This window comes from Echeneis naucrates, chromosome 14 (assembly GCF_900963305.1).
Source record: "Echeneis naucrates chromosome 14, fEcheNa1.1, whole genome shotgun sequence".
In the NCBI taxonomy this organism is placed as follows: domain Eukaryota; kingdom Metazoa; phylum Chordata; class Actinopteri; order Carangiformes; family Echeneidae; genus Echeneis; species Echeneis naucrates.
In genome coordinates this window covers 15,690,939-15,812,073 of record NC_042524.1, presented here as the reverse complement: position 1 = coordinate 15,812,073, position 121,135 = coordinate 15,690,939, and the positions used below count along the sequence as shown (strand labels likewise).

General features: G+C 40.8%; 8 protein-coding genes across 20 annotated transcripts; 3 read left to right on the top strand and 5 right to left on the bottom strand.

The window, feature by feature from the left end:
- The first annotated feature begins 12,565 nt into the window (after positions 1 to 12,565).
- On the top strand, positions 12,566 to 27,367 carry slc8a4a (solute carrier family 8 member 4a). Of its 10 annotated transcripts, none has more exons than XM_029518952.1 (8): positions 12,566 to 13,759; positions 13,901 to 14,418; positions 21,169 to 21,270; positions 22,188 to 22,207; positions 22,396 to 22,511; positions 23,515 to 23,614; positions 24,524 to 24,796; positions 25,806 to 27,367. In XM_029518952.1, the coding sequence occupies exons 1-8, from the start codon at positions 12,605 to 12,607 to the stop codon at positions 26,183 to 26,185; spliced, it is 2,664 nt and encodes an 887-aa protein (XP_029374812.1). In that variant the 5' UTR covers positions 12,566 to 12,604; the 3' UTR covers positions 26,186 to 27,367. The 10 variants fall into 10 exon arrangements, with proteins under 10 accessions (XP_029374812.1, XP_029374811.1, XP_029374813.1 ...); XM_029518951.1 differs by having other exon boundaries at positions 22,393 to 22,511; XM_029518953.1 differs by lacking the exon at positions 22,188 to 22,207 and adding an exon at positions 22,301 to 22,312 and having other exon boundaries at positions 21,169 to 21,275.
- A 5,200-nt stretch (positions 27,368 to 32,567) lies between these two features.
- On the top strand, positions 32,568 to 49,914 carry LOC115054408 (uncharacterized). The gene is made up of 5 exons (XM_029519640.1): positions 32,568 to 32,617; positions 32,691 to 32,838; positions 45,491 to 47,598; positions 48,042 to 48,344; positions 48,828 to 49,914. The coding sequence occupies exons 3-5, from the start codon at positions 45,507 to 45,509 to the stop codon at positions 49,091 to 49,093; spliced, it is 2,661 nt and encodes an 886-aa protein (XP_029375500.1). The 5' UTR covers positions 32,568 to 32,617; positions 32,691 to 32,838; positions 45,491 to 45,506; the 3' UTR covers positions 49,094 to 49,914.
- A 10,388-nt stretch (positions 49,915 to 60,302) lies between these two features.
- gng3 (guanine nucleotide binding protein (G protein), gamma 3) lies at positions 60,303 to 62,981 on the top strand. The gene is made up of 3 exons (XM_029519496.1): positions 60,303 to 60,420; positions 61,272 to 61,371; positions 62,853 to 62,981. Exons 2-3 carry the CDS (start codon positions 61,273 to 61,275, stop codon positions 62,979 to 62,981), a joined length of 228 nt encoding a protein of 75 aa, XP_029375356.1. The 5' UTR covers positions 60,303 to 60,420; position 61,272.
- A 1,719-nt stretch (positions 62,982 to 64,700) lies between these two features.
- Positions 64,701 to 69,053, bottom strand: banf1 (barrier to autointegration nuclear assembly factor 1). The gene is made up of 3 exons (XM_029519256.1): positions 68,965 to 69,053; positions 67,906 to 68,069; positions 64,701 to 66,796 (listed from the first exon to the last, which is right to left on the bottom strand). Exons 2-3 carry the CDS (start codon positions 68,029 to 68,031, stop codon positions 66,650 to 66,652), a joined length of 273 nt encoding a protein of 90 aa, XP_029375116.1. The 5' UTR covers positions 68,032 to 68,069; positions 68,965 to 69,053; the 3' UTR covers positions 64,701 to 66,649.
- A 665-nt stretch (positions 69,054 to 69,718) lies between these two features.
- On the bottom strand, positions 69,719 to 72,900 carry prdx5 (peroxiredoxin 5). The gene is made up of 6 exons (XM_029519334.1): positions 72,615 to 72,900; positions 71,337 to 71,471; positions 71,117 to 71,248; positions 70,527 to 70,565; positions 70,382 to 70,446; positions 69,719 to 70,063 (listed from the first exon to the last, which is right to left on the bottom strand). The coding sequence occupies exons 1-6, from the start codon at positions 72,708 to 72,710 to the stop codon at positions 69,958 to 69,960; spliced, it is 573 nt and encodes a 190-aa protein (XP_029375194.1). The 5' UTR covers positions 72,711 to 72,900; the 3' UTR covers positions 69,719 to 69,957.
- A 3,254-nt stretch (positions 72,901 to 76,154) lies between these two features.
- esrra (estrogen-related receptor alpha) lies at positions 76,155 to 88,095 on the bottom strand. 2 transcript variants are annotated; one of them, XM_029519449.1, is made up of 8 exons: positions 87,859 to 88,095; positions 86,070 to 86,171; positions 80,500 to 80,883; positions 79,581 to 79,697; positions 79,370 to 79,483; positions 78,440 to 78,607; positions 77,762 to 78,031; positions 76,155 to 76,860 (listed from the first exon to the last, which is right to left on the bottom strand). In XM_029519449.1, the coding sequence occupies exons 3-8, from the start codon at positions 80,876 to 80,878 to the stop codon at positions 76,607 to 76,609; spliced, it is 1,302 nt and encodes a 433-aa protein (XP_029375309.1). In that variant the 5' UTR covers positions 80,879 to 80,883; positions 86,070 to 86,171; positions 87,859 to 88,095; the 3' UTR covers positions 76,155 to 76,606. The 2 variants fall into 2 exon arrangements, with proteins under 2 accessions (XP_029375309.1, XP_029375310.1); XM_029519450.1 differs by lacking the exons at positions 86,070 to 86,171; positions 87,859 to 88,095 and adding an exon at positions 85,030 to 85,167.
- Positions 88,096 to 92,854: 4,759 nt separating this feature from the next.
- kcnk4b (potassium channel, subfamily K, member 4b) lies at positions 92,855 to 99,029 on the bottom strand. Its single transcript, XM_029519675.1, has 7 exons — positions 98,988 to 99,029; positions 98,463 to 98,739; positions 95,586 to 95,700; positions 95,344 to 95,504; positions 95,065 to 95,251; positions 94,042 to 94,184; positions 92,855 to 93,960 (listed from the first exon to the last, which is right to left on the bottom strand). The coding sequence occupies exons 2-7, from the start codon at positions 98,649 to 98,651 to the stop codon at positions 93,349 to 93,351; spliced, it is 1,407 nt and encodes a 468-aa protein (XP_029375535.1). The 5' UTR covers positions 98,652 to 98,739; positions 98,988 to 99,029; the 3' UTR covers positions 92,855 to 93,348.
- An 8,254-nt stretch (positions 99,030 to 107,283) lies between these two features.
- adssl (adenylosuccinate synthase, like) lies at positions 107,284 to 113,795 on the bottom strand. Of its 3 annotated transcripts, none has more exons than XM_029518957.1 (13): positions 113,536 to 113,795; positions 113,056 to 113,158; positions 112,205 to 112,273; positions 111,686 to 111,736; positions 111,522 to 111,588; positions 111,270 to 111,377; positions 110,718 to 110,799; positions 110,371 to 110,497; positions 110,131 to 110,285; positions 109,434 to 109,558; positions 109,233 to 109,330; positions 108,257 to 108,406; positions 107,284 to 108,151 (listed from the first exon to the last, which is right to left on the bottom strand). In XM_029518957.1, the coding sequence occupies exons 1-13, from the start codon at positions 113,749 to 113,751 to the stop codon at positions 108,099 to 108,101; spliced, it is 1,404 nt and encodes a 467-aa protein (XP_029374817.1). In that variant the 5' UTR covers positions 113,752 to 113,795; the 3' UTR covers positions 107,284 to 108,098. The 3 variants fall into 3 exon arrangements, with proteins under 3 accessions (XP_029374817.1, XP_029374818.1, XP_029374819.1); XM_029518958.1 differs by having other exon boundaries at positions 112,211 to 112,273; XM_029518959.1 differs by having other exon boundaries at positions 110,718 to 110,807; positions 111,278 to 111,377; positions 112,211 to 112,273.
- Between the last annotated feature and the right edge of the window lie 7,340 nt (positions 113,796 to 121,135).

Below are 121,135 nucleotides of genomic sequence, written 5' to 3'. Positions count from 1 at the left end.
GAAGATTACTTTATAAATGTAACTGGTTACTGTCTAGAAAATGTAATGTAGTGTAACTATTTCAATTACTCTATCAAAGTAATGTCACTAATTACATTTGATTACTTTCTGATTACTTCCCTTACTTACTTCCCACTTCTTCCTTTGAATCAATGTTATCAACTGTCATAATTTTTTATTTTATTTTTGTACATTTTTAGACCTGACCTTCAGATGCAGCAAGTGGTGACTCTTCCAGCAGTATTACACACAACACAAACACTATATAATAACAGACACCACAAGCTTTAACTCCAGTACTAGTCATCATGGGACACTCACTGAGACCCTGCGACCGCAGTCGTTCCGCAGGAATCGAGATGGCACTGCTCCTTTTTTAGCTTGTTTCACCCACTTGGCAGAAACATATGTCTCTCTGATGGAAAGTGTTGACTGCAGACGTGAGTGCTGCCGCGAAGGATTTTAAAATTTGGCCCCTCATCTCTTCTAAAGATTAATTAGATCAGCATCAAACTTCTGATAGATGGACAGCCTGTACAGTAAATTGACAGAATATTAGGTTGTGTAATCCTCACCCAATGCATAAAATACTGCCTGGCTGAATAATTCCTTAAGTAACTGTAGTTTAACTCCATGTTTTTCTCCAGTAATGTCATTGATTACAATTATGTTTACTTTGTAATTAAATTACGCAACGCTGTCACTTGTAACTCGTTACTCCCCAACACTGAATTCTACCTACATTCGACCCATGACCTTCTTGTTGTGAAGCAACAGCACTTAACACTATGCTGATTTATGACTTGTGTCAACTATTTAAAGCATTGATCTACAAACTGTTTCAATGCCTCTGTTTTCACTTTTCAGTAAAACCAAAGAAATGATCAGTCTCTCAGTCTCTTCCTGAGGAGGCTGCGGAAATTTGGGATGCCATCCCAGACTCTCCAAAACTCCAAAAGTGTCCTCACCTGCTCCATCACTGTCTGGTACGGGAGCTGTACTGTTAAGAGTGCACCCTGCCGTCACTGCAGGACATTTACCAAACCAGGATCATCAGGAGGGCTCACAGCGTCATCAGGGACTGTTCTACCATCAGGTCCAGGGCAACAAAACCTTCAAACAGCTTCTCTCCACAGGCCATCATGCTTGTGAACAAGCATATTTTGCACTAAATAGTACTGTTTACCTCTGCTGCTTTTATTTAGCTAACTCACTGCCAGTTGGACAAATATTTGCTTCTATATTTTAATAAATTGAGTTGATACACTGAGTTTTACTGTGCACATAACAATGAACATCTTACACAAGAAAAATTTACTTAGGCTCAGTGTCACAAAGTGTTTAATTCCCATTTCACTGTTCACTTGCCACCACCCCCTGGAAAGTGCTGAAGTACCACCTGACCGGGGATCACTAATGGATCCAGATGGGGGACAACTCTGATAAGTGATTTCTTCAGTGAGACAGAAATCAAACTTTCTCCACAGTCTGTCCACTCCTGCAGAGCAGATGAAAGCAGATTGTCGGTTACTTGCAGAGCAACATCAGGTTTAAGGCGGCACGATCTGGTTTATTGGCCACATGAGGGCAGTGGAAACAAGCTGAAAACAATGCTGGCCTACTATTTTCTTTTTTTGACATAATACCATAATACATGTCAGCAAGGAGTTACTTCTTTCTGCATCCAGCAGAAATGGAGCAATAACCTTCATCTGAAATTGTGTGTGTGGGTGTGTGCTCACTTTATCTGTTTGCCATTTGGTGCTGGACAGGTAGCACAGTAAGAATTTGCACGGAAAAAAGCAGCTCGACCAGAACAAACGCTGGTGAGAGCTCAGATGCTGAAAGAAGACATTAGAGGTGTTGTGGCGAAAAAACAAAACAATAGGCACCAAGCTTTGTATTGGAGCTGTAGACTTTCTGTAGACTGTGGACTTTCTGGGTCACTGTTGTCTATCTCTGCATTGCTATTCAAGTGATCTGTTAATAAATGTATTGATTATTGGCACTTCATTGATTTCTTGGCTGACTTTTTTGTCTCATTAGGATTAGGGATTGAGTTTCAGCAGTTTCCTTAAAATTTGGAAACACTAAGTGAGAGCTTCAGTCGGAAGTCCACATCAATACAGTCTCAGTGTTTCATTCACTGTCAGATGTTTGAAACTTTCCTTTGGGTTTCTGCTCCATGTTGACATCACTGTATCACATTGGATCCAAAAAAGAAATCCAGTTTAATCAAACCAGGCAACATTCTTTTAATCTTCAACTGAGCCTACTTCCATTGAAGCTTTTGATTTGTACTTACTGTAAACGTATACTTCTGTGGAATCTAACGTGGTCTGTAGATGAGAGATAACCTGCTTACATCTTGCAAATGCTTCTCTTCAACTCAGAGTATCACACATATATGACAAGATATTGTTGCACACTGGGAGCCATAGGAAAATTCAGCTGCAATAGAGGTCATGATGATGAAAAGAAGGGGGGGTGGACAATGGAGACTATATCGTGGAACCTTTCTAGGAACTTGGAGGGAATTTGGGATCCCGAAGGAAACTGGGAACTGAATGCAGGTCATATCTGGCAAATGGATGAAGAGTGGATCAAGCAGGCAGCAACTTCGGTGGTGGAGGATTTTGGGTCTGCCGGTGGAGTTCTGGAACACATGGAAAAAAGTAAGCAACAACAGAAACAATAAGAAAAGAGGCTGGCATGGTGGCACAGTGGTTAGTGCTGTTGCCTCACAGCAAGAAAGTAGTGGGTTCAGTTCCCGGCCTGGGGCTTTTCTGTGTGGAGTTTGCATGTGTGATGTGTTCCCACCATCCAAAGACATCATGTTTGGGTTAAACATCAGGTTTGGGTGACTCTAAATTGTCTGTAGGTTGGAGTGTGAGTGTGAGTAGTTGTTGCTCTCTGTGTGTTGGCCTTGTGATGGACTGGTGACCTGTACAGGGTGTACCCTGCCCTTGCCCAGTGTAAACCAGAATTGGCTCCAGCACCCCGTGTGACCTTGAAACAGCTAAGCAAGCAGAAGACGAATGAATAAACAACAAGAAAGCTAGAAAATAATTAAAACAAAATAACACAAATAGCAAAATTGTTGTTAAATTCTTGCACTGAGAAAAGGAAGCATCTGCAAATGGACTGAAATTTCATGCAGCCAATTAATCTGCATATTTCCAGTCTGGTTCCAGACCTCTGAATGCTCGCCCACATCTTAAAGTGAAATGTAAAGGCACTTCACTCTGATTATAATGCTGGCATATCCAGTAAATAGCATATGGCTGATGACTTGTCATGGAAATATGGTGTGAAAAATGCAATCTGTGTTACAGCACAGAGCAGTCAATGGGTGATTTTCACCAATCTGGGTTAGTATGTTAGCCACTAGTGGCTGAGCAAAGAGTGTGTTCTATTCTGGCTATATTGTGCTGTTGGTGGTCCCTGCATCCTGGTCAAACTATGCCATGGCGTCCAATTCATTTTTGTCTTATTCTTAAAGTAGTTTGGGTTGTTAGCCAGCACGTTCACGAAGTTAATGAGAAACACTGTTTGGTACCTGGACCACAGCAGCTCATCTGATGGGGTGTACTTAGCAGTACAGCTTTAATGAGACTCCAAGGGGTATTTTATTATGGGACCCCCCCAGGATCAATGTTGATTTTGTACCTCTACTGCTCTAATACAGTCAGCAGGAATTCATTTAACCAGCAGTGTTAGTTCACCAGGCTTAAAAATGCTCCATTTTGTGTGATTACCATTTTAAAAATATATAACAAAAACCATTGCAAGCTTGTGGGGCATTTCAAGCTCTCTGAGGGGCCCTCCAGCAGCCACAGGGAGGCCCTAACCAGGCACCTCAGGAGTTTCTTGTTTCTGTCTCTTTTAACAGCCGCAGCCTCCTCTGCCTTTTGCTGTCTGACAGCTGAGAGAGGGACCTCACTCTGGATGTCATCACACCCCTTGGCTGAGGGGGTTTGGCTCCATCTTGAGCCAGTATGCTCAAAAGCCATAAATGCTGCTGGAGAGTGCCTGGACCAAAACCATCAGAGGAGGTCCAAGGGGGTCAGTCCTCTGGCTGTTAGAGTGGTACTTTTTTGCTCATTAAAAGTAACTTGAACTCTAGCCATTTAATATTTCTATACTCATACAACATCTGTACAGCTTCACTGCCCTATATGAGGTAGAAGGCGGACTGGTCAGATTTAAACCACAGACAGCAGGGGAGCATCTATTGTACCTGCAACAGCAGCACTCTGCTGTTTGTGTTTTATTGTAAGTTATATGGTTAAAATGAGCCCTTGGCGTAAAAAATGTGGTGAAAAATTTTGATGACAGAAGTGAGTTGAGATTGTGTTACTGAAGATGACATGAGGTTTGTGTGAAAAATTGAGATTCAACCTTTTTCCCCATCAGCGTATGCGATGAAAGATATTTAAGCATTAAATAAGAAAAGTATTTGATTCCTCTGGAAAGTTGGTTGTATTCCTTATGGAGGTTTCGGCACCCACAGGGAAATTAAGAAAGGTGTTTTTTTTTATATTAATATACATCTAAAAAGGTTATGATGTCAATGGATGTCTTGAGAGTCATAGTCTTAATCCAGGGTATGCAAATTACCTTCTAAAACAATGTAAATGTAAATGTCAGCATTTACTCACATCTTTTCAGTCTTTAGGCTTGTGATACAGCTCATGATAATGTGAGATAATTCATGTTATTGGGCAAGAATCTTTCTCTGCATCATTGAAAAGCTGCTGTAACACTGAGGAACAAAAAGACAACTGCATCATAATTATTCAAATGGGCATACATGGTGTATTTTCATGGAAAATCTGTGTGGACTGCTGCAGCTGCCACAGTGATGACGAAGGTTTCTGTCTTCTGCTTAACTCGAATCTGAATGTGTGATCTCACCAAAATTTTAATTAGTGTATTATTGCAAATGAAGACGGACAGATTTCAAATTGTCCACAAGATGGCAACATATGAGAGGCAGAGGCAGCAACAGATGGTCACATTAGGTGTTCAACAGCAGCAGTGATACACAAATGACTCACCCTCAAATCAGAGATATGGATTCCACCGATGGTCTTGTTTGCTGTGCGTGTGTGTTAACTCAACTGAGAACCAGAGCTCATCACCACTGATCATCCCGCATAAGCACTGAAAACAAATAACAGTTAAATCTAAAAAGTAAAGGTGAAGTAGCTGAACCTGCTTCTATATTCAAAGATCTACATTGAGTGTGATTCTAACAGGAAACTGGAGCGATAACTCACTCGGCGCAGTCACATTGAGGGTTAAAGCACAGCTTGGTCGCAGCTGTAGCAGAGCGGTGAACAGCTGAGGGCAGTGTTTAGTGGGATATTGCAGCAATTAGCCAATATCAAGACCGTCCCATGGGTACAGAATGGTGTGGAAGTCATCAGCTATGTCACCATTGCACTAAAAAACAAGGGGAGGATCAATTACACGTCTCTTGGACCTAAATGGAATATTTTCTCCTAACTGCTTTATCGATCACACCACAATGAGGAGCAAAAAATAACTGTTACACTTGATGGATAAATTTAGGCCTACGGCACCTCAGTGACAGGTTTAAAACGCCAGACAGCTGGGTGGTGTGTTTAGGAAGCTGCTGAGGTTAATAGAGCACATATTGTGCCACTCAGGATCATCTAAGAGCTTTTCGTCTCGCAGGATACTCCTGAAGTGGTCTTCTGTGTCACTGTGATACAGCAAGATTATGATACCCAAGAGACAACTGCAAACAAGCAAATGATGCCTTTGTTGCATTAAAAGAACAACCAAGACAAAAAATAATAATAATAAAAAAAAAAAAACAACCCTCAAAGAAACAAATAGATGATTTATGGAACTTGATCATGGCAACAACAACCTACACAACTCATCAGAGGTTATTAAAGCACTGGTAAATGATTAACAGCATCCGATTTATAATTTACCAATTAAGAAGCTAAGAATCTGGAACTGTCAATATTTCCAAAATGATGGAAAAGATTTCTGCACACAGATTGTTCTCGACCTTTATAAGAGCATCAGGGTTGATGCTGATGAGGTAAGTAAGTGCTAAACAGTAAGTGCTAAATAGTAGCTAATCAGGTCTACAAAAACAACAGCAACAACAACAAAAACATCCTTTGGTACAATGTAGAACTACTGTTACCATAGCAACACAAACAAGTCTAGTAAGGATGCCTTTTGGTCTCTAACCAGAAATGCTCAGTTCCTCTTTAAATACAGTGCTGACAATCCTTCAGGATGTCTTCATGTTTTATATTGGTTAGCTTGCTTTGCAGTGACTTCTCTTACCTGTGTCAGTAATTAGTGGAGAGAACTGCTTAGTGATTTGAGAAGAGCAAATCTTGTCTCCTATCTGAAAATGCATTCAGTGATCATCACAATGCATACCGGGCCCTGCTGAAATTTATATGCCATGCATACATCCCTAATGTGTGTAATTCAATGAATAAACACACTCCTGCTCTGGTTTCACAACAGTGGGCAGCACCTGACGATGAAAAGCATCTCCTCAGAGGGCAGGTTTTAATGATGAATTCATTTTCTTCCTCAAAAGGTCAAAGGGCAGGGTCATCATGCTGAATTCAGTTTGACCAGATTACCTAAAAGCACTTAAAAGAGCTCTTTCTAAATTTTACCGTTCGACCAACGTTAGGATCGACAGCTCATATAATTTCCTCTAAGGGTGTGTCCAGAGGTAGAAATCAATGCCAAAGCTTTTCTTTCTTTCCGCACTTTCTGAAAGTGATTGACTGCGGCCTCTACCCTGCCCTGAGGATGTAACGATGCTCAGAGCATATTATGGCCTGTTCTTTAAGGGCAATGACTGCTGAAGATCACCACCATCACTATGCAAGAATCCACATTAAGAATGCAGATAAAACTTAAAAGTAGTCCCACTGAGGCTAGGAAATCTACTTGCTGTAAAAAGGGGGTTTAGGGACTTGTTTTGGGGGAATGTCTCTGCAAAAAGAAAAAAAACAGCTTTGTTTTGGGGATTTTTTTTTTCAGTAACATATTGTTTTGTATACTTTGATGCAATGAGCAGCGCAACAAGATGCATCAAAGTTTGGGAGTCCATGGCCAGGGGGTGAAGAGGGAGGGAAAAACACTGAAGACCAAGTAGCTGCTTTATAGAAAAGAAATCATTAACACGTGAGCTGGTGGCTGCAACATCATGAATTTCTCTTATATTACATCAGAAAACTGAGGCCCACACATTCCTCCCAGATCCTAGAAACACAATTCTTACCACTAATCGCGCACCATGCATTATTGTTCCTTTGTAAGTTAAGTTGACTCTTCACGTGAAAGCCATTAAGCCATTTCTGTGTGGGTTTTAAACCACCAGGCCTGATGGCGTTTCCAGCCAATGACACACATTTTGTTTGCCACTCTTTATTGTTGAAGGTCTGCGGTGCTGACCATGGTGCTGAATGGCAGCGTCTGAGATGAGGTCTGGTCTGTGACAGACATGCTCTCTCTGCTTGTTTCAAAAATATTAGGAATGCGACAGTGCATAAAGAATGGAGGTCAGAGCCATCAGTTCCAGCAATGCACTGAACACCAACTGATTGTCTCTTAAGCTGCAGGCAAACAGTAAGTGGTAATAGCAGACAGTGTTTTAATGTGGCATTGTGTGCTAACGTGCAGGCCTGGGCAGTTAAGCAACATATATAATGTGTATCAATGACCACAGTGGTGTAAGTGACCTCAGAGTCCACAGGAGAACAATACAAACAGCCATCCATTTTCTGCATGCGTTTTTAAAGCACTCTGCCATAGGAGAACCTGTAAGTGTGCTGCTCCTCTTCATGGTGTTTGTGTTTCCCCTCCTCTGGTTCTTGGTGTCCTCTAAATCTCAGTGTAATTTGTTTTATATCTCTCTGAGGTTTGCCATCATTTTGCAATCATCGCTTCCGTTTTGTAATCTGCCGCCTCCATTCCATGTTATTACAGGCAATCATCCACAAATAAAGACAGAGTGAATTTTATCTCTGTGAAAGCTACAGTTTTAAAGCTTTGCTCGCAGCGTGGCTGTTTTTTCGCGCCGAGGTCGGACACTTGGACAACACTTCATCATCATTTGTTGGACATGGACCTTCATGGCACCTGGAGGATTAACCCTAATGATGTTGGTGATCACCTTGTATGTCCAAATTTCCACTTAATTTATATTCCATGTTCACAAGTATTTTTAAGTATACTCAGTGTGACATTCAAATGTCGTTTTATTTATCTTCAGATGGGGAACTGTGTAAAATGGCCGAGATCTTTGTAACCCTTTCTAACCCTAACCCTAACCTCTGGCTGTTGAATTGTTCAAATCAAAAACCCTTTGGGGGCTTCATATCTGGTTAAATATTTGAAGTCTCAAAACTGATCCAGGAACACTGACGACATGAGAGTGACATCGCCGGGGTCATTTCCTCGAGAGCATCTTTAGGAGACATTAGAGACTGGCCTTCATACTTTATTACTTTGTAATGTCCACATAAGTCTTTACCCCCGAAAACATTGATCCTGATTCTAACTTCCAAGGCTTTTATACATATGTATCATACATTCACAAAGCAAAACAATTTCAGTGTAAAGATGCGTGTGCTTTTTCTGCTCCTCTCTGTAAAATGACCGCCCAGACTCTCACAAAAATCAACCCATCAACCCACAGCAGACCTACAGCCAACAACATCTGGGATTCTACATCAGGGCACGAGTTTGTATCTTACAGCAGCTTTCCTGTGCTGGTGGTTGACAGCGATGACACCAGAAGAGAAAAGATGTGTGTTTAAGAGTGAAATGGTCATTCATTCCGGACTCCTGATGCGCAGTCAGGAGGACCTGCCGTGTGTGTAGCGCTGCTTGTGAACGTCTCCTCCCCTGTTTCTGCAGTGTTACTGCTTTTCCATCTCGCTCATCGTTTCTTGTGGCAATGCTGCTCACCGCAAGAGTAAGACAACACTTCCATTTGCATAACAAAACACACTCCTCTCTCTTGTCTGCCACCATCCCTCAGCTGCCCATCTCGTCCTGATCCTTGCACTGTGTGCTTTGCGTCCTCTCATTCCTTCACCATTCATTCACGCCTACTCTGATGTGCAGTCCAGTTTGGCTCTTTGCGTTACCCAGCTTAGAGAGAAAAAACAAGGGGATTTTTTTGCACTCAGTTTATTTTTCGGGTGAGAAAACAACAACCAAACACCACAAGGTCTTTTATAAAATAACATTATTTGGAAATGTTCTGACTGATACAAGCGGGACCAATGAGGATAGACACAGTCATTTAATTTATTATTTTACGCATCAATAATCGCACGTCGCCGGAGAGGATAAAGCTGAGAACGCATTGTGGTTTTTGAAGAATTACTTAGCTTTGCGGGAAGGTGTCGCCGCGCTGGAACAAGGGGAATTTAGGACGAGGAACTAATCCGACAGTGTTAAGTTTGCCGAGGTAGGTAACGGGCACCTGTCGGGAAATAAATAGCGAAGAATCGCCGTGGAAGGCTACGCGTCATTTCCAAGACATCAGCGCAACAAGCCCACACCATTACACCAGCCTGCTGCGTGCATGGCACCCGGAGCGTCTTCCTCCGGTGGACTGGTGCAGGGCAGCCAGGCTGTGACCAGGGTCCAGCTGTGATCCAGCTGAGAATCAGGGCTTTCTGTGAGTATCTATGGGGTGGCTGTGCGCACTCTGTTTGTCTCCGATGCACAGTCTGCTGACGGGATTATCGGTTTTTTTCTCTCCCCCTCTGCATTGTACTGTCAAATAATCCAGTTGTCTCAGAACCCATTTGTAACTTAATATATTTGCATTTTCTCTAGTCTGCAACAGTGGTGTTTCATGAGGGTTTTTTTTTTTTTTTTTTTGTCGCTAAATCTACATGTCTGGCTTTTAACTAGCGTCTTAAAACTCTCTGATTCGGGATCCTCTCCGGTTTGTTGTCACGCTGAATTTACTGAAGTCACTTCACGATACGTTGATTTAAAAGAAGGTATCCTTCCACAGAGTGATATGAAACAGAAGTCCTGAGTGCTGAGGCCACAACTTCCTCTCTTGAGCTGACTCACTGAAAAGTGGACCCGGGTGAGTGATATACTTTCTTTTAATATTAACAGCAGAAGATAAAGCCTAAGACTTAAACCATATCCCAGCATGGGCACCTTCAGCTCTCCCCATGGGGCTGGAAGCACATCCTGCATGCAGAGTGATCTCTGCTTGGATTTCTGCTCAGCCCTCTCATTGTGCTGTGTGATAAACACAAGGACTTATCAGTGAGTTGTCTGCTAAAGGCCAGTTTCTGCTTTTGTTTTGCTTCTGTTTCATTTTTCTTCCTTTTGTTATTTTGATGACTTTTCATTCCCACGATAGCAGATGTGACATTTACAAGGAGGCTCATTACTAATTGAGACTGTCACCATTTAAAAAACATCTTATATCACAAAAACAAGTGTGGCTTATTATGAATAAGTGTTTATTCATCAATCAAAGACCCTCTGCTTGGCAAACAGGAGCACTTCTGTTGGTTAAATCAGCAGCATTTATCTAATTCTTTGGTAATCTTCAAAGGACTTGAGTACTGCGTGATATGGAAAGGTGACAACTTGCTGGGCTTGTCAGTGTTGCGAGATAAATCTTGTATATTAGAGCAGAGATATGTTGTTTTTGGACAGAAGGGGATCCAGTATCCTTTGCAACATCAGAATCTATGAAGTGTCTCTGCTAGGACTGGAGATGTGCATTATGAATTCGAAAAAGTACTAGCATGGACTGAAAATCACTGTGGTCTTCAGGAAAACAACACAGCTTACTTCTAAGAGTCAGCTCCCTTGTTAGCTAGCTGCTAATCTCATCAAGTCACATGTTCAGGGAGCACTGGATGAAACCAGTAGAGATGACACATTTTGTCTATATAGCATCGTCAAAAAAAAGCTTCATCCCTGCATTCGCACCAGTTGGACAGCTTGTTTTTACCATAGAAACGTCGCCCACTCAAAATTTGTGCAGGTTTGTTTGCCAGAGGAAAGCATTATATTATATTATACTATATTGTTTTATATATTACATTATATTGGAAATTAAAGAATCAACTGTCAAATATTTCCAACAAATTAAAGCCTCCAGCTCTGGATGAGGAATTTCTATCATTCTTTGGTGAATGTGGACACGTTTCACTGATGGCTGGTTCCGTCTGCTTGTTGCAAGAGTTGCTGTCCATTGGGTGGCTGATCTTTCCACCCAACAGAGAGGTGTTGAGTTGTTGCACAAAGCTGTGCAATGCAATGTCTGTCATTTATCCCCCCTGTTATGAGGTAACAAGGGGAAAGAGTCAACAACTTCATTTCTTCAGTGCTGCATTGCTTCACCCCGAAATGTAGCCCTGATGGAAACTGTGCTGTTAAACGGGTCAGCATGGAGCATTTCTCCGCTGTGTGTCAATGAGAGCATGTGCTGTACATAAAGCATTGTCACATTCCTTCTGCTTCAGGTAGGCAACCTATTTTTGAGACGGGGATGGCCCTAAAAATTTAATTAAGAGGCACTAGATAGTATTCCTCTGTGTTTCTTTCCTCTCTTTCTCTCTGTTCACACTGATGCAGATGTTAATCCTCTGGAGATTATTCATACTTTTCTTCCTCAGTTGCTCACTCAAAGTGTGGAGATGATCTGCTGCTGTCAAGATAACTACTGTGAAATTATTTTAGGATGTCCCCTGACACAGGTTAAACTGTACATGTAAAATTAGGAAAAATGTTTGATGCACATTCTCGAGCATTCAGTGGAGCTGAGAGAGGTGCTACACCTCCCTAGCAGGGGCTGGGCGAATTTCTCTTTAAGTGATCTTATAATATCTATATCAGCAGGTCTGGGCTGCCTCAGAATAACTGCTCTTTTCTTTTTCAGTGAAGATTATTTTTGAAATCCTGTCCAACGTGACAGCAAATGTTGGACTGATTCAGTGTTTCCCTCAATATCACAGGTGCAGAGGGTAACGTTTTTACCAATGTTCAGCACACAATGACCATGTTACATGTGTAGGAGGTTGACATGGTAGTTCAACAACACTGACTCAATGTTAGTAGGTGCAAATATTTTGGGCTCTCCACATTTGGACCAACCAAACCATTGGAGCCCACAATATTTGCATACAAAAGAGCTTGAGGACTCTTGTGATTTTAACCCTTTATACTTGCCTTTTTTTTTTTTTTTTCTAAAATAGAGCTCTAAATGATGGAGATGTGGTGTAATCAGTGTACCAATCTGATTTTCCCATGGATCTTATTTTCTTATGTCTTTCAGTGGTTTGTATCAACCTTCACATGTGACGTGGTTTGACTATCAGAAGACTCAAAGCTTCATCTCGTCACCATGTTAATTCGCAAGCGTATCCTGAACTGCTCTCTGCCTGTCACTCCATATGTGCTCATCTCCCTTCTACTGCTCCTGCTTCCGGGGGTAACTCATTTCTCCCAGGGCAGTCCCAGTTATGAAGACACTGGCGGCACAACAGGCAACTGCTCCAGTAACAACAACTGCTCTGAAGGTGTGGTGTTACCCATGTGGAACCCCCAAAACCCTGCCGTAGGCGACAAGGTGGCGCGCGCCATTGTTTACTTTGCAGCTCTAATATACATGTTCCTGGGCATGTCCATTATCGCAGACCGCTTCATGTCTTCTATCGAGGTCATCACCTCTCAGGAAAAGGAGATCACCATCAAAAAGCCCAATGGTGAGACCACAACAACTACCGTGCGCATCTGGAACGAGACGGTATCAAACCTGACCCTGATGGCGCTGGGCTCATCAGCACCGGAGATCCTGCTGTCTGTCATCGAAGTGGTCGGCCACAATTTTGAGTCTGGAGCTCTGGGTCCTAGCACCATTGTGGGCAGTGCTGCGTTCAACATGTTCATTATCATCGCTCTCTGCGTATATGTGGTGCCAGAAAATGAAACACGCAAGATAAAGCACCTGCGGGTGTTTTTTGTCACTGCTGCCTGGAGCATTTTTGCCTACATCTGGCTATACCTCATCCTGTCTGTGTTCTCCCCCGGAGAGGTGCAGGTTTGGGAAGCTGTCCTCACCTTCTTCTTCTTCCCTCTATGTGTGCTGCAAGCCTGGATTGCAGACCGCCGCCTGCTCTTCTACAAGTATGTCAAAAAGCGATATCGCGCTGACAAGACACGTGGTATCATCATTGAGTCAGAAGGAGATGCCATGTTCACTAAGATGGACCTGGAGATGGACGGCCAAGGTGTGAACTCCCACACTCATCCCAAAGAGGCTCTGGATGGGATGCTAGAAGGGGTGGAGGAAGGTGGAGGGATGAGTGCTGAGCAAGATCAGGAGGAAGAGGCCCGAAGGGAAATGGCTCGCACTCTGAAAGAGTTAAAGCAGAGACACCCAGAGAAAGACATGGAGCAGTTGATTGAGATGGCCAACTATCAAGTACTAGTCCAGCAACAGAAGAGTCGGGCCTTCTATCGCATTCAAGCCACTCGCATGATGATCGGAGCTGGGAACATCTTGAAAAAGCATGCCGCTGACCAGGCCAGGAAGGTGGTGAGCTGTCATGAGGCCAGCGGGCAGGAAGAAGATCCCAACACCATCTACCTGCAGTTTGACCCCTCTCACTACCAGTGCTTTGAGAATTGCGGCTCATTAAAGCTCTCAGTGAGCCGGCACGGTGGAGAGAGCGGCTGCACAGTGAAGGTAGGAGGTGAACTAATGATGGGAATATTGTAAATGCTCAAGGTCAATTTAAAAACAACTTAAGTATTAATAATTCAGCATTTCAGTATAACCTCAGTCACTAAATAATTGATAAAATCGCTTTCTTTTATCATTTCCCAGGTGGACTACCGTACAGAGGACGGCACTGCCAATGCAGGCTCAGACTATGAGTTTGCTGAAGGCACTTTGGTCTTCAAGCCCGGTGAGACGACAAAAGAATTCACTGTTGGTGTTATCGATGATGACATTTTTGAAGAGGACGAGCACTTCTATGTGCGCCTTAGTAACCCACGTATTGTGCACCGGGCGGAGGTCGCCATCCTGGAGCCCAACTCCATCACCTCCAGCAACAGCACGGTGGGCATCGTCTCACACGTTCCTCCAAAGGCTGCCTTGGGCAACGCTCACACCGCCACGGTAACCATCTACGACGATGACCACGCTGGCATTTTTACATTTGAGAGCAACTCCACCAGGGTCAGTGAGAGCATTGGCAACATGCAGGTGAAGGTTCACCGGACGTCCGGGGCGAGGGGGAAGGTAGCGGTACCTTACCACAGCGTCGAGGGCACTGCCAAGGCCGGCGAGGACTACGAGGAGGTGTCTGGCAAACTGGAGTTTCAGAACGACGAGACCATGTGAGTAGCAGTTCTTCCTTTTTTGATGCTTTGTTGGTGCTTCTAATAACCTGATCAAACATCACAACCCACACAATGGTTTGTTGAACAGTCCTGCTAGATTACTGTAGGTTGTCTATTCACCCCTAAAGGATGAAAAGACAGTTTTAATGAATCACGCATGTGTTCACTCTGACAAGTTTAGAGCTTTCAGAAGAAAGATGTGGGAGGATAAGACGGTATAATTGTGAGGCAGATAATGAAACATTGTGGCTGATGTAAAAGATGAAGAACAAGGAAAAGGAGAAGTGCATGAGCTGCTTTCTATGAATGGATGCAGCCCTAACAGGCAGAGCTTTGGGTTTTTCAGCAAGGGTTCATTGTATTACAGAGCAATGAGAACGCCATTGCAGGAAACAACGGGAGTGTATGTGAGTGACAAAGCGGAGGTAAGAATATCAGACCAGCGGCACACACAGAAATAAGTATGAGTGATGAGCAACCACTGAAACAGGTGTATGTGATGAAACCTGTGTGATAATTTTAACAAAAGGGCTCGTGGAAGCAGCAGCAGAGCAGCTGATGAAAAGAGCAGGGAGGAAGGGTGAAAGCATGATGTTTTTCCAGCTCTTCTCTTGAATATTGTGTGGAAGGGTTGGCTGAATGATGAGTAGGCCACTCTTGTTGAGGTGAGGATTATTTTGATGAGATGAGCGGAGAACCTGGCAATTATCTGGATCTGAGATTTTATAAAATTTTTTTTCGCCTTTTCTAAAGGAAAATAAAAAAAAAGAAAAAAGAAAATGCCTTCAATTGCATCAAGCTTATCACAAAATAATTTACAGCACAGCGAGGTGCTGTCTGCATGAAGAGGATTTCAGGGCTCGTGCGTAGGTGTGCTGTGTAGGTCGGCGAAGTGGGAGCAAAGGCAGGTGAATACGTGGTGTCAAAGAGAATGCACATCTTCTCGTTTGTCCTTTTTTCTGCTCACAGTGCAGGTGAGATCTGAATATATTTCACAGGTTTTCTCAGTTCGTTCATGCACATTTATCAGTGTGTTGGCTTTCTTTTTGCAACTTTGCCCGTGTGCATTTCGAAGAGCTGCATGTCTGTGTTTGTCTGATGAATCCACTTTAAAAGCACATCAAAAAAAAGTCGCTCCAAAGCGGTACTAAAAAGAGCTTCTCCGGCTTCCACAGCAATTAAAGTGAGTGAGGAGGGGTTAAACGAGTCCCGAAAGTTCTCAACACAACACAAACAGCTAGAGAAGGTGCAGTTAATGAGACAATGGTGGATAGCAATCCAAGATGAGAGGTGGGCAGCTTGTATCTGCACTCAAATGGGAACTGAGCATTAATCCTCACCAACTCAGCCAAGACTCTGTTCGCCAGACTGTAGCATGCTGACAGCGACACAAGCATCTGCACATTTTGTATGATTTGCTTCTGTGCTCTCCATGACATTTGCCATTCAGCAGGAGGCGGAGGAGAATGGACGGGAGGATCCAGGGGAGCAGGACAGTTTTGCAGCAGAAACTGATGAAAATAAATGCAACAGGAACTGCCCAAACTGTGCTCAGCTTCTCCTCTGCTTCTTTGAACAGCAAGGAAGGTCTTAAAGGGGAATATGGGAGTAGGCTACTCTGATCATAGGTGGGCAGGTTTGACTCAGACTTTCAGTCAAGATTGCCAGCTGGCTCAAGGTACAGCGTGCTTTATTTGTCATTCAAAACATGTACACATGAGCTACATCAAGTCGCAGCAGCTCACTTGCCTTTCAAATCCAAAATATCTATCGTCAAAACGTTAAAGCTATATGATTGTTGGAGACAGGCAGTGTTTTTTCTCTATTTGCAGCATAAAGATATTGACCAGAGCTAGTGTAGAGCTATCCAGGGAAAGTTCCCAAATTAAATACATTTTTGAGACTTGAAGTCGTCCAACAAGATTGCATTTTGTCCCCACTTGGCACTACTCAGATGCTCGAGTCAAAATGAATTTTTCATGAGGTTATTTAATTTGCTGCTGAGTCTGCCCTGTGAACAGATGCGGGTGAAACCCCATCACTGAGCATTGTCATCTCAAAGTACATATACCCAAGGACTAGTTTCTGTCTCTGAGCACATGCTGTGTGTTAAATTTATATCTGCGCTCCTTATTGCTCAGGAAGCATGCCAAAGTGGAGCTGGTTTTTCTCACCCAAGTGTTTCCCTGTGCATTCAGGACAAAGAGCTGGCCCCCGTGGGCAGCTCTGTGTTTTTCTACATGTTACTGCGTCTCCTGATTTTTGTGGCCGTACGTGTGTGATTATGAACGTGCGTACATCTGCCGTCAATATTCAAGCACTCGGAGAGCAGAAAGGAAGAAGCCAGATTTTAAGCTTTTGACACAGCGCCAAGATGAATGGTTTAAAATGTAGGCGTACCATTTAATAATAATTTACCATCTAAATTCTGCACTGCAGTAAATAGATTATGATGTACAGACGCAAACCTCTGAGCCAAAATAAACAGGTTGACATAGAGAACCATTTTACATTCAGTGTATGGATTAGAGGAAGATCTGCAAAGACCCTTTGATGCTTAGGCGTAGCTTCCTTCTGTTTCTCTTTTTGCGCCTCAAAATGTGTGGCACCATACACCAGTTGAGGCAGAAGTGGATAACGGGGGCAGTTACATAAGGCAAGATGAAAGAGATGAGGAGATCACTTCTGAAAAGGGAAATCAATACCCTGATATTCTTTACTTCACATGCCTAATGTAGTCAGGATCGACAACATCCTGAACTTCCCGAAAAACATGGATGAAAGAAGAGCTGCAGAGTCATGGCTGGATAACGTCAACACTTTGCTGTTTTTTTTTTTTTGTTTTTTTTTTAACAATCAGTGTAACATTTTAAGTTTGTCAGATCTAATTTATATAATTAGGCTGCACATTTTAGCTTTGCTGGACGTGGCCTAATGGATAGCAGCTCTTGTCCGTCCATGACTTTGATCCAAAATGTCTCACCATCTCCTGGGTGGTGCCATGTTGTCACAGACATCTATGGTCCCTACATGATGAGTGTGACTGACACAGAAATAGTTCATAGTTCATTGCTCCAAGAGATTTAGATCCAAAGGATCAATCCCCTGATCCCCTCTAGTGTTGCTATGAGCTTCACATTAATGCTTTTGAGAGAAAGTTCTCACCAAGAAGTCATGCTCCTCTGAGGATAAATTGCAGTAAATTTGATGGGACCTGACCTTTTCATTGTGACGTCAACATTCAAGTTTGTGGCTACATACTCACTAAATGTTAAAATGAAAGACATTCCCATCAGCTTCATCTGCACTTGCTGTCTATATAAAATGATAACGTATAGTATTATGATATTATGGGACATGTTTTCTGTGCCGCGATGGACTGGCAACCCCGCCCTCACCCGATGTGAGCCCCCCACGACCCGGAAACGGATAAGTGGTAGAAGAGGAATGAATGAGTGTATAAATGTTTTGTGTAACTGTGACCCAGGTGTCAGACCCAGTACCCAGAAACCGCAGAGAAAAATGAAGAAAGAGTTGACTTGATAGTGGTGTTGTTAGTGTTGTTATCCTGACATGTTATCCAGAAGGTAAGGCGAGCACTTGTATGTTGGACTACGTGGTGTTCTTGAGAGTTTAACAGAGATGCAGTGGACCATGAACTATTTTGTTATGATAACTGTTAAAACTAAATCATTTGCTGTTACTATGGTAAAGATCGTACCTGCAAACATCAGCATGTTAGCACTGCCATTGCATGCATGTCAGCATTCTGACATTAGCCTTTAGTTCTAAGCACCACTGTGCATAATTACAGCTTCACAGAGTCTGGTTATATATTGAGTTTCCTTCTCCCTCTTCTCTAACTGTGCTCATTAGTGCCAGTATCATAAAGCCTTTCGCTGTAATTTTGCCGCACAAGTTATCAGAGATTTGGTCATTTATCCATATCACTGTCAAAACAATGTTATTTCATATTAGTATTCTGTACATCATAACCTAATAACACATAACAGTGGAGACAAAATATTGTGTTCATTTTGTCTGCTGGCCATATGAGACATAGCTTTTCTCATATTCAGCTCGACTGCTGTCTCTCTGGAGCTGGTGGAGATTCTTCATCCTGCTCAAGGACACTTCAGCATGGCAGATAGGTGCTGACACGCAAGTTTGATCCATGGCTACTGAATGGCAGTGTCCCTTTCAGTTGGGGGCATTTTACATACTGCCATGCATATTGTATAGTGATTCACTCATTCTCCCTGCTGCCTTCATTTTTGTCAGGGTCTTAGAAGGACTGGAGTCTCTCGTAGCACTGAGAGGGTAGAAAAAAATAGATAGGGTGAACATAGAGGCATTAGAATCACCCACACTCTGCCTGTAGGCAGTTTGGAGTCTCCAGTCTTCATTACTTACTCTATATGTCGTTTGACTGTGGGAGGAGACTGGAGCATCCTCACCGGGTCGACCCAGAATGTGGAGGAGAGGAAAACTCCTAATGAAAAGGGCTCAGAGCTTCTGTAGGAAATAGCCCAGTCCTTCTTTCTTAAAATGAGAGCACCACCCTGGGACCCTGGTTCACATCCTCCGGTTAAGCCAACATAATTTAGTCAATTAATTTACAGATGAATCACATACAATACACGCAGAAAATGGGAGATGTACTCTCCAGTTTTATTAGCTCTTGTATAAAGAAGAAGCCAGACTCTTAGTCATCTTCAGGATTATCCACACAACAGGAGAGATTATGACTGCTTCAGGTAAAGATTAGTGCTCAGAGGTCCATGGCTGTCTGTCTGACAGACACAATAGACAGATCTGCTTCCCAGCGCGACTTCTCAGAAACTATCCCTGTAATGGAGGGATGACCGGCACACAGTGAAATGTGATATGGGGCAAGTGAGGGCTTTACAAAGTCCAACTGTGCTCAGAAGGCAGAATCCTATCCTGTTATCCATGAACCTGCTCACTCTCAGTGGCCATTTCAAACTTACATGCATGGAAACAAAAAAAAAAATTCCACTGAAAAACGTGTGCTTTTTTTTTTCTTTTCTTTTTTTCGCTTAAATTCCAGAATGTTCTTCATACACTTCATACAAATTTGGACTGCTGATGGTGAATAGACTATTTCTAACTTCGTATTGCTTTGATAAAATAGCTCTAACTGGAATGAGTCAAGCCTCTTATCTAACCCTCTCCAAGACAATACATTTCTCAAAATGAGGACCTGTTTTACCATTTTGTAGTAGATAATCAAGCAATGATGCTACTACCAGTTTAGCATGTTAATAGGGGATTACTACCTCTCTACCTGTCAGTCTCAATAATTTCAACTAGACATTGTCGTAAAGTCCAATTTCCTCACACAAATATAAATACCACAATGTACTGCTGATTTCACCGTCCCATTAGCTCCAATTTGACATTGAGTTGTTCATCTTTGTTTATGGTAAAATAAAAAAACGTTTTTCTGTATTTTGGACTCTTGAGTCAGTTTTGACTTTGTTTGTCTTCACTGTAATTATTACTCGCCTTTTGTCTGTAATGTGAGCAAATGAGCTCTGGACTCGGGGGTGAGTTTTAAATGAGCAGCTAATTGGCCTGATGCCGTGCATGAACCTGACTCCATGCTGCTGCTTTTTGACTGCCTTTCACTTCCTGTTTGTATTTTAGTCAGAGGCCTCTGAAATGCTAATGCTTGTCTCTCTGACACTTACATTCTGTTCAGCATGATACACTGCAGCAGGACAAACAGTATCGGGCTTAAGTGTGTTGTAATGTCAAAATGGCTGCTGCGTGAACGTGGTCCATAGCAACTGAACCGTCATGATTTATTTTAAGGAATTTCTGTGATGCTTCAAAGTAAAACTCACCTTGGAACTGTACATACAACACTCAACAACAGCAGCTTGTGTTAAAGATGAAGGCTTTTCTTTCCACTGTAAGGACTCCACGCTGAGCTGCGATCCCCCCTCGCTTCCACTGGCGTGACTCTCTGACATTTGACAGCCGGTGACGTACCATTCATGTTTTTAAAATAAACTTCTTCTCTTCTTCAAGCAAACGCTGTGCCTGCGTGTTGTCGAATCCTGAGTGTATATGTGTAGACAGAAATAGACGGCCACCCACATATCATTATGGAGATGGAGGGAGAAGGGCGAGAAAAACTCACTGACACTGTAAGAGAACGAAGCAGGCTGAGCAAAACATGTCGGTCACAGATTAGTTCCAAGTCGTCTTTAACCTGCATGCACCCGTGGAAAGGCACTGCTTAATTTCCACAGACAATAAGATAAAAATAGTCCAATTTCCTCTGACTTATAAGTTGAAGTGTGTAGGAGGGGTGTGGGCTATTTCACTACTACTCTAACGGAATTAATCATGTAGAAGGAGTTCGCCCTCTTGTGGGATGCCTGGAAAAAAAAAATATATGTTAATATTTCATATGGTACATAGTGTCCTACACTAGAGAATAATGGTTAATCTTCCCATAATCTTGAGCTGCCGTCTTCTTATCTAACAGATTCATGATTCATTGTGTAGGCAGTCTACCTCTTGGCTACACTGGTTTTATTCGAGTGTGTACAAAAGCCTGGGCTGAGCTTTCACTGGGTGAAATCTATTTTGGATCAGGTTTAGGTAACAAAGGCTCATCGCAGGTTAACTCATATTCCCTGAAGAAAGCTAATTAATGAAGTGACCACTCTTTGGCTCCATCCTTTCCTTCTGTCTTTACCCTTCCTCTTTTAGGAAGCTGTTAAATGTGAAGATCATTGATGATGAGGAGTACGAGAAGAACAAGACCTTCACGATCATACTGGAGGAGCCTATCCTGCTGGAGGTGGGACAGAGGCATGGTGAGTTGAAGGCCACCGATAAATGTTGCAACAGTAGCGTCTTCGTTATCATTTTATGGCTTCTCCTTCATATTTTGTGTCGTTTCTTGGGATCTGTTCAGTTATGTGTTTAACTTCAAGGTCTGAATTGTGATGTCTTTTGTCTCATTAGTGTGTTTATATGTGCTGCTTTATACTAAGGGGTCAAGGTTTACTTGTTGCACTTTAGGTCAGGGGGACAGCTGAAAGGGATGAGAGTTTAAAGAATTGTGTATTTTGTATGTTGTTAAAAATGTATTGTAAGGACTCCCAAAAGAAAGTAGAAATTTACACATAAGATTTGATTCTATTTTAATGGCGTGCCGCTGCTGAATAGCTTCACTGTTTTGCAAATAATAAAACATGTATAACGACTTAATTAGTGTGTGCACAGTTGGTCATTTAATGACTTTGTCACAGTGACGCAAGCTTGCCAAGGTCATACAGCATATCTAGATTTGTGTGAAATGCACAACAAGCACTTTTTGAAATGAATCAACAGATGGAAATTTGACTTATTCGTCCTGCTTGTATTTTAGCGTGACTCCTGATGCCATGGGGGGGACCCTTAACATGCTCAATTCCCATGTCAGCAACATACCAGATCATATAGGGGTCCTATTTATATTAATAAAATGCTCTCTGAATTATACTTTATCCATGAAAACAATGAGAATGAAATCAACAATTGCAAAATACTGACAAAATTTAAATAATAAGGCAGTGACAATGACTTAGTAAACCATGAATCCAAATAAATCAGATGCCAATAAAATTAACACATATCTTTTTTTGTTAATAACATTTCACATTTCCCCCATTTTAATGAATTCTGAGATTCAATTTGCAGGCTTGCATTTCTTTCTCTCTCTCTTTTTTTTTCTTGCTGTCAAGTTATCTTTTATTATTCCATGGTGAATGCATTATCACCCTCTGAGGACATTTCTGACTGCTACCAGAGATTTAGACAAAAGATATCGCATTAGAATGACTGCGGCAGTACTCAGGGAAGACTGTCTGTCGTGATCATTACATCTTGTAATAAATCTCTCCCTGTGCCCACGGCCTGAAAGTTTGCGCATTTATTCCTTCTCTGCAGGAGACACAAACGATAATAAGACAGTGGTAGGACCTGAGGACGTGTCAAAGATGGGCTGCCCCTGTCTGGGAGAGCACACTAAGCTGGAGGTGGTCATTGAGGAGTCTTACGAATTTAAGGTAACTCAAAGCTCACTTCCATACTCATCTCAGCGACTTTTGCTTATTTTGTACCATCTAAGGAGCTGAGAAGGATTGATGAACACTACAAGTTTTGACTTTTTCTTCGCACTCATACGCTTGTTAGAGCTGAGACTTTCACAACCCTCTAAATTATAGAGAACAGAAAAACAAACCAAGACCAACAAGTACGCCCTCTTAATAATTTAGCAGCAGAGTGCTCATCTCTTGAGTTACTTTCAATCCATTCAATATGTTGAATCGAGAGAGACAAAATAAAACGTTGATGATTTTCATCCAATATAACAGTATAGGTTATTTCATATTATGCTGGATATGCATTGGAGAGTAATATTTGATGTAACCAGAGATAGGTGATAAATTATCACCCATCAGATGCATGTAACTAATAGCTGTGCCAGGAGAGTCACTCAATCGTCATCTTATTTAGCCTGCATGGTCAAATTAGTTATGAAAATTTAACTGTAATGTACTTAAAATACTTCCTCTTGTATTTAGGGGGAACTTTCAACCGACAAAAATGACTGAATCACAAAATTAATGTTAAATGAAACGTCTTTTGTTGAGTGTATCTGGGTTCATTTTTCACAGCTGTGATGTGACTGCTTCGTCACAAGTGTTTGTCCAAGTTTGCACTGGGATTGCCACGATGAGTAATCTGAGCTTCGTGGGTAAAGTTTTAAGACCAAATTTCACTTGTAATATGATGCTACTGTTATTTGGGGCTTCAGCATCACATGCTGACACTCTATTCTCTGCACGGGCGTAAAGCTGCTTTATGCTGGCAAAGTGCCTTTTTCCTGAGGGACAGCAGGGTTTTGTGCTTCTCTGCTTCTGTTCTGGTTACCCACCATGCACCACAGCAGGAGAAGGACAGACGCACTTAATTCCCTCTTAACCACCACATCGGTTTCTCCGGTCTCAGTGTTCATATCTCCCACCTGCCTTGTTCTCATGCCCGTGTCTTCGTGGCCTCCTGCAGAGCACCGTGGACAAGCTGATCAAGAAGACCAACCTGGCTCTGGTGGTGGGGAGCAGCAGCTGGAGAGAGCAGTTTGTCAGTGCCGTCACAGTCAGTGCAGGTGAGTCCCTCTGAGATCTGTGGACGTCTCAGCCTGCAGGCCACAACTTCGCCCACCTGCTGCCCCTCACCTGCCTCACTGCTGTTCTGTTTTGGGTTCTTTTTTTGTGTGTTTGTGTTTTGCTTTTTTTTTTTTTTTTTTTTTTAAACCCCCAATTTAGTATAATGAATGAAAGAGCTTGAAATGAAAGCCTATTTCCGTACATTTAGCCAGTTCTGTGCCTGTTTGCTTCCTCCTTTTAATCCAGACAGGTTGTAAAAATGCAAGACGTGTGAATTCCTCATGTAGAGCATTACAAAAACTAAACCAGCCAGTTGACCAGTCTGAAGAATTTCTGTCAGAGTACTGTATGCGGTATGGTGAACCCTTTTTAATTGGCCGTTTCATTCATTTGGCTTTATGAACCTTTTAGATCTGCACTAGTACATGAAGCATTTGGGCTAAAAGCTGACTTACCAGGGATGTGCGATTTTGTTAATATGCCCTCTTTTCCCCTTTCTTTGCCTGACTGAGGTCACTCAGATTTTCATGCAGCGTGTACATGAATAGATAATAATACATTTCCTGTCTATCCGTATGTCTCAATGACTGCGTCAGAGCTATATTTACACATTTATCGTGAGGATTTGTAAAGGTTAACTCCCCCACATATGCAAAATGGATTCACATGGATTTCTGGCTGGATTTTGCTTCTCAGAGATATTTGATTCAAACATGACGCTGGATCTATTTATTGTTTCACCAACTCTTTTAAGATTTAATCTTGAAAAAAGTCTCTGAAAGTCTATGAAATCTTTGAAAATCTATGAAAAAACATTCATGGCATGAGACAAAGGTAAAGGTCTGAATCAGGAAACTGAAACGTGCATGTGTTTTCCAGGCCATTCATTTCTTTTCTGTCTTCCCCAGGTGATGATGACGAAGAGGAGAGCGGGGAGGAACGCTTGCCATCGTGCTTCGACTACATTATGCACTTCCTGACAGTTTTCTGGAAGGTCCTCTTTGCCTTTGTCCCACCCACTGAGTACTGGAACGGCTGGGCCTGCTTCTTTGTGTCCATTTCCCTCATTGGCGTTCTGACGGCTGTGACCGGAGACTTGGCCTCTCATTTTGGCTGCACCATTGGTCTCAAAGACTCAGTCACCGCTGTGGTGTTTGTGGCCCTCGGCACCTCAGTTCCAGGTAGGCATGCGTGCCGTCTAGCTAATCTAACACCAGACGTGCCCCAGCTTTCCTCGGGGGGTTTTCCTGGGAAGACGAAGCAGCTGCTTGAAGAGACAACCTTTGCCTCCTCCTGCGCTGTCAGATGAATTTTCTCCACACCTCTTGAAGATTGACAAGCCACAAACAGGGAAAAACACTATTTCATTTGTCATTCTTTCCGTGGTGCCTAATTGCATTCCCTTTCCACTGTCCTAAACACTGCCACAGAGAGCCACGAATGTTTTAGCTCAGAGAGCCCCACACACTTTATTTCAAGCCGCACCTGTTATGCTGGGAACTGCCAATAATGAATAAAGAGAATAATCAAAGCATTAGAGTAACCTCAGGCAGCAGTGGACATGAGACATGAAACATGAGCTTTCTTTGGTGACCCCTGTTTTAATTTGGCATTCCATTAAATGTTTGGCTTTCAATATTTTGTCTACATATTATTTTAGTTTACTTATTAAATATTATTTTAGACTGTCTCATTCTAAATCCACTCTAAAGTTATGTGTGCCTCAATAAAAGGTAAATCTGAGAAAGGTTGGTTACAGCGATGATGAAGTTGACTAACACCTCTAAAGCTCAATAATGAACTAAGAACTACCAAAGGGATTTTTTCACAATCAGGCAACTGTAAACGTTCTCTTATTAAAGGCAGTAGAGTGTTAACAGCTCTTTAAAGCATCAGTAAATGATTTATTAGTCATAAATAAATCTATTTGTTTTGTCATGGCTCATGGTTGACATGTTCACTGTGATGTCTTTGGTGTTCTTGGTTCGATTCCAGCCAGGAGCCTTTATTACATGTCCCTGTCGTCACTGTGTAATTCACCAACTGCTCTAGCTATATATGAGTTCGATTATTTGAACAGTCTGGCACCTTTTGTGGTCCAGGGTGACATTTTAAAGTCTTTTCATTATTATCAGCAGCCAATACAAATTCTCCTTTTGTGCTTAATTAATGTTTCACTTTCTTTGACAGATACGTTTGCCAGTAAAGTGGCTGCCATCCAGGACCAGTACGCTGACGCCTCCATCGGGAATGTGACTGGCAGTAATGCGGTGAATGTGTTCCTGGGCATCGGCGTGGCGTGGACTATTGCAGCCGTTTACTGGAAGACCAAAGGCAAGGTGTTCAAGGTGGACCCGGGCTCCCTGGCCTTCTCCGTCACCCTCTTCACCATCATGGCACTCATTTGTGTGCTGGTGCTGCTCTACCGCCGGCGTCCCAGTGTGGCCGGCGGTGAGCTCGGGGGTCCACGGACAGCCAAGCTCCTCACCTTGTTCCTCTTCCTCTCCCTCTGGTTCATCTACATCCTGTTGGCCTCCTTGGAGGCGTATTGCCACGTGCCTGGTTTCTGAGACAGTGGGGAAAAGCATGGACACGACTCCTCTCCTTGTTTTTACAGTCTACTGAACGTGTTTTCGCTCTGTTTTTGTCTATTTTCACAGAAGTTTATAACTATTTGTATCATTAGTTATTATTGATAACACACAATATCTGATTGACTTTGAATCTTTCGACTCTGGAACTTTGCTACCATCCACTACGCTGTGAGGGATAGCTTTCACCAGTGAAACTGAACCCCTCCTCAACTTTTCTTCCTCTTTTGAAACATTACACTTCACACAACGTTATTATCTTATCATTATTATCAGCATTAAATTTTCTGTCATTTGACATGTGAAACTTCTGCCATCTTGTCCTCCCTCTGTGGACAATTACTTGAGTTTTTAAGTGTTAGGAAAGCACAAGATTGACATGAGATTTGAAGGATGTTTATAAAAAAACTAAAGACTGTGCATGGGATGACGTGACACTTGACATTGAGATAATGAAGGGAAAGATATTACTGAGGTTACTAAAAATGACCTGTAAAACATAGCTGTTGATATTTATTATTCAATCTATACATGAATTATTCATTGTGTATCATGTAAAAGATGAACATTGTACGTGGGGGTTTTGTGAAAGAGTATGTGTGTTTATTTTTGCACGTGATCAGAGTTTCTTGGTAATCTACCTTAAAGTACTGTATGTGATCTTTTGACATGGCTGTTGATGTGTTGATGTATTCCTGTACATGTGAATCACAGCTGTATCATAATCTTCTCACTGCCTGGTGCCCTCCCCTTTCCAAGCTTTCTCAGTCAGTATCATGTTTGACATGTTTTTTAAAGAACATAAGTCAACTTTGGGCAGAGTGACTGCTTTAAATTGTACTATGAAGTATAAATTCTTTGAGCACATTTATAATTTTGTGTGTGTGTGCGTGCGTGCGTGTGTGTGTGTGTGTGTGTGTATCTGTGCTGCTCTGCTCTCCAGCACATCTTGTCAAAAGGCATGACACTATATCGCCACTGACTCCATAAATGGTCAAGCTGCAGTCAGTACAGATATGGAAAAGACGGCAGTTTTCTAATCTGTCCTTCTGACACTGTGAACATTTTTCAGCAGCATCACTTTGTAACGAAGCACAGTGGAGAGCAATGGGGCCCCTTTTCAAACGACTATACGAAGAGTGAGGTCCTTATCACAGCACAATCGCCAAACCAGTCCACATTTGAAATGAGAAATGTGCTAAAAGAGATGACATGTACAGTATTTCCTGAGTGTCCTCTTGTGTCGCACAGCAGTTGATATTGAATTTTGTTTTCTTTTTTCTTTTTTTTTTTTACCTAGAATATGTAGAGCCATATTTATTGTAACAGTATTACAGTGGAGGTATTTATATGATCTGTTTGAGTTTTATTGATATGCACGTTTAATGTATAAAAAGTGGAAATAAATGTTGCTGATTTATGATGCTGTATGTTTCCTTGTTGTTTTGATTACATGGCAGCAAAAGGCAGTGATGACACCGGATTTCTTTTCAGATTATGCCCATTCAAGCACCAAAATATAGCATTCAAGTAACCAAAATTATTTGAATCTAGGACACCATTAGTTGTACTAAAGTGATCGTTTGCAAAAGCCACGTGAGAATATCTTCACATAGAGAATTTAGCTTAACCCCACAAGCATTGTGTTTAACAGTGGTGGAAAAAGTGCATAATAAATTCAAGTGGCAGCTTCATTCTGCAGAATTACATGTTTTTACATGATTACATTGTAAATACCGATGCATCAATTCTTATGTAGAATATCACCACTGAGGTTATCTGAAGAGCAGCTAGTTTAATTTATTGAATGCAGTTGGATCATTTTGTTCACTGGTTTTGGGGTTTAGTAGTTTTATTAAGGGGTCAAATGTGAGGGGCACAAGCTGATAAATGACAATATTTTTTGGAATTGGTAAAGAAATGAATGATTCGCCATTTTGGGTCTGGAACCTTTTAAATAAAACCTCCAATGTTCAGCAGTAGTGTACAAACTCATACTGGCCAACTGCCCGCTCCAGTAGTGATAGAAATTTAATCACGATTCTCTGCAATGCTTGTTTTTAGCACATAAAGGAAAGCAGACCTTAATAAACAACAACTACATTAATCATCAAACACAGTCTGTGGGAGGGAAGCGGCCGGACACCACATCCCCATCTCTTATTAATTTAATTACATAATATGTAATAAAATTGTATCACTGTGTTTCCCACTGTGAGACATGAGACTCAGGACACTGAGTGAGTGTGATTTTTTTTTTTTTTTGTTGTTGTTGTAAAAGGCACAGTTGAAAGAAAAAGAACCCAGAGCTCTGACTGTCTGCTTTTAAAAGCGTTAGGTTTAGGTTTCATTATGCTGATGCCTGCTTCTCCTGATGTTCAGGAGCAGGAACAAAATCACTGAAAATAAAGAAAAAAAAATAAAAGGGAGCGAACATGGTTTTGATTTATAATAATTGCTTTATCACATCCCCCACCAGAGCTTACACCATGTTGCCGATGATTATGCCTCTTTTAGTCTGAGCAAAAACATGTATTATTTCCAGACATATTAGCAGGGAAATGAACACCCACCATGGCAAAGGATTATTACTTTTCTCACAGTGTCACTTGGTGAATTGCTGGACTGTGAGATTACTTTCAGCTCTCTTTAAAAACTTAAAAAAGTGAATTTTAATTTCAATGATTCTTTAACAGCTGAGAAAGGCGATCATTGCACAGTCACCACACAGTGTCAAGGAACACAATTAGTTCGCTGACAGAAAATTGAATTTGCATTTCAAATAAATGATGAATGGAGCAAATATGAAATATTTGCCGGTTTCTGGTTCTTTGTCTGGTTTGTTTTTGCTGTCTTGCAGCACTTCTGAGATGGAATAAGCTGATATTTGCTGAATATAATCAATCTTCCATTATGAGTTTATAGGACCTGAGCTTCAAGATAAACAGTAATATTGTGACTTTTGAGTATATTCATTTATTAATATGATATTCAGCGGTGCAAATTTCAGACACATTTTCAATTAACCAAATTATGTACACCCAAATAATATGAAGTAAATTTGGCTTCTGGGGCTTTGGGGGCTCGGGGCCCCTGGGCTTTTTGTCTTATTGGTAATCCGGCCTTGGCCCAGTTTCAACAAAAATAATTGAAGCGGCAGCAGAACAGAAACATTGAAGTGCTATGCAAATATTTCGCCACACCCAGGTTATTTTCAATATTTAAAAAATAAATAAGAATATGATCATTTCATAATAAAGTGGAATAAGTGAGTGGCCGGTTAGATTTATTGCTATTTTCATATTTGCGATGGTGCCTTTATGAAACCATTCATTTTATCAAAGCTTATACATATTTCATTATCACTTGTCATCCCTGTTGCCTTGCCTGAATTCTCTTATTGGGGCTGGATGGGCACTGGTCTTGCTGTGCATACTGGGAAATGCTGCAGCCCCATGTGAAGTAATTAGCAGGTAAAGAGAATGGCTGATAAAGAACCTGCGAACTGGCTCTTTATGGTGCATACACATTCAAACACACATCAGCTCTGGTTGTGTCTGCTCGGGAAAAGTTCTGCCGAGCCAGCGCGATGGTGCACCCCCGTGTTTTAGCCCTCAAAGTCCCAGCCCACTGCTTCATACAGAGGAGAGTAATTAGTCAGATACAGCAGCACTTATTAACTTACATCAGCTGCACTCCCTGATCCACTCCAACACACCTCCACCCTGTAGCTGAGCAGAAATGATGCCCCTTGCCACAATTACATCATACTTGTTCTACTCAGCTGCAGAGCAGAGGTCGGTGGGATATTTGCAAACATGCAAGGGACAATTTTCTGGTCTGACACATCCCTCTTTAAATATTTTGGTATTAGTGATTAATGAAATGATGGCAATTGATATGAAAGGCGCTACATGTAGTGAAGGCCCCCGCACACACTTATTGCCCCAACTCTGCAGTTCCTGTTTTGGTTCACTATCTCTGCTCTCAACTCATCTTATTTCCCAGCAGTAGCAGGCCATTGTTTTCAGTGAATGAGCTCCATTATTCAGTATACCCTACACTGGATGGCAGAGAAAACCGTTTCCTTTCTGAGGCTGTGGGGGGTTAAGAGAAGAAAAGAAGGGCTCAAGCCAGTGGCGCTAATATTACCTGTCAGATGTGTAAATATGCAGTTGCTTAGTTATAGTTTCTTGCAGTGCCCCCTAGTGCCAAAAAATCTGAAGTTTTTCTGCTTCGTAAGGTGAGATCCTAAACAGATGAAAAAGGTGAGCGAAGCAGATTGAAATTCAACATTGTCCTTCTCTTCCTGTTAAACTGTTTGTTGTACAACATGTCAGAACAAGATCAGCTTCCTGTGAATGGATTGTGTTTTTATCGTCATTGTAGTGTTTACCTTGCACATTTTGCACTTACACTGGCTCATTTACAACGCAGGTGTCAAATGTGAGATTTCCACCTCCTTATGTTACCACCTGCAGCAGGTGTAAGCATATCCCTCACCCTCCCACGGGGATGGCAACTGCTGCAGCTTTATAAATGCAATAAACATTAGGGTCAAAGCTGTGAGAGGGTCCGACTACAGATGGGCAGGTGAAGTGCTTCGTGTTTTTAAGAGGAGAGAAGCGTGCCGGTGACAAGAAAAAGTGGGCAAGGTGAGACTCTTCTGGTCTCACATTTCTGTGAGACACACTTCAGCTGTATCTAAAGGGGAGAGCAGGCTCTCACTTTGATGGAGAGAGCTGAGGTGATCAGAGATGTTCATGGAGAGGTTATCATGGGACGGGCCAGCTTTAGATTTTTTTTTTTAAAGGCTGAAAATGGGCACAGACAGCCATAGTGGCAGGTAGTTAGCACGCTGCCAAATTGATGTCTGGCAACGGTTTTTTGAGATCTTTTTCAAAACCTTTGCTACACCCCTGCATTGATGTGTCTCCCTGCTGCATTTCTCAGTATCGTTGACAGGAGTCTAATTTAACCTCAAAACTTCACACAATGGGACTGACATTTCCTGCTCCGCCTTATGAAGAAAATAATGTGGACATAAGCTCAGGAAGAGACAGCTTTGCCAGATAAAATACTGACTGAGTTAATGGTGTGAGTCTATCTGTGCAAAAATGAACAAAAATGCATGCATGAAATATAATGTAGGTAAAATCGGAGGAATATAATATACATGATTTACACCCATATAAAAATAGTGCATATAAAGAGCTGATGTAATTGTTGAAGTCACAATTTAAGATACAAATGTTTCAATAATATAAATAAATAAAAATGCATCATGACCACAAAAGTCATTCATTTGTCGCTTTCAAACTGCTACATAGAAACTCCGTGGATAATGGATATATATGATCATGAACTATATTACAACAATAGCTCTGGATACCAAATGTAATTATATCAGCAGTCTGGAATCTGATTACACGTAATTTATCAATCATCTGAGCCAGTAAGCAGAAGAATATAAAGGAGATTGCTGCAGCTGTTGCACATTTGATTAAATAATCCCACCCATGTGGTAAATGTGCTGAAAGATTTAACCTACATATATTCTACAGACTGTATTAACACTAACAGTGATAGAAAAAAATATTCTGATGCTTTACCTAAACAAGAGAAGTAGAAAATAGGCCACAGTCACATAGTTAAGGATCATATTGAGATACTTGCCTATTCATTCTTTTACATCACTACAAAGGGGAATAATTCCTATTCATTTGAAAGCTTTTGTACTGTACAAGTAACATTTTACATTAAGAAATTCCAAGAATCTCTTCCAACTGCTTTGGCTTGTTGAAACCCTCTTTTGAAAGTTAAAAAAAAAACAAAACACATAAATAAAATACAAACCTGAGCCCTCAAGTTGCGAAATAAACTAAATGAAATACGCAGAAAATAGTTCCCTGCTGCTCCACTTGATACCACAGTAATGTTATACTGTAAAAATAATAAGATAATCTGCCCTCAATTGTGTTTTCTGATGGTGGGAATATAATATTGCACTTTCATAAAGATGACTGTGAATCCTGTGGGTATTCACCATGAAACACATGAATCCTCTGACTTATAAATCTCCTCCACAGTGAGCTGATCCCTCGCCTATTTTAAGCGCTTTGGTTCAGTGACATCTCATGCGAGCTGTGAGTCACTTCTAGTATGTTGGTTCATCATCTCCATCCTTCCTCCCTCCTCCTCCCCCATCGTCCCGCACGTGCTGCGTGCTCGCCCCTGAGCCCTTCATCCCGTGTGTTCCGCCATTGGTCTGGGATGATGTCATCCACAGCAGAGACAATAGACCCCCCCCCCCCCCTCCAATCAGTGTCTCCTCACAGACGCACCGCAGCTCAGAGTGACACACGCTCAGACGTGACGCAAGCTGAGTTAGACAAGCACTCCTCACCAAATGTATTTATTTATCTGGCTCTTTAAAGCACCCTCTGCTTAGACCAGATCATCATTTTATTCTTCATTTTCTCAGAGAGCCTGCTGTGCTGTAAATGCCTGAGCGGGGGGAGCAGGCAGGGAAGGTGTTACACATCTGGATCGTACCAACGCACCGGGACTCTGCAGACATGAGGAGCGCTAAATGATGCAGGCACCGCGGACCACAGACCGTCTGTGTTGATGTAAGTGGTCTTTGTTCTTCGTTTGAGGTGTTGGTTTTGGTGGTCCGGTCCGGTCCGGTCCGGTGTGGTGGGCCTCGGTGCTCACAGCCCGACTCCTGGATGTGTTTACCGCATTTTGATCGGCTGTCACGTTAAAGCGTCCCGCTGATGCTGTGCGCTCTGTGATGCATTGGGCGGTAGATAAGTGCAGACGTGTGGAGGTGCCAAGCGGGCAGCCTCCTGTTGGAGCCCTGATGGTGCCACAGCAGCCCGGCAGCGGGGGGAACAGGCCCGCTGGCTCGGGCCCTGTCGCACACATCAGCCCCATCTCTCATCCCGGTGAAGGTTCGAGCACGATTTCCAAAGAGAAATGCGGCGGTGCGCCATCTAGCGCCGGTACAAACAAGAACTGAGAGCTCCTTCATGCCTGCAAACAACAATGCAGAGGAGGAATGTAAATATTAACATCTGCTTTGAGGTTGCTGCTGCTGCTGCTGCTGCTGCTGCTGATTGTGGTGCAGCCAGTAGAGGTGTGCAGCATATTGGACAGATATTTGACAGGACAGCAGCCAGCAATCTATTGACATGCATTTCACCGCCAGCCGTGGAGAAAACCAGCAGAAACTTAGGGGGAGTGTGAGTGTAAGGACAGCAGGGCTGATGGAGCAGACACACACGTGCAGCTGCTGTTTGGAAATCACACATGCAGTGTATTTATGGCCGAACGTTCATCGTGTACTCTCTTAAAAAGTGCTTTGCTGTATGTATGTGATGGGGGTTGGCTCCTCGTGTGACCTCACAAACAACACACACACACACAAGAGTCACTGCAGTGCACACACAGGTCAAATTGAACTGTTAAAGTGGATCTGTAATTTGATAGGGTCAGTCGTCCTTCTGAGACTATTCATCTCTGCAGCTAACTGTTTGAGGCTGCTTTTACAGTCATGTGGCGGTGTCATGGTCCGGTCCCACAGGGAGGGAAGAGTCATTTTACTATCAGATCTCACATTCTTACGTCAGGGAGATAAGGCTCACAGAACCAGTGACTTCTTACAAATCATTTGTTCAAACAGTTTTTTATAGACTTCCTTTAGTGTGAAGTTGTCTTTTTTAGCAAGTTCTTTGGTTATTTTTTCATTGTCTCTGTATATCCCTCCTTATCGCTTAGACGGTGTTTGTGCGCGCGCGTGGGTTTGTGTGTCTGCGGATGCTTGTTATCCCTGTAATTATTGCCTAAGTAGATTGTTTGTCCTCCTTCTGTAACCATATCTTCGTCAAAGCACTCTATTTATAAAAGTTCAATATAAATACATTTATTCTTGTTATTCTACAAGCCCGGAAAGCCAACATTTAAAGCACTTCTAATTCAGTGCAACAATGTCTTTTCAAGGAAACATTAACCCTGAAAGGTCAAGATCAAACACAGTGCTAATGATTTAGTAGAGTGACAGTGTGGTGGACTAATGAATAGCCCTGTCCTCTAACATTAAGCTTAGAGCTGGTCTTACTGTGAGGAGTTTGAATTATCTCCACAATTAATTATTATTATCTCTGCCAAGGAGGTTATATTTGTCTGGGTAGAATTACACAACTAAAGTGATTTGACCCAAACGTGTAATGGGCGTGGTCCAGGGAAAAACAGGATAAATAAGATAAGAGCAAGTTCTTAAACGCGGTCAGTTTCATTATGAGCTAAAGTCTTGATAAATTTGAGATATTAATAATCTGAGATATTAGTGGTAATGAGATCCATGACTTTGTACAATTTGGTGCAGATCAGATGATAATCTGGATCGCACATACTTTAGAAGGACTGTTTATCCCTGGGGGAGGTAATGTTCTCGACTCTGTGCCATCGTAGGTTATATCATGTATTCATCTACAGAGGATTTTCTTAATTAGTTTTGGTCTAGATTAAATCAAATTTGCTCCGTACAATATTGGAAAAGTCAAAAATCTCAATCACCATCACATTTTAATGGCTAAACGACCACCAAAGGTACGAAAGCGAAATTAGTTACCATGATGTAAGTCAAGGAAATTCGAGCATTAAGAATCAAAATGTTTCTTATTTAGTTTGAAAATTTGATTTAGACTATTGGATTCATATATATATATATATATATATATATATATATATATATATATATATGTATGGTGATTCATTTTCAAAATTTTTATTGTTTCAGCTAAAGTTTAGTCTTTACTTTTCTGCCAGGGCTCCGGTTTATCCCCACAGTCCACAGACATACAGGTCACAAAATACAGACTTAAAATAGCCCCGAGATTCAACTGTGTGCTTCAGTGTGTCGTGTGATGTGGTGACCTGTCCTGGTGTCCTGCCCGTTGCCCAGTGCATGCTGGGAGAATCTCCGGTCCAGTGTGTTGAAAAATCCCTGGCTATTTACTATTTACTAAAATATATTCACGTGCCACATACTGGGTTTCTGTAGTGCACATGTTCGACTAACAGGCCCACAATGCATTGTATTTTACAATTGCAAAATATATATTGTAATCAACAAATTGTAAACAAAAAACAAAATATTTGTCATCAACATTTGAAAATTTACAATATTAAAATAAAATAAAAACTGCTTTTTCACTGGGATTTAATGTGCGTGCACTTAATGTTATGAAAGCAAAATTACCCAAAGTGAATGATTAATTATATCTTATAAATAGTCTCGAATTTAAAAAAATAAATAAAAATAACTTGGAACAGTCTGAAAGTTCGCTTTAACTGAGTTGTGATGAACAGAGAAGGCTGTCTGATGTTGAAATGTGAAATTAGACTTTAAAATCTGTGATGAGACGGAGCAGAGATCTGTAAGAAATGAAAAACTCTGAACATAACCTAAGAATCTCCCCCGCCATTAATAGTAATCGTCTCATCAAGCCTCCCGCCTTGTAAGTGTTGACGCTTCAGGCAGACTGAGAAGCAGGGCGTTCTGTGTTGTTGTCTGCATGCCCACTCATACTTTCTTTAAGGTTTTCTTCTAGGACATGATGATGGTCTGGCATAAACTACAGAGAGGTAACAGAAGCAGACTGTTGTTCCCACACTGCAGCTAACAGATGTTGCTGTTGATTTTTATTGTCGTTTTTTTTTTTTTTTTTTTTATCAACCTCCAGTGAAATAGAAAAGTGTCACATCACCCTGTAGTTATTTTCCTTAAGGCAAAGATCAGCAGGAGACCAAATTGTTTTGGGAACACAAATAACCAGTAAATCACACTGAGGAGCCAGCACCTGCTCGATTTGTGTGGCTGAGGCCTTTAAGCAGGTTCGCCTTCCACACCTGAAGCGAACCCTGATCAATCACTGCTGCAGACTACACTCACACAAAAGCCCTCAGTCCACAATGCAAAACCATGTTTATTAACTTTATCTGACTACACTGTTCTTTTTTTTTTTTTTTTTTTTACATTTTGTCCAGTGTGTGAGTTTGGGATGACATTCAGTGGACAGCATGTCTGCATGGTGCATTGAGCTGGTGTTCAGATCTGGGAGTTCTGCTGTCAGCCGATGACAGTTTCTTGGCAGTCAAGACTGCCGTTTTTAAAAGCCATCATTCTTTGAAGAATTTTAAATATGTTCAAAGCACATCCCTGCTGCTCTTATCTTTATGTGGCAGAGGGCTCAAGTCCAAACCAGCCAGAAAAACCTTTATCAAGCTGCTCTCCTCAGTTTCTATTCTTAATGTTCTATTTTCAGATGGATATTTTACTGACTTGTGCTGTCTAATTAATATAACATTACAATGTGCAAAACAAACCAACCAACAAAGAAACGAAAAACTCCAAAGTCATTACAATGTGCCGTTACGTTGCCCAATAGAATCAGTGTGCTGATAGAGGTTCTATGTGTAACTGTTAAACAACACTTTGTGAAATAAATATCAATTTTTCATAAAATACATGCATGAATACTGCAGCAAATAAAAGAAAATTAGAACTGACTGACTGCTATAGTGCAAGACTGGGATTTTTCAGTATGGAGTTGCTGAATGTTCACTGATTGGCCCATTTGTGCTGCTGCTCCCATCACTTTCTGTCAACTGACTGTAGAGATTATCTGATGTAATTATTTTGACTTCCCCCTCAGTATCCTGAAGTCATGTAAGCGCTTACTAGATGCCGAAACTAAGCAGATTAAAGAGAAAAAATACATTTAGCAAAGGGCTAACACAGATTAGCAATCAACATGCTGATTTATCGGCGTCTCGGGCAGTGTTGGATTAACGCAGTAATGCCGTGAGGGGAAATCTGAATCATTCAAAAGTTCACTTTTTCAGACGTGAGGAAAAGTCACATTTTAATGCTTGGTAAGAAACACAATGCTCATCCCTCCGTGTCATTATTGTAACATTATCAACCCTTTGCTAACAAAACACACGATCACTTGTGTGTCTGAGTAACAACTAGCTCATCACATGAAGAATTGCAAGTAATTTCCTTTGTAAAGAGTTAATCTCACATCATTAGATGTATGGCCTAAGCCTGGTCAGAGAGTGAGTCATAATGACTTAAGCCTGCATTTGTCAGATGGGCAGTTCTCTTTATAATCCTGATTTATCTTTCGTTTCTTTCCTTTGACTTCATTTGCTCCTTTGTTTTATGTTGGCCCACTCCTCAACATTTCGTTTATCTGCTGGGAAATAAATTCTTGTGGTCGTAAAAACTGTACTGCATAATTTATTATCAGACAATCCTAACAATTCAAAGGCTATATTCTTCGTTGTGAGCAATTTAACCATATTTTTTTCCTTATTTGACACTAGAATTTATTTCCAATCTCTCATGTATCATATTCAGGTTATTTAAAGAGAGTTTATAGGAACACTGGAGATATCAATGCACAGACGTAGTTAAAGATCTTAGTAAGACAGAATTATTTGTTCTTTTTTAATATGCAATTTTTCATGGTTCAATTTAATGTGATCCATTTTTTATCAGGAACACTTGACATTCACCTACAGTACGGACATATTAACATGAGGCCCTTCTTATTACATCCTGACTGTTGGTTATTAAAAAGCTCATGAAAAGTCTCCTTCAAAGATTTTCACTCAGTCTGGTGAGCAGCCTGTACTGGGAGAGAAGCTTCACTCTCTGCTGCAGGTGCAGTTAACCCCGGTGCTAAAGACAAGGCAGTGCATGTGTGTTTGTGTTTCTTACAATGAGACTTAACCCCATTTGGGATTTAAATGAGCCCCACAAAGCTTTGTCAGCCAACCTAACACAATTTCAGGGTTAAGTAATACATCAGAGTCTTTTGGTTTTTGAAAGGTCAACATGCAATCACACCGACTCTTTAAATCCCGATCTTTCTCCTTTTTAATCTTTTGCCTTTGCTCCTTCATAAATTAGCTAGTCCTCTGATAGTAGCCACAGGCTGGTCAAGCTTGATGATGTCAGCAAAGGACCACAGCTGAATGCTTTCACACTCACAGCATGGCCAGCATTCGGTCTAATTCTGCTCTATGTATCAACAGTATCTTAGAACGGTGGATTTGGCACCTTCCTGAAAATATAACACCATATGAAAATAGACATATTGGATGAATATTTTTCTTTATGATTCTCACTGTCAATCAAGTGTTACACTAATAAGGAGGAAATTGACTGAGGGAAGGTAACGTTTTGTTTTTTTTTTGTTTTTTTTTGGTATCACTTTCACACAAAGACACAATGAAACTGACAAGGTTCGTACAAAAATTATGGAATTATCTTTTTTATTAAATCTTAAAGTAATGTTTGACTAAATTATACAGTAAAGTCACCATTCTTGGCACCAATTAGATGAGAAAACTGACACCACTCCCCTGTAAATCCGAAGCTCCAGCTTGGCTCAGCATTACGGCTGGAAACTGTCCAAGCTGAGACTTTATCTTCTCTAGTAGCCTTTCTTTGCTTTGCTTTGTTCAGACATTGTCTGATGGCATTGTTAAGCCACATAGGCCAACAAAAGTAATGTGAGATACATGTTTCATTTTAAATACATCCATCCTCTCCACTGGAACCTATTCTCCGATTTTCAATCTGATCAGCTGCTCTGCAGAAAATCCTCTGAGTGTGTGAGTGCATGTGGGCTCCCCTGAAAGATCTGCAGCAACAACGGTCTGACCCTCACTGCTGTTAGGTATATTATTGTGTACATACTGCTACAGTAGTGCCCATAGCTCTTGCTGTCCATCTGTCAGTGTGGTTCTGCGTGTGAATGACTGTACAAAGAGGGAAACGGAACACCTGATGTTATTTTGTGCCAAATCAGACCCAAACATACAAACACCATGCAAAAATGTGGAGATGTGGATTGTCCTCTGTCAGAAATGGCCTCCTAATGGGCCCCTGGAAAGGAATGACTCAGATGATTTCCTGCCCTGTACTTTCTGGAGAAGCCTTTTTTTCTGGGATAAAATCTTTTTTTAATTCAATTTTTAAAGACACTCTCTAACTCACACTTTACAAGCATGGAACTGAGCAGCACATCCTCACATCGTTTGCCTGGTTTTTCCACTGATGTTGTCCACTCTGCTGTGTGGGGGCGTTTGGCTGTCAGGTGCCTTTTGATGAAGGAACTGCAGAGAAAGAGAGAGAAAGAGGGGGCAGAGAGAACAGGAGCACTAGTGAAGAGATAATCATCAATCTTGCACAGCCAGGCAACCATCTGCTCCCAAAAACACCAGCCCCCTCAACAGCTTGTCCCTAAAAACACTCACTGCACCACCTCTACAGCTGGAGATGATCTGTACATCACGCTGCCTCAGTCAGCATGCACAGATCACTGAAGGGTGCGGAGACATTCCTCATATATATATTTACACTGTCCTGTCCTTCATGTGAGACAGTGAGAGTCTTAATCTTTACTGTAAGTTTTGCCTCATTAAATAGGACACTGGGCCTAAGCAGAAGAAGTCAAGAAGACTGAAAGTATAAAAAAACATGTATAGAATTAGTGATGCAGGTTTCACGCAGGTGTTTTGGAAAGCCATCATAAAAAATATCTCCCCTCGCTAGCTCCTTTCTGCTACTGTAAAGCTGTTATCTGTATTCTGCTGGAGGTCGATCAGTGAGCCGAGGCTGGGCGTCAGCATGATCGCCCCCTCAGGCTCCTGCAGCTCTCACCAACCGAAACACACTGTTACTCTACTTTCTTTTTTCTTTTTTCTTTTTTTTTTAAACTGGCTATTTCTTCCCCTCATCACTCTTTCATGAGCTCAAATTCAGAAGCAGCTAACTTGATTGCAAAGCTTAGCATATGTTTGCCTTTTCTTTAAATATTAATAAATCTGTAATCGTGTGCATACATTTGCATTCCTTCCTCATCCATCCTGCGACGTGTTTATTCAATTTGTTATAAGTTGCTATCTTACAGAAGCATTCCCAGCAGATGGTATTCCTCTGTACTTCCAAGGCGCTCATCACTTATTTACAATTTACTGTTTCACTCCGAAGCTATATATGCCTTTTACATATATTATATCATTTCACACACTGATATGAGTTTTCTGTATAATCTGCTGCGGTTATGCACTCAGCACTTGGATGTGATTCATACAAAGGGATGAGCCATTTCTGAAGCATGTGCTCGCAGGGTCAGGTTTAAGTTGAGCTATAATGTTACACATTTATGCCATTATATGAAAGACATAACTCTACTGCATGTGGTTTAGGATATCAGTAAAGTACCTCTCCCATCAGAAGTGTTTCAGTAAGTGTGAATTCAGCAGGATGTTTCACTGCGGACCAAGACGTGTATATGATACTGGGCTGTTTTCACATCTCCTTATGATGGAAAGTTTCTCTGTTTCCACCTAAAATATCAATTTGGAGCATAAACACACGGCCTGATTACACACACACAGAGTGGACCGAGAAGCAGGAAACACTTTTGCCTTTTAGTTTCACAAACTAGCAAAATTCAGAGTTAAAACACACAAGGGAGTTGGTGCAAAGTTAAGAATTTTTAATGTGGTCATTGAACTTTTTCTTGGAAAATCATGTCTGGCAAAAACCGTATTTTTTACTGTCTTAAAACTGTAGTTTGAGAAAATTTCGTAGTCAGCAATAAGCCAGTGCTTTTGTCTCTATGTCTTTATGCCTCCACACAGTAACTCTGTTCTCTGTTGGTTTTTTGTCTTTTGTTTTTTTTGTGTCAGACTTTCTGTCATCTCACTTGTAAACGGCAATGTGGCAATTGGTGCTATTCACAATGGGGCAATTATGAAAAACTGTCAAATCACTTACTAGAAAGAACAAGTCTGTTTCTTTGATCAAGCAACGGTTTCCTAATTTGACAAGCATCAAACACATCCATACTGTATGCTTTGTACACTTTGTGCTGTTTGGCTGAAGTTGATAAAGGCAGTTCATCTTGAAAGACAATTACTGTGCGCACACACAGCTGCACTCAGCATGTACTGAATGTTGACAGAGCAGCTACTTTACAGGATTTTATCACATTTCATTAATGTGCTGGAAAAGCGCATTAATTACGACTGGAGTGATATCAAGTAAACAAAGTTAATTACATGACATTTCAATTAACCTCCTAATCAACAAGACTCACACCTTTTATGGTTTCACCCTTGGAGGCGAATCCTGAGAAATAAGAAGACAAAAAGCTGCTCTCTTGCTTTGTCATTTATTTTTTTAATTGCCTTGAATCTGACAAGTCCTGCTGACACAACAGTTGTGAAGCAAGAACTCCACTCCTTTACTTACATAAACACACTAAATCAAGAATGTGAAAATATGCCATAGCAAGTGAAAAAGCTACATTTAAAATCCCACTCAAATAAAAGCAAAATATGTGTAAATGTTCTTCCATATATTTGTTAGGAGGCTAAGCAGGTAGACTTTATTTTAATTATATTTAGCAGCATAAATCTTTATTTGTCTGCGTACTTGTCACATCTCTGCTTTTGGCATATTTGCTCATTTGAATAGTTGTCTAAAAGCCCCAGCAGACACAGGTTGGTGAAAGAAATCATCAATAATGCATCATAATTTCTGCATTGATCATAATTGGTTATATTTCAAATATAATTGAATTAAATTCATAAGAGACTCAAAATATTGCCCAGGTATGGTATTTTGAACGCTGCATATTCAACACACAATTTCTGTCATTAATCATTGAAATATGACCATGAGGCAAAAAGCAGAGAAAAAACAAAATGTCCTTTATAAACCTTTGGTGTTGCATCGTCATTGATCATTAAATTTGCATTACACTTGAGAATGATAATGAAGATTTGGCAGAATATTTTCCTGGAACATAAACTGTTCCAAGATGATATGACACCAAAGAAAATTGCATTGCACTTTTTTTTTTTCCATAAAATTCAGTTTCATCTTTTAATGTGTTTGTAATAATTTCTGTTCCGTTTCTGTATGGGAGCATTTAGTCCACCAGATGGTTTCATGTTTGACTGTGGAGTGTTATATCATACTTCTTGCCATGAATTATCATTTGCTAGAGAAATTCTGTGTTTGTTCTGGAGCCATGATGATGAGTGAGTGAAAAGGCCACTAGCCAGCCTGCACCTTACAGTGTGCGAGAGATAAGTGATTAGAGTTATAGTGACTTCCACCATGATAAAACTGGGTCATTGTAACCCCCACCCCCCTCCACCACAGGCAAGGCTGAAAAAGGAAAAAGAAAAAAAAAAAGATGAGGACACCATCACCAGACTCACTGCGTGGATATAAGCATGGGGACACAGCAGCGTGGTTTGCTTTCTCTATGGGTCGGTAACTGTGTTGTGTTGGGACTGAAAGCATCACCAGATTATTCTGACACGTTCCTTCCTCCCCTGTAGTCTGTCTGTGTTTCACAGTGTCACGTTATAATCTGCCCACCCCCCCCCACCCCACCCCACCCCCCTCGGACTTTCGCTCAGCCCCCCCCTCTATTTGTGTCAGCCAGCATTGTCCTCAGTATCTGTTCCACCCAGTTTGCTTTTAACTCTTGGCCTTTCACTCCCTGTGAGGATCCTACTGAATGTGGTTTAAAGGTCTAAAGCTTAAAATGAAAATTCACCCAAACAAACTCTGTATATAAAAGCAATATGGAATGCAGCTTAACAGTGTGACCTCTTCTGTATCATCTAAATTGTAAAGAAGCAAAAAGATAAAATTAGCACTTACATTTTCAGATGTCATTCTCAAAGGTGCCATGCTAAGCAGATTTTTGAGAATAGAGGGTCCAGTGGGACTATTTCATTTTCTTTGCATATCACAGTGTCTCTACAGCTCTAAACTATAAAAATCTTCATATCTGGTTCCAATAGATATGTATTTCAAAAAAGTAATTTCAGCAATCAGGTCTACAGCCATACAATTGTGCCAATTGTGTAAGGCTGTATTTTCACTCAGCAACTGAAAATGTGCTAACATTAGCAGGCTAGCATGTTCACATGCTGGTGGTAAGTATAATCTGCTTGTACTACATTTCAAACAAAAGATAAGGCTTCATAGAATGCATTTAGTTTTGCAGGCAATTGGTTATAAACCAAAATTATTGGACAGTTTTGAGCTCATTGTGGTTGCAGATAAAATAAAATTAGGGAAACACCAAATTATTGGCCTATTATTCATCCTCTGAGGAGATGAACGCCCCCAATGAATTTCTGTTCATGACTGTTCATAACTTCATAGCGGCACAAGATGAAACGTCAGGAGAGTAGATTCATCCTCTGTGGGAAAAGTAATAATAATAATAATAATAATAATAATAATAATAATAATAATAATAATATAGACATGGGAATCATGAGATTCCCATCTATCAGTCTGGACCAAAGAGCTGGACTGACGTCCCCTGACCTATCCTGCTAAATGTGAAGGGACCATTTCTGTTGAATTTAATTTTCAGTCATCTATAAATATCAAAGGTTGTGCTGTCAGTCCAATTTAATCATGGAGCCAATGCTTTTACTTTATCTGTCTTACAATAGAGATACTAACCTCATCAGTCAACACAGCTGAACACTCTTTACTGCCTCAGCTGTGTTTTCACCTTAGAGCTAACATGCTAACACTACCCGACTCCTACAGCCAAGCTGCTAATGCAGTAAAAGGTAAATTAAAGCAATTTATCAACCAAACACCCATGGGTGCTCTGAACATCTCATATTGATTTTATTTGACAGTGGAGGGTGGATTTTCACTTTAATGACTAATTTCATCCTAACATTTGAGAGCGGCCTTGTAATGAATCCACAAAAGGAAAATAAAAATAAATGCTGTGGTAATGGCATTAACCTGTAATTGATAATATTAATAATCATAAAGGCAATTTAATGATTCAAAAAGAATCTCCTATATGTACTTTATCACAACATGCATATTTAAAAGATACACTCTCTTTTTGCTGTGTCATGTTGAGAAAGCTTTCTCTCCAGCTGAGGTGTATTGTGTATGTGGTGACCTTCTGTTTATACCGTGGCCTGGACAAATGCTCATTTCAAATAGTTCCAAAGGATTTAGTTAATTTTGTTTATACCAGAGGCAGGATGAACAAGCTAGATAGCTGGGGGCAGGGAGTGTTTCAGATAACCTCATGGCTCTCCAGTATTAAGTGAAGAATCCCGCTAAGCCATTATGTGGCTCTGCTGCCTTTCAGTACAAAGAAAAAGAGATTAGTAAAGCAATCTCTAACATATGCATGTAGTTCATCATGTAAAAAAATATGAATGGTTAAGCAGCCGTTGTTTTTTTCTATATCAAGAGAAGGAAACAGTGTCCAGCTGTGTTTTACAGTATATTAAGACACGACCTGGCTGGGCTTATTACTTCATGTCACTGAATGCATCATGCAATGAATGAGGACCCCCCTCAGAGTGAGGAAAGGCTGCAGCAGACCATTTGAAGACTTGTGACTGAGCCTTTAAGAGGGCTCGCTGCGATCAGGATTAGGCAGGATTATTTGCTGCTAACGGCGAACAGGTACACGCTGTTCCACCCTCAGAGTTTTCATGATATCGTCTCATGGCAATGATATTACTGGGAAACATATGGTTTGGAATAAATATCAAACTCCAACAAATGCAGATGAGCATTAAGTGTCTGGCAAGTTGCCCAGGTATAAGCAGGTAACAGACTGTGAGGTGCATGTTTCTGTGGATTCAGTATAAACACAAACACAGCCTTGTTATCCGTTCAAACCAAACATGCAGCCCAGTGGGAATTCTCTCTATACAATCTCTCCTTTCATTTGCAGTAAATGTTAAAGGAAACAGTTTGTGTGACTTGTTAATGGCCAAAGCTGCATTACTAGTTGTTGATTTTGTTCTTCTTTCTGTATGTTTTGATATACAAAAGACACCTCAGAGGTGACTTACAAAGATATGCAAAACATAAAAATGCACTGTTGTTGTCGACATGTGTTGTCGTTACTGTGGTGGATTTGGGGCTTTACTTTACATCTCACAAATAATCAAATTCAGTCTTCTTAAATTGAACTCAAAGATGTTATAACAGAAAGAACAACACAAATATTCTCACAATTCTAGAAATATTTCATCGCCACAAGGCATTGTTAATTGTTTTACATTGCCTAAACTGATGGGATATAAAGTGAGCCCCACATTTTTAGTTTTTGTAAATTACAGTCATTTTCCTGACTCTCTTTTCCTCTCTCTCTCCCTCTTCACGGACAGCTTTGCACACACCCAGATGCCTCCCCTCCCTCTTGACGAGCGCATAGTGGTCATTCAGCGCCCTAAAAACCTTGCCCTCTGTGAGGCTTCCCCACAAAGCATCCCGCAGCATTCCTCTCAAATATCAGCCTCCATCAATGGACAAGTCGCCCACACTCCCAATCTCCACCCTTCTCGGTCCCATTTCTATTCACCTTCCTGTAAATCTTTGACTCTGGAATGCAAGCGCAGATCTTCCCGTGTGCAGAAATTTAAGGGCGATCAGCCTGCCATCCCGGCAGATGTCAGACACATCCCTAGCCACTGCCATAGTAATGGCACAGTAACACTCGGCCCACGACTGCCCTCCCACACACATACTATTGATATCAGAGTAACTGTGGACAAAGGAGGACGGGGAGGAGGATTCAGTAACTCATTAGGACGCAGCGGAAGTGTAAAAAGTGGCAAAGGGAAATGTGCCTCTTCACAGTTGGATCAAGGACAATGTGAGCGGAAAAGCGTGACCGCAGGGAGGCCAGGTGGAGCTGAGCACAAGTCACAGCGAAGTCGCCATAATCAGCTGTCAACTTCCCCTGGAGGAGTTCTTCAATTTGTCCCCGCTCAGGCACAGCAGCATAGGTTCAGGAGCGAAAAGGAGAAGGAAAACACAAGCTTTCTTCACAGAAGTGACCAGGAATTTCCTTCTCTAGGTCACAAGAAGAATTCCAAACTGGGAACGGTCCATCAAAGCCATAATAGTCACAGTCTGCCCTATCACCCGAACTCTGTGCCTGTGCCCCATGCCGCCATCCTAAACTCCAACTATCCGGCATCCCCTCCCTCTCAACCTACCAATGTACCCATCTCATTTCAGCAGCTCAGCCAGCCACACCCATCCCGTGTCAGGGATCCACGAACGCACATTCTCCATGGTCTGCCCCTCTCTCCCTGCTCCTCCCACCCCGGAGGCTTCCCCAGCCCTGACCACACCTGCACCATCGACTGCACCCACCCATTCAGCTGTGGCTGCTGGAGGCTGGTAAAATGCAGAGGGTGTAAGGCGCACTCTGCCAGCTGCCAAGGAGGCGGAGGAAGCTCGTCCACTTCATTTTCCTGTGTTCACAATGTCGGAGCAGTGAAGAAAGGAAGTAAAGATATGGGCCTCAGAAATCTGGGTGGGTGTCTCTCCACCACCTCCACCTCCAACACATCTTCTTCAAACAGCACTGTGTCCGACTGCCGTGCAAGCCTGTTCAAACCTTTCCGCTGTGCCTCTTGCTCTGGTGAGGCCAGAAACTTTGAGAGTCCTGCTATTCTTCGGAAAAAACTGGTTGGGGGATGCCTGCCTTGTACCCCTTTGTCCTCCTCAGGCCCTCTAAGGGCAATTCAAAGCTGCGTCACAGGCTGTAACCCCAAAGCTTCTCAGACAGGCAGTTCCACCTGTAGCTATTGCAGCAGTGACCCCATCGTGGTCACATTCAACCCTCGCCGAGGCAAACCACCAGGAAGAGGCATCGGAGCAGCTCATCAGATGGGTATGTTCACAGCTGACGATGACGACTACAGCGTTCGTACTATCTGGCCTGAGGAACTGGCCAAGAAGATGACCCATTCCAAGGCCCAGAGGAATCACTGTGCTGGGATGGGAGCAGGGCCGGGGCAGACCTGTGCAAACCAGGCCCAGAATGGTAGCAACGGAACAGGCCTTGTCCTCCTGGACTGTCAAAAGCTCCAAGAATATGCGCAGCCTCAAATTACAGATCATGCTGGCAGACGGCGGCTACAGCAGGGCAAAATGGCTGCCCTTGACTTTATGGGCTACAGGTCAGGATCTGGATATGACGAAGACCACAACTCTCTGAGGAGGCTTTTGAGAAAAGACGGAGGGATGGACGATGGTCCAGAGCAAGATGGAGATACAGCATATCCTCATTCCCCCTCACCCCGTTCTGCCTCCCCACCATCACCCGTATCCTTTTCGCCTTCACCATCTGCCCCGAGCACACTCATCAAACCCAAACCCTGGCAGAGAGACAGGGAGGGGGGACACTCTCTGCCATCAGCACAGTCCCTTCACCTGGCCCTGAACTCGCTGAACAGAGAGCAAGATGAAGAGAACAGCAGAAGTAAGAATCTCTTTCAATTCACGTCAAAGGGTAAGAAAACAGCCAAAGAACGAATGCAGAAATAAAAATAAAGATACAAAGAGTCCACTGCAATCTCACAGTGGGTTTAATACCAACTTGACATATTTTTCAACCTTGTAATGATCTAATGGTTCCTTGACCTTTTCATGGCTCCATCCTGTGTTTGGCATACACTGTCATGATTCTGAGCCCAGTGTTCCTTCCAGTTTGAAAACATTCACCTCTTTTGTATCTCCTAAATTAGTTTCATTTAGGTGATAATATGTCAAACCAAGAAAAGCTGCTAATTAGCTTTCCACTTTTTAGTCTCCCTGTCCCTTTTTTTCAAGTGTTCATTGTTGTCTTATTTTGTGGTAGCAGTTTCATTTGAAACCAACCACCTTTACACAATGCATACATCTCAACATTTTGACTTCTTGCAGTGCATCTGTCTCTGCCACTCTCCTCGTCACTGCCTTCGTCTCTCTCTGATGAGAGCGTGATGACTCCAGATGCGGAGAACGCCGTGGTCAGTCCCATCTTGCCCTTCCTCTTTTTGGGGAATGAGAGGGATGCCCAAGACCTGGACCTGCTGCTGAGACTCAACATCGGCTACGTGGTCAATGTGACCACACACCTCCCCCTCTACCATGTCAACTCTGGACTGCGCTACAAAAGGCTGCCAGCCACCGACAACAGCAAGCAGAACCTTCGACAGTACTTTGAGGAGGTTTTTGAGTTTATTGGTGAGTCCCACCTTTATTCATCATTGTATTAAGGAGCGTGCATGTCGTTAATATATAACAAAGTTAGCAGATTTTTTTCCCATATACACACACACAAAGTGGTTAGAAGTATTTGAGAGTATGTGTGAAAGTACCTGATGTCAAGGAATGAGTTGCTATGACAAATTGAAATTCGCCAATTACATTAGACTTACTTTGAACCTACATTAATTTTACATGCAGGTGGTTGGTTTGTTTGCATTCTTCCTTGGATTTTGAAGGAGAGTTGATTTGAAAGTTCAGATTATAGTCCGGGATATGTCAACTTCATAGGTAGTTGAAGGGGATACTAAAAGAAGAGAAATGTGCCTTGCATTAGCGCCAAAGTTGTCTTGTTTCCATGTCGTTCAATGCCAGCTACCCTGGCCAGCTGGCCGGCATGCAGCATTTAATCGGTTGTACTTCTTCATTTCAGCTCATCCGCTTTGTTGTTTTCATCCACAGAGGAGGCATATCAGAGTGGACGGGGAGTGTTGGTGCACTGCCAGGCAGGCGTGTCTCGCTCTGCTACCATTGTCATCGCCTACCTTATGAAGCACACCCTCATGACAATGACAGATGCCTACAAGTACGTGCGGAGCAGGCGCCCTGTGGTGTCCCCAAATCTAAACTTCATGGGCCAGCTGCTGGAGTTCGAGAGGGACCTCAACTCTGGGGTGACTCCTCGGATCCTGATGCCTAAACTCAACGGTGTGGAGACGCAGGTGTGAGCAAAGGATGAGGGCTCAGAGCATGTAGGGTGACTGCAGGTGAGAAATTTAAAGTGGCACCAGTGAGAATTAAAGGGAGGGTGCAGCACATTTCAGGCGGCAGGCAGAGGTGAGAAATATTACAAATGGAAAATGGGATGTTTGGAAACCAGTGCACTTTTAACGCTGTGAAACACATGACAAAAGACCGGATGGTTCCTTTAATTATAAACTTGATTATCACCCCGTAAACTGTTTATAAGAAAATGTGCCAATATTTTGTATAGATCTATATCTGATGCCTCTTCCTACTTGTTCCTATCATTTACATTCACAGCCACACAGTAATACAGTTGCCATTAATTACAAATGCATGCAGAGCAAGTGCGAACACATGAAAGGGTTTCACTGGTAACCTCGTACTCCATTTTCAACACCACTGTGACATCTCCTCCATATGTAGCGACACAAATTTGAACAATGCACTTTACTTCCAATGCATTTCTTCAATTTCTTTTTACTCCACCCACTGAATTGTCACAGGGATGAGAGGAATTGGTTAAACAGACCATAGTCACTGTTTTCAGTCACAATGCTAACATGTCGCTGGGTTATTTTCCTGTTTGAAAACTGTGCAAAGATAGCATGGACCTAGTAGTTATGTGAGTAGCAGTAGTATGGGAAGAGACAAAGAGCCCTAAAGGAAATCTCTGGTGTTAACTCAGTGAAAACAACATAATACATTGGTGAAGAAAAGGTGAAAAATCACAATTACTGTGTTTGCATGGGTTTCCTGCCACCATCCAAAGACATCCTGTTTGGGTTCATCGGTAACTCTAAATTGTCCGTAGGTCTGAGTGTGAGTGTGAGTGGTTGTTGGTCTCTGTCTGTCTCTGTGTGTTGGCCCTGTGATGGACTGGGGCCCTGTCCAGGGTGACCCCGCCCCTCACCCAGAGTGAGCTGGGATTGGCTCCAGCAGCCGGCTGTGACCCGGAAACAGATAAGCAGCAGAAGATGAATGAATGAATGAACGATTTAAAGTCTATTGAAACTGTGATGTTGGTTGGCAGGTTTCTCCTGCTGTTATAATGTGCTTTAAAACAACAGACCATTTCCAACTGTGCTCTATTTATTCCATAGTTAATGCATGAGAGATGCGTTATTTTAATTCATCCTTTATTACGCGAAAAATACTTTTCACATTTCATGCTCAGCATTAAAACTACTGTTGAAATAGCACATGGCAGTTGGTTATTGGAGACAACAGAGTAGGAGCAAAGAAGCAACACATAATGACTTCTTAACCTGTCAGCAACATGGAGCCAAACTATTTATTTTGTGTTACACTGAGGAAATTGTGTGAAAGCTTTTATGATTTTTAACCCTAAATTCTTCACCAGTTTGTGGTGTTTCTACTTTGGAAAATGTATTCTCTCATGGCCTATACTATCTTGCCTAAGTCATGAATACTGTTAAAGCCAAATCTACTTTATAGTTTATGATTTCAATGCCTTTGTGAAGGAATCGGGCCGTGTTAGGTGTGTGTTGTTACTCCCTAACTGTTCTTTTGCCTTATCATCCTTACTGAACTTCTTAATTGTGTTAATCATGACTATGCATTACTTTTTTATTGTGAAGTTTTGGTTTGTTTTGAGACGGTTTCTTGACACACTGTGAACTTTTCCTCTCTATTGTTATGGTTCATTCTGGATCCCAATTCAGTAAACATTAAATGCAAATAGTCCCATGACCAAAACAGTTATAGAGGTTAATTCTCCATAAGATTCTCATAAATTACTTATAATGTACAAAGTCAGTGCAGATTGGCTGAAATGTTGTGGCACAAGCAGCTGATTGTTCAGCTTTGATGTGCAGGATGTTGACGGCATCATAGCTTCCATAATATAAGTTAACTCATTCCTTGGAAAGAATCAGTAATTGCAGCTAAACTGGTGTTTTTTTGGTAGTCAAGGATGAGAATGATTTTGCACATTTTTTAAACTAATGCCATACACATGTTTCTGTACATAGAAATGTACACATTTGCAAAAAACAAAACAAGAGGTAGCAAGGTATCATGTATGACATACTCATACGGAGAGATAAAATCATTTGATGCAAGTGGGCACTTGAGCATTTACTATCTTATTTTCATAAAAATCCATACAAATCTAAGCATTTGAGTGAATATAAACTAAATATAAACTATTCATTCAAATTAAGCTGTCCACAAACTGTCATTATTATTATTATTATTATTAGTAGTAGTAGTAGTAGTAGTAGTAGTATTAAAAACACAGTTGCCCTGTTCCATAATTTAACCTGAAAAAACTAAATGCCCTGCTACAATTTTCTAAAACCAGAATGCCTTCTGTTTAGCCTGGTGTCATTTGGTTCTCCAGTGTTGTGGCTATAAATATGACTTTGTAAAATGATCCTGAATTTTGCATGCTGGATTTCTTTCCTGGCTAAGTGACTTTGATAAAGGCTATATATTTTTCTACAGTCAAACGGCTTCATCATGTTGGATATACACATGTATCTGTGTATTTCCTGTTTTTTGTTGTTCTTTTCTTTTTTTACATGAATATTTGTTTTATATGAAGAGTTTGTTTGAACAGAATGACATCTTCTAGCTCTTCCATGACAATGTGGATCTTCAGCTGTGCTTTACGTTGCAGTATTACACTTTCACTGTTATCAGACCTCAGTAAATGTTGGTCAACATACCGTATTCCTGTATTTACCACTCGCCTGTATTTCAGCCGGGGAGTCTTAAACCAAACATGCCACTGACTCCTCCAGTCTCTCCAATTCTGCTCCCAGTAGGTGTAGAGTTAACCTTTGAAGAGGGCCTGTTGCTATTGCTCCTTGATTTTTATACAGACTTTATATGCAAAATGGGTGTCGAAGAAATTTCTTTAATTCCATACTGTATGGACTTTGCTGCGCAGATGAGTCAGTGCTGACCTCAGATGTTTGTACTAGAGAGACACATCGAAGGAAACTGAACATTTTCTCCTTAATTCTAATGAACTACAGTAAAGGGCCAGTGTCTCTGTGAGTCTCAGTGTGTGCAAAAACCTTTTGTTTGTGTTTTGCACTTGAAAAGAGGACCATTGTTACTGTATGTATGATAACATTTGGAGAATGTTGTATACTCGTGCATTGCTTATTTGTGAAAACTTAATTATTCCTGTTTGTATTTTCTTGCTCATTTTTAAATGTTGTGTTCTTTCCTGTACCAAATATTGAAGGATGTTGGTTCATACAAGTGATGATCATGATGATGAGTGGATTCATGAAAAACGCAGATCACCTCCTCCTTTTTCAAATGGGGGTAAGAACTCTTCAGGTATGACTATCATATTAATGCTGTGCTGTTTCACCCCGCTGCCCCCTCCGCCCTCCTTCAGAGACACAAAAACTCACGTTATCTAACCTGTGATCCTCTTCAGTCACCCCTTCCCTTTTCATAATGGATTGTTTCTCTTAAGCAAAGGTAATATTTTCATATTGTAGTAACTGCTCCTTGTATTTAAACAAAGTTTTTACCTTCATGTACTGACTATACTCTTCATAATTCTTTGAGGTGCACTGTGACTAATACAATGCTGCTATATAACAAGGACTTTTATTTTGTACGTCACATTTTGCAGAAGTGAGTATCGCTAAAAGCGACTGGTACAAAGAGAGTTTGAGGACAGGGGCCCTGCTTACATCGCTGCCTCGGTGCAGTGTTTTAATCTCAGAGTGACTGTGTGCACAACTGTAGGATGTGTAGCTCTTCCCGTTGGTCTTCCTGATGAGCATGATGGACAGGGAAAAAAATGTAGCAGTGAAATGTTTTTAAAACCTCATGTTGTCTCTTTTGGTGGCGGTATACGAGAAATATGGCCAAACAGATTCTCAGATGCCATCCAGCACTTACACTGATCAAATGATTTAAAAACTGTCAAGCTAAAATATTAATCCTGCAGTTGAAATTCCAACAAGATGCACGCTCATGCCACACGTTATTATGTCTAATCAACGTGTATGCGTATGCGGCGGTGTTGACATGTGCAGTATGTGAGGATTTGCTTCAAGTCTTCTCTTACTGTTTCACTGAAATCAAACAGTTGAAATTCCATGAACACACATTTCTGTATAAATCTAATTCTTTTTCAAGCCATGCCAGGAGCAGGCAGTCATTACAGACATTCACGGTTCCCAGAGGATGGATCCACCTGAGTTTAGTGACCTTTCCCTCAATGTTCCTATCGCACAAATATGGGGTTGAAATTAGCATTTTGCATTTGGACATATTACCGTGCGGTTTGGTTCAGACATTCACTGCCCCAGAAGGCGATCAGACCATAACCAAGGGGTCAAAATTTCATTGTGACCAAATTTTACTAAAATTAATAACACATGCCTCCAAGTCTAAGCTTTGCTTTGTGCTCAGGACTAATTAGTAAATTTTAGCATGCTAGCGCAACAACGTAAGATGTTAAACATAATAACCAGCTAAACATGCTAGCATTAATCACTGTTGCATTAGCACTAAGCCCAAAGCACTGCCGTTCTCAAGCTGCTAGCATGGCTGTGGTTTCTCGTTTTAGATGTACACATATCTCAGAATTGTGCTCAGCCTGCATCACAGAGGTGCTCGTCAAGTGAGTTTCCTGTGCACATTAAATTTAGTGTGATGCAAAGTGCAAACCTTAACATATGTTGACAGTCTGCACATGTTTCAACTGCAGGATTCCATTTGTTTTTGGCTCAGTAGGATAAAACCGATGGATTGAGCAAGAACAATTTGCAAGTAGAAATTCTTTCATGTTAACTAAATATGATATGTTTCAATTTATTAGTATCTATATAAACTGTTGTTGGTCCAATGACATAATGTGATGTCAAGCACTTTTGAAATATAATTGGTTGTCAAAAGAAGTAAACAACAATATTGCCTAATACAACGCCAGACCCTGTGACAGACAAGTCATCGGGTCGACAGTGATGACTTATGGGCCTTTTATGTTTTCTTTGCCTCAACTGCTCTTAGAGTATGTTTTGTTTAATTTGTCTCCTTGTGTGGCAAAATGTATTCATAGCATTCATGGACTTTGGAACTTATAAACTTGAGAGTAGCTCTCAAACATAACAGTGGAAAAATTGCATCTATAAATCCTGTTGTAGCACAAACTAATATGCAAAAAGTAAAGTTGAGCTATACTGAAATACTCCTCAGTGAATCTGTAGCTAGCAAGCCAGCCAGTGTCAAGATTACTGAGTACTTCCTAGAGGGGAGTGAGGGGTTTAAAAGTAAGCTGTTCAGAAGGTTTTGACAGCAGCAGTAGCTATCTACCTTCTGGAAGCTACATGGATGTACATGAAAAGAAAAATAACGTGTATAGAAATTGGTCGTTGGTTTAGACGTGACTATACTTTGTTGGCATGACGTCAAACACCCATCCAGGCAGAGCAGTTGTGCAATACATAGGCACAGCAGCTGCATCAAGAGGTTAGAAAGGCCCTTTTGTTGAAGTACTCTGGACTGTTGCTGCAGTGTGTCAGCAACTAACTCACACGTACTTCATCTTCCATTTCCTAAAACGTCTGATTAGCAGCAGCTCTGAATAACCTGGTTTCTGTGTTGGTGGCTGAAGATTTCCCATCAAGTGATTCAATTGCTGTGTTGTTCTCTCTTCTGTTGGTTATAGCTGAATATAATAACGTTACCATAGTAGCATCCTAAAGTGTGTGTTACAAAACCTGATGGCTGGATTGTGAAGTTGTTCTCCATATTCATTTCTAGTAAACACACTGGAAATAGTCCTTTTAATAAAAAAAAAGGAAAAATAATGCTTTGTGAGAGTGTGTGTGGTTTGTATACATGCAGTATCCACTGTGAGAGGCAGAAACTCACTCTACTGACTGATCCCCAGCACTCTCTGAATGAAGTCACTTGTGTGTATTTGGAAAGTATCGAGCAGTTACATTACCATCAATACAAACGGCCGATTGCAATGATTCAGATTATCATCCCACCCAGATCTGCTTTGCTCATCATTACATAAGAACTGGTTTGGGATTCACAGCCGTGTGTTAGAGCGCCCTGGGGGTGGATCGATCACAGAGAGAGGTTACGACAAATTCTCCATCTGCCCGGCAATAACTACTGCAAATAAACAGCAAGTGTCATGCAGCGCAGTACTGCACTGGCTCTGGTTCACTGTGAGCTCCAGGTAGGTGGTTCATAATGACCCTTCACTCAGCTCGACTTTCAATTTTTGTCATGCTAATGGGATAACAATGTCACCACTTTGCTAAAATAAAATATTGGATGGATTGCCCTCATAGTTTGAACAGCAATTCATGGTCTCCAGAAGCTGAATGACTGAAATTAATTTCACCTGGATGATATGAGGCATTGCTGGTAGTAAACCTTCATAATAAGTGTAGCCACGATACATAGACTGAGTAGATAATGGATGTGGACTGTCTGAAAAGTGAAGTCGATCCTGGAGAGCCTTAAAGCCTCATCTAATTAGCATCAGGGTAACTGCTTTGAAAAAAAAACACAAGTGTATGTGAAAAAAAGTGTACCTGTCACTTGAATTAGCAGCTAAGGAAACATTTTGCTAATGACTTCATGGTCAGGCCTTAGTTCAAAGTGTTCAATAAATCGTGATGTTCGTTTAGAGGAAAATAGACCACAAGAACTAGGGCGTGGCTACAGTGTGATAAGCACGCTGTACCGCACACAGAAGCCTGTCTGACAATTAGGATAGACAATAGATCAGTGAAGAGCCACCCTCACTCCTCCTCAGCTACACCTTTTCCTCATAATATGGTTTCTTCTCATTACAAAAAACAAAGGTGGTGACATCCAAATTGCAAACTGGAAGCTTCAAAATGGCATTTCTCAAACGGTGATGTTCTGGTGCGTTCACACTTGCTACAAAGGTCACAAAATGTTCACCCTGAATACAACAATTTCCACCATAACACACTGAACTACACAATGCATATGCTGTCACTTCCAATGCAGTATGCAGTCCTTGATGTAGCTCATTGATTTACTGCAGTGCATTTATGAATACAAAAGTACGAACTGTTACCATCGTTCCACTGATTAAGCACAATGGAGGCATTTTAAACAGGAGCTCATCACTTCTTGCTGCATGATTTCCTCCAACATATTATAAAGACTATTATAATGGCTGTTTTATTATTTCTGAAGGGCTACATGGAACATGCCCATTCCTGGACCATAGTTATAGCAGTTCTGATAAAGAGTCTCCAGTCATTAAACATTAACACTCAGCACCAGACACTGCATCATGCATTTTGTCCTTCAATATCAATATGACTGATGCTGATGAGCTTGAAATGCATCCAGCATTTCAGTGTCTGGTGACCACTGGGTCCCATCACGGAATCAATGGCCCAAATGGTTTAAAATGAAAATCTTTCACCAACATTGTTCCAATATTTATTGACATCAACCTCGAGGCAGTGAACTGCTTTGTCTGCTGCGTGCAAGCTGTATCTGAAACAGCTTTTAGTTTGAGAGAATGATCTGACAAACATGTGACAGACAAGATGAGAAGAAACTCTTAGGTTTCATTGTTACTTTTATCTCTTTTATGACGCAGTCGAACTTTACACTGAATACATTTTTCTTTATGTGTGTCTGTATTTGTGCCACATGCTAAAATTAATCTTTTTAAGCAAACCAGAGCGAAATCAGCTGAGAGGAGTTTCAGGTCTTCAGATCTGAAGGCCCCACTGTGCCATGACACTAATTAAATTCAGTTTAATTAAGGATGATTCATTAAGTAAAAAGACTGTATTAATTTTAACATTTATAGTATAATAGATAATTAAACATGCAACTGAGTCAAAATTGAATTTCAATCTGTATTCTTTGCCTGAAACTTTGTTGGGTTCATGTAGCATTGATCAGTCTCATTAGACAGACATTAAATGTTAACCGCTCACATACCTGTGTAATGAATCTCTCCACTGAGGTATTGCCTTTTCTTACAAAATGACAGCAGCATTGTTATAATGGCAGCATATTTCTAAGTGACTTACAGTATGGAACAAACCCACACTAATTATAACAGAGTGTTACCCGCAGAGATGAAAGCGGGGCTCTTGGGGACCATCTGGTGAGCATTTTGGACACGGCCCTTGCAGTCATATATTGCTTCGTACCTGCTGTTGCTGTTTCAGAGTTTGTACCAGGACCAAAAAAAAAAAAAAAAAAAGCTCAAAAGCCCTTAAACCTTAAATTACAAGCAATGCTGCCAAGTACCTGCTAAATTCAAATGTGGCTTTATACCTCAGATATATTGCCTCCAACCAGTATTGATTTTACTGCAGTATTTCAGCCTGCTCAGCAGAAAAAGTTATGATAAAAACTAAACCTAAAAACAGTCTAAAAATAGGTTTCTTTCAAAACCCATAAATGGAGGTATAGGTATAATGTTTCTTATAAATGTGTAAAGAATCAAGATTAAGATATTAAAACTTAGTTCAACTGGGCCTTTAATTGGGGTATAATACATAAATTAGATGTTGAAACAAGTGCAGATTCAAGCCTGTTTAAATTTGTTTGTGTGAAAGTTCCAGGTTTCCCCATTGAGGGACTAACATAAGATTATTATTTATGAGCTATATATATCGTAATTCTTAATAAGTGAGAGAAACAGTGAATTTTTATTTCAGAAAATGTAAGTGAAGAAAATGTTGCGATGAGATCAACCTAGGTATTGAATCAGAATCATAAATACTTTTGAAACCCCCACAAGAATCTTACCAAGTGAGAGTGAAGGCTGATTAAGGTGCCGAGAGCAGCTGGATGTGGAACTCCAAATGCCTTTAAATTCCACCTGAGATTAACTGTGTTCCTTTTAACTGAAATGAAAATGTGAGATCAATATGTGCGTTAGAATATACTTTAGTTAAACAGTAAATTGTCTTGTACAGGTTGAGGTCTATTTTGAGCTCCTGGGTTATGAACCATGATCGGAATATATCGTGTGCAATGAAAGTGTTGTTTGCTCCATTATTTCCTGCCGCAGCATCAACATGTATCATTAAGATTAAAGCTGCTAAACTGCACACAAAATCCATTCATCATCACCGTAATGGAGATGAATGAGAGAGTTCATCTCTGACAATGAAGTGAAATTATCCTCAGGAAAAAACTGGGGTTCACGTGAATCATGTGGGTTTCAAACCTTCCTTATACTTTCTGTAAATTGTAGCGTCCTTTATAAATGTCTGCTATGAATCACGTTGATTGAACATTTTGGCTATTTGATCAACTTTTACCTCACAAGAAGCTGGGGGTTCGAACAGCTTCTGACTGGTTCGTTTGTCCGTAACACTTCACACGTCGTGACAACACTGCAGCCAAACCTGCTAGTATCATCCACCAGATGGAGTCGTTCAACTGGATGTGTAAGCCACAGTTTTCACATCTAGCTGTCCTCACAAGGTTCATCTGCAGGAAATAGTCAACACACTTGTCATTTTTACAGAGTACAGCATACTTTACAAATTTATTTTCATCATCATCCTTAGCCTTGCACAAAAAAACTGTACATCGATTTTGCTACACAAAATTGAAAAAAAAAAAAATTGCATCTGTAGTGGTTATGATTATATGTATACTATTATTACAGTCTGTCAGAATACAGTTTAAAGAAAGCACCACATCTGAAATTCTAAAATTTCAGCCCTAGTCTCTCTATGTACTGTAATCATGAATTGTTCTGTATAAGTATTCATGACAGCTTGTTCAATGATTAATTCAGTAAACACACTTTACCTGTAATGCTAATAATGTAAACTTTTAAGTTAATATAGCAGCAGTTAAAAATATTGTTAAGTGCCCCCCCATTGTTTGAGACACCCCTGAATTTACATTGACTTTAATGCATTTATAGCATGTGACAGTCCAGTCTCGTCCTTTCATCTCAACCTTTAGTGCATTGTATCTCATATGAACTGAAAATACTTACATTTAATTTTAAAGTCATACATTTATTTTCACATATGAGGATATTGGATAAATTTAGATGTAATTAAAAAAAAAACAGCCTAAATGAAGTTTATATTATTTATTGGGCACACAAAATACACTACCAAACTCTTGTTATTTGTTATTTACGATAACAAACAGTATAAATTAACACTTGACGTCATCACATATTGTACTATAACTAGTTCCCAGTACCCAGTGAGACGTATTACGGCAAGCACGAAGGACAATTTAGGCGGAACGCGTAACTACAGCCTACCAGAGATAGTAAAAAGACAAGATAAGTCCCCGCCGAAAAAGACCTTTCTACTCGGCAGTACAGCGCCATTAAAGCTAAGCAATCACTAGCTTAGCAAAGATGGCGTCAGACAGCGTTCGAGACGTAAACTGCTTTCGCCAGTTATCAGGCTTTCTTCCTTTTTTTTCCCATGACAATGAAGTATACTCTTATATACATAAATGTAACATGATAACACGATATTCACTGCATAGTAAAATGTTAAGAGAGCGTCGTTGTGGCTCAAACAGCGTCACTGCCAAGACGAAGCGGTTGTGTTTTTAAGGCCGTGGAGGTGAAGCAGCTCTCTCCTCCACAGGGTGTCTGGTTCGACACCGTCGTGAGAGCCTGACCACTGACAAAAATGCATCCACTCTGACATTTCACTTTTCTCAAGGAAACAAGAGCACCAGCTCATGTGCAGCATACACATATTCATATCTAAAATATCAGCTGATATTTGACCATTTCATCTGTGATGGAAACCATTAAACCAGACTGCAGCAGTCCCCATAGCAACAGAGGAGAGGGTGGGCATCACAAAAGACACGAAAACACTCAGTGGTTCGGGCTGCTGGAGGTCACAGCCAAGGCTGTGTGTATTGTGTTTTAGCAGTGAAAGACTAAACTATACACCACATAAACCTTATGGCTCCAGGTCAGAGAATGAAACCTGGGAGGTTCTAGTTGGCCCCAGCATCCTACCAGCAGATATGGTACAATCCACCCTCACCAGAAAAGCTTCATCAGTGGCTTCCCCCTCCCTCTGTCCGGCAGGTACCACTCACTGCAGTGGGGGTGATGCTATCCATCCACCACAAATCTAGTGCTCATTGTGGCAGAATTGCAGTGCACTGGGCTGTACAGAGCAGGGTACCATCCAGGCTGTTGTCTGTGAGGGGTGGGGTCCGGCTACATTGATACCACCAAACAGAAGCTCACAGAGGGACACAGAGAGGCAGAAAAAAAGGGGAGAAAACAGAGAGAGAAGAGGGGGGAAGATTGCACCTGAAGAGGACTATAATACGGGTAAGGAGAAAGGGGGAAGGATGGAGGGAAAAGGAAAAAGACAATAGGTCCAGAATGGTTCAAACAGATTTACTCCTTTGCTGCTCTCCTGTTTTTCCCTGTTGACATCCACTTGACTTGATTTATTTCCTTTCTGTAGCACGTTTTTCTCAGACGTGCATATTTATTCATCATTTTATGAATGTCCGTATGGCTGCAGTGCTTATTTCAATCTACATTTGACATCTATGTGGTTATTCTGGATCGTAGGGGGAGAATCTGTGGGCCATGGTCAATAAATCTGACCGTTTGGCCCAATTTACATGATTCTTTTGTAAAAAAAAAAAAAAAAACCCAAAACAAAACAAAACAAAACAAACTGTGTTTTTGCCTCTATACATGATGACATAATATAGACGCTGTGCCAATTCTATGACATAATATTGACCGATATCTATATTTCATTTTTAGCAACTGACTGGCCTCATGCTTGCTTTGCACCCAAAACTGCCGAACATATAAATGAGCTATTGCACGCTGCTTTTATCATATATTACATAATAGTGCGGACAGTGTTAAGAGGTTTGTCTAACTCACTCATACAGTATAGTTCATTTGATCAGCCACTGAAAATGGAGAATTGAAAAGCTTATTTTGCTGTCACTGATCCTGGGTGCATGAACACAAAATTTCACCTTTATTGCTTGTTAGAACTTGTTAGAAGTGTATTTTTAGGGCAAATAGATATGACCAGATTATAAAAAAAAAAAACTTATTTGATTAGAATAAAAAGACAAAGAGCCAATAAAATAATGTTCTTGATGTATTTTCATCTAGCTCAAATCCAGAAATAATGCTGTGTTTGTGTCTAGGATGAAAGGAGACACCCCAGTGAACAGCACCATGAGTGTCGGCCAAGCCAGGAAGCTGGTGGAGCAGCTGAAGATCGAGGCTAGTTTCTGCAGGATAAAGGTAAGACAAGACCAACATCTCAAATTCAGATATAAAGCATAATGAAGGTAAAAACAGCAGATAATGCTTTCAGCCTGAATTTGACTGTCTGAAAAGATGTACGTGCTGTACGTGAAGGTAAATTTGACGAACTTTCATCATCGAACGAACTTTCATCATCCACATGGGTTTGCAGCTGCAGAAAAGCACCAGTGACCTTCTCAGATGTACTTCAAGTCCATGCTTCCAACTGGAAAGTTTCCAAATGGTATTGGTTTCTGTCACATTCCTGATGGCATCAAAAACACCTTGCAGAGGCAGCTTCCCTTTTTAAAGAGAGCAATTCAGCAGAACAAAAACTAAGAAAAGAACAAATCTTGTGAATGTGAGTACTATATTTTTTGAGAGTGCTGTTTTAAGCTGTTGTTCCCACAACAGGAGAGGGCTTCAAGCTTGTTTGAATGAACCACACGCTCAGTTGAGAAACACAAAGTCTCCTTCAGCAGAAGCTCAGCAGTCAGGAAGGTTTTTTTGTGTTGACAAGTTCTACATCCAGTACCAGACCTTTTAAACTGATAAAAGTGGAACACAGGGCAACATATGAAATATTTTAGACATAGCATATTTTGCCACCAGATGTAAAACTTTTAATTTAATTTTCATTCAGTTAGTCTTGTGTTATTGGCTACATCTCTAATTTCATCCTCATTTTTGTCCTCTCCTGTGTCTACTCCTGTATTGTGATACCATCACAAACACAGACATCCGGTTTGCTTCAAACAGATCAAGTTTCATCCTCTCATCTTTTTACTTGGTTGTATTATTTATACAGCACCTTAGCATGTCAAACTAAACACATTGTAATTCTTTGTTTTTATCTAGCTCTCTTAGAGAAACATTTGATCATGTTACATGTTTGGTTTTGAGCAGATTTTAATGTTTCATTTTTAGCCATGTCTCAGAAATATTTAAATCTTCAGGCTTAGGCTTAAAACGCAATACTGTGTCTAAAATGAAGTGGTGAGCGCTCTTAAATGGATGCTTTAATTTGTATTGGATATTATAATACTGTTCACAGGACATACACAGGCATCAGAGAAGCACAGGAATGAATACATGCCAAATAATGTGGGGAACCCATCATTACTGGAGCTAAAACAGTGCTGAAATGATCTTTATGACAGTGTGACCCCGTATACACTGTATGTTAGTGTTTACCTACAACTAAATGATCACTAATCAATTCTTCCAGCAGTGGATCCATAGTCAAGGATATCCTAAATATACTTCCTCAAACAAAGACAACAAAGCTGATTGTTTTTTATCTGTGATAATCAAAGGGAAGAAATTGTTGGCTTTTAAAGGTGGTGGTTTTAATGCTCCTCCACCTCTGACCAGGGATGAATCCGATCAAATGATGAACCGAGACTATATTTGTATAAAGAATTGTTGGAAGAAATGTATAATGAATGTAATGACACTCATCGACTCCTCACTTCCAGGTATCAAAGGCAGCGGCCGACTTGATGGCATACTGTGACGCACATGCCTGTGACGACCCTCTGATCACCCCTGTGCCCACCTCAGAGAACCCTTTCAGGGAGAAGAAATTCTTCTGTGCTCTGCTTTGAGACAAATCAGGGATTGTTATTAAACGTACAACTGTACAGTATGTACATGTATGTACAGTGTGTACATGTACTTCCAATTGAAATAAGACATCAATGTACTACAGTAACCTTGCATAAAAGCTGCCGATGTACAGTACATAATCTACAAAATGTCTTTAACTAAATTCTTGAACTACTAACATCTGTCTCAATGTTAGAGGGGAAAGACAAAATATCACAGGGATTTGAAACCTAAACGTTCAGTGAATAAGGAGAGAGAGTTTTCACGATCAAGACCCAAAACACAAGACCACAAGTCTAGAGAAAAGAAATTTGAAGAACAGCTATCACCAGGTTCAAAAAACCATGTACATCTCATGCTCATATATAATACAGGTAACTGCCAAAAAGGACTTTCAGAGCATCAACCGTCTTAACAGGCTCCACCAGTCAATCACATGGCCCCTGCAGCATCTGAAACATTTCAGCGGAAAGCTACTGTATATCCCCACGTTAGGTCTATGAATGATGGTGGTGCTACATGTCTCTTATCGGTCAGGGCAGCAAGTTCTCCCCATGATACATTGTCCACATGCATTTGGTATGTGACAAGTGAGAAAAAGACAAGCCTATGTTAGGTAATTAAGTATGGCATTTCCCATAAATGGCACTGTTCCCATTTGTTGATGCAGGTTATGACATCCATCATCCATCAGCACAGAAATGCATTATTTATAAGTAAATCTGGGTACAAAATGCATTATCATTAACATTTAGATTTTCCTTTGGAGCTGCATCCCATGTATTTATAATGTTTTTCATTTATTCACTGTCTTCACATCTGTTTTGGCAGTTACTTGTATCTAACAAACACGACTATTTACGAGTGGACGATAAACATAATCAATTTCTTTCAAAGTTTTATTTAAGATCTCAGCATTTTGCGCATTTCTATACTGTTGCTGTAGTGTGGATGTGGAAATGTGTGCGTGTGCATAGGTGCTATTGTGAAACTTAAGCAACAACTCTGAGCATCCGATCACTGTCATATCAAGGTTTTATAGTTCAACAGCACACAGACCCAAATGAAAAGAACATTCCAGGGGAGATGGTTTTATCATTTACAATCTAAGCCATTGAAACAAAATCAGCTATTTGGTTACTATGAGTCTGTCACAGCAACAGTTTTCTATTTGTTTAGGTCAAAAAATAAATAAATACGCTAGTCTTATTGTACTGTTGTCGACAGGTGTGCGTCATCATTCAGTCCAACAGATCAGGTCTGAGAGGTTCTCCAGAGCAGAGGGGTGTGTCAGAGCTTTCAAGTCAAACATAACATCCCTACTTCCTGATATAAAATGAGAGCAGATGAAAAATGACCAGGGACTTTCCATTTTAAATAAGGTTTCACTTTCTTCAAGGTTGTTTCTCCATCTACAGCACAAGCAATTGTTTAGTTCTGTTACATCATAGCTACACAAAGGAAACTGCTCTTCTTCTAGCTATCATCCACATGGTGAAACCTTTGGGAGCACCTGCTCTGGACTATTTCAGAAATTGATCAATTTATTTTTAAAGTCATGCCAATATCAAATTTGGAGCTTTGGCAAAAGAGAAATAAATAAAATAACAAACATGGAATGTCAAGCATTGAAATAAAACCTGTCATCAAATACTGACTCTGATTTGTGTTTTTATTTGATAAATGGAATCTGTAGTGAACATATCGGGGGAAAAAACATGCATACCAATCATTTCCTTTTATTTTCTTTAATAAGAACATTATAAAAACTGAAGTGTTCACAGCCAAATATAAACACATCAGCCAGGAGCTGCTACACAATGTTTACATCTTCAGTTAGCTGGTGACTGATGGGTACAAGCATTAAGCAATGAGTGGTATATGAGGTGATGCAGCCTAGATATGCACCACTGTAGATCTTGAAGTTTGGCCGACTAAGTGTTTCTCCTTGCCTACATTAAGACACCCTTATGGTTTGAAATACAGTCAAAGGTAATATGAAAAAAGGCTTGTTGAAGTTAGAAAATACAAAGTGTAGGTGATGTTCTTTCCTAATTAAACTAATTTCAGTTTTATTGTTCAGATGTAAATAACACACCAATTATTTGTAAGTAAAAGAACTATTACAATGTGTACCTCACTTTTCTTTAGCAAGAAACAAAATCAGTTTCTACTGGAGTTACCATGACAAATACCATGACAGCATCTAAAGACACCAATAATTTGTCAATTTTCAAACTGTTAATTTGTATTATTGTATTATTTGTTAATGCTGTTGTAACAAAAGAATTTCCCTGTGGCTAAAATAAAGGATCTATCTGTCAAATGAACAAAAAGGGAATTACGTGACGAATTAAAGCTAGTTGATCAATTAGGATGGCTTCCGATGATTCCCTTAAAGCCAAATAGAATTCATATTTTCCCCAGATCATGGCCACCATTTAATCATGCCAAACAATTACATCACCCTGATCTGTTATCTCAATGCCACTCATCAGTTGTGGCCTTGAAGCACTTGTCAGACTAAGTCTCATCAGCAGACTGAGACCTTTTCAACATTGTTTTGAGCATATTAGATTATCATCTTTAAATAATATACATGTCCTTCTTTGAGTAAGACTACACATGAGAGTCTGATTATTTTGCCTTTTTATTACATGTTAAAAATGTTTATTTAAAAGAAATGGTTTCTGTCAAGACCAGTGTAACCAATTTTTGAGGTTTACTTTTTGCATTACATAAGCCAGTCAAATTCATTATAAAGCAATTTGATACAGTTCAAACAACTGACTCCTTCAAAAAAAATCCTGTCAACATTTGTTGGTGGATGCAAGAATACATGATAAACTGTGATGTGATGCACAAAATGCAGCTTATAACAACTTTCCTAAGGCTCTGAAAACAGTCTAATGGGGCAAAAAGGCCAACAATAGGAGAATAAAAATATTTGCAAGGACAATGCTGTTGAATCATCAAATTCTACAGAAGGAAAATGTGTTGTGAAAATTAACATAAGGAACATTTTTGTAACACTAGCATGTTTAAACAGAGAACCAACTGTTGAACTTGATCTTAAAAAGTATGTAGTATGTTAAAATGTGATATACATGCTGTGTTACAAAGATCACAGGTGTACTGAATATTATGAATATAAGCAGCTCTGGTATAAAGCAAACATCTTGGCTTGTCAAACACAACAGTAAAACTTCATTAAGTCTAGATTCATGTTTTCAATATCACTATCCTGTTTATGCGCATGCAGGATATGTGACATGGCTGAACTACAAACCCAAATGCAAAGAAATCAATAATGTTATTTGTTGTGTTTTTACAAAGTCAATATATCGGCTGAGCAAATGCTTGTGACAGAAAGACATATAGAGTTGCCACATCCTGTGATTATTCACCCAATTTACATATTAGATACAAAATTACACAGAAAGAGCTGCCAGGCTACACGTTAAAGACCAGGAGAAGGTGGTGAGTTACATTTGGGTTGCAAGATTTGAGAAATAGTTACAGCTTTCTGCATTATTTAAAAAGAAGTTCAGCTTATAAACCTCAGTGAATACAGTGCCACTTCACACATATGGTGTAGCTGATTTGAGTCAAGATCACTGATGAGGTATGATGCAGCTCCAACTTAAGTGGGAAATGATCGAATGATTTATAGGAAGGCATCACACCATTCTTTGAGACAGCCATAGCAATCACCTTGTTGTTTGGAGTTTGCCCCGCACGTGTCCTTCAGCCAGTCCCGGAAAAGCTCCTCATCTTTCTTTAGCACCAGAAACTGGCCAAGGACAACATATGCCTGAGGAGGTATGGAGGAATATAATGGAAAGTCTAAGTGTTAAAAGGATGTCACACAACAATGGCTCTCATGTCAAGCAGCTGATATTTTAATAAGAACTTGTAAAACAGCACTGGCGAGCATTTCTTTAGCCCTTTCCAGATACGAATACATGAAGAGAAGAGAAAAAGGGATGGTCTGAAAACTGAAAGTAAAGTGAAAATAGGCTTTGAGCTTGACATTTCTCTCACATTGGCATTTTCTCACTATCACCATGGAAACACAAGTTGACATTGTGCATTGTTCAACTCAACCTAATTCAGCATTCCTATCTCTAGAGCCAAATCTTAATGCCTAAAAAGCATTAATTATCTGTAGGAACTCAACCTCAACTGTCACATTTCTCTGAATCACTCAAAAGAAATCCTGTCAACCCAGTTATCTTTGCTTGCAGCATTCCTGCAAGCAAGATCACCTTTTCTAATTTGGTGGCATGAAAGTCATAAGCTGGTGTGTACTCAAGCACACAAATCTTTTACTCGCGCCCCATAGACTTGAATTTTGAATTACACTGAAGGGCTAGGGCAACTAAACTGTTGAACAGAGTTGAACTGAATTGGTTGTTTTTGCACGATTCAGATGATTTGAATATTCTTATCCACATTGGCTCTGTTTATTTATTTATTTATTCTTTCTGGGCACTTCTTAGTCTTTTATCCTTTTAATTTTATTTATTTAATCCTATTTAATCGCATTTCTTTTCAGCACATTGTTTTCAGTATATTCTTCTGCTCCCTGTCTTGCCCTGTCTATTTCTGGACACTCGTACAACATTTTGTGCTTGCTTGGGTACTCGGAAATTATGATGTGTGAATGATCATATGTGGTCCTCGGACAGTAGAAACAAAATTGCCCTTCAGGGATGAATAGCGTTATCTGTACCGAAGTCACAACTGTTTTATGAGGCATTCTCATTCTTTATTTAGATTATTAATTTCAAGAAAATAAAGATATTACACAGAGAACATCAATATTACAGATGAGAGAAGGGACAGCTGTGGACACTGTATTTTTCATTGTCTTGTATGTGCCATATATTTGCATGCTAAAAGTGAAACTAAGTGTGTCACCTTGTCAAATCCTCTCTCCTCCAGTCTTTTGCCAAGGACCTCTCCGATGCCTGCAAGAGCCATCACAGGTTTCTCACCCATGGGCTCAGCTACAAAGTCTTTATGTTTTTGGGATGTCGACGACATGGCTGCTTTGTGGCTGTCACAGATCACCAACAAGTGAGCTGCAACACAAAGAATAAAAAAAATTAAACAGGTGGTTTTAGTTGAACAGAGACAGCTCTGAGGGTAAGCCCTGCACGCTATTTTTATCTACATCAGATAAAAATGTAGCAGCTGGAGCTGCTTTTATATACAGTCATTGGACACGTTTTTCTTGTACTACCAGAAGAGGGGGTTACACCTCTTTGATGAGGGGATGCATGAGTGAATATGGAGGGTTCACGTTCTTCTCCATGCTGAAATTCGTCTTTTCCCAATCATTTTCAGTAAACACTGGCCCATTAGGTCACCTATTGACCGCGCTGTGTACGTTCTATACACCAAAAGTGATTCACTGTTAATCTGAAGAATCCCTTTGAACACATTGAAATTTTATTCGGACTCTTAATCGGCGTCCAAATGTTAACATTAATCACACGAGAACCACAAACGAGCGGGCAAAGGTTAATAATTCACAAACCCGGTCTGTAGATGATGGTAATATTTGCATTGCGCCGCTATATCACTCGATGCGCTCGCGTTAGCAGCAGCACGAGTCGGCCCCAAGATTGAATTACGCGCGAATTGAGCTCCGGTGCTAACAACTTTAGCAGAGAGAGCTAAGCTCCACGAGTTTTAGAAAGCAACATCGTCTGTCTACCCTGGTGTAACCACTGCTGGTCAACAAGGAGGCTCTCTGGATAAATAAACGCCATTAACCTCGCCATAGCAGTCTGTGAATTGTGTTGTGAAGATGGGAGACCAGTGGCTAAAATCCGGGCGCCTTCTAACTGAGTGAAAGGTAATATAGATTTATGGTTAGCTGGCTAATTATTCTTAAAATGCACTGCTGGTTATCATCGTATGTTACCGTTGCCTTCAGTAAATATTACCGACTTATAAAGTACATTCACTTACCTTTTAATGTCTTATCCTTGCTAAATATTGCCGCAGTTGCCTGAAGAGGCGCCGTTTAGTTTCTATGTTTGACCAGATGCCGCCGGCGACCACAATGCAATGCGTGTCGCTTGCGCCCTGACGTCATAGGAAAAGGCCCCATGGGTTTTTCTCCCTGAGTGCAGACTAACAGGATAGCCAACCCACCGCTGGGAACTAATAACTTTACGTCTGTTCAGCATTACGTTATCTCATAATTTACTCTGACAATTAAAGATTACAACAAAGATTAGACCTCTAGAGTTAAATGTTGCAAATTAGTCAGTTAATATCTGAAGCTAACATGTTCTACTGAGCTAATCCTTTTATGTGGTGAGGGATATAGTTTGTGTTGAGGATGAATGATATGGGGTGGGAAAGCAGACTTCCTATCATTGAAACTTTGAATCTATGATCATTTGAATGGAGCACCTACAAATCCAACAATACACTTTGCTGTATGCCAATTTCAACAGTATGTTTGATAAATTGTTCAGCCCTGTATTGTATCAAAAAATATTTGCTATACTTCTTAACATTGTTTTCAATGAAAGTACACGGTAGCATTACCTTAACACAAGTTTTTAATAGTCTGTTATAGTAGATGGCCAATAATGCTTGCATACTAATAACAGGTTTGAGTATCTTGGTTGTAGTGACAATCTTAACATGAAATGAATATAACACAGGGCAAGTTTTCTTACATAACAGATACAATGACAGTGGAAAACTTTAATTATTGCCTTCAGGGTGAAATTTATTTACTCACAAGTAACCGTATACAGACGTTGATGCAAGGACCTTTGATTGTTATAGCTTTCATAATTGTGCGTTATTCATTACTTTCTAGCTCTATTTTTTTTAATCACATTTGCAGCCATCTTTGGGAGAAGGAGGAAGCTTGAAGGTGCTGGGATTGGGTTTTTTAGTGCAACTTGGACAGAAACTCAAAGATGTATTCAGCTCTGAATAAGCCTACAGTTCAGACAGAATGTTGGGAGCCAGGCTACAAGTCAGGCCAGTGCCATCAGGCTCCACATTGACCTTCTTCACGACTCCATCTTCCACCAACATAGAATATCTGCAAAAGGGATGAAGTGCATACTAGTTTTGAATTTCAGACTTCAAATCTAATGGTTAAATACAGAATAATATAGATTCTGACTCTGACTTTGGTAATCTGACTTAGTCATCACCTTAGAGAACAAATATATTATAACAATAACTATTGAGTCGATAAAAGGAAAAGAAAAAAAGTTTATTTTTGCATTAAAAATGAACTGAACCTAGTATGTATGTGTACAATCCACTAATATAGTACATTAAGATTCAGTTGATGAAAAAAGTACACATTCTATCAATCTATTACTGTGAAACTGAAATAGGCAAGAGTTATTACCTCTTGGAACGCTTGTTCCCAAGGGCCTGCACAATCTGATCACTGTCAAGCAACAGATCAACTGCCTGCACAGAGAAAGACTCATCAATACCCACAGTCTCAACAGTTTGACTAAAAGTTAAATATACCCGATCAATAACTGTACCTTTGTAAACGCTCCAGTAGGATCAGCCAGCATTCGAACCTGCAGCAGAGAATAGCGGTTAGCTCAGCCCTCGTAAGATCTGATCTGTTATTGTGAGTCCTCTTGTCTCAGGGTCTACAGTCATAGCATCATCCAATTCAATGCTTGGTTTTTGTTCTATTATGGACTGTCACCTGTGACACAGGTCTGTGCATTTCCAACTCATGTCGAAAAAAAAAAAAAAAAAAAAAAAAATACTAGAGTTCAGCCTGTGTGTAAAAAGCTGATCAAGAGAAAGGATAGTGAAATAGGGCTGTCACATAAAAGAACATGAACAGGTCTCAGTGCTTTGCCATGGTACTGTTCTTCAACATCCTGAATTTATATCACAAATGCAATAGTGCAAATATAATATCAGGAAGACTACAGTACATTGCACTTAACACAATCTAGTACACACTGATAATTTCAATTGTTGTTTGGACTGAATACAGAAGAAGGACATAAATGGGAATTCCAAATGTAATTCCCATATACAGAGTCTCCAGCAGTAGGTCTAATGTTATTTCATAGTTCACAGAACCTGCTCACACAAAAGCTGTAGTCCATACCTTGCCATCTGCTCCATGCTCCTTTCCCCATGCAGCCATGACAAATGCATCATTGACAGAAATGCATGCCACCTCCTGTATACCTTTGCTTTTAAAGTTCTCTGCCTGCTGCACAAATCCTGGGAGATGAGTCTGAAAACAAAACCAATATATGACCAACTGACACAAAGACCATTGGTCACAACACATGAACAGATACGAGTTAACTGTGTTTACTTACCTTGGAACAACCAGGGGTGAAAGCTCCAGGTACAGAAAAGAGGACTCCTTTCTTGCCCTTAAAGAGCTGATCCATGGCCACCTTATTTCCTGGCTCCCCCTCCTGGACCTCCACAGCAGGGAGATGTTCACCAACCTGGTGGAAGTTGACTAGATTTGACTTACTTTTTTCAAAGTGCAACAACTAAAGAGCCTCGCTTTACTCACTACCACATCTTTTCCTGATCACTTTTTCAGGATTTCGCACCAATTCTTTCACTGCGGGCATCATGAGGACACCATTAGATCAGATTTTATGTACAGCATACAGCATTATTGATGAACTTAGAGGAAAACCTGGCAATGTTTTTTTTTTTTTTTTTTTGCAAAAAGAGCATTAACGTTAATGTTTTGCTCTGAATTTACAGTCAGGATATGCACATTTTCTTATGTGCAAAGATCAAACGAGCATTTGTACTTTAAAGCAAATACTAGGATTATAAAAATAAGCAAACTCCAACTGGGCTTGCCATGAATACTTAAGACTGGAACGGGTGATTTAGCCAATGAAGAGCGGATCGGATGATCTCAGGCTGATGTGTGTGGGCCGGGGCCACCGGAGGGCGACACATCAACACAAACCGAGGCAGGCCTCATGTCAAAATGGCCGCAAATATTCATGTTATTTAAGGTATCAGTGGCGGATTAATAGGCCACGCATTTATTACAGTTATATTCTTCATTAAAGGTTCTAACAATCTTTGATATAAATGTTTCAGTGAAACATTCACAGTGTTCTGCATTTAAAGATATTTAATGAACTGACTAATGGGCTGCGCTGAGTAAGTTCATTAGTTACTTAAATGATTAAGTTACCTTCACACACAGTTATCTATACACAACGACCATGTGGAGATTCTAAGACACAGCAGTGACTTTTCTCATTTCCACTGAGGCCTTTTAATGCGGCTTCAATGTCCCTCCAGTGCCCTGGCAGACAGCCGGTGGCCCGCCCGCCCTAGCCCCAGGTGTATGTGCACACCTGGCGGGTCGCCTCCTGCCCGGAGTCGGTCCTCCCGATGGAGGAAGCTGAAGACAAACTAACTGACCAACGTCCTGCCAGCGGCCGCCATGGCGACGCTTCATAGCAACCGTTAGCTCGGAGAGCTACAGAGACCGACCGGGGTTAAAACCGGCCAGTTTGGATACTTTAGGGGAAAATATACCGACAGCCTCCTGTCTCTGCATTTACAGACGCAACAGTCACAGCTAACCTTCACGCGACGCCCGCTCTTCTCACCTGAATCGGCATGTCGACGGTGGGAGAGACGTGCAGCAGCCTTACGCACCGGACGGCCCGGGTGTGTTTACAGAGCGCGGCAGAAAAGGACAGCATGTTAGCTAACGTCGGAACAGCCAGCGGCGGTCGCGGTCTTACGGCAGGTTTGAGGGCCGTGCCAGGTGCGTTCACGGAGCGAGTCTCCCGCCCCAACTTTCCAGAGTTAGCACAGTGGCTGTGGCTGCTGGGATTTAACCCAGCGTCCAGATTTGGGCCTTAAATCTTTTTATTTACTGCGCCATCTGTTAGCTAGAAGTCACATGCCTGATGTCGCGTTTGTCAAAGTGATTGATAACTTTGAGCAGATGATCAACTCCAAATGGAGGCAGCCCGCACAAAGATATTCAAATACCTCCCTATTCTTCCATCTATGTATCTTTAAAGGTAAACCTGCATAATGGTGGAAGTTACAGTAAATAAATAAATAAATAAATAAATAAAGTTGCATTCTTGCTGTAACATTATTATTGGTATTTGTAAATCATTGTTTGCTCTTTCTTAGCTTATTCAATGTCTTAACTGCAGCTCATCTATTTGCAAACAAACAAAAAAAGACTAGGACTGTCTTTAAAAGTAAAGGATCTAATTGTGATTTCCAAAATTAACATCTGCAGCCAAAGAGGATGATAGCTTCATAGATACATAGAGATAAACTGTAATGTTTACATATCATTCATCGTCCATTCTCAGTGAATTTTCAGCATTCAGGTTTTGCACAACCTCATCCTCAGATTAAGTGTGTCCAAATCTTCAGAACTTTCAAAACTTTCAACCGTGAAGTTGAACGATTCAACAGTCTTCACTACACTGTCTCCATTCCACCTAATACAAAACCACACACACAAACATGAAACATCCACAGGGAGAGATGAGACCAATGGTATGCGGTGGTGGTGTGTTCGTTTTATTACACAGCACAAAGCACCTACAATAATCCACTCTGTTGCATCAGACAGTGGAAGATCTCACTTTTTTCACAGTGATTTTTATGTGGACATGTTTAGACAAGGACATTAAACTTTTTTTTCTTATCTAAATGGGAAAAAATAGCCTACACACAAATTCACAGCTAATATCACGCACAAAAATAAAGCAGTGTCAACAAACAACAGTAAATTGAGTAAAAAATAGAATTTAATCATTTAAATAGTCTTTCAAAATACAAACATTGATTTGAACTTCTAAATAATATAACGTTTAGTAGCTAGTCTTTATTATAACTGGCAATGTTAAATGTACACTGTGGCTATACAAGGAAATGTGTGAGGTTTGGTAATTTATTGTATTGCTCATTTATATTAATGCACACATATTCAATAGAAACTACAAATGACTGTATATTTGAACAGTGACACTGCAAATGACCCTGCCTTCACCCTAACCCACCGTACCGAAAACATCAGTATGCTAATGAAAATCACAAGTTTTAAAAGCTCTAGCTCGATCCAGGCATCTATATTCATTTGTTTGCTTCAGAAATTTGACCACTACTCAAGAAATTAAGTTAGCAACAAATCACTGAGCAAAAAACATCTTCAATGACATGAACATGTAAGCTGTAACCTATTAAAACCAAACAGGCGAATCAGAGTCACTTTTTGCCTGATTTATCAATCTCTGCCCCACGGTGTTAGCTGTGGCAACACTGTGGGGTACTATGTTATAACATTAACTGTCTTCAACTTGAACGGCCCTTTTCAAGCGCCACCATAAATCCTGTGAAACCATACATATTGTAGGCTGGCCCCCAATCATGAGACAATGCAGCACCATCTTATAAAGCATGAGTAATGAGCCATATACACCTTAGAGCTGCTTAAAAAAAAAAAAAAAAAAAGATGTTCTTCCACAACTAGAGGACATTCAATATACCCCATATTCAAATTAAGTTGACACGTTAAAAGACCAAGAATTACTTGTGTCTCCACAGTTATTTGGCCATCTGGCTTGCTCTGCCTTTTGAGGTAGCCCTCTGTAGCCTCACCATGCAGCTGGCTCTATACAACACTCTAAAGTCATCCCTAAATGACAATCATTTTGAGAGAACACACAACTGTGATTTAAAAAAAAAAAAAAAACTGCATTCAACATATTATGAATAGATGCTTCATTCCAATACCAAACCCACAACTTTGTGTCACAGTGTAAATAAAATACCTTTAAATCCTAGAAAGGAAAATGTATGAAAAAGGAGTTTTCAAGTCTTTACAAATTTCAGTACACTGTGAGCTGCACAAATGTAATAGGGAATTTGATCACATTTGCTGGCTGTTATCTTCCTCTATAAATTGCATGTTTGTTTATTTAAATGGAGCTGTACATGGCTAAAAGGTTAATGGCCCTTTGGCCACAAAGTATTTTTTTAGGGATCTGATTTTTGACATCAGATACTGTAGCTTTGCATTGCACGTAAAGCTTATTATAATGATCACTTATATTCTAAGTATACAAACCTGCCAACAAATAAGTAGGACTTTCAGGATGTTGTCAGACAAGGTTTCAACATCCAAAAAGAAGATGTTGCATATGTTGCATTTTTTGTTGCCCTGAGCCCTTAGCGGGCACTTACAAGTTAAAGTTCAACAGATGTACGGACACAAAGGAGGGACGTTCCATTGAAGCCATTGAGAGATTGTTTCCGAAGCGCTCTTCATCACTGCAGAAAATGCAGCAAAATCTCATCACAAACCTATCAATCATACGGGTATAGTATCATCATATGGGTTAGTGTTAAACATTATAGCCCACAAATATAATGGGTCAGACCTTTACAGCTGCTTAAGTCAAACATAGTGGTTAGATTCAGAGAATGATAGCATTAAAAAAGCAGATGAGGCTTATGCATTTTTTTCTAACCACTGTTGCTGCCACACTGGCTTTTATGTCAGAGCTGTGTTCTTCCCTGATCTCAGCATAGCCCGTTGGTTTTGACTGCACATGTACACACACGCTTGCATGTATGGAAGCCAGTTCTGTGTGCCGATAGGATTTACATACACCATTGAATATATTATCTTCCATGTAGGTATTTTATGAACACAATCTTCATGTGTGCTTCTTCTGGACTACAAATCAATTGCGCAGCCTTTTTATTTTATAAATACCACACTTGAATGTACAACGGCGGTTCTCAGTTCCAGTATTTAACCCCAAAGAGTGTTTCTGGATGGACTCTCCTGGATCCCCCTAACCAAACCCAGCTCCTTTAGTTGCTAGAATTACCAGATCAGCAGCACCAGGGGTCCTGAGAGTGGAGAACTGCTGATATACACACACAACTAAATGTCCCGGCATTTTATCCATATTTTAAACGTGACAGACAATCAAGTCATTATATTGCTTTTAACATATTGCAAGTAATTCCTATGAATTTGCCTACAACGGCACACTAAACTATATTGAATGCAAGCACTCTATGTGCATGTCAATCTGATCTGTATACTGGATCCTTAAGTCTTTCGCTGGATATTTTATAATGGCTTTCATAAGTAGATGTTGCTGTTTTTTTTGTTTGGTTTTTTTTTTTTTTGCGCTTTTTTTTTTTTTTTTTTTTAGTTCAAGAGCCACATGATTACAGTCTTTTCATTGGTACCTAAAATTTGTTCTTCAGTTGTTGTGCAACTGCAGATTGATACTGTGATGGAACACATCATGAAAATAGTTTAAAACAATAAGTATTCTGGCATGTTTTCACTCTTGGATTGTGAAGCCTTTAACTGAAGTTCGGCAGTTTACATCTTACTGTAAGCATTCCCACTTAGACACAATACATGGGGTTTTTCTTTAGTCATATTCTTTTTCTTTCTTCATGAATAGCCTACAGGGTAAAAGGATAATTTCCTTATTATTAATTTTATAACAAGAACTTTCCTTTCTCATAAAACTCTCATCAACTCTCGAAGACGAGATCTCTATTGGGTCTTTCTCTGCATCCTCTTCAGCTGTTTTCTGCTCTAGGGAGAGTCCATCATGGCTTCCAGCATCTCAAGGAATAGTTTGTGCATGGGTACACCTCCCCGGGTCTTGATGCTGTAAAAGGTGGTAAGGGCTCGGCCAGCAGTCTGTCGGAGGAGAGGCAATGTTAAAAGGAGGCGTCCTGCCCGCTGGGGGTCATCTGGACGCCGCTGACATTCCAACTCCAGCAAGGCCTGGTGGAGGAGGTCCCGCAGCTTTTGCACAGCCTCCATGTCCTCGATGTAAACAGAGTCTGACAGAACAGCAGGGAGCACATGGTAAGGCAATGTGTAAACTTATACCTCAGAAAAATGTTGCCCAGGAACTTTAAATGAATGCAAACTAATGACAGCTCTTATTTACAAAACAAGAAGTAGCCTAAGCAGGAGCGATCATCTGTTGTTGACAGTAATCTTCAATGATTATCTAAGGGATGTCTACATGAAGGTTATGATTGGGATAAACCCGCAACCACCATTCGACTCATTTGTATTCTGCATTGTATATACTGTATACTACATATACATTATTTTGATGCTGTCATCACCTAAAGACTAGAAAAAGCCTTGACTGCACCTACATTGGTAATACATTGTTGTTCTCCTGTTTTCAAGGACCTTTTGCTGCTGATGTACATATAATCCCATCAGGCTTAAAACCTGGAAAACAGCCAGTGTCTGCCCCTCTTACAGCTAATCTTTATTTATTTATTTATTTATTCATTTATTCATAACTCCCAAAGCCATACTGAGCAGAGAAATAATAAATTTATAAACCAACTTATGTCTGACACAACACACAATTTCCAGTCTCACAGTATTAGGCAAAACTAAAATAATAATTACATTAATACAGACATTAATATATTCTTGTATGATACAAATAACAGTTTGCCAATATGATTAAAAAGGCAGAACATCTTCTTTCCTTGGTATACCTCGTACCTAATTGTAGTTTAAATGAGGTGACTCCATTATAAATACTAGAAATTACTTTGGTAGGTTTTATCGTTTTGGTTTAACCAATGTTAATGGCACAAAGCTGTAACATACAATACCGCGTGGATAATAATTGTGTAAGATGTAAATACGTTTTTGCTCAAAATACTGAGTATAATGTATTTTCCTGCATTTGTTCAGCACAAGAAAAAGTACCTGAGTTAGTGAGTGCGATGGCTTTTAGCATGACAAATTCCTCCCGGTCCACATTTAGCGCACGGAAACGGCGAGCAAGTTGACTAATTGCTGCATTTAGCTCTGTCAGTCCTGCAACACGCGACATCTCCTCATCAAGGACAAAATCCTCTGCAAACACCACCTCATCCTCACAGCCAAGTGAGCGGTACGCTACACCCAGCACCAGCACCTCCAGCCACACTGACTGCAACACAGACATCTGGTCTGCAAGAGACAGCGACAGAAAGCCTGCAGCGGAACAGACCAAGACAGAGACATAGAGAAGGACAAGATTTTAAATTTTAAATTTTAAACCAAACTCGTAATATGTTAAGATTCTATACCAACAGACCAATGTCTTCATATTGGCCAAATAATGGGCTAAATACTGTTGCCCAGCACTAGCTTGAAATTCATTTAAGAATTTCAACTGTGGTTCAGTGTTTCACTCCTCAGACAGTTCATTAACAGAGTATGTTCATCTGCTTTGATCACATATTTTGGTTCAGAGGTTTTGTTGTGCTAAAGTCACACAGTTCAGCAATCCATGGCTAATTATGCTGTTCATTATTATTAAAAGAATATATTTCTGAATTATCTCGTTGCCATACTCTCACAACCTCTCATTTTCTCTTTTATCCTAACTGAATCCCTTACCTGGAATGTGTTTAGCCCAGCCAATGATGACAACCAGCTCACGGTCAGCAAGGTCACAAAGGGTGGTGAGCGTCCGCTGAGCTGTGTCAGGCTGCAGAGGGTCAGGCATGGCAAATAATTTTTCTGGCTCTGCCACTAGTAGGTGGGACACAATGATGTTGGAAGAACCTGTGTCACAAAATAGATCCAAAACAATGGATTAATATGATGCATGAATAAAAATATAGATGCACTGATCCACAAGATAACAACACATCATTTTTCAACACATAGTCTTTATGCAACCTATTGATCTGCATTGGCATTTAATATATTATGTCCTTATTTTGTATGAATGCAAAAGAGAGTTTGTGTTGTCAATTGTTCAGTCATATTTCATTTTATTATAAATCATAGAGGTCCAAGTTAGGGTGCCTAAATTCATGTTAAGTGTGTGCAGGCAGACTTGGAATATTTCACAATTGTATACCTTACTAAAAAGTGAGGAAATCAGTGTTCAATTCTTTGGCAGTAGAGGGCGCTCCTTTCTAATCAATGGGTTTAATGTGTTTTGTGTGTTGCTCATATTTAGGACACCTCAAGGTTTAGCTATCCATCAAATATTGCATGTTTTGAGCAGCCCTATCTCTTCCTCTGAATCTGATAAAGGAAGACCTTCCAGATAAACTGACACCCACATAGTTTCAATTTGTCTGTTATGCTGTTGCTTTGCTTCTAGTTGACTGAACATTAACGCTTTGCCTACATACATGTAGTTTACCAGCAAATCCAGTTTCACGTAGCCTATCAGCAGCTTTTTCATTAATTCAAGCTCAATGTAGAAAAAAAAGTGATTGTGCTGTTGGCTGTCGCTTTACATGCTACAGAAACATGGCACCTATAATCTTTTAGCTTTGCCTGATAGTTATAGTTAGAGTAATATAATCCCACCTTTTTCACTCTCCTTTGTCAGTGGTAGAGGGGCATTCTGGTATGTTGCATTCTCCACTTCGGGGCGCCTTTTGTACTTCTGTCTTCCACCTCGGACTCTGTCGAGACGTACACCTACATGGTGAAACAAATAGTTTGTTTGAATGATGCTGGGGAAACAGAGTACACACACCATATTCAAAGATACAATATGGAAAATATAGGCACTCACCCTCTTTCAGCATGCCTACTTTGAGGCACTTGGTGAAGCGGCATGCCTGGCAAGCCTTTCTGCGCCTTTTAGTGATTTCACACTCATTTGAAGCTGGACAGCTGTATTCAATGTTACCTTTAAACGAAAGATGTTAATTTACAATTAGGAAGATTAAAAAACCTCTACTACATAAAAACAGAAGTTACACAAGTTAAGCAACCCTCCCATGATTACCCATGTACCCATGATTTCTCACATATAAGTTTAGTAGGAGCCAGGGGTTTTTGTTTAACAAACCAATATAAACTATATGAAGTGGTTGAAGTGTGCTTAAATATTGGTCCACTTCTGGATTCCTCAGACATTTAAACTACTAAGTACCATCTGTGGATCTGTTCCAGGTAAGAGCAAAAGAAGCTATGTCTTGCCAGCCTTATTAAACCTAATCAATTCATTTAAACATTTTATAACTCTACACTGAAACGCTGTACATAGGAATACTGGCCCACAAGGAATAAGTAGTTGCTTACACTTTATTACATGTGTACTCAGCAGTTGTTACTACTTGTTTCAGTACAAACCTGTATTTTGTAATATTAATGTGACAAAATATGGACAGACATTTGGACAGCAGCCAAAGTACTCAAAGCCAGCACTACGGTAATTCCAGCCACAGTAGATCACTCTAGGAGCACATTTCACCATGAAGGCATGACAAACAGAAAAACTGTCAAAGAAGAAACACTACCAGTCTCACTATGTCTAATAAAATTAAATGTTATCTGTCCGCATGATAGTTAGTGAAAACCCTTAGCAGTTTCTTCCAAAAATAGGAACAATCTTTTAGTTTTATACTCGGTTGTTGCATTGCACAGTGTCATGCAGAGAACATGGACTAGTTGCAGTGGAAAAAATTGCATTTCTCAGCAACACACACCTTGGATGGTTCTCTTGAAAAATGCCTTGCAGGCCTCGCATGATGCCACACCATAGTGGTAACCTGAGGCCACATCTCCACATACTAAACAGAGCCTTTTGGGCAGTGTGCTCAGGGCATACTTGCATCGCCCTGCCCCATTTCCTGTGGAGCCTTCCTCTGCCCCATCGCCACCTTCGTCTTTGAAATGACAACGCAGAGCTGGTGTGTAGAGGGGTGGGGAGTAACGTTTAGTGTTGTCTCCTCTGGTTCCTCCACCTCCGCTTTGAGAAGAGTCTGAAGAGGCCCCACCTGGGCTGGTCCGACCACCCCCGCCTCCCTCTGGACTACTTGGTTCTGCCTTTATGTAGACGTCTGACCGACGCTCCCTGGAGGACATGATATCTAGGAAGGAAAAAAATCACCAACAAAAAAAAAGGTCAAGCACATTGCTTCGTCTACTGTTTTTTTTTCTGTTCTACAGCTTGGATAAAACATAGAACAAAGGCCATACAAAATATACTTAAGAGGTATATAGTAATTTTCTTGTTTGATACGTCAAGGGACAAAGAACTTCATCGTAGTATCATCCACATGTCTGTCAAATGCATCAAGGATAGCCCAAGAGCAAAAGGAAATAAATAAAAACCCAATCAATATATAAAAATAAATAATGTTATATTTAGTTAAGATATTGCAACTTTCAAGAGTATTTTTGACTCTTAAGTTTAAATGAATTTTAAGGGAATCAAAAAAAGAGGGTGGAAAAGTGTCCCATCATGGGCTACAAAAGTCATTGGTCCAATACCATTGGTCTAAGCCACAGGGGATGTCTGTAACTGTTTACACCAACAAAAACTGTTTACACTCACATCTTTGGGTTGGTTGGAGAGGAGTGTAAACACAACAATCGGAAGGAAACAGGAAACAAAACCAAAAAAGAATCAACTTCAATTAAAGATCTGAAATTATTTTATTTGATTCTAGGTAACATGGTTAATTTGTCTTTCCTGAAAGTTTGGACCGTGAAAAGCAGTCAAATTTTGTATTTACATCACAAAGGGCTTGCTTGTTCCCTCCTTGTTTATGAGCAGAACTTAGTCCCTGTGTTTCGTGCTATTTTTTCCTCAGCTACACTTTTTAAGCCATAAAAAACACCTTAGCTTCACCAAACCTGAACCTTTCATTCTTAAAATAAAACTATACAGTTCTTGAATCACCCCTGCAGTGTGAAGTCTTTGTCTGTGACATTTCTAAACATTAAAATAGCCAAGGTGACCAGATGGAGGTTGCTGTCCTCGTGAGACCTACTGATCTCTGACTTTAAATGTGAGCTAAAACAATTGTTTAGTCACAATCAATCTCATGATTGTTTTCTTATTAACATTTTAAATTGATAAGCAATGTCCATCATAACTTCTCAGAGCTTAACATAACATCTTCAAATTACACTTTTCCATGCAAAGTTCAACAGCCAAAAAAACACTTGTTTACAAAGGTACTGGAGAAAGAAATTGAGGAAATCCCCCCTTTCTATGTTTTTCTATCCCCCAAGTTAGCATGCCAGCTAGCCCAAACCATCTCTTCACTTTCCAATAGCAAGACTGTAAAGGCAGAAAGGGTAAATTCTTGTTTACGGGTAAGTAAACAGTTCTTCATCTAATGTTGGCTAAGAGCAAAACTTACACACAGCTCATTTAAAAACAAAATACAAATTCAGTCACACAACAGATTTCTCAGTCACATCTGCTTATCTGTCAAGATTTCCAAAAATCTGAAAATGATACAACTATCAGACTATACAGAAATACTTACATTACATTGAATTCATTGAAAATGCTGTCCCAGCTTAAAAGTACTATGCTGAAAACGTATTGACAGGAAAGGATTTTATCTCTCAGTTGAGTGCACTGTTTCACCACCTCCACAACCAAATGTAAACCCAGAGCATAATGTATGGTTAGATGACCATGATTAATAGTGTTTCATGCTTTTAAGTTGTTACTTAGCTTCCAGTACCTAAGTTCGAATGCCAAATGTTTGGACCCTTAATGTCAATCATGTACTGTGTCCATTTTATAAAAGACAATTACCCTAAAAGCAGTCTGACCTCCTTGACACAAACTGTTTCTTGCAATAAATAAAATGAGCAGGCTTATGGGTGAGTGTTTGTAAGAGAAAAGTGACCACTACCTTCCTTGCCAAACAAAGGTAAGTAATCCTGGCTCTTCTGTAGATGTACCATTCTTGTAAGTACACCCCCAAAAGGATACACAGTTGATATACTGAATAGTCAAACAGCAAAAAAAAAAAAAAAAAAAAAAATTGTCTTTCAAATTGACTTCCTCAACAGCACTTGAGGGATCAGAAAAATGGGTGAAACGTGGAGGGGGGCTCAATGGGGCATGAACTGTACAATCCAGAATGTCTGTCTCTAAGATCCAACTCATCAGTGGATACATTAATGCAGAGCCTTACTCGAACGATTCTGCTTTCGTTCCAGCTTAATGGATCAGTGCGTGAAGACAATGAGATGGGATTTCTGATGCCTAAATAGCCTGAATCCAGCTAAGACTTGAAAGTGACTTGTGATTTTTTTTTTTTTTGTAGATACAAATTGGCAATCAACTGCAATTACCAAACTTTTTTTGCCCCAATCCAGACATTTTCCCAAAATGTCTGTCCATGAGTTATACCGTTGGCTGACTGACCTTTTCAGTTTGTTGTTAAAAAAAAATAATAACAATGCTAAACCAACACAGAGAGGGATACCTCTCTGTGTCAAATATTATATTCAGTGAGTGACACAGAGGTGGAACAGCAGTTTATTTGCGCAGCTGTGCACTGTGTGAGAGACTAAACAAGAAAGATAATCTGGCACTTCTAAGTTTCTTGAGTGATTGCTGTACATATTGCTGTAAATTGCTGTAAATATTGCTGAAATTTCATCAGACAATGTTTCAGTTATTACCGAAGCAGCAGATCGTGAAGTTTCAGTCAGTATATCATATTTTTTCTGTTGTCAGACAACAGAAACAGAAAAGTGCGCTAGTGAAACTGCTTTATTGGGACTTCAGTTGATACATGAGCACAGAGAATAGCAGAGAAGCAAACAGATAAAGGGCTGAAACCACTTTACAGTAGGCAGCATGCAAATACGATGCAATGCCATCACGAACATACTAATTAGTGTAGTAACTCATCAAGCAACATTTGACAAGTTTTCCCAGCAGGCTTGAGTTAATTTACAGCAACTCAACAACAGTTTTCACCATCCTCAAATATGCACACAGACTATACGCAGTCCATCCTTACACCAGGTTTTGACTTTGTCTTGTTTGTGTGGTAATCCAGCTGCAGCCTAGATACGTGCTGTAATACTGAAAATACATTTCTTACTGCTGCAGTCCCTGCCCATGACTCCATTACATGGACACTCAAACGATACTGCTTTCAGTGACTGGCCTTGTTAAGTAGACCTGGCACTTTGGCATAATTAACCAAAGGCTGTGATCATTGTTCATCATCATTTTTTGGTTTATTTACACTGACATTAACATCTTAGACATGTATCTCAGAAAATGTGAACATCCCAATATATATAATATATATAGAATTAATAAAACATCATCTTTCAAAAAGAGAGGGAATTTAAAGTATTCGATTTAAACAGGGTTACAGAGCTGCTGAGAAAAAGAACAGGGTGGAGGTGGTCAATTCATCGACACCGATTCCCTGAATGTCAACCTGAAGACAAAATCTTGGTGTGTGCTTTGCACACTACTATTCAATGGCAATGACTTATTTTTTACCTTACATCTTAGATTTAAGAACACTGCAAACTTAGTATGATTTAATGAAATGTATTGCTACAGCAGATAACTCGCCCATAGTGGCTGGTAGCCCTATATTTTCTTGGAGTTTGCCCTCTCAGGACCTGATTGTGACGCTCTTTGGCAAGCAGTAAAGGCGGCGGGGGCCGGAGGGGGGGGCACAGTAACCTGTTTAAAGTCTAGCTCACTTGGACTGAGTTTACAAGCTCAGAATGGCTCACCCAGCGCCATCGGGACTAATACTACATGAGGCCACACAATCAATAATGTGATTGAGCTTGCTCGGACTTATAGACCAGGGAGGATCCCTGTCTGTACCATGTGCACAACTGTCCTCTTGGACATCTGCTTTGGCAAATTAGGAAGAGCGGACTCTAAATAAAATATGGAAATGAAAATGAGGAAAGCTAAATGGCTGCTAGTTCGTTTGATGTGAGCAGATTAAAGTAAAACCAGGTGAGACTAGCTAAACTGCTTGGTTTGCTCAGACACTCGCCTTGGAGACGTGCCCCTGTGTACTTTAAAGTAATGTAGCGGCATGTGTGGATCAGAGTTAGCGTTAGCTTTAACAGCGAACACATTATGGTAACTGTGGGTTAGCCCGACCATTAGCTAACTGAGCTAGCAGTAGCTAGCGTTAATCCTGACTGACGAGCACTCTCCTCCTAGGGCTGAGGTTTATTTCTGTCACTCTAACCCGGGCTAGGCTACATCTTACCTGACAACGGTGACTAGTAATGCACTTGAGTCTGTCCACGGTGTGATAACATGGCACAGATCTGACACAAAAGCAGTTTCCAGGCTCCCAGCGCCCGCTAGCTCGTGTTGGCTGTGTGTTGAGATGGGCCGGGCTACAATCGGCTTTCCTGAACAGCTGGTAAATGATAGATACTGATACTGTAGCGAAAGCACCTTAGTGGAAGGAGCTCTCTGCAAGCAGCATCATGTCACTGGCAAAGCCACTTGCTGTCAGTGGACGTATTTTTACATAGGTTTGAATGAAAAATAACTTCACACCATCTCACACAGGCATTTAAACTAATACCCATTCTCTCTTATGATGGATGAACGTCATCAGCCGGTTGTTAATAATTCATAATTAGCCAGTATAAAACATTATCTGAATAAATGTAATCCAAAATATTAACTTTAACTTGACAGACTGCGAAGAGTCATAATGCTGAGTGGAAGTTTGACTCACTAGTTGTTTTCCTCTATTTTTTGCACCGCTAATTACACAGGCATCAGGCTTTACAATGTGTGACACAAAGTTTGATTCTGCTCAAAAGTACTTATAAAGACTTTATTTTTGCTATTTACAGCATCACAAAACCAAGAACCTCCAAGTTCAGACACAGACACTCTAAATGCTCTTTTTTTCCCTCACACGCCACATATCTGTTTTGAAGCTGGCAAATGGTCCTGCTTTTTCTCAAACAGAAATAAGTCCTGACAAGGTTTTGATTGCAACAGATTCACATGATATCTATCAGTGACCACTCTTAATGTTTTCAAGGGGACATGAGAAGCAAACACCTTCAAAATTCCTTCTCTACTATTTGTTCTGCACTTCTCTGTCAAATATTTTCTCAGGAAGACATTGACATTATCAGTGTACGTTCATTACAGCCTTACAAGAAAAAACAGAAAAAAGTGAGGCACCTGGCTACAGCATACACCATCATAATCTCTTTTGCATACAGGCATACAATAATAGCATATTTCATCAGCATAAAAGGTGAAGTGAGAGCGGATTACCTGTTGGTTGAACAGTAGTTTGAAGCGTATATACCCCTCACTTCTGGTGGTGATCTAATGAAGTGCTATTGCTAGGGTTGAAATATGCAGCTTTCAGGACACCTGGGGAAAAAACAAGCAAATGTTTTTGAGTGCCATCACATAAACCACAGATAAGCCAAGGTGATAGCTTTTCATATTAACCTCCCATTTGAAAGAACAACCCCTTATTAGGTGCACTTTGTCTATTTCATAGTGACCAGGATGTCTCAGAAGTCATTAACTAGATACATATTTGATTATTAAAAATCTCTGCAGTGCCAAAGTTCACATGTGCCAAAGAAAGCCCTCTATGTTAACAAAGTAGTTTTACCTCTGTAGTAAATCACTTGTAACAATCACTTTTCCTTCATAAAATACATAATACACTGTATCTATCCAGATTTCTGAACACTGCTGGAGTACCCTCCCCCTTTGACAACGTAACACACTCCAAAGGTCACAGCCACAGGAATGCTTGAAGGACAGACAGAGTGAAGCCTACACCTTGTCTCTTCGTCAAAGTCATGAGCTGAAGTTTGGTGATAACTCTCTGTAAATAATTAAATAGAGTAGTTTTACTTTTTTTTTTAAGCAATACAATAAACTTAATTTTAGCTAGTGTTTAAAATGTAAACGTGACTGTCATTAATTGTCAAATTGCAGCAAAGAGGGTGTTACTTTAGTTTGAACACTTTAACCTTGAGCAACAAGAGCATAGTATGTTGAAACAAACTAGGATACCTTGGCCATGTTAATAGGAAGTAGTAAGGACTTTTAAAAGAAATTTTAAGAAAACGATTATATAGATTTATTTGTTAATCATATCAGATCGTTTAAAAAAAAACATTAATTGCGACAAACTCTATTAATTCCTTGTAACAAATGTAAAATCCGTGTCCACTACTTCCCCCATAAACGAAAAGTCAATTATCACGACTACTCCTTGAAGCTTCTTATCATAAGTTTTGTTAGGGGGCACCAGTGGCCTTTGTCACCGACAGGGCATCACATTGACGGTACACAAAACTCAGTTTGAGGCTTTTAAATGCGGCGCACTGTGGAGACGAGGGGAACAGCACCCAGGGGTGACCTTGCCTACTGATCTCGGACCGGTGAAAGGTTAATTGCCAAAGTGGATTATACCTTAAGATCAGTGATCCCAATCCCGGCCCAGCAGGCTCGGTGGCTCGCATAGTTCAGTGTGTTAACACAGAACGAAAAAAAGTAGTGTGTGTGTGTGTGCGTTGTGAGTGATCAGGGGGATAAAGTGTGCACAGTTGAAGAAGTGTATTATTTGCCCGTGCAGGACTCGCCTTGTAAGTGAGGACACGACGACAATTATGCGCTGCATCATTTCCAGCCATGTCCCCGCATTCTTCATCTATTCAATAAATGACCGTGCATCCCATTTGTTAAGACATTTTGTGGGTGTTTTACTGGCGACTACGGCGTTAACCCTTCCGTGGGGCGCTACAGCGTGTATTTAGATGTCAATCAGACAGGACATGGTGCATTAATGGGCTGTTGGAGATGGACAGGAGCCTCCGGTGCAAATGAACGCACAACCAACGGGCAGTGTATTGAGCAGCTCGTGCCCCCTACCCCCAATAACGTGGCCACGCGAACTTACAGCTCTGCCGGGCGGCTCGTGCGCCGCGCACCGGGCTGCAGTTAAAGCAGCTGACACCGCCACCAAACCACCAACGACAGCCCAAATCCCCCCCTCCGCGACCACTGTCTGCTAGCTAAGCGACGAAAGGCTACTTACTGGGGAATGAAAAAGCATCGCAGGGTTGTTTTTATCTGAAGTCAGTCGAGTCTTTGCGGCTGGCCAGTCCACCGTGGGTTTAACCTGTTTAACAGCGCTGTCCGAGCCTGGCAGGGCGTCTCACATCGCATCACGACGTTACCGTGTCATAAGCTGATGGCACCGACCGGCGACACACTGTCTTATCCGCCTGCTCGGCCCCGTATCCTGCTGTTATAATTTTCTTCTCCGGCTGCCACAACCGAGGTTGTAGTTGGATCTTAACGGCGAGACTTCAAGAGGAAAGGATGAACATCCGGTAAGAGGAAAAAATGTCACAATAAAACGATGTCGACTCGTTTAACATTTTAATATTATTCAACCAAACGACGGCTTGAAATGAAAAAGGACGTACTTTCAAAGAGTCGCCGGCTACTGCTTGAATTTTTCACGTACCCCGTAGAAACATAGCATTTTTAAAATGAACACAGAACGTGGTTTTAATTTTTTTAAGAAGCTCAAACGCTCTGACTTCCGGCACCCACTGTGGTTTCTTGAGCAACTTGACGTAGCGCAATGACGTCGGTCTCTGTCCCGTGCCTTCTCTCCTCCCTCTCTCCGATGTGCGTCCGCTGTGTCTCCGTTACGTCTGTACGCACCTTCCACCAGCGTCAGCAGCATTATAATAATGGCCTGCAAGTGTTGAAAAAAATATGACCCAGTCTGCATTAATCCCAACCAAGTCGAACTACGCTGCGCTCATGTGTCTGAAGCCGAAAGACAGCTGCTTTCAGATCACTTTTATGCAAATGTATTGCGTCGTGCAACTCGACAATATCTGGATCCGCAGAGGCGAACCCTCCCCCACAGAAAATAGAAATTATCTAATGCCTAGTAGGACTTGCAGATGGGCCTACTATCCTAAAATTTCTCCTGACTGTGTTGTGCACTCTGCATGGCGCTTTAACTTGAAATTGCCAACTATGCTACTAAAAAATTGCGCTAAACGCTTTAAGGAGACCGTACAGCTGCACACCTCCATGGAAAATATAGTCATGCTGTCGGTCTTGTGACACTGACCCTGTTCTCTCCACTGCCACACAGGGCAGCTGCCAAGGAGGAGGAGATCGGGAGATCACTGAAATGGCACGAGAGAGGCAAATAATCGAGGGATATTTTTTTTTTTTGCCTTCTTTTTTTTTGGGGGGGGGGGGGGGGGGGGGGGGCGGTAGGAGTTTCTACACAGTGCGGGATGCGTTGTGATTATTAATCTGCCCCTCAAACCATTGCTTAACAATGATGGGTCGATTTGCAATCAAATGACTTTTTTCTGTCTAACTTTATGTGCCTCTGCTCCTCGAAATAACCATTCGTGCTCTCTCCAACACGCCCGGTAGCAGCTGGCACAGAGCGTAGAGACGCTATGACAAGAGGATATACAAATGTCCACTAATTTAACACAGGAGAGACTAGAAGTCAGGGCATGGGGCAAAACTGATGAGTTGTGGCACTGGTATGATTTGGAGAAGTGCCCCAGTATTATCGATCCCTAATGAAAGATGATTAAACCTTGGTCTAGTTTATTAAACCAGTAAGCACCAAAGCCTCTCTTGGACTCCCCTCAATGTGACAGCGGAGCAGAGTAGCTGAGTGTCTTGATGTGATCTCACGTAAGCAGTGGGATCGGGACGGGATTTCCGTGGTGCGCGCATGAGAGGAAAAACTGACGGCAGTGTCATTGCGACCTTGAAGCAAGGTCACCGAGTCTCTGCTGCAGACACTGCAATTCTGCGGGGCTGCATCATACTGGTGCAGAGTCTGCATTATCATCCCGTTAGTGCGCTCATGCTATACCCACTAGGTTCACCTAGAAAGCAGAAAATTGGATTTGTTGGAGACACTTTATGTTTTGAGAGTCAGGCTGAGGCAGTATAATATCTGGAGTGCAGTTGTCTAAGACATAACAGTGTCTCCCATGACAGACCATGAAGAGTGAATGAGCTGAATGACACTGAATGCCAGCTGGGGTCCCTAGGGTGCTTCCTACAGCAGGTCGTGACCTCCTACAGGCGTAAGCTGATAGGCTACATAAATACCTAGAAGCCTTTGCCTGTGTAAGACCCAAAAACTATTGGGCACTGTATCTGTGCTGCATATGCAATGAGTCATAGATAGCACCACTGATAGAGAACATCCTCCACCTTTACTATAAACACCTTGATCTGAATATAGTCTCTCTGACTTGACTGCAGTTCTACAGTGTCATAGTTATTTTCAGTATTTAGTCCTGGTCTATGTGAACAGGTGACAGGAAACGTAATAGAACCCTATGGAAATAATTATTTCTTATTACTTACCATAACTCCACTTACTCCCCCCACCCCCCCAAAAATAAGGATTTAGATTATACTTCATTATAATAATTTCCCAGAACACGGTTTTCATTTATGCTGGCAGTTTTTTATACAGGCAGAGGATACAAGACAGTGAATAGTGTCACTAGGTTCCATTTGTGGGAGTCCATTGACTGAAATTATCTAAATCTGAGCTCATAGAGGTTTTGTTTTAGATGCAGCTGAGTTTGATTTGCCAGTCTCTGAATGAAGGAATGTCTCTGATGTAGAACAGCGCCATGCAATAAAATAATCGCTGCAGTCTGCGCTTCTGCAGCCCAGCTGACTCATTCAAACTGCAAATACAATATTGTAGCAGTAACATGTTTGAATTCTATTTCAGGATCGATTTTCCCTTTAACTCCGGGTCAGGCACATTATCTACATCAGCACTAAGATTGCCAGTGGTTTTCCCTCTAGTGGCAGCACGGAGAAACTGCTGTGCTGATGACGTTCAAGCAGCTGAGTGTGTGTCCTCCAGTAAAAGGTCACCCACTGCCACTGCTCATCATCGCTGCCTGCTGACTTCCTGATCGCAATGCTAGAACTCTGCCTTTTATTTTCACATTTCCTGAAGAAACGTGACAGATTTCCAACGGCCAGATGACACGTAGTTCCTGCTCATCTGAAATGTTTCATTTAGTCAGTGTAAAATCAGAACAGCAGGGGGACAGTCTGTCCCTTATCAATAGCTCGGATGGTCACTAACATACAATTGCAAGTCTGCTGAAACTTCAGCGAAAGACCTTAGAAGTATTGAGGTGTTAAGTGTTGGACTTTTGGACAAAAGAGAAATATGTCAACGTGTGCCATCTGCTGGTTGTGTTCAAAAAGACAAGAAAAAACTGCATTTATTCACTTCAGGGGAAAGAGGTGTAATTATTAACTTCGTAGAAACCTAAACTTTTATCCAACCTAACCTAACCTAAACTTTTTTCTTTTTTTTTTTGCATTAACACATCAATTAACTGTCCTTTAAAAAGTGAAAACATAACATACGGCACTTCATTGGCCATACTGACAAAGTCAAGGGCATTCATACAGTACATGTACCATGAGGCACTGTATGTACAGCATGCTATTCAAATCTTGCAACACATGTCTTTCTCCACCTGCCATAGCTGCTCTACAATGAGCCTCCCTTCCTCTCAGTGCACAATACATGCCATTCATTTCAGCTTGTGGACAAAATTTGTAGAAATATAAAATACAGCTACTGTTGCATCAATTTAAAAAAAAAAAAAAGCTGAACCAAAATAGTTTGTTTTAGCAGTTTAGCTTTTAGCCACGCTCCTGGTACAGCTCTATGGGTGTCAGTGTTGATTTGTTAACTAACCAGTTCAACTATAATGAAGCATCAATAACCCCTCAATGAAGTGCCATGATATTTTTTGGACTGTCATGATGCCCTCAAGATGAATCCATACTGACATGAGTAAAACAGTGACAGGTAAATAGAGCCTTTGGAATAACTTGGCTCTATGTAACTATCCAGAAATATGATCAAATCTTCTCAATGTTACAATTATGAATAATGTGCTTAATTGATATCACAGTAAATAAAATCGAAAATGTATGTCATCCTCACAGCAAAAACCTACTGCAGTCAGAAAATATCAAGTGATCCATTTAGAGTTATTCTGACAAAGCGCTGTCTGAATAAATTTTAATCTTGCATGGAACACATCTGCTGATGTGAACCATCGCTCACAAATAAGAGGTCTCCATCAAAATCAACTGAATCTCTAAAAACAGAAAGATTCAACAAAGTCATCATAAAGAAAATTATCAAGGTTTCTGACAGGAGAATGTCTTGGTGGCTGTGCACCCGCTGAAGCTCAGGATGCAGCAGGCAAATGGCTCGAAAGATCCAGGTATGACCAAAGTAAATCTACTCCAACTGACTCGAAACAAAGAAAATCTACAGTTGGAGTGGCTCTGTCAAAGCCCGGACCTTAACCCAACTGAGATGCTGTCAAATGACGTCAAAACCTGAGCTAAAGCAGTTATTACAAATAATAACACAACAACGATCCCTGGCCAAACCTAAATTGAGTCTTCAGTTCTGGGTCATGTTTAACACTTCATCCCATGGCCCAGTTGGATGCTTTGAGCATGGCAAACAAATTTCAATAAGTCTGGCACACCTTTTGTCAGCAGATGCCAGTTTTGTGTTTTCGGTCTATAAGGAAACAATTGGATTCCTGTCCATAATGCATCTTGTTGTATTTCGGTTCTGCCTGTTAAAGGAACTTTTTCCTTGCCACTGTTGTCATGTGCTCAGTCTTGGAGGGATTTGTTGTGTTACTAACAACTTCATAAAGAGTTTGGTCTTGACCTGCTCTGTGTGTAAAGTGCCTTGATGTAACTTTGTTATGATTTGGTGCTATATAAATAACATTTGATTTCATTTGATTTTGACCCCAGGTGTGTTGTGAATGTTTGCCTGCTTTTTCATTTAAAAGCATTGAGTTGTTGAGATGTTCATAACTATGCAACATCTTGAGAAGCAGCATTTTAAGAAATCAGCTTTTGTAAGACAATCCTGCTTTCATTTAAAAAAAAATCTTTATTCCATATATGCAGTACATTAGGATTAATGCATTTGGCCATCATATTGCAGATATTATGGTTGTACATGGTATTTTAAAAAATGCTGACACATATCAAAAATGTACAAGAACCCGTTTAGTACCTGTTTACTAGCTTTAGGAAAGCAAGGCAATCTCTGTAACATAAGCACCATATTACACGAATGGGCTTTGGTAATGCTCTTGTTTCCTGAACTGTTTGGATTAGTAAATGGCAGGGATGTTGAGTAGGCTAGTGCATTTCTGTCTTGGCCCAGTAGAGAGCAGTCACTCCTCAGAAAGCAAAAGAAACACTGGCATTAAAATTGGATCATCATCTTTGAAGAAGGCATACACACTCACATGCAAAAGGCATTAACTGCAAACCACAAGTGGCTAAGGCTTCTGCAGTATGTTTTCATCTTAAGTGTCTGTAAGTAAGCAATAGATGTACACAAATAAATTGCTACACTGAAAAGTCCTCTATCAGATTTTCAATGCATCTCTCAGCTGATACTAGTTATAGTAGCGGAGTTTCTGTGTCCAGTCTAAATCTGAAGGTTAAGAGTCAGGTCGGGAACTGGTTTGGGGTTTCCATTGCGTTCCTTCTTGTTACAGCTGGGACTGTTCATTTTGGGGATTCTCCCTGGAACAGGTTTTCTGTGGCGCCTCCTCTTTGGCTGACGAGAGCGTTCAGATTTGGGCTCTGATGGATCCAGCAGAGGATCCAAGTGTAGCTTACCGCTCTGAGTATCTGAAGATTCATCAATAAACGCGAGGTTCTCCCCAAAGTAGTCCAGAGGCTGAGAAAGGTGGGGATCTGGAGTCTCCTTGTTTTCGGTCTCTGCGGTTTTTTCTTCAGCCACGCGGTCAGTCTGAGTGGCTTGAGAGTCTGTTTCTGATCCAGACCCTGATTCATTGGAGGAGGTAGAATAGGAAGAGGAGTAAGATCCAGTATCAGTTTGATTTTCATGCTCCCCTTCTTTGCCCTCATTGGGCCCTGCAGCTGAACCACTGTGGCCATGGCTACGAGAGCCATGGCGGTGCTTCCGCCGGCGCCTTTTGAAGGGGTCATCAATTTTTCCTGGAATGCGAAAATCCACCGACATATTCTGGATGTTTTGAGTCCAGTCGGTGGCGTGGGCTCGTAATCCTTCCATCTGAAGGAAGAAAAACCAGACGTGATGGTAAGAAATAGTCGAGGACATGACATGCTGAAACAGACGGGAAACTCCAAGTACCTCAGCTCTGGTCTTCTTAGAAAGAACTCGAAGCCAGTTACCAATCATTGACAAGACAGATGCAAAGTAGGCAAGACCCAGCAGGATCCAGAACCACACCAAAGGTTTGTACCAGTGGTTGCTCCCTGCCTGTCCAGAATCCCCTTTGGGGAGACGTACAAGTATACAACAGCAGTCAGTTAAAACAGTGCATTCAAATTTCTATCCATCCCTTACTGCGGAGTAAATAAACATTAAAAACAGGAGGCACTATACAGCAGATGGGATAATCAATAATTTATCTCTTACAAGAGAATAACCGTGAATAATTTATAAGGTAAATGAAAATTGTCTCTGATAAGTGAACTTCGTGCATTACAAATGACAGGTACATTTATGGTTCTCAAACTAATTAAGTTATAGCAGCAAACCATCTGCAGATCAATAGTTTCAGCGAAAAAACTAATATATGCAAAAGCGACTGCAGGAAAGAAGAAATAGTGTCTTTACTTTAACGGCCCTGCATGAACACTGAGATATCCCAAATACATCTTGGTTTATTTGATTTGTGCATCAAACCATGTCCAGTGGTGACATGCTACCAGTGGTGTACAAAGGGAGCCAGTGTGTTTTTAATGTCATTAACCTGCTTATCTAATGGGGGGCTATCAGTGCAATGATGAGACGTTTTGACTTGTGGTATGGCCCTTTGATTGGATCAAGTTCATCATTGAAGTGACCCCGATTAGCCAATCAAAAACTCAACTCAACAAGAGGCATTAAGACATTTGGAAACTGCAGGCAAACCCATCATGAGAGCTCCCTGCCTGTTTAACTCAGAGCACCATTGATGTTACTGATTTTATACCTTTTAAACCACTGGACTGACTCTCGAATTACTTCTATTCAAGTATCATATTTAAATAATATTGAGAAATATCTTCTGCTGTGACTCCACTGAATATTTAATTTTAGTATTCTTTCAGTCTTTGCACACCACTGCAGGCTATATTATAAACATGCTGTGGATCAGCTATGGTATACCTGCAACATAGTCTCCAAACCCAACTGTTGTCAGGGTGATAACAACAAAGTAGGCTGATTCCAGGAGAGACCAACCCTCCACCCTTTGGAAGACTAGGATAGGCACTGCAACAAAGAGCATCAACCCCAGCAGGATGGACAGGACGGCCGTCATCACTCGCACAATAGTCGGACTAATGCGCCATTTCTGTTGGCAGGGGGAAATAACACAGGGGGATGAGACAAAGGAAGAGAAATACATATAGAGTTCAAGCAAAGCAGCTTTGTTTTGAGTCTGACCAGGAAGAGAATTTCTATTTTGGCGACAGCTTTCCTTAGCCCAGTACCCAGATGGTCTCCAACTCCAGCAAGCAGGATACCAAACATTGGGATTCCCACGAGGGCGTAGAAAATGCAAAACAGCTGCCCCCCTTCTGTCTTGGGGGAGATGTTTCCAAAACCTAACATGAAAGATCAGAGGTTGAAGAGAGACAATCTAAACAGACATGTCTGGAGTTTTAAACGTGGTGGTGTCAGCCTACCGATGGTTGTGATGATTGTCCCTGAGAAAAAAAACGCACTGGCCAGATCCCACTGGCTGACAAACGTTTCATTGCTGCTGGTATCCACGCCGGCACCGATGGCCTCCACCACCTCCTGGGATGGGATGGTGGATAGGAGAAATTAATTTCTGATATGCTGGAGGTTTCAAAGGCACAAACGTGAGCATGGCTTTCTTTTTGTTGCCCAGGCAGACCAATTTGTCACTCTACAAACGATTGCTGGCAATTAGTTTGTCCACAGAGGAGTAGGAAATGTTGTAGAAAATGCACGGTCACGATCACCAGCAAGCAGACAGTGACAAAGCGCTTACTTGTGATTTAGTGCCAAGGCTCCATTCTGTCCCAAGTCTATCGAACTGCTGCCAGCATTGATGATTTAATGACCTGATCAAATTATCTGTTTCGTGTCTGTTGGGACTTTTGTTAATTTGGAATTTGAAGCTGAGCATGATGAGGTTGTGACAGAACACAGCCTTTGGAGACTTTATTAATTCTCGTGAATTAATAAAAGACTATGATTACAGAGACCAGGCTGTGTCTACAGTGATGCCAGAGCACACAACATCCGTCCCAAATGATTTCAGAATACAGATTTAATTTGATTAGTTTCCAACTCCATTTGTGCATCAATTTGAATCGCCAAATACATCAATGATCACATCAAATAGGACTCAGATAGGATTTTTTTTTTTTTTACTCCTCAGGCAGCTGAATTAAAATGAAAATAATTCAGGATCAAGGGGTAAATGTATGCGGTCAGCCATGAGCATGTGCCTGTTTACCACAACTGGCAGTCGGAGAAGTTAGAGGGAGAAAAGCAATGTTTTGCATGGCCGCGACATGCCCCCGCAGATATAACAACACGTAGCACAGAAACAAGCAAACGTTGATTACACGACCACATGAAATCAATCAAACGCTTAATTGTCTAGTTAGTAAAATGTCACAGAAGATCCTAGACAACCCCAAATGCAGTTTTCTAAGACTAATTTTATCTGAATTATTCATTCAAATTTGCTCAGCATTATTCTTAGGTTTACAACACACAGTCGCACCTGTAGGCCTCTTTGGAAAAAAACTAAAACAAAAGCTGCGCTATGTAACACCATGCACGTGATCTACCACATTAACAGCCAGCAGTATAAATGTACAACTGCACAAGGTGACATCGCCGAGTGTTTGACAACTGACATTGCTGAGATTTTCATAACTGGGAACTTTGAATCTCTTAAAGATGTTTTGAAACAGCAGCTGCCAAAGGTTCAGTGAAATCTGACACACAATGCCGAGATTGTAACAGTTTACTGATTTGTTTCATTTTTTTCCATCTTTTTTTATGGATGCACAAATATTGAGTTAGGAAAAAGTCATATGCATACATTTCTGTGAGATCATTGCAGAGATTATTGAAACTACATTTATTATTATAAAATGCTTTTTAATATATAAATGGAAGGATTTTCATCGTAATTAGACAATTTATTATTTATGATTATTTTAATTGAATAACATTTTAAATAACAAAATGCCTGTCATTTCCAGCCCCTTCCTTTTAATGCAACATCTTTTTGTAAAAGGGATATGCATAAAAGTAACACACTTTACACCACCGCTGGGGTCGATGAGCTCAACACTAATGTTATTCCACACCACAGCACAGAAACTGGCATTTCCCTTCATTTATTTAGCCTGACGTAGGACGACAAGCCGCCCACCTGGCAGGGTAGCAAAGTGCAGTAGGTGGCTAACTGTTAGATTTTTGCTCTGCACATAAAGTGACCTAAATCCGTTAGACAAGTTGTTTAATAGCAGTAAGAACAAGTAAGGTGAAACAATATTTTAGTGATTTACTGGTGCAGAAATAGGTGAAGTTTCAGACAGTGTTCCCCACCGAGGAAAAGGACCATCCAAGGCACACGTGAATGCAACATCAATCTAGTATCACGTGTCTAGAGGATTTAAATTGGTAGAAAGATGTGAGGGTGTCCACAGTTTTTCAGTTTCTCTGTCATGTAAAGTGTCTGATAATTAAACTTACTTTAAATAAAGCTTTCATTGTAAAAAAAAAAAAAGAAAAAAAAAAAGTCATTAAGAAATAAAAACAGACTTAATAAGCCATTGTTAAAATATTTACAATTAGATAATATTACAGAATCATTTTCAATGGCTTCACAAACAAACAGTTCATTATTATGACTTACACAATCTATTCTTGCCGTTTACTTCCCTAAAAACCTTTTTGAAATGTCGGTCGCTGCATCTGTAGATGGCTTTGAACACCTAAACAGTAATTTACAACACGCATTCTGGAGCAAGGACAAACATCACAGCAACACAACAGTGGTCAAGCCATACCATAACAGCCTGTACATGACTCAGCTTTGACTCATACGCACACTAAGGCTGACCCACCCGCCTGTTATCTGCCCCACGGGGCAACAGAGAGGCTCCACGACAACAGCGCAAACCTGAGGAGTCTCCCTCTGTGTGGTGGTCACAGTTAATCTGGTTCCCAGTGAATGTAAAATATGAAGCAGAGTTATCTGTCTGGCCCTCGCCAAAACATATTTTTAGCAACAAGAGGCTGACCAGTTCTAAGCTTCAGGCCCTCTTTGGCGTTTGTTTATGTGTAAATAACAACAAGCTGTGACTTTGTTCACTGTCTTAGTCACAATCACATCGGTTCAATAACACGCACACAAAAAATCTGAACGCACAACATGAAATAAAATGTCGATTATCAGCACCATTTTAATCGTCACATATTGATTTCGTTACTCTTAGTAAAGGTTATATATTTAACACAATTCTCCAGAATTCAGGGCAGATAATAAGCACTTAGAAGATCTGTTGTACCTCTATGAAGATCTGTAGGTTTTCATAGTCGACGCAGGTGAAGTTCAACAGGAAGTCCCGGCGGGCGCCCAGCAGCTGTATGTGCTTGCCTTCCTCCCGTGGAGCCTCCAGGGCGCGAAACACCAAAGCACCCAGCACCAAATAGAGAAGCACCCCGGTCAAGATGGCGAGCAGGGTGGAGCAGCGCATGGCTGCGCCTCCACTCAGTTCAAACTCAGGCTGCTGTGTTGCTTGGCCAGCCTCAGTGCTGGTGTGGTCTGGAACCCAGCTGCTGCAGCTGAAACAGTAGCAACCACACAAACACAGGGGTTTTATAGCGACCACAGTGTCTGCAGCAGCCAGTCTATTAGCTGCACACAAGGCATTAAATGGACTCAATCCCTACCACACTGCTGACACACAGTAAATGCAACATCGCTGACAAAAAAAACCTGTTCATCTGACCTGCTTCGCACTTGGAACAGATGTGACTGCATGAAAGGCAAGAACATGTAGATGATCCAGGTCATGCACACTTCAGCTGACCTGTCAATCCGTTTTAGATGCCCACGCCTTCGTCTCTTCCAGTCCTTCTTTGCACCGGGTCTGAGAATGGAGTCCCTGGATCCGTAACCACTGGGGAGCCTGTCCACCTCACACTCTGAGGTAGGGGACACTGGGTAGGACAAACAGACACATATTTTCACATGCAATTGAGCAATCCTCAGTGATAGGCAAGAGTCATCTCCAAGGTGAGGCTCTGTGGCAGCTCAGCGTTGTTGTTCCACCAACACTTTGGGAGAATTAGCAGGTTTAGATGAAGCCTTATTTTCTTTAGGTGATGATAATCAGCATTTGGAAATGAAATAACAATATTAGAGAAGCAGATGAGTCATGAGTGATTTCCAGCCACGAGACCTGGCTTGGTGCGATCAGGAACAAATTCTCATCGAAGACTGAAACTGGAGCCAAGGCTCTGCACTCGGGTGCATCTTTACCTTGTTAAAGCGATGAAGCGTAGAAAGTGATACATGGTTCAGACACTCCCTTTGTCCCAGAAATTTCAGAAATTATTTAAGGGCAAAGGATTTTTATCATTTGGGCGAGTAGGTCTGCCTCTTGCACTTGATTCTGCATCACTGGACTGCAAAAAAAGCCCCCATCTTGTAAAGTTCACTGACTGCAGTTCTTTAGTCAGCATATCTGCTGGTCTCCATCCAAAACTAAAGAAATAAACTGTGACACACTGACAGAAAAATAAATATTGGCTCTGAAAACAGTTGGAAAGACACAAAGGGACTGTCCACTTACTAAATTGAAATGATCACAGCCAGAAGTTAGTAGCAGCATGTAAAGACTCGTTCCTACAATACATTATAGTGGTCTAAGAGGCACAGGATATTTTGGTACACACACTGTTCAGGTCACTAAACACTGACTGATCATTGCATCTATTTCACAATTTATATGACAACAATGATCAACATTTTAAAGCAGAAAATATGTTATTTTCCTCTTACATTTCGGTTGAACTGCACATTTAAAAAGAACATTTGATTGTGCAAACTCTCATCCAATGTCTATCAGCTTATCCGCTGTATCCGACACAGACAGATTATGCACCACTGGACAAAAGGGTTGTAGTACGGCTGGCTAATAGTGTTGCTACTGCTGCTGCAACCAGACCATACCCAGAGTGATCTCCCCTTTTTTTTACTACCATTTATAGTCCCTTAGGGTCTATTAACCATATGGTGCTGACCAAAGTACCTGACAATCAAGCTTGTGTGCACTTACCTCGCAGTGAAGTACCACCTCATTCAGACTCCAGTTCCATGAGGAGAATGCTGTATGTGAGCATGTGTGTGTGAGGGAGGCTGTTGCTGAGCCCACCGGAGGAAAAGATAGTCTCTCAAACTGACTTTATATAGAGAGTGAGAGAGTGAATTAAAGAGAGAGAGAGAGAGAGAGAGAGAGAGAGAGGGCGGCACAGATAGAGATGGAGGTGACGATGAATGCTAGAGACTCCTGTTAGAGTTGCTGAGTTTGTTCTCTAAATATTTTAAACAGACCAGCTCGGAAAAAGCTCAATTCAGCCATTTTGTCTGCTTGATCTTATAATTACAATTTTTCATATTGTCGCTTTCCTCCGCGAGATCCAGGCTCTTTAATATACAGTAGTAATGGCTACACTCACATGTTTCCAAAGCTATCAATATCACCATGGGATCAATTTTTAAGATTCATTGAGGTCTGCTTGGCGTTGCACTGCCAGCTCTGCAGCGGGAGGCCAGCCCCTTATCCCTCTCTCTCTATTCCATCTTTGTCACAGCCGCCGGGACTGCTGCTGCTCTGTCTTTTCCCTGTTCACGGTGCTACTGATTACATTTCTCAGCCTGAAGTGAAGTCATAGTGGTTTCTTTCACAAGTCATCAGTTCCCGCCATTTATATGGCTGGCCTTCAAGTCGAATGATGTTTTTAAATTTGAAGACATGATTATCGTCAGGTTTCTGTGTGACTCAGATCACCGTGTAACTGGTTACAGTGCATAGTAGTGTAGTTTGAATTGCTGCATCTGCCTTCACTCTGAATGTCGATGCACAGAGAGGCGTCAAATTGAGGTTAAAATCTGAATAGAAATTGGCGGCAGCTCCACACAGCGAATAAAAAGTTCACTTGGCTCGTTGGCGTGGGGCTCTTCATGTCGTCTGCACTGTGGACAAATTTCAAAACTGGGCTATGGATGAGCAGGTGCAGACAGGGTGGACAGTTGTACTTCAATCTTTTCTAAGTGATCAGTGTCAACACTGTTAACCCTCCACAGGCTCCAGCTCTTAACCCAACCAGACACTTCTGGGAAAGAAGAGGTGGAACGGATGGAGCGGACTGAGTAATCCCTTTAGTTTAGCGCTGTGGTGGTGTTGATGGCGAGGTTGGACGTTACTGAGTGATGAGGGCGTGCAGCTGCTCTCTCATCTCACTGCAAGTCTCATTTCAGTCTCAACAGAACATGCAGCAGCAGGTGGCTACTTGGATGGGAAAATATTCTTTCAGACATCAGTGTGAGTTCCGCTGAAATCACGTCTTGGTATTTTACCTATCAGGTCTATTTTTATGCTGGAAAACTGACGTGGAAAGAGGTTTTGTTTTTGTGTTGTCCATCAGTCTGTCCTCCTCTTATGAACACCATATCTGAGGAACACCTTCATTACATCATACGAACATGCCCTTGGATGAACTTAGATTTTGGGGGTCGCAGGTAAAAGGTTAAAGTGTGACCTGGGGTCCATCTCGTACGTGTGAACATGATACGTTGCATCTGCCACCAATGCCCACTTGTACTTGAGGATGAAGTGATTAGAATTTGGCGGTGAAGTGTCTAGATTCAGTCACTGCAGCCTCACAAAATACACTTTTAGTAACAGCTCAAGACTTAATACACCAATTATGACGATTTATCACAAATGCGTCATAGATTAAGTGATGAGCTGAAATTTTCTATCCCAAAGGTCAATGGTTTACTTCCCTTTGACATCATAATGTTTTTGGGCCATCATTATTGACTGTAGCTTAGTGAAGCGGTGACACTAACATTGGCCATGGGTGGAACATCTGTGTGTGAGGATTGTCCATTTCCTGCTGTAAATTATTCACTGGAATCATGCATGCATTTATACAGAGTACTTCTGCTTTGCCCAAACATAGATATGTTTAAGAAATCCAAAAATGTTAGGGCGTTATTTGGTTCCAAATATAGATTTAAAACGGAACATAAAAGAAATTTACAGCTGGCAGATTAAGCTATACAAGAAATGAAGAAAAACCAGGCTGCCAAGTCGAATGCCTGGCTGCTCATATTTACAGTATGAACTTTAAAACGCGTAGAGCTTTTAAAGCTTTCCCATGAGGAAATGTGCTCCATTCCTTGCACCCTCCATGGTGAACCCAATTGTTTGTGTTTTTATATCATGCCACTTGGATTATTGCTCTGCGGTTCGGGAATCTGCTTTTAAAGGGCTCCTCAGCAGGTTACAGATTTTACAAAATCTGTAACCTGCTGCTGTCCTCAGTCCAACATTGCTGATGCGCATGTTCATCTCAACTGGTTATATGTTGAGAGACTATCAAACTTAAATCTTATTTACCCTGACCCTTCAAACCCAAATTTCCCAAATTTATTTTTAATGATTTCCAGAATCCAACAAGATGCAAAAAGTGTCTTCCAAACAGCATAAGGGATATCAGTTGTACGCCATGTTTCAGTAGTTCATTGCTTTTTGTTCTTGTGCGTGTTGAAATGCGTGTTGAAGTGTGTTGACGTGTGTTTAAGTTGAAGTGCTGAAACGCAACTCCGTGAAAACAAGCTGGTCATCCTGGCATCAGCTAGACGATCAGCATGGTGGTAATTCTCTTTTGTTGTAAATATTGTTTAATAATTGATTGAAGCAGCTATAAAAGTAAAAATAGGCGGCACAATTATAGAGCTTATCTTTTTTCTACTGTTTTCTTTGTCTGATTGTTTTGTTGTTGTTTTGTTTTGTTTTTTTTCATTCTCAAGTAGATCAGTGCACTTCATTTAATTTTAACAATTTTATATTAATGCAGACTGAGTCAGTATTATGTCTAATAACATATTAAAGACCAGTTGGTCTATTCATACAATATGAAGTGTTAATTAATCAAAATGGGGGTTTCCTCTTGTTACTCTTAAAAAGATTAAAAATTTCTCACCTTCTTAAACTGATTTTTGTTTTTTCAATTAAAATAAAAACAAGGCAGAAGTTGAGAAATGGTCTTGGTTCCAATTAAAAAAAAAAAAAAAATTATAACAACATTGTAACCACCACATCTATCACATATGATTTTTGACACACCCTAAAATGCAAGATGAGTTATATGCTTTCTTTTGTTTTGTTTTTTTTTTTTTGTGTGTATACCTTTCAGCAAATACATCAGCTCATTTGTGTACATGTATTTGGCAGGTAACAATGGATAGTGAATATGGTGAAGTATAGAAAATATTTTTTATGTCCTTTCAGTAAGACAAATATTGTCTAACATATCTACTTTTACTGCTGAGAATGTAAAGTGTAATAAACAATTGATCTCTCACTGTTAATCCCTCACTGAGTGTACGGCAGTATTGTCATTACTGTTTGAGTAACAACAGACTCATACATGTATCAGCATTGCCTCAGACTCTTCCTCAGAACTTGATATAGAACTTGATTCATTTTTCTCCAGCTTTTCTCACAATTGAGCCACAGCTGTCGAATTGGATTTGCCCTGCACACTCCCCACATAAACTGTTAAATACGTTTATCTCCTTCAGTTCAAACGGCGTGAAAGCTCCAGTCTCTCTGCTCTTATGAAGACTGAACACAATCCAAAAGCAGGGAAACAGGTGTCTTATTACTCTGGCTACATGGATCATGACACAGTGCAATGTGAGGAATATTCACGGAAATGGCCACAAAATGATTGTGAGGAAAAAACGAACACAATAATTGATGTTAAACGGAAAACTGTGCCGAATACAGAAGGAGAAAATATAGCTGGAAAAGAAAGCCTTGGACAGCTTTTGCATTGCCCATAAAAAATATTTCCACAGCAACAACATAATTTACAGTCAGATGAAACTCTCCCAAGTCTTTTTTCTTTACCATGCATAAATATTTCTGTTGAACTATAGCGAGCCAAGACACACACCAAGATAAAATGACACATTACTGCAGAGTTTCCTGAAAAGTCCTGCTGATGCCGTAAAAGGGCCGTGAGCAATCATATCACATACTAAACCTCTACAAACAAGATGGCCGATTTCAGCCAGAATTTCTTTGTTTGTTTGTGTCTATCTTGTTCGATAATAATTCTGACAGCTACGTCAGTGTGTTCCCTTCACAACACAAACTAACTTCTAAATCCAGTCAGACAAACAGTCAGTCATGCAAAGAAGTTAGAAATACTTACTTCTTGTCGATCAATGGTTGCAAGTCCTTTTAAATGTATGTGTGGTTTTGTTTTGCAAAATAAAACTAAATCAATGAAAGTCCATTCAGTAGAAAGAAAAAAAAAAAAAAACTGAGAGAGAGATTTTGGGAGTAGATCTGCTCAGGAAATCAGGGAAGATGCTGCACAAAATAAAAGACACGTATTGACTGACCTGATAATAAATGTGCTCACAATTACAGCCAAAGGAAGGTGGTAGTAAATAAAAGACAGGGAGGGAGGGGACAGAGACATGAGGTGGAGGGGGACTGCACTATGAGCACTTTATTTTCAATTAAGCCATCTTACATCTACTGTAAGTTCACTTTCAGCCATTCTTGATGATGCAGGGATTTGTTGGACTGGAAATTGACTGGTTAGCACACGTCTGCAACTTTGCTGATTTAAGCGAAGATGCACTTTGAACGAACAGTTCATAAAAAAAAAAATTATATCCGAATTTATTTTATCAGCGGCCTAAAAAAATTTACGTTTCGATATGAATGACGAGACAAAGAGGTTCTAAAGTTTAACTTCTGTGAGACTTAACAATAGATGACTTTAATTTAGTCATCAAGCAAACATACTAAAATGAACATGCACAGATAGTAATAACACTGATAGTGGTGCTCATTTGAAATCTTTTTCAAAATTTCTTTTGCTAGTTTTTAGAGTAGATGGCATCAATTCCCATCTAAGACTTTGGAACCTTGATTGCATTTAAGCCCCTGCCGCTCCCTCTGATGACTGTGAATTGACATGATTACATTTGTAGTATCTTCATCATTTCTCACCATAGGGAGATTTAATAATTTAGACAGATGCTTTTTTTTATTTGTTTTTTTAGTACCTGCCCTTTAGAAGTCTTTATATGTTACACATCCCGTTGACCATCACTGGGCTGAGTCTTGATGGCTTCTGAGAGGGAACGTGTGTGTGTTGAAGTTCATGACAATCAATCCAGTAGTTGTTGCGAAATCATACAGAAAACCACAGAGGAAACGTTGCCGGTGTTTCCGTCTGTCAGTGGGAGATCATCCTCTGGGACATTGTGGATGTTTGTACAATATTTCATGACTAACCCCAAAATAGCTGTTAAGATATTTCAGGGGTCCAGTGGTCAAATGCAGCACACCACATAGCTGTGATGTCCATGGCCTCATTAGAGCTGCCTTAGTCTCTCAGTGTGGACACGCACGGCTGTGGCTGACTCGCAGCTCTCCAACTGTCTTTTTAATATTGTACACACCCAAAAACTCTCCAAATTATTCACACGTTCATTTTGACCACTACAGCCTACAGACGATTAATGATGTCACGTCATGTTCCAGCAGACCTCTGCCCAACAATAAGACCAATGTGAGCAGAGATCTCATCAGCCACAAAGACTCTGGTATATCTGAGAAGCTCCAGTACACCGTTACACATCCAATCGATTCGCCGAGGAATCCATTTATTACGCTTTAATTTACACTCTAATCTGATCACTCCAGGTCCTGAAAAGCTTTTAAACCATGAAAGGAAGTCAACATAACTAAGGAGGCTGCGAAGGAGGAGAGCGAAAGAGAGAAATATTAGAGGACAGCTGGCCAAAGAGTGTCTGCTGCTCCACACCTGCTTTCGAAACCCAGTTCAGAGACTTCAAGACCTGGACTCGTCAACATTCCTTCGAACCTGCAACCCTCGGAAGGACAAGCTCTTAGCCATTTATGAATGCGTTGGAAAACACTTACCTATTTACACATCCAGTCAACAACTAGAAACATAGCCACTATTTGTGCATTTCGTAATTTTGCTCTCTAATAAACATTAAGTGGTTAAAACTGATCAGCCATGACAGTATGGCCACCTTTATTTTGCTGGTACACCAGACCTCTGACAGTGAGCTGTGCTCTCTGGACCAAGACCCCAGCAGCAGATCCTGGAGCTCCAGGAAAATGTGAGGTAGAGCCTCCATGGATCAGACTTGTTTGTCCAGCTCATGCCACAGGTGCTGGATTGGACGGTTGTTGTTCCTAAACCATTCCTGAGCCATTGTTGCAGAGTGGCAGGGCACTGTGAGAGGAAATGCTGTTTCCATGAAGGGCTGGATTTGGTCTGAAAAAAGTCGCTGCTACGTGTTTAAGTAACATCCACATGAATGGCAGGCCCCAAGGATCCAAGCAGAACATTGTCCAAAGCTTCAGACTACCTCCACCAACTTGTCTTCTTCCCATAATGCACCCTGGTGCCATGTCAGACATACACACTCAGCCACCATCTACATGATGTTGAAGGAAGTCTGATCAGTCACAACAGAGCCCCTTCTTCCACTGGTCCATGGCACCGTTCTGATGCTCAAGTGTCTGTTGTTGGTGCTTTTGGTCTGACTACACAGTCCCATTCACAACGAACTGTGATGATCTGACCACATAGTGCTGCCTTCACTTCCCACCACGATCAGTGAGCCTTGACCCATGACTTCAGTGGTTTTCCTTTTTTTTTGAAAGAAGAAAGGTCCTGACCAGGAGCATCCCACAGAGCTGTGGTGTTGGAGATGCTCTGACTCAGTCGTTGGAACATCACAGTATGATTCTTGTCAAAGTCTCTCCCATCCTCAGACAGATTTTTCTGCTTCAACACAGCAATTTTAAGGACTAAACAGTCACTTACTGACAGGCGCCATGGTATCCTGATAGTGTTACTATCTGCCAGTGCTCATAGAAAGCGGAGCATTCATCAGCAGCAGAGCCATGTGTGGATGTCTTTACTCCCTAACCAAAACCTGAGAACAATGCCGTGTTACTTTCTCAAAAACATGTTTATCACATCTTAAAAGGTAAATCTCTTAATAAGTGACTCAATTCACAAAAGTCTAAATGTTACCTTTTTTATTCACAACAGGAAGATGAGCAAGAGTCTTTTGTCCTATCATTGACAAAATCAGTTTCATAGAAAACATACTGGTGTGCTCTGGTGTGTTCACTGCCCATCGTCTTCTTCACTTTACACAAACACCAATGTCTCTCTGTGGATAAGGAATTTCTACTTTAATGTTATTTTCCTTATTATTATTGTGATGAAGAAGTGATCTACTTAGCCTCAGGTTCTTCAGTGTTGAGTTATCCGTTTAAAGATGATTTTAAAAGCACAATGGCCACTCTTACTATCATTATGAAAATACTTTCAACAAAGTTAACCAAGATGTGTTCATGTTTTTGTGATTTAAAATTGTTCAAATACAAAAGTTCACAATCACACTGATCATATGATGGCTAATGTGTATCTCTTGGCCATCTCGTCACAAAATCTAAAAATAATCTGTTTTCATGCTTCTACATTAGTGAATCAATGGTTTGTCACAATACAAAAAAGGTTAAAAAAAATTAAACAAAAATCAATCATAGTTGAAATGCTAACAGTGGAATGAAATAAAGAATGGTTGATCCATTGACACATGGTTTTAACTTTTAAAGCATAGTAATATAGAATACACAGTGGAATGCATAAATTAAATCTATAAGGTGTTATTGTAACTCTAATGCAGAAGCAGCAACTAAAATAGCCTTGCTGGTGAAGTACATCCTGTAGGATAGTCTGCATTTTAAACTCGAGTAATCTTATCAAAACCTGAAGTTGTCATCTGAGGTGTCAGTGAGAAGACTACAGATGCTGAAATAGCAGAGGGATCAGAACAGCTTGATCATGCTCTCTCTGGACTTGCCAACTCCAACCCACTTCACTGAAATGAGAAATAAAAAAAAAGACAATGACTGACAGGTTTATGCATAATGAGGAGCTGTTTTCCCGGAAGTTGCCCATAAATATCAAGTGTTTCTTTACACACCTGGCACTTGCAGGAAGTTTTCGATGAACTGAATGTACTTTTGTGCCTGTGGCGGCAGGTCCTCGAAGCTCCGGGCTGCCTCAGTGCTGCAGCACCATCCGGGCAATGTCTCGTACTCCACTGACACCCGGGTCAACACGTCCATGTTTGCTACAACACAGGCACAACAATAACACTGGATTAATAATCTGCCATTTTTGTTTGTAGTTACAGATTCATGTTTTAACATCTGATGCACTGTAGCCAGGAAAAAGCACCTGGAAAATTTTGCATGGATCAGCACAAAGGCCATTTCATCAGACATCCACTGAACTGACCACAGATGTGATGAATACATTCAGGAAGTCAGCATAAACATGCTAGTTGATGCAGCTGCAGCGTCATATTACCCTCTGGTTCATTATTTTAACAAATCAATCGACTCCATTTGACAGAGTGAGGAGAGAGACACTGAAGAACTGCTCCAAAATAGATTTTCAAAAACCCAAGATGTTGCATTTCCTCCCAGAAGCTGACCCTTGTGTAAGAAAACATTAAAGCTCTGCTCATCATGTCCAACCAAATACAAAATATTTGGACCGAACGCTGAAAAACTCTGTCTAATTAATCACCTATTAAGTAATGATTAAAGAGTTAACAGCTACTTAAATATGAGGAGTAGCTGCTTTAATATTGTTTAGTGGATGTATACGTTTATGTTTTAAATTACTGGAGTGTGTGTCCTCACCTTCTGACTGCCCAGTTTGAAACATGTCATATAGGGATCCAGGAACTTGTCATTATATTCAGGAATTTTAATTGGTACATAATAAGTGAAAATAATCAGTAGCTGCAGAGTTGTCAGTATCTTCCACCTGATGATTCATTAAAGCATATTTGCCGATCTTACATTATGAACACTGTCATGTTTGGTAGTAACATCCCATATTTTTCAATAATAAGCAGATCTAGGAAACATCAAGTGGAAATGACCTACCAGGGAAACTTGGGAGAGGTTGTCCATCAACTTTGTAGGCCACACCCACTTTAATCTCAGGTAGCGTGTCCAAAATGTCCAACTTCGTCAGGGCAATTCTGTAAGGAAAAGCATCACTACGTCTCAAAACCGATCCCAACGGACAGTCATTGACATTTTAAAAGCTAAATTCTGTTTATATCAGCAGCTGAGTTTCCGTACGCAGAGAAACCGTTGACCATGTGGGCGTATCTGACCAGAATGAGGTCCAGCCAACCACAACGCCTCTTCCTGCCCGTCGTCACACCAAACTCTCTCCCTCTGGACTGCAACAGCTCCCCGACATCCTAAAATACAACAAGGGAGAAAAATCAGACTAAACTGAAGACAAGATGTGTGAGCAAAAAGCAAACAAACAAACAAAAAAAAACTATTGGTTTGAAAAATGTTTCCAATTTCCTTTTACTAAGATTCCAAATCATAAAATGTGGATTTCAACTTTATGCTTTTATTTCTGCTGTCAGCTGAGCACATCCTCTTTCAGTAGCGTCCTGATTCACTTTCACTCGCTCACATGTTGGAGCTATGCTGCACAACCAGCTAGGGTGGGGCTTTAACACATTACTGTTCTCAACAGTTCTTTCAGAATTAGGAGATTAAATATAAACTAGATATATTTTACCATCTATAACTTGTGTTGCAGACAAGTCAGCACGGTCCTTGTTTGTTTTCAATGGCATGCTTGGCTACTGGGACTGTGATGGCCTGACAACAACATGCAACTCAGTTGACTCTACTGGCTTTTAGCAAAAAGCTGTGTATTTATTCTGATGCTTTAACAGTCAATCAAGATTTAGTTTGGCTCATTCATTGCTAATTAATCTTATTTACACATTTTAGAAATTGTGTTTTTACTCACATTATCCTGCTCTGTTGGGAAAGCACCAACGCCCACCCGAGTGGTGTACGCTTTGACAACACCGTATACTCTGCCGACGTAAGAAGGCGGCACGCCAAGGCCCGTGCATACTCCTCCCACAGTGCAGTTAGAAGAGGTCACGAACGGATATGTCCCTGAACAGAGTAACAACTGTTAACCTAAGGAGTGTAGGACGTCAATGCATCATCATGCACAATTCCACGAATACTATTTGCTTACCAAAGTCAATATCCAGGAGAGCAGCATTGGCTCCCTCCACAAGGATCTTCTTATTGGGTCCAGTAAGAGCTTTGTGCATGAAGTATACACCATCAGTCACCAGAGGACGCAGTCTCTCAGCATATCCCTGAGAAAACACACGACTAGCAGTGAGACTTTAGCCAAACGCACCATCTCTGCTTCCTAAGATGGATTTATTTTGTGTGGAAAAACACTGATCTCTGAAGCAGAGAAAAACTAAAAATCCCCAATTTGGCTTTGTTTCTAAGGTCACGATTTGATATAATATGCCACTGGAATGAGTCAAACAGTATTGGGATAGGCGGTTTTATCAGCCTCATCCTCACCTTCAGCTGCTCCAGTTCCTGGTCAACGTCAACGTTCAGGTTCGGATACATAGTCAGAAAATGATCTGCCAACATGCGAAACCTGCAAGACTCGAGTTTAGATAGGCTAATTTAACTCTGTGGGCTATGCTGTCCATGCAGTAAAGGCTCTGTATAAAACATACCCTCACACATGAGACTTTGACAACATGATATACAGTACAGACAGGCTATTGACAGCAGGACAATAGCAGTCATGAGGACCACGAACAGGGAGAGCCACCTGCTGTCAGGACAAGGCACCAAATCTTCAGCAGGCAAAGCAATGATGGAAAAAAATTCTTAGCGTAAACACCCTCATGTCTATAGTACTCTGCCCTCATTCTCAAAATATCATCTGCAAGCTCCTGAACTGACTCTGTGGTCCAACTATTAGTTTGAAATACATTCCATTAACAGGCAGAATGACTGAGATGAACTGGCAAAAATAATGAAAATGTCTGCACACCAAGAAAAGACTCAATATCACAATAGCAATATCAAATAATAAATTCATTCAATAAAAATACTCACTTCTCCGCAAAAACCTTGAAATCTGAGACAAGGTCACAGACTCGCAGACCATTTCTAGCAGCTTTGGAGGAGTAGGCAGGGCCGATACCCTTTTTAGTGGTTCCCAAACTGGAGATAAAAATTAAAAATATTATTTAATAACATTAGCTATTTATCTCACAGAAAAATACTGAATTCCATTTGAGAAGAGTTTTGGAAGACAGACCATATTTCACATTCATACACAATTTGAACTAATTATTGCAGATTTACTTTGTCCCTTCTTGTTGCTGCCGCTGCTGCTCCTGGATCCCATCAACAGCTTGATGGAAGTTGAACACTAGAGGCAGATGAAGGGCACAGTCACAGTCAGTACGGCGGCACTTTTAATTCGAACATGTGATGTTGAAAATACAGAGTAAAAGTTGCCCACTCACCAATATGAGCACGATCAGAAATCTTTAATCTCTCCTCCCATCCTTGTAATCCTGCACAGAACCCGACAGATCTCTCATCACATGTTCACACATCTGTTGGTCTAAATGATTGCAATTACAATACCCAGTACCGGTAATTTCCCTCTTAAATCATTTGACAGTGATTTGCATTTTAACTATTGTGAACTTAGTCTAGTAACTTACAGACTTTTATTGTGTTAACTGTAAATACTTTGGTCAAGCTCCTGGTCTGATCATTGCATTAACTTGCATACCAGAAATGTTAAAATTAAAAGTAAAAGTAATGTCATTAATGGGAGCTCTGGTGCATTTCCAGTGCTTCAGGGAGGCAACAAAAACACCAGTTCCTCGAAAGCGGCTACAAGGGGTTCAACCATCATTCAAGCTCATATTTACGCCCTTGAGTTTCCTCCTGTGACATTACAAAATATGAACAGTGAAAGGTTAACTGGATTCATACTGACACCACTGCATCTCTGCTCATCCACAAGCCTTTACCTTTGCCTTTCTGCAGGTTTTTTTCAGCCTCGTCAAACAGCCCAGGCAGGTGTATCACCACTCCATTGCCTGCAATACAAACTCAAACTGTTAGCAGTCGCAACAGGAGACTGCTTTATGCATTACCACACATGGTCCTTAAAACAGCAAACGGTTTCCTGTCTGACAAACTGTGTTGCCAACAATTGTTACTTCCTCATTTCCTGTTTTCCTGATGGAGGAAAATGCAGTATCAAACCTAAGAACGAAGGCTCATGATTTCAATGGTACTTGTTACACAAAAACACTGGGCATATCTACATCAACACCTTCTTTTTCTTCGCATCCGGTTGGGATGAATCTTTGTGCAAGTTTTCTGAGCCCAATGCGCTGATTGTCAGCTTCTTAGCTCCGCCTAGCTAATGAAACCAAACACCTCAAGGAGATGATTCAAAGACTTGTGCTTTAACTTAAATTAAGCACAGTGGAGTTCGCATTTCAATTGTACGGTGTCATTCAGACAGGTGGTGGTGTTAATTTTCCCCTCTGATGTGAAAAAAGTGGAATGAAGAGTCTTACATAAAATGACCGCAAAGATGAAGCCACTCTAGATCAGCCTCAGCATTAATAAGTCCAAGTCTCGGGAAGTAGGATTTAGAGCAGGGCCTTCAGTTTTACCTGTGTGTATTTAATGGATAACAGTGTGCGTGGATTCTCTTCTCATAGCTAACAGTTATAACATCTCATCTCAGCTCATCTCCTCTACAACATGACAGGCCTCCTGCTGCTGTCCATTCCACACATAACACACGATCATTTGATGACTACCTTTATGTTTCCTTGGAAAACAAGGCTGAGGATGTGTTTCCTACCAATGAAGGAGGTGGCCTTCTTGCTGAGCACTCCGCTGGGCAGCAGGTGGAAGTCATACTCCACAGAGTCCACCACCACCGTGTGGCCAGCGTTGTTGCCCCCCTGCAGACAGGACAAACACACACAGCAGACACACTCATCAGCCGCCACCATGTCGGGCTCTTATGTAACACAGCTTCCAGGTGGACCTGGCTGCACGATCAAGTGTGTGTCTGTCAAATGTCCCTGGGCCGAGGAGGTGGAGACACAGCGGGACAACAGCTCGGTCCCTTATGTAACAGCCCCTCCGTGCACCGGGGCAGACACACACACTGCTGCCTGCTAGCAGCATCGACTTAGCACTTCCACATCCGGGAGGTCACACAAGGTTGTTGACGTCGGGAGCTGCGGCCGTTGTGTTTATCTATCGGCCGGAGGCTGCGTGCTGCGGTCAGCCTGTGTGGTGTGAGGTGGACGGGCGGCCGGTCAAAGGACGTTACCTGACACCTGCAAACAATATCCGCATCCATTGCGAGCAAGTCCACAACTTTCCCCTTGCCCTCGTCGCCCCACTGGGCTCCGAGCACCACCGTCACTTTGTTCTGCGGCTCCTTCGGGACGCGGAGCGACGACTCCGGCTGGACGCTCTCCCGCGGCCGCTTCAACACCGGCTCCCCGTTCTGGGGATCGGTCTCTCGGCCGTTCACGTTCGCCATGGTGCTCTCCGTCCACGCTGCCCTCCTTCTCTACAAACCGGAATATCGTTTTACCGCGTTTCTGTGCGTCACCGGAAGTGCGTCACTGCTCTCGCCGCTAACTCATGGTCTGCTCTTCGGTCCTCGGGTCGCTGCTTGTTTATTTAGTGACTTGTTTATTTATTGATTTACACTTTGTGTTTGTAAGGCTGCTTCTGTAAGGCGCAGAAATGCTGGCTTAAACGTCTCTGCTTTGTATCTGGACTGAATTAAAGACCCCTGCAGTGGGATGACAAAGAGCGCACCGAAGACAACATGGTTCACCCCTCTCCACTTCCGTTTCCGCTTTCTGCTTATTTTTGAGTTTGCTGTTTGTTGTTTTCCTGCCCAGAAAAATATATTTTGACCAAACTTCACCACACATTGTAGTCCTAGGTTTTTTTAAGGTCCTTCCTGTCTGATTAAAAACGTTTATTCCATGGGCAAGTTTTGACTGATGAACTGATCAGATAAATTACCTTTAAGAGGAAAGCAATTCATCCAACATATCATATGAGTGGGTTGGTTGTTTGATTAAGGTTTAATATGATTCATTAATAGGCGTGTGAAAGATCATTTAAATGCCCGTGTACATTGCTACAAATATATATTCATGTATGAAAGAATGATACATGTAAATATTCTTGATGAGCCAAAAAAATGCTCTTTCCCTTTGGTGCGCTTGTTTTTTCACAATTTTAAAGAGAAAAATTATTGGCAGCAAGGCAACTCCATAATTTTAATGTCAACATAAGTTCATAAAAAGTTCACTTACCATTGATCTCCTTCCAACCAGCCCAAATCTGTATCAACTGCTTTCTTGTTGTATGTATTGTTGTAAAAATGTAATCAGTAAAATGCACAATTAAAACACATAAACCAAAGAAATGATGGGCCCCAGGAAGCAAAGCATCATTACTTGTTATTTATTTATACTCCTGGAGAGTAGAAGGGTTCAAAGTGTAAACTGACTGACTGTTTATCCCCGCACTGAGCAGAAGGACTTTAAGGATTCAGAACTGTTACCTTTCTAAGAACACAGATTTGAAACTAGATTTGTTTTTTGGGTTGATTTCAATTAAAAGCACACCACATAACATATTGCAACATGATGAAACATAAGTTATTAGACAATTTTCTCTGTTTCTTGTTTTTTTTTATACGTTATAAATTTCACACTAAAACAAATCTTATGTGTGTATTTGTTGCTCTACTATAAAATATTGAATAGAAATTATTGAAATTTTACACTCTGATATGAGTCTAAATTCTGACATATTCCTAACAGAGTTGTAAAGTGTGTGATCCAGAATGTTTTCTGTCTTTCACCTGTTCACAGGTCACTACTCCATTTCTATATCCATTTCTGTATGTACCATGAGACATTTGCCTGTGAGCATGTTCTGCACATTTAATTAATTTTATGATTTTTATTATGGTTGATAATGTTACAAAAGTGGACCCCTGCAGGTCCTCATAAAAAGAGAACCATTTGTTTTCACAATATTTCCATCAATTGGTACTATAATGTCAGAATGTATGACCATGTGATCTATGGGTTAATAAAAAACCTGTAACTAAACCCCTAAAAGAAAAAATCTTTTGATAGGGGCTGCGGTCTAACTTATGCTTATTTAGGGGCCAGCCCAGTATCTAATAACTACAGAACCTGTCCTCGAATAATCTGTGTCATTTCTGTAAAGCTTTGTCACAACAACGCAATGGTTGACAAAACACTCATGACAAAAAAAAAGAATAAAAAATGTCAAAAATGGAGTGAACACAGTGAGGACTTCCCACATACTGTTGTGTTTGAGTATGAGATCAATAAATGTTTGCACTGAGGTAGTTTTTTTCATAGTTATACCGCTCTATTGTTGTGTTAGTTAATGGACATAGGTTAATTATTAAATGACTTATTTCTCACACCTCTTGAGGCAAATTTATGATTATTAATTGTTCTACTCAATCCAACAGGGGACAACTGACAGACTCATCTATGCACAGATCAATACATTCCGACTTTATTGGTTCTAAAAAAATCCTCCAAGAACAATCGCAATAATGAAAAAACCACAAAGGTTGTCTTGATGAAGCTTCTTGTGTATATCTGCACATTTTCAGCGAGGAAGACGCAGCAGTGGCCTACAGAACTGACAGGCAGGTGGTGAATCACTGGCTGTCAATTCATAGGTCATCACCTCGTGCCCCAATGCTCTTCAGCTATATCGACATAAAAACCTCTCAACACTTTCACAGCGGCGTCTCAGAAAGAAATTCTGAAATGAAAGACCAAGCCGAACAGGAGCAGCACGAGGAAGCAGGCTTCGTGTCGTGTTTAGCGGCTCTCTGTAGGTAACAGCACCTCCACTGGAACGGACAAAACTTCCACATGGAGTTGCTGTTACATCCAGCGAACGCCAAGCAGCTCATCACTCACAGCGAACTGCTGCTCTTCCGCTTGTTCTCCGAGGATCACTCTTCCACCTTTCTTCGAGCCATTACTCCTGCAAGGAAAGCAAAAGGAACAGAGCTCAACTGAGGATGTGGACCTGAAGGCTTGTTGCTTTAGTATGTGAGGAGCCTCCACTGACAGGTGACTTTGACCTGGCAATTTCCTCCTCCCCATTTTTATTGCCCTAAGAGTCGACATCATTGCTTGCACTCTTCCAACAGCATGGCCAAAGGGCCAAGGCCTGTATAGATAACACAGATTTTATGGTACCCGTCAACATGAAGGCCCTTTTCAATATGTGAATACATGGGTGTGTCTGACCTGTGTACCTGCAGGCCTCACATTTCCTGCTTACTCTGACATTTGTCCTCATAATTACTAGAAGATTGGCTTCAGTTTGAATATAACCATGTTATCTTAAAAAAAAAAAAAAAACCCGTGCGTCTGATTCAGAGGAATCACTCGGCAGACTTTGCCTTGCACTAAAACATCATCCACAGGAAAAACAGAACTATAAAGCAGTGAAATGATTAGCAGCTCTGTTAGGCCATATTTGGCTTGTACTAAGCTGGTTTTACTTTGAGTGGAACAATCAGAACTTTACTTTTTGTCTTTCTGAGGACAGAAACCTTAACATAAATTGCTTTTTCCTACAGAAATTTTAAAATATTAAAATCCCAAAATACACTTAAAAGAAACACTAAAGTGAACTGACAGCTTTGTACAGGTTTCAAACATAATCATGGAGAAATAAACACAATATTGCACTTGAATGAAGACTGTCTTGCAATACTTTTTCTTTGTAGTTAAACAAATATAAAAGTAGCAATCTCCTGTTTACAATAGTTTTCTTCAGCTGTTCTTTTGAAAAAAAATTAAACAAATAACTGGACGTGTCCTTGTACTTTGTTTTGATCCTTTACATTTCATACAGAATAAACACTGGGCAGTTTTGGGCAGGAGCTGCACTCACCTTTAGATGCATGACTCGTTGGATTTCGCAGGACGAGGCCAAAGGTTTGAAGAGCAGCAAGTTGTTGTGATCCAGGCAGCCCGGACAGAGCTGCAGAGGGGAGACAGCACAGAGAGTTAGAAAGACAGCAGGCACGACAGAGCCGTGCTGGCAGTGACAAGGAGCTGCCTTTTTGATGTAAATATCAGCAATGGCAGCAAAGCACTGGCAGGAGGGCAGAGCAGCAAGTTTAAGGGATTGGGACTTGGTGGAAGGTTAATTATTACACTTGCTGTCAATATTTAACAGGTCCTGTGCCCTGCCCCTCAGTCCAACATCCTGATTCCACACTGGCTGGCTAAGGGTAGGGCTCGCGCTAAGAACATCTCTTTTGTCCCCTGTACTCAATACCTCACACTGTAGAAAAGACCCCAGTGCGCCCTCTGTGAGATGTGCTTTTTCCTTGTCTTAGTCGTGACTTGAACAACTTGAGCAGTTACAACCTGTAAGGCTTTGATATATGAAAATAGACGTATTATGCAAAAGAAAGAGAATAGAGGTTTGGAGGCCCCATATTCACAATGATGTGATCTGCACCACGATAAAGTATCAGCACGTGAACGCACAATCTACTTTTACGATGGCAGTCATCTCTCTCTCTCTCATACACTATACATGCACACACCTACGCAGTTACTAGAATAAGCAGATATGAGGCTCGGAGGTATGAAGCAACCGTAGAGGAGGAAGCAGAAGACTGTGGACTGTAGTCACCGAGCGAGCGTAAACAACAGCACAATAAAAGGCCGATGAAATGGTGTGTTAAAGATTGGTGGAGGAAGAGGGTGCAGAGTGCACTTTGACGCACAGAACGTTGATAATGTAAGAAATAGTAATCATAGGAAGTCACTGGGCGGTAAATGACCCTGAGTGATAAACTTAACCAGATACTTTAACTTTAAGCTGACTGTGAAAATGGCACGTGACATCTGACACAAACTACTGGAGGTAAATTAAACATTAATGCTGATGGTTTTGAAGCGGTTTTCAACTAATTCCTGTTTTGTGCCATCAGTGTGTTTCTTCACCCACATTTCTGCAGATGGCTGTTTCTGCAACGCTCTGAGCTATTGGAAGCTATCTGGCGATCAAACAGGGGCAGAGTCTCTTGAGTCATCTAAAAAGATTCATCCTGAAACAGACTGTGTGTGTGTTTTCCCATCCTCATGTGTAACATTTCCCGTTAGAACCACTGTGCGAATGGCCTCACTATGCAACTGCAACGCAAAGCCTTGTGAAAAACAAAAACCCAACAACATAGAAAATGGATTGAAATGCATCTTTCTCTTTTAAAGAACAGCACTTTACATGTTTAGCCTCCTCTTTTATTCCGGCTCTTGGGCTATCTTATCTTAGATGTTCAAAGGATTGCTATGTCTGAGTACAGAGTCCAGTGTCTCTAGGAGAGAATATGTGTACTGTATGAATGTGCCACAGATAAAGCCAGTTTCTCCTTCCCTTGACCACACAGTGACAAAGGTCATAATAATTTCAGATGCAATTTAGATCCGATAACAACATTAATCTGCTGAGCATAAAATTATCTTTTGCTCGAGGTTACATGTCGTCCTCAGAACTCAGCTGAGGTTCAACTGTCACACGTGAAATCACATTTCAGAAATCATCGTCTTCATTAAAGTGGAGGATTTTATTTTAATGGGCAGATTGCTGAAGTTTCGGAGTTAATTTAAGATTTCAACTATCTATATCTCACATTTGTTACTTCTGCAGGCTTTGATTTTACATTCAATCTGTGAATTTTATATTTTTGTCCTAAGGTTTGATGGAAGCGAGGGAGCTCGCCCCTGCACGCGTCTTAGTTTGATTGTGACACATGACTGTGTCAAACATGGGATGATAAAGATTGCCACTTTTTGAACTTTTCATTTCAAACTTTGAAATACATTGTAATTTCGTGCAGCCGGGCCTCAGATAGCTGATGACCAATTTCTAAAGTAACAGAACAGAACAGTAGCATTTTGCAAGGAACTCACAGTTTCTTCAATTTCACGTCTAAACATGATTTAATGTTCTGACTAATGTTTTTCACGTTTTGACTTGTCTGTTAATCGGCGTTCAGTCTGCAGAGCATCTTCTCCCTGCGGCAGCACAGCAGCTCACCATGAGCCCTCCGGAGGGTTGAATCTGTCTGATAAAGCAGTCAGAAACTAAAACATTCCCCTCACCAATACATAAATAATGTTATAAAATCATTTCCTTTCCTTTCGCTGCACAAATTCCTCTGTTGATTCACTTGCATATACTATTTCTTTTAACTCATTGCCACTGTGACCTTTGATAAAAAGACAGACACATCTCGAAGCTGCCAAGTTAACTTTATTAGCCATAGTTAACCAACAGCTACCAGCTAAAAGGCTGAGCAGGGCCACAGTACATGGGCGGTCAAACCTTACACAACTGGCCAGTGTAGATTTTATGATGAATTAGCTTCAGCTAGGTATCTAACCAAATGGCTGGTGGTTAAACCATTCATTAAACAACCGACACACACTCTTCATAGGTCCAGAGAAAAGGTCCATATTTCTCCACGAACAATACTTTTAATTTTTACCACCAATCTGATCTGCTTTGACTAACAATACGGTGTATGGTTTCAGTTCAGCTCTTGATGCTAGTTTTTGACTTGTTTGATTAATGTTTAGACAGTTTCCAGTCTCCTCATCCCTCTGAGATCACAGACACTGTCGGCATCTCACTTTCAGCACAATAATAAGTCAAATATTCTTGATAAAATAACCGATTAAAAGCATCGGTTTCTCGGATCGGTGTTGTTCAGTTGCACATTTAAGCCTGAAAAACCAATAGCAAACATTTACGCTAGTATCAGTGACAGTATGCTAATATTCAGTGCTGCATGTTTGCACGGTTTAAAATGTACACTGCAGCAAAGATCTCCTACGCACAATCTATACTGTTCTCTATGAATTATATATCTTAATTCACACATATAAATGTATAAAATTATTTTCTCCAAAGCAAGTTCATTAAAACCAAGAAGCCGAGGACGGTGTTTTACACTGAGGCTCATTCTTAGGAGCGGAGATTCACTTCTCCAACTGTGACACCACTTGAGAAATAACATGGGAAATAACTTGGCAAACCTTCAAAGGGCTATTCTGACCTTTACTGCCCTCCTTTGGTGCCCAGAATGCATTGCAACAAAAGGCCACGGGCTCAGAACAACCACCACGCCCAGTAACAGACACTCACATTTTCACATCAGAAACAAAGACTGTAGCTAATGTGAGAAGAGAGACATCAGAACAGATAATGTTTCAAGTCAAGCATGAAATGAACTTTGCCCTTTCCACTGCACGCATAAAGGACCCTGCATCTCAACATGAGCCTCTGGTCCCTCCAATCTGGAGCAAAGTCATATCCTCCGCAGCTCTCCTGGCTGATCAAGTCGTTCTCATGAAATGTGAGCAACCTTTCATCTCCTTTTTATCCCTCTGTCAAATTCAAGGTGCTGCTGTTTTGACAAAAAGAATATTTTCAGTATTCATGGAGGGAACTTTCATAACCTATTTCCCTCAGGCCTGATGAAATCTTTACTTCTCGACACGCTTATCCGTCCTCATCCTGTGAATTTGGTATATGCTGCTCGTCTGCCTCCATGTGCCTTTTTAAAAAGAAAAAAAAAAAAGGAAACACCTTCACAGTTATTGTGAGGATGTTTGGTGAATGTTTGTGTTTTTTTTGTTTTGTTTTTTCTTTTCCATCTGAAAAATGTATCAACAAATAAGTCAAACAGTATGCGTTATCTTGCTTTTTGTTCGGCTTGGGAAGCGGCCACCACAGCCAAAAAATGTCCTTTGTACTCAGCAGCTTCCTCTCCCATGATTCAGGTCAAAACACAAAGGGAGGTGATGAGTAAG

Excerpts from the sequence above, each read along its gene's own strand:
- slc8a4a (XM_029518945.1), top strand. The coding sequence starts at position 12,605 with ATGTGGAACCCCCAAAACCCTGCCGTAGGCGACAAGGTGGCGCGCGCC. Across the intron at positions 13,760-13,900 it reads AGAGCGGCTGCACAGTGAAG|GTGGACTACCGTACAGAGGA; the intron begins GTAGGAGGTGAA and ends ATCATTTCCCAG. Across the intron at positions 24,797-25,805 it reads CCTCGGCACCTCAGTTCCAG|ATACGTTTGCCAGTAAAGTG; the intron begins GTAGGCATGCGT and ends TTTCTTTGACAG.
- LOC115054408 (XM_029519640.1), top strand. The coding sequence starts at position 45,507 with ATGCCTCCCCTCCCTCTTGACGAGCGCATAGTGGTCATTCAGCGCCCT. Across the intron at positions 47,599-48,041 it reads AGATGAAGAGAACAGCAGAA|TGCATCTGTCTCTGCCACTC; the intron begins GTAAGAATCTCT and ends GACTTCTTGCAG. Across the intron at positions 48,345-48,827 it reads GGAGGTTTTTGAGTTTATTG|AGGAGGCATATCAGAGTGGA; the intron begins GTGAGTCCCACC and ends TTTCATCCACAG.
- gng3 (XM_029519496.1), top strand. The coding sequence starts at position 61,273 with ATGAAAGGAGACACCCCAGTGAACAGCACCATGAGTGTCGGCCAAGCC. Across the intron at positions 61,372-62,852 it reads CTAGTTTCTGCAGGATAAAG|GTATCAAAGGCAGCGGCCGA; the intron begins GTAAGACAAGAC and ends CCTCACTTCCAG.
- banf1 (XM_029519256.1), bottom strand. The coding sequence starts at position 68,031 with ATGTCGTCGACATCCCAAAAACATAAAGACTTTGTAGCTGAGCCCATG. Across the intron at positions 66,797-67,905 it reads AGGAGAGAGGATTTGACAAG|GCATATGTTGTCCTTGGCCA; the intron begins GTGACACACTTA and ends ATACCTCCTCAG.
- prdx5 (XM_029519334.1), bottom strand. The coding sequence starts at position 72,710 with ATGCTGTCCTTTTCTGCCGCGCTCTGTAAACACACCCGGGCCGTCCGG. Across the intron at positions 71,249-71,336 it reads TCACCCCTGGTTGTTCCAAG|ACTCATCTCCCAGGATTTGT; the intron begins GTAAGTAAACAC and ends TTTTGTTTTCAG. Across the intron at positions 70,447-70,526 it reads CTACTGGAGCGTTTACAAAG|GCAGTTGATCTGTTGCTTGA; the intron begins GTACAGTTATTG and ends TTCTCTGTGCAG.
- esrra (XM_029519449.1), bottom strand. The coding sequence starts at position 80,878 with ATGTCCTCCAGGGAGCGTCGGTCAGACGTCTACATAAAGGCAGAACCA. Across the intron at positions 79,698-80,499 it reads TTTCAAGAGAACCATCCAAG|GTAACATTGAATACAGCTGT; the intron begins GTGTGTGTTGCT and ends TTTCGTTTAAAG. Across the intron at positions 79,484-79,580 it reads AGTAGGCATGCTGAAAGAGG|GTGTACGTCTCGACAGAGTC; the intron begins GTGAGTGCCTAT and ends TTCACCATGTAG.
- kcnk4b (XM_029519675.1), bottom strand. The coding sequence starts at position 98,651 with ATGCGCTGCTCCACCCTGCTCGCCATCTTGACCGGGGTGCTTCTCTAT. Across the intron at positions 95,505-95,585 it reads GACAATCATCACAACCATCG|GTTTTGGAAACATCTCCCCC; the intron begins GTAGGCTGACAC and ends CTTTCATGTTAG. Across the intron at positions 95,252-95,343 it reads AAATAGAAATTCTCTTCCTG|AAATGGCGCATTAGTCCGAC; the intron begins GTCAGACTCAAA and ends CCCTGCCAACAG.
- adssl (XM_029518957.1), bottom strand. The coding sequence starts at position 113,751 with ATGGCGAACGTGAACGGCCGAGAGACCGATCCCCAGAACGGGGAGCCG. Across the intron at positions 110,800-111,269 it reads TTCAAGGTTTTTGCGGAGAA|GTTTCGCATGTTGGCAGATC; the intron begins GTGAGTATTTTT and ends CGAGTCTTGCAG. Across the intron at positions 110,498-110,717 it reads AGGAACTGGAGCAGCTGAAG|GGATATGCTGAGAGACTGCG; the intron begins GTGAGGATGAGG and ends GTGTTTTCTCAG.